This window comes from Hypomesus nipponensis, chromosome 28, assembly GCF_054491055.1.
Source record: "Hypomesus nipponensis isolate SF chromosome 28, ASM5449105v1, whole genome shotgun sequence".
In the NCBI taxonomy this organism is placed as follows: domain Eukaryota; kingdom Metazoa; phylum Chordata; class Actinopteri; order Osmeriformes; family Osmeridae; genus Hypomesus; species Hypomesus nipponensis.
Genome location: NC_140388.1, coordinates 12,699,574 through 12,843,752, shown reverse-complemented (window position 1 = coordinate 12,843,752; position 144,179 = coordinate 12,699,574). Strand labels below are relative to the sequence as shown.

The window sequence follows — 144,179 nt, the reverse complement described above, 5'->3', positions numbered from 1 at the left end:
ATTTCACAAGGGATCATTTCTGGCTTGTAGGTAACAAAACAAAGTTTGGACAGTGTTCAGTGTAGTCAATTTAAATGTGAAAGAAAGGGTAGTGTTAGCTGTCGGTGTGTTAAAGACATCAGATCATAGCAGCTCTGTACAATTGTTCAGGTAAACTAAGATCTTTACTGCTGATTTCCTGCTAATTACCCCAAAAGTGTCAAGGACCCATTAAGAAACATGCAGCAAAGCCACTTAATATCCAAAAAATGTTTTTACCTGTGATTCATGTCTTGAACAGTGAACAATCAAACAACAGTCGTGTAACCAACAGCAAGTAAAGGGGTCGCATTTTTTCTGTGTGTGGGGGGGGGGGGGGGAATTCGAACAGCGCTTTCTTCAACTCAGCTCCAGTGCGGTGCGTATCCAGGACGGGACGATGGCCGCCTGGCCGCGTCATTACCCAGGATGTGTCAGCAGTAGACCAAGAGGCTTGAGAGGTCCTTCCAGAGAGCAGATAGGCAGCACTTACCAGCCTGCTGCAGCTCTTGTGCTGCGCGTGCTGCGGCAGTGTAGTCCTGGTGTTCCTCTTAAGAAGCCTGTTTGTGCTTCAGACACGACACAGAGAGATTACACACCAAGGCCTTTCACCCTCTGCTTGTCAGTAGCCGGGTGACACAAGCTATTAGCATCTATTTTAAGATGCTCTGGGGGCGCTCGCGGCGTCCTTGTCAGAGTACCCCAGAAAATCCAGATTTCTGTACTTTTTTTTCCTCCTCTCTCTCTCTCTCTCTCTCTCTCTCTCTCTCTCTCTCTCTCTCTCTCTCTCTCTCTCTCACCCTCTCTCTCTCTCTCTCTCTCTCTCTCTCTCTCTCTCTCTCTCTCTTCCTCTCTCTCTTCCTCTCTCTCTTTCTCTCTCTCTCTCTCTCTCTCTCTCTCTGTCTCTGTCTCTCTCTCTCACTCTCTCTCTCTCTCTCTCTCACTCTCTCTCTCTCTCTCTCTCTCTCTCTCTCTCTCTCTTCCTCTCTCGCTCTTCCTCTCTCTCTCTCTCTCTCTCTCTCTCCGATAATCCTCTCCTTTCTCTCCACTTGTCTTTTGACGGGGGACAAGCTCAGCTTTCAGGGTGATCACAGGGGTCTGGCTTCCATTCACGGACGAGACAGTGTTCAGACATCTATAGGGATGTCAGCGCAAGTCTGTTTTCCACTAAAGAACATAGCGTTACATGTTCAAAAGCCCTTTCAGCCACGGCTACATCACTGACTGACCCCATACATACATTTAACTTTATGCAGCAAACGCTATGATGACAAGTAAAATGGTGCTCTGTCTAAGTTTCCGTCTCCAACATACTCTCTGCTTTATGAGACCCTTCAGCAGGTCGAAGGGAGGGGCGGGCATTTCAATAGACAACTGGATACAATGGCCATGTCTTTCAGCGCTGTCTGGTTATTGATAGAAATTAAAGGACAGGGCGATGGGCCTGGTGCCATGAGGTGCACCCTGGAGTCACAGCTACCCATCTTCATCTGAAAAGAGACGGACTTTCTCATGTGACAGCGTTAGATGATAAAAGGCTTTCCAACTGTCGGGAGGATTACATCATTCACTCGCTACTCCCCTTACGTGTATTAGAGACCTGCCCTGACTCTCTCTAATATGTGACATATTGCACATACTAACTTTTTTTCTTTTTCTTCTGTGGGTTTATTTTTTTGTTTCTTCTTCTCAAGGGGGCAAACAGATGATTGAAGTTGCTCAGGGTCTTGACATAAAGGAATAGTTGTGGGCTATTAGGAGGCCGGATGAAAAGATGTGCAATAAAAATGAGTGATATTCAATCCAACTCAAAACAAAACCTTTTATTTTCAAGAGCTAAGGCTGATTCAGGTATTGAATTGATCAACAATGCTTTTTCTCCTATGGGCTTTGTCGTAGCACAATAAGAAAAGGGATCACTGATTGATGCTCCATCAACATCCTCTTACCTGTAGACTGTGTGGATCCTTTACACTACCTGTCACAGGTGTCCTCCAGGAGACTAGATAGGGTAACCTTGCACTTCAGTGGCAACTCAATCATCCACTACTAGTTCATACTATATATGACTGCCTTATCGTTTTGTTTCTATATGTTATCCACAGTATAATAAGAACAATAACAATCAAATTGCAGAAATAAGTGGTTTACTTCACTAGTAATACCATACTTTTAAGCTGTCATTTATCATTGTGTATTATATAAACACTCACATGAATTCACTTTTTTTTATTTTATTATTATGCAAAATTACACAGCTTGATGAATTGAATACATAAGTATGAAATAAGTAACTTAATACATATGAGGAGAGTGAAGTTTGATGCATTTAATCGACTGTGGGAACGATTCCACCATCCGTTCTCCGTAAGGTGGTAACTACCATGTAGAAGGGATAAAGGGTTCAGAGGAATAAAACTGATCTCAAAGCACTCTGTGTTCCTTACCAATTGGGGAAGGTGATTTAAATGCCACACTTCACATAGCAACAGTGAATCGTCGGCTGAATTCAATTTAGCTTCTCCATTTATATTATGTGACGGCTGTCTGTTCATAACATATCAATCCTAACATCTCCCATTTCCAGTCAGTCTCATGCTATCACCTAAATTACTCTTTGTTCTATCAAAAGGCAAGATGGGATATATAACTGCTGTGTTGTGGCCTTGGGGTCGTATCCATCATTGATTCTTGGTTCTATGTGCCTGTGTGCCTGAAATTTGACTTTGAGCTTTTTTAATCAAATTACATATCAGTTTTTATTGGCACAATTATGTTAAGTTATTTCACCACCCAGGAAAAACTGGATAACTCCATTTATTAGACACTCGAAAATGTGCTGTTGGAAATGATTGTTGCTTATAGGAGCCGTATCGAGTATAGTGCCTATTTCTATGTAGATTAGTTTAACCACACTATTTAACTCAATAGCTAGGATTTGGATACTGGACTGGAATACTTCTGCTGGAATGCAGAGCAAAATAACCAACTGGGTTAACTACACAAGTAAAATATACCGTTTGTCCTTTAGAGTTATTCTAAACTGAGAGAGAGGGAAAAAGAGAGAGAGTGAAAGAGAGATGAAAGAAAGAGAGCATGTGATCAAATGTTTTAGGCAACATTGGAAAATCTGCCTGTTTAGAATGTGAAACTTCTAACATATAAAGTTCTTCATGAACAATTATTGATAATAAACGTCAAACATCACTTAAATACTTAGTAACTATTACTACTAATTGAATTATAGTTTAAGTTTTGTATAAGCATGTGTATTGTAATTTCCTCAAGGATCACAATGACTCTATCTTAGAGACTTGTTGCTCTTGTTGGTTAGTGGTAACTGATTTAAACTGTTGTATTCGCTGCAAAATATTCTATTTTAGTTTATCTTATTTTTTATTTGATTTTACTGTTGCTTGCTTTTCTACAGGTACACTTGGATGTAGAGATTCATGTTGTTTAATTGTAACTTGCCTAACTAAATGCTCTTATGGTTCTTTGGCACTTATTTTTAGTTGTTCACAATGTGTGCTTCTTGTTTTGGCTACCCACAATGCTTTGGGGCCAATCTTGTTGTTATTATCAGTGACCTATGCACTTTGTAAAGCTCTCTCTTGGAAGTCGCTTTGGATAAAAGCGTCTGCTAAATGAATAAATGTAAATGTAATGTAAGTAGTGTTACCCAAATTATCAAAGAAAAATACAGTACTGGTGTCAGATTTGTGAAGTCTATATATTCCTTGCAGCAGCTGTAATATAACATATTTAACCTAACCGTGTCCTCACAAGAACAAACATTGCATGTAGATGGATCAAAACATATTGAACAAAACTCGGGTCTAGAACCATCTATTCCTGAACTGAAATGTACAGCACCAGCCGCACTTGTTTACTGTGTTGGAGTCCAACTTAAAAGTTCTCAGTTAAACATAGACGTGTAATACAAACAACCACAACAGTTTACATTAAGTGAACAATAACTACAATACCATGGAACTAGAACCCTCGTTTCTTAGACGCTCTTCTGCCGCCTCCAAACCCACAATCAGCAGCTCTCCAGCGGGTCATCCCGCCGTCACTGTCCTGCCTCGGGACACATCAGATTAGACACAAACTGAAACCAGAGGAAGTTCATTACCAGACCAGGGTAGAAAACCAGCACCTCCTGTTAAATACAGCCGGTCATTCTGCCGTTATAAATGAAGGGAAAACACAGAGCCCCTTAGTGATGAGGTCTCACGCTGAGAAGATGAGATGAGACACTGAAGCTGGGGGAGGGAACTGAAGTCTTTGTGTGCCGTAGACGACACCACAGCACACAGCGTTGTGTTTAGCTGACATACAGTGAAGTATCATCATTAACTCATTAATAATAAACTATTCAAAACCCGTACTGTATGTTAATGATTTCTTTCTTTTTTTAAGGCTAAAGTTAAAACATTTATATGTTCAAACTGCCACACAGCACCTGAGACAACCTTATACCCTATTAAAGGTGGACGTTTTCATAGTCATCGTATTGATCAAATGCTAGTTTAATTCATTTAACAATACAGTCATTAAGACCTTTTGGTTGCCAAGCCTGTGTGCTGACATCTTCAGAATGACAGATTAGAAACAGGGAGCATGACATCACTGGGTGAGCACGTCTAATCCATACTCAGTCATAGATTAAAGCCCTCATCGATCCGCCAGCTCTACACAGCTAAGACAGCGTGTAGAGGGTGTAATATTAAACCTATTGAGAAAATGCTCCTCTGTGTTTAGGAAAAGGGTTAGCTATACGTTCAGTGAACTTTTCTAGATGTCTTGGGTGGCACTTAGATTCGTTTTCTTCGAGGTACAACGCTCATTTGCTGGCTGGCTGAGGTGCGGCTCTTTTCTATCTCTGAGAGATCCTGCGCAACCTCTTGGTAGATCTATTTGATCTTAATGGCTCTTTAGTATGTGCGACACTCCAAGCCGATGTGATCAATAGGAGCCGTGGTGGAGGAGGGGGTGGGTGGTCCATGGAGTCATGAGCCACCTTCATCTAGCACTGCTACAGTAGCTGTGCTTTTCAGCAGAGACAATGCTATTATTGGAAAGAATACGCTTTAGCAAGTACAGAGTGCATGACGTCGTGTAAAGATTTATCACGTGGTGCCAACAAGATGAAATAACTGAAAATGTATTGAAAAAATAATCATTTGCATGTGGGGAAAAAAACTCTTGAGCATGTGATGACAATCACTTGGAGACTTGAGTTTGATATACAATACGTGGCTACTTTATGAATAATTTACTAAAGGAAGCAAAGTATATCAGGCCTATATGTTGGCCATACTCAAGACATATGGACGTGGTATGGGGGGGGAAAGCCCTTTTCTAGGGCTGGTATTTTTTGCCAATTGAGATATATTGTGCAATTAGTAAGCAAATACCCCTGGCACAATAAAGTCACAGCCAGTTTGCCTCATTTAAGCCTCATCATAAAAAATGGAGAGGTGTGTGGTGTAAGCGGTGGGTTGCATGTAACCAATTTGTAAAGGAAACCTTCCGGATGTCAAGTGTCCCATTTGGGCCGTGAATGACAGGAAGCCACAAGGAGTGAAATCAAACCTCAAAACCTTGTTTATTCACTGGTGTAAAAGACTTTGCATGGACACCCTCGCATTGAAGCTAGAGTCCAGGTTCAGGCCTTCCTGTACCTCACTTCCTGCACCTCACTTCCTGTACCTCACTTCCTGCAGCTCACTTCCTGCTCTGGTACAGTCCTTCAACTCCATCAATTGAGTTCAGTTTGAAAACAGGACGGTTAAAAGCAGGCGATATATAATCAAATAATGTCGCTATTATGATGTCACTTCCTTGATTTACTAAAAATGAATGGAATTATTAATCGTATGGCTGAATTGAAATATTATTAACATATTTAACAAACTGGAGTTGCTGGAATTAGCCTATTTTCTCCAACTAAAATCAAAGTGCAAAACTGTCAAAAACCCCAACAGAAAGGGTAATCAATATTAGTTGTGTGGCTACTTTCATTAATATAGCAAAATATTGTGACAAACTTTATTAGGTATTCATTTCTGTGTTTGTAAGATTGTCTTCATTTTGAGAAAATTCAACTTCATACAAACACAGTTTCAAACTACAACATGTTTTTATCCTCGCCAAACTTCTCTAACAGAGGATTACTGCTTTTCTGTCTCGTAACACAAGACTGCCACAACCGGAATAACAGAGCTAATTATCACTGTGTGTTACAGTTCTAAAGACGCCCGTGAAAGATAACAATATCTTACAAATTACCGTTTGAGGCGTACAGCTAACAATGTGCTAGTCTCCTTTTTAAGCTGTCACTGTGTAACCTGGCCTATGAAAGAAAGAAAGGCATCCACCTTTTGCCCACAAGCAGAGGTTTGAGACAGGTTGTCTAAAGGATACCAATCACCTTCACTGATAACAATAGACAACGTAACTGAATATGTGGGATTCCTCTGAACTCTGTAATTCACGCCTGACATGGTTCTTTCTCTGACAAATGTTACAGAGAACATTAAGAGAGTCCAGCTGCACTATGCATGCTGTTACGTACAGCCAGTTAGATGCTATAATAAAACCTGCGAGGTGGCTTTGAGGTATACCAATACAATAGTCACAATTTCCTGCGATGGTCCACTTCAGCTGTTCTAAAAGAAGACTCTCTCTCTCTCCCTCCAGCTGTCAGTAAAAAAAATAATTTAATCCCACCTCGCTCCCTTCAAAGCATCTCTTTTTTCTCTCTCCCCCTCTCCCTTTTCCTGTCCATCACCTTTATGCTCCAGTGAGGAACAGCTGTTTGTCAGAGAGTTGCTCTTGTGGGCTTGCCTGACCCAACAGCAACACACATACGCTTTCATAGTCAGGTGGCTGGGCTGGAAACAGTATCTCAATGACATAAACCACAAGAGGTTTGAATTGGGGACAAGATAGTTGCAAGGGAACCAAATTCAGGCAGTGCATCCTGTATTCTGATACACTGACGAAGAGAATGCCTCTCATGCAAGAATAAACTGCCGCCCTTGCTCCCTCGAGTCGCCTTTTGCCTTTTTAAACCAGCGAGCGGGCGGCCCGTTTTGTCTGTGTTCACGGTTTCACCTTTGCCTTTTTCCCATGGTGGCCCGCTGACTGGAGTCTCTGGCTATCGTCTGTCCCTCATTGGTTATCACCTGACGCTGGGCCCAGCTGTCGTGATAAAGCTCTTGACTGTATATAGTCACGCCAGCGGCCCACTGTCCTTTTAGACAGAAGGACGGTTTGGTTCAGCTTGATCGAATGTTGTTAGATATTCCCAGGCATTCCCAGGGTTACTGTGTGCAACTCCCTCTGTTAGTTCCTATAAGGGCCAACATGCACAATGGATGATGGTTCATTCAAATAGTGACTTTCTGGTTGGTTTTCAATAAACTGACATCTAAGTCGACCAAATCATGTATCGGGACATGCTAAAGTTTATAATGAAATTGCTATTTTATTCCAGCCTAATGAAACCTGCTTTGCTGGTTGGTGGAGATCCCTCCATACTGTATGTGCTTTCAGCAATATCATTTTTTTTCCTGCTAATGCAGAGAGATTGTAGTTTTTCTAAAGTGACGCATGTATTTGACTGTGCAAACTTTACACTCAAGTAAAAACACACCAGCTATACAAAAACAGTAATGCAAATAATTCTGAAGAATTTTATTAAAACAAAGGCATTTTTCAGTAGACCAAATATCCTGTATTCTGTCTTCTTAGTGGTTTTGGGTACTTCTGTTAACAATTAATTAAACAAAAAGACATACTTGTAATTTATAGATTCTGAATGAAATAGTTTTTGAAATTCTCAATTAATACATCTTCAGTGCATTGTATTGTGTACTCAATTTAGCAAATGAGTAAGCCTTGACCCTGACCTGGCAGGTTATACAAGGTGTGACGCCAGCAGAACTGACAACAGCAGATGACAATCCACCTATTAAACACAACCGGAGACACCCTAGATCTCCCTAAAAGTGTTAAATATTAGTTTAGTATCTATTGCTCGTACAGGATGACACAAGTTGCTAGCTCATGTTCTAGTTGTTCATCTCAACTCTTCCCACTCCACAAGAATAGATAACCCAGCCAGAGGTAATTCAGCTTGGCTTACCTGCAACAACAAACTCATGTGTGTTTAGTAAATGAAGAAGTTTGAGGTATACAAGAGTCTTGCCCGCAAGGTGTTAAATATGAAACTCAATGAAAGTGAGAAAAAAAGAACAAAAAAACGAAACTGTAATCACCTCAACATAGCTGTACATAGCTGTACTCCTTATCATTGAATCTTTCTAGAACACTACGAGGGCCAATCCACCACCTGCTCCATGTTTCTCCTCCTACTTGTCTTCCATTTTTCCACCCAACTGCCCCACACAAAGGGAGACGTGGGCCTCTGAGGTGTTCTCTGGTTTGGGTTGGTTTTCCCCCCGTTAGAGACAGGCAACCCCCTTCTGTCCCCTCACACCAAACCCTCAACTTTGGGGCCCGACTCGATTTCCCTCCGCAGGGAAAACTGAGCTGAGGACAAGAGAGAGTGGCTTTAGAATCCAGAGCTGAAAGAGGGCAGCTTTAGTCTGAACGACAGTCTGTGTGCTTTTGTGTTTCGAATAAGCACTGTCTCTTGCCATTGAAACATTGATTATGGGGTAACTCTTTATAAAGTTGGTTTGAGCTGTAGTTTAAATCCTCGTCAAAACGTCAGTTTACTTTGGAATCATTTTGTTCGCTGTATTTCTCTGGGATTGGTTTGAAGGTACAGTAATCAGTTTTGTTGTCAGTGCTTAAATTATGATCCAAGACGTGGAGGCATAAACATACTGTAAATCTTCGATTCAGACTCATAACGTGAAACATTAAAACGTAATACAATTTATTCCACAAGTGCAACTCCTTAGGAAAGTAACTTTAGGCAAAGCTACGTACCAAATGGTTTAACTCTCAAAATGTCACACATAATTGGAAAACACTGAGTCTGACTGTTTTGAAAGCTGTTTGTAGATCTCCCTCATTTAACAGGTCTTTGTTGTCATTCTCTCCCTGGCCCGCTTAAGGTCTTTTTTTTTTTTGTCTTTCACGAACCTTCTTTCGAGTGGGATCGCATTGTGTTTGCTGATTGGTGCTTTTCATCCATGGAGTTTCCAGGTGAATAAAGGTCAGGACAAGACTGTGGTTAGGGCCCAGATAGCTCGGCTCGCTCGCCCTGCAAACCTGTCTCCATCTGCTCCCTCGGCCTGCTATTGTGTCCCCCTCAGACGCATTGAGACCTCTAAGTGTGCTGCCACCTGGTTATCTGTCCTCTGCTCATTGTTCAGCCTTTCTCTTCCCCGCACCAGCCTCAGCCAGCGGAAAAAGCCTGTGGTTGGGCTGCCTTCCACTCCAAGAGCAAGTCCTTCTTTTGTGCCCTTCAGACTATTCTCTATCCCCCCTGTGCACTAGCCCGTTTGCCTATTATGTGTTCTTAGCCACCTGGAATCAGGCTGAAAACTAGATGAATTCATGCCTTTCTTCCCAGACTTTGTCTGTGCGTGTGTTTGTTTTGAGCGCAGCTGATCTCTGCCCACTGACTTGGGGGACACTGTTGTGTGAGACGCAGCCGGAGTTTGGAGAGTCTTGCAGCGTTAGCGAAGTGAAGGCAGACATGTAGAAATACGTCGTTTCTGCGTTTGCTGGTGTGTGTGTTTCCTGCTGCTGGGCTACGCGATCGCAGCACCAGCACACTGCTCCGCTCTCTCCTCTCAGTCCCAGACCCCTGACACCGGGACACCGGGGATCCGGCCTCCCATCAGAGCGCACACACACACACACACACACACGACTTCCCAGGGGCTCTATTGAACACGCAGTCAGCGTTGTGTCTGTCACTTCTCAAGCTTGCCACCAACAAAAACACAGGGCAATTAAAACACAACATGCAGCACAAGGGCTAGATGTGGGACGTCCTTCAAAGGACCCGACAGCAGAACACAGCCGGGCTGAGTGGAACGCTCCTGGTCCGACTCAAGAGTCAATCCACACGTCTCCCTCCATCGTCACGGCTCCCGACCCCTACAGAGGGAGACCTTGGGCTGTAGGCACGGCTGGGGTTATTGTATTTCTAATTAAGTAGACTTAATCTTCTCGGCTTTTGTGGCATTTGTTAAGTGATACGGGCAAGTCGCCACGACAAAGTGACATTTATTATCCGTCAGGTGCAGCACCTCCCTCAGAGTCTAACCCAAACAAAGGCAATCAATAATTTGCATTTTAATTTTGCTTGCTTCGGCCTCTGAATTTATGGAACTGTTCTTAGAAGTCTGATTATATTTTTTCTGGGTCCTGTTTTCTCCGAAGGGGTGTGGACAGAGTCGCAAGGGGCTGAGCAGGAACTGTCAGTACTTAATTAAAATGATTGAAGACACATGAAAGGAATAATGAAAATTATGTTTCCCCACAATACAGACCGCATCATTTAAAGTAAACTTGTGTCATAGATCACCACACATTTCATTACACCCCTTCTTTACATGTTTTGGCAGACTTTGAGTTATGAATACTGTAATACTGCTGTACGTATTTATTACCTAAGACGCCCTATTAATTGTGGGACTGTGAAATAGCCTCCTCCCGGGCACATGCCAGGCCTTGATTAAACCTTGCCTCAAACGTCCACTCGACTCATTGCAAGAACAGGAAGTCTTAACATCAGCACAATGCGTATGAAATATGTGGGTGTGGTCAAATACTGAATTTGCCCCTGATGATGACATGGTACTTTTGGAGAGCTGGATTTTGAATTTCCCTTAAAACAGAAATACAGCTTTAAAAACATGATTGCTCAGTGCCATTATCCCTAGTGCACACACATACACACACGCTCGTTGACAACGTACCTCGTCATTCAAGATCTCAAGAAACAGAAGCGGCGTTTTGCCTGGTGCACCCTGAAGCCAGCTCCCCACTTTCACAGGCTGTGTGAATGTTTGGAGACTTCTGTCCTCTCACCTATCGGGTTTCAGGGCAGAATAAAAAAGGGCCTCAACACTTTTGTGTTGAGGCCTGAAAGAGTCACATCTCTCTGCGGGTCATTATGGGCGAGGGGCCAGTGCTTATGCACCTCTGACCCATTTAAACGCCTCTGACACTGCCTGGGGCTCAGAGTGAACCCTGTCTGTCCTGGTAAACATGGCAGGGAGGGAGGAGAGGAGAGGGAGGAAAGAAGGAGGAGTGAAGGAGTGAAGGAGGAAAGTATGAAGGAGGTAAGAAAACAGGAGGAGAAAGGAAAGGAGGAGAGAGGAGATGAGGGGAAAGGAGAGAAGGACAGAGGACAGGAGGACAGAGTAGACAAGGGTAAAGGAGCCTCATCAACAGGTTGTTCACTTAAAGGTTTATTTGTTATTGACTGAGTGTTTTTTTTTTTTAAGCAGCTATATTAAAGCATCATAAAGCCAACACCACACAGGTCATGACACCTTTCATCCTAAATATATTACTTATTTTATATTACTTAATAATAATTATTATGTATATACCTCCCATATTTTACAGTTAACGTCAACTGTTCGTGAGCCTTTAAAATTACAGTTAGAATCAAACTGACACACAATAAAGCATAGAACAGTTCTGTTGATTCACAAAATCCAGCCGTCAAAAACACTCAGTCACTCCGTCAAAATCAATATCACACTATAATTCACTGTCCAATACATTCCCATGAACAAAAAACCTGAAACCAGATACTTCTCCTGCTATAGTAACAGCCCTGTTTGTTGGAGAAGAGGCTGGATGTTTAGTGAACACGGAGCACAAGTCCATCTAAGAACTTAACTTCTCCAGACTCTCGGCCAATCAAGAGTTGTGTTTTTTAACTCCAACCCCCACCCCCCACCCCCCTCCTCCCAATCCCCACCTCCCTCCTCCCAGCGTCCGAATGCCTAGCTCTTGTAGAGTGTGATTAGTGCCAGCGCCAAGCACCGTGCTATTGATAGCCCAATTAGAGACACCTTCTGGTCAACGAGCCGCTTGCCAAGTGTCAGCTGGATTACCTGTCAACCTCTCTACTTCAGTCCCGTCGTCCAAGTTCCTCCACCACCGGTGGTCCCCTTTCTCTCTCCATCTCTCTCTCCATCTCTCTCTTCATCTCTCTCTTCATCTCTCTCTTCATCTCTCTCTTCCAGTTCTTTCCCCCCTCCCGGTTCCCACCAGCCCCTGGCCAAGTCAACTCTCCATCAGTAACGTCTCTGTTTTTCTGCTCCCTCCCTCCCGTCTGGAGATGAAAAGGCAGAGCTTTTTCCCTTCCTAATCCCATGGAATAAAGTTGTCTACTTCAGAGAAGCTCCTCTCTCTGCCAGCCCCTGGTTTAATTAACCTAATGGAGCCAGCAGGTATTGTATTGATCTTTCTGTCCAGGCTTGGATTTTCCCCCCCCGATCAACAAGCATTCCGGATGAGCGAGGACATCCGACAAATCTTATCTCCTTCTTACTCCCTTTTGGTCCTCTCAAATGGAAAAATAATAACAAAGAAAATGAAACCATCCCGCCTGATTTCTGCATGCTCAATTTCACCAATCTCGTGCTCCTCTCGACCAACCGATGACCTTCAAGAGGCTTGGCTCTTGACCTGTGAAGAGGAGACTTACCTCTCTCCTCCTCCAATCAGGACAGTCGTCTGTCCCGCATTAGGGAGAGCAGAGCTGGTTGATTCAAAACCGTAACAAATCAGAAGGCGTCCAGCCAAGTGTCATAAGTAACAGACACATAATGACAATTCACTTACCCCTCGGCTAAGAATCAATTCCCTCAGTGTGCACCTGCCACAGTCCCTGCTGTCAGCCCAGGCAATTTCTTCCTGCGGTCTGACACGATAATTACACGTTAACATTTTCAGTGACCGTTTTGGAAGAACTCCCTTGAGCCATGCAGTGTAACTTTGTGAGATGCTTTTAGGACAACCTTTAAGGGAACACAACATTTGCTAGTTTTTCTACATTTGGAAAAGAAAAATAACCAAAATAAAGTGCAACTATCTTCCATTAATGAGATGGAAATGCTCAACTCAGAGAGCATGTGGGATTTAATCTGACTTCCTCTGCAGTGGTGGACGATACGATGAACTTTATTGTCCCACGCAGGGACATTTGTCTTGGTCTCTCTGGTGCGTCATGAATGCCTTGACAGTCAGTGGGGTCTAGGACATCCTCACTGTTGTTCCGGGTCGCCCCTCTGGCCCACAGGCTAAGGCCTTAAGGCAGGGATCTGGGTTTGATTCCATGCCCGGGTCATTTTCTACGTGTCCTCCATTCTCTTCCTTTCATGTCCTGAGGTCTTGTGAATAAGGGTTTTGCGTACATTTCAGTTAACATGATGAACCTCAGCATGACAACTCTGCAAAGATTCTAGAAGACCAATCTGTTCACCCAGACCCAACAGTATTTCTTTTTTCAAAGAGCCAAATCAACAACAAAAAAGACCAATGTATACACCTGACGACTGACCTTCTGTTGGGCTTATTCCCTCGTTCTTTGGAATCATTTCATTAATGATCAATAATTTGCAGTTGTGTGATGTTTACTGGCTACTGTTTTCAGTGTGAGTACCTTTCACACCCGACACACTCAATGTATTGTGTCCGCAAGATCGTAAAAGTAAAAATGATGTCTTTAGCATTTCACACTATTACTCAGCAAACATAGTAGGAGTTCAGTATTCTAGTTACATCCAAAATGCATCAAAACTTAATTTGGAAAAATTACCTGCAAAGGAGTAGGCCGTGTAATGTAACCCAATCGTAGCTTTGGATAAAAGCGTCTGCTAACTGACTACAGTAAATGTAGTGCCAAAAGCTAAGCTACCATCTCCTTACATAATATGGATATTATCTTGCCTCTTTGCCTTTTCTTGAGTGATAATGATTTTCAGCATTTATCTTCACTTATAGAAGATCAGAGAGCAGAAAGGGCCCATTTATTCCTACCGGTGACATTGGGACTGACCTCAGATCGTTCCCTTAAGGACTGCCAGAAATCATGAGGGAAGTACTGTTCAATTATGAACCCCGTTTGTTATCTTCCATGAACTAAAACGACAGTGTGGGGTGAAGGTAAGACTGGGGGTACCCCCATCACTTCAATATCAACGTCCTGAAACGAGTTGACCACAGACAAGCGATGACCTCCTGCTAAAATTAGTGCCAAGACAGCCTTTCCAGGCACATAACTCATCTAAGTGGGAAATATTTCACTCTCGGTATTGACTTTTTAAATTTCTAATGGCCCCTTTCTAACGATCAGTACTTTACCATAATATGAATGCACATTTCTTTACGACTTATACAACAGCTTTTTGAAATTAGCATTATTGACTGAGGTGTGTTTAACTGCCTCTGTGATGGTTAATGGAAGGTTAATGCTAAAGTCACAAGATAAGGTGCTTCGCTTAAAACACATTTATTGATTGAGCAGCTCAATGGGAGATTTCAGAGATGATAAGATAAATGTGTTTCAGATTTTCTACCCTTTATACATTTTGTTCGGCTAATAATGGCAATTTGTGTGCATTTGCTGAGAGATCCTAATGTGCAGAAGTGCATTAATCCATTTGCAGATGACAAGATATGATTATTAGGGCAGGGGGTTCACAGGAAAGATTTCAAACAGAGCCAGAAGAAAAATGTATTTATTCTGGTTTAAAAACGTATTTATTTAGGTTTAAAAACGTTTCATATCAAAAATGAACAATTTGTATAAAATGAAACAAGTCTACTATTTATTTTGCAAATAATATTGTTGTATGTGCAACATGTTTCCTTGTCACGAAAGGATAATAATGGGTTTGTAATCGTTTTTTATTTAATTCGAGCAGGATGACGAAAACATCCAATTTGTGAAACCGCTTGTAATATGCACACAATGTATTTTTTGCCTGTGATGGTTTCCACAGTCTGAAGTAGTCTCAAGTATAAACCCAAGACATAAAATGTGAAGGAGCTGGCCCTGTAAAACCATTACCTGCTCAGCAGGAGGGAAGCAGAGGCTCCTGTCAAGAGCCTGGCAGGATGACCTCAACCTCACAGAAGGGTCTCCTGCAACACCAAGCAAATCATTCAAGACGGGTGGATCGTCCTTATAATACTGAGTCAGTTGGAAGAGAAAAAAAAGCTTCTTTAAAAATATCTATCTTCTCCCAAATCTAAGTTATTGTCAGTGTTCAGGGCTCCCTTTCAGGTGTGACTATAGAATTTCTCAGCCACGCTTTCACAAAAAAATAACTTTTGGTGAAAGGTGAAGTAAATCTCAATGCCACACAAAGAATTGATTGTTTGAGAGTATCATATTGGTTGGACAGATAATGGAAGTTGAAAGGCTGAACACTACACGAGACTGGGCATTGATTGGTTGAGAATGAGAACATTTTCTCAAGTCAAAACACTCTGAGATTGGTGGATCCCTCTTCTACAATCAACACATGCAGTACCAGCTAAAATGGCACATGTAAGTTGGTTTACGAATTCTGAAAAAATCCCTGTAAGGATTCATTGATATCAAAAGGACTCCTATTGTTGAGGGCACCTATTCTGAACCAGTGCTAAGTGGTGATGTTAGGTTGTCCTTAAAACACGGTGCTGTAGCTTCAGGGAGATTAAAAGTACACCTTCTGTATTGTTGAGTGCATCAATTCTGAGCTACAAAGGAGGTAAGTGTTGAGATGAAGTGAGGCGAGCTCCAGTCTCTACATAACCTCTTGTCCAGGCACAAAGCAGTGGTTTGAACCTCTCTGAGCTCTCACATAAATACAGCTGGGCTTGTCTGCATGTTAATTTCCTGGGATATACAATCTGAAGCACTAAAAACCCTCAATGTCACATGCAAATCACGTCCCCGTTTAATTCCGCAGAGACACAAACTGTCAGATACCGCAGTCATCAACCAGGCTGAAGAGTGACAACAATACTGATTAAAAACATGGAGGGAAACCATGATACACAAATATAAAAACATGATACGCAAATACAAAACATTCCTCTCATAAGGCCTATAGCAAACACCACATTCCTCTGCAATCTCTGGTATTTCATTTGTTTTAATTAAGTTTGTTTCTGAATTAGGTTTGACATTCTTCAGCAGGGCCTTGATGTCAGCACCTTTTGAGGTTGTAATAATCCCCCCTGGTTTCTCTGAGCAGGCTTGTTGCCAAAAGCAGCCAGTTGGAGATGATTTCAGCCTCCCCGTGTTAGAATGCATGCTGCCATGCTGTCCCAGATTCAGGCAGAGGTGGACTGGAAGTGTTTGTCCCAGGTCATGTCAAGAACACTAATTTGGCTCCCTTTCCTTGCAACAAGAGAATAGAGACAATGTCATTGGCTGGGAAGGTTCAGATTCTGCTGCACTGCTTCTTTTAATCAGGACCAGGTAACCCAGACAATATTGTTTTGACATTATTGTATTGACAATAGTGTTATTGTGTGTAGAAGAACCCTGCATTTGTTGAATGTGGATTTCTAATCATGCCTTGTTCAGATTTAACAAAGCAACCAGACAACTGCAGTCCCAGACACAAGCTAGGACGTTTTTTTAGTTTTTTTTTGCAGCGAAGTGAATTAAGCAGACATTGCTTGTAACTTGTGTGATTTTTAACAGATGTTTAGCTAATGTTTGAAAAAAACATGTACCTGATCAAATAATCTGATTCTCTTTGTGATTAGTTTTTCCGCAGCATATCCGCTAGTGGATTTGCTGGTCCATCGTTGCAGAAGCCTGGAATGTGACTGGTACTCAAGGCCTTGGTTACAGTACAGGACAGTATGTTAATCCTGCTGAAGATTGTATACAGAACTGTATGAAGCTCCTGAGTGGATCAGGTTCCAGCCAGTCACAAGTGTATCTCTGGCACACGGCCCACCTTTAGTACCAGCACAACAGTGCCAGACTGGCTGAGTCCAGGCCAGCAGGGCCATCTGGGCCAAAGGCCTGGCCAGAGACACACGGGTTACGTGAACACTAATGCACAGTGATGCGCACAAACCAAACACACATACTCTCACACACATTCATTTGATGACAGATGTCAGCAGGCACTGTTGTGACACACAGTAATACGGTAACACTTAAATGGGATGCATGCGTGATAAATATGCATGGCTATGTCCTCTGTGATTCCCTGCAAAGCTGAAAATGCTAATACGAGACAATAAAATGAATTAAAACAATCAATGAATGAATAAATGACGACCGATGAAAATGAGTCAGAGATGAAGAGAGAGGTTGAGTCCTGGGAGGACCTCCTTTCTTCTGATTGTCTTTCCATCCGTCCACTATTAATCTTCAGATGACAGGATGTAGAGTAGAAAGAACAGGAGAGCTGGGATATCACCACGGGTACCTGAAGAAACTCCCTTCCTGGTGTGAATCCTGAGTGCCATTTATCTGTGCCTCAAGTTACTGTCTCTGGACAATGTGGTCATTCCACACATTGGTGCCGTCCCATGAATTTAGCCCTATTGTGGCAGGATCGTAGAGACATCCTGCCCAATCAGACCCCTCTGTCCTGCAATCAGACCCGGGACCCTTCATCCTGGGCATCCCATGTGCCCCTGCAACCCGACTGAAACACAACGCCTCCGGGCAAATCAGCATCCGCGAGACGTTGAAAGCTGGCTGCCTGCTCCTGACCCAGTGTTCAGCGTGCACCCTACCAGACACCCCCGGGCCCAGGCCATCAGACACCACCTTCCACTGGATGCATTTAACATCTGTCACTTGCACCTCAATGCACAATCAATTTCAACCCTTCCATAACTGTGACACCTCAGACGATGTTCCCCAAAAAAAGAAAGTGTTAAAAAAAAAAAAGAGAGAAAAAAAAAGAAGCCACAATGACAACCTGAAGAGCGGAACTCCGATATGCTTCTTTACGTGGCATATTTGTACTTTCTGTACTTATTCTGTCTAAGAAAGTATGAAATGTAAATAGACGTTTGCTTTCACAGCTATTTCTGAAAGCTATTGATTTTACGTCCAGGGCTGTGCCTGTCTAAATGTACTATTACATTGATTCTTTTGATTGAAAACAAATTGCAAAAAAATACCGATATTTGACAGAGTCAACATGGGAGGGCACTTACCGAACATATGATCAGTTTAACCACAGGGGGCAGGGATGTAATTGCACCTAATAAATGGCTGTGAAGTACCCAGCTTGGGGTTTTGATCACCAGTTTGAAAAATGCAGTAGCAACTGCTCCTAGCTCTCCTTCTGATTAGGCTACTAGGAACCACAGGTTGCCCTCAGAAAAAAAGGAAATACTGATTCTTTGTGCTTGGCAGGTTAAAGTCCTTCAAACCGAACCTCCATCTTGAGGTTTCTGCAGTAACAAATCTAATTGAATATCTGAATTTAAAAGCGGGCTTAGCTTGGCAACATCTTTGATAATCTAACTTCACTTTAAATTATTTTTAGCTACATTAAAAATCTGTGCACAATATGTTTTTCCTTACAGTGCAGGAATGCAGTCGACACACCTTATCACTTCATGAAGCCTGATGTAGATTTTCACCCTTGCATGCAAATGAGATATAATTGTATTCTCTGTAGGCAAAGATATTATCATTCAACCCCTGAACAAGAAGGCATTTGTCACAAGATATCACATAATTACCCGTTTAAATGTTACTGTCTTATACAGTTAATAATTAACATGACACAGTGGTTCTTCCTATCCATGTAGCATCAATGGGCACTTCAAGCATTTCAAGTGAACTTGTTAGTGGAATCTCATTATGAGGGAATTATGTGCTCTGGCACTTTTCAGTTTTTTTCTGGTTTGTCGATCTACAGTACTAATTTACTCAGAATTCAGGTAATGATAATGTATTGGTTGTCACAAACAAAATATCCTTTTGCAATGCTGACACACATGCAATAGCGTGAATCTACAATATTCTGTTGCATGTAAATAATTGTTTTCTCATTAGAAAATGTATTGCATATATGTTTTTATAAAAAAGGCACTTACATTAATTATGATATGATTGCTCAGCCAAACTTTCAAATATCCTTCTTAAGGGGCCGTCAGTGAGATTGGACACTTGCTAATTCCAGAAAAATCCTTAGAGTTGGGTTGGAAGACTTAGCATAGCCAACAGGTCACTGCCAACAGGTTACTTTGGGGCCTCAGGGATCCAACACAGTAAAACACACAACAGATACTCCGATTAAAAAAACCACAGGAGATAAACCTTGAGGAGCCGATATTGGAATGTGAATAAACGTCAAATAAACCAGGTGTTACGGCTACATACTTTACTGTATATTCTTCTTCTAAATCTCAAATGTTAGTCTCAACAAACCCATAGGACTGAAAGCCAACTAAGACGGCAGGTGGGATATTATCTTATTCTGGTAACAGAACGTATTGACGATACAAACAGCAGAGGAATCCTGAAGGGTTTGACTTCTTCTATGACGGCGCTTGAAATGAGGAACAGAAAACGCACAACAGAGTCGATGAACTACAAGTTAACATCAGATCCAACAGCAGCAAACCTCTAGAAGGGATCGGGTGCTTCCCTTCAACAGTCAGGATATTCACCGTATTCACTTCCAAAGCCTTTGGCTGTAGCCTGTTGCCATTCGATGGTTGAAGAGACAGAAGCTCTTCTAAACCTAAGCTCGTTCTGACGCTGGGCAAGGCTAACTCATGGATCGGAAGACCCTTTTTATTTGTATTTTGGAACATGTAGTGTTCAGTGAGAAATCTTCCAATGTGAGACATACCTTCACCAGTGCAGACACGCTCAGTATTGCAGAGGTCATGAAAGATTATGTCAAAACAGAGAGCCAGCATTAGCCAGTGTCACTCAGCTTATGATAGGACTACCTCTGGGAGGCAGATAAGCTGCTCTCCCAGGGATGGGAACAGAGGCCCAGTAAGATAAGCAACTGATAACACACTAATACACACAGCATCCATCCATAGACCGTCTGGGTGACTGGTGGTCTAAACACTACCTGAACAACTGGCAGAACTGGTTTATTTAGCTCAAAGTGGATATACATACATATCTTTTGTGCAGTCAACAAACCAAAATATTCCAATTAATTTTGAAGCAGTACAAACGACAAACTATATTTGGGGTTATTTGGGGTTTTGGTTGAGGCAATCAATGTAGACATCAGACAAAGCAGTGTGTTGTCAACGTTGTCTTGAAGCTGTAAAAATAATATCCCTGTTTGTGTTGTGGCTGCTTTGAATAACTCAGCAGAGTAAACCACATGTTTAGATGTACCTAATTGATACAATGTTGGTCTGTGGTTGATTGGAAAACCAGGGGATTTGTCATGTCTGAAATGCAACTGCTAATTTGCATTTCACTTGGTGATGGTATTTATTTGCAACACAAAGGCACCTGTCAAACTTATGTTGTTTGCCACAATGCTAACTTTTGTGTTTACTGTCATCCGCGTGCTACGCTAATTGCTTGTTCAGTCCTCTCCTGTCATTACTTTCCTTCTCTCTTCATAAACGCTGAACCCTTATGTCAGCCCAAAACTCCTAACAACACTAATTCCCCAACAAGGCAATATTTACTATTCATAAATCAGTGTTTATACTGCAGTTATCACAGAAGGATAAAAAGCGAAATTGCTAATAATGATTGGTTTGAAGCAAATGTGATGCTTTTATGTAGATTTCTGGCCCCTGAACGAGACCTGGAAACAAAGACTGCTTAGAGCCAACAGTGCATTAGTAGATCAATTAAACATTACCCCCATCCTTAATAAACAGACTCAACCAAGGTTGCTATAGCAACCAACCTGCAAAGGCAATGGAACAGGAGGGTGCATTTGTGAATATGTTTAATGTATCCCTGTGGTGGTATATGGGCCCAATAATTACTTAAGCTTGTTTTATTTATTTTTTACAAATGCACATACATTTATGGCAATATTATGAAGGCATGAAGAACACACACAAAATCCACACATACTTAGTAATGCCATTTGTGACTTACAAAACTGGACCCGTTTTTTTGACCTCAAAGAAGGTCTTTTGACACAACTGAAGAAAACAAACACTGATTAGCCCTGTTTCAAGACTGACTGAAACCCTGAAATTCTGTGTCTCTGATCCACAGTACGTCTCCAGTCATGTGAACACCCAGAGAAGCAGCATAGGAACAATATTCACACTTGTGTGAACGATGGCAAGACAATGGAATGACGTTTGGCAGGAGAAAAAGGCATTTGTATTGAATTTGAATCCTCTGAAGGCAATTAGGATGTTGGAAATGTGAGTGCTGGTCACTCAAGTCGGCTGGGTACATGACTTAGCCACATTTGTTACTCATTAGAGGAGAATAATTCCTGTCAAGGTTGAATGCTGAAGGATTAATCATCGTAAATTTGAGTGGTCTAATGGGAGAGTAGACTTGCTCCCTTCCAACACAAGGGCCTCAAATCAAGATTCCCTTTAGTTAAAGCTACCTTTGCTCATTAGCAAAACAATGTTTCAGTAATTAATTTGGTGCTGAAAACAGGCAAAACCCTAACCCTTTTAGTCCTACAGTAGCAATAGTCATTAGCTCACATTAGCTTAACTTTTTGTATTTTTTAGGAAAACACAATATACTCGGATAAAACGTACTCTCTAGGGTAAAGCACTTCCTATGTCGTAAGCTTATGTATGATATATATAATATATATATATATATTACCGGCCTAATGAAGTGAATAGAGAAGTCATACTTTATTGACAAATTGAAAGTTGCACTTTGTACTTACGCTTTTTCAATTACTCTAAAACTCTTACATTGACAGTCACATAAGAGTCAAATAATGACACAAGAGATACATTTTGAAAGAATTCACTTGCGTCTTAAGAAACCTCAAGTTACCCTATGAGAAAGTGGTACTTTCCTTGTATTGATTTGCGCATTAAACAATCATTATAGCTTCCAGATTTTAACAGTTAAGTGATTAGTAGTGCTGTAAGTGGGTAATTTTTTTTCCCAGGGTGGCAAAAGGGAGATGGGATGTCCCTCCAAAATTCCCTTGGGGTTTGAAATGGACAATAATTCATTTTATGCAAAGAGACAGTGCAGAATTAAAGGTCTTTGTAAGGACATGGTAATGTATTTTGCAAAGGGGTTAGGTAAGTCAGACACACCATGAAAGATCATTTTGAACACAGTGGAGGAGTTAGTGCAGTGTGTTTACAACGACACAAGTGTAAGGGAAACCATCGCCTCCTCAGTCCTTGTTTTTTCCTCTATGATCTAAATCGGGGTATACAAGTATATCAAGTCAGGCAAAATCCATCTTTGGTTTCTCTTTGTTAATAAAAAGGACTGTAAACTAATCGTAGCTCTGCAGCCTGTGGGTAATTTTGGTTCTGAGGATGGTAATTTCCTTGAACGCAACCCTCTTCAGATAATGTGCTGGCTGGAGTGTCGCATCTCTGCTGAAGTATGAAAGGTCATTAAGGACTTTTGTGTGGAGCTGACTATAGGGACAGGCCTTTTCCAAAGCTTGTACCCCCCCCCACTATTGATTCCCATTCATCTAAATTACATAGGTGAACCTCACTTTGAATTTGTCAATAATGGTTTTGCTGTACAGTTGAAATGCAATCATAAGCATAAGCAATATTTACGTGGAATAAACATTGCTTGTTATATTTGGATTTATTATTTGATCATGAAAATGTTAACAGGCTCATGTTTTAAGACAAAGGCCTGCAGCTGTTACTGTTGTGCATGTTATCGTCATAGCTACCATCAGGCTACGACAGCAACATGATTCCCAGCCATAACTACTGTCCAGTTTCCTGCGCCAAGCTTGAACTACCGAAGCCTGGTTCATCGCTAATGAGTGTGAATGCAACAAACAAACCGGGCTCGCTTCGAGAGTACCATCAATTCATATAAGTAATATATTTTCCTCTGCCAAGGTAGGATTTACGACATCTGCTGGAGTGGAGTGTGTTCAGGTAGCGGGGCACAAATGGATTCTCAACTAGGGGGCCTAAACCTTTTAAACCATACCTTCAGCGAACAGCAGCGAGGGTTGCCATGCCAACCCCACCTAGAGAGCTTTTTTTTCTCCCCCAGCTGCACATGCATCACAGAAAAGGCCTCTGCAGATGTCTTCAACAATTTGCTCTGAAAAGATTTCAGTCTGCCATGCTTATTATTAGGGGCCAACAATCAGAGAGGAGCAGGACGATTCTGTCTTCCTCCTTCCTCCCAGAGAGGAGAGAGAGGTAGAGAGAGTGGAAGGGAGGAAGGGGGCAAGGGGGTGAGAGGGAGAGAGGGAGGGAAGGAAAGGGAAAGGGAGAGAAGAGGGGGAGAAAAAATAATTCGGAGAGAGAAATTGAGATAATTCAGAGAGAAAAAGAGAGAGGTAGAGAGAGAGGGACAGACAGACATCAACACTGTTGGCCATGCTGGGTTCTCCATTGGCCGTTTGGTTTGTATTTTTGGTGAAATATTTATGTCTTATTCTTGCATGCGCAACATGCCCAGTGTACTCTACAGCTGACAAGCTCTGGCAAGGCAGGGAGAGGCATCTGGCCAACAGAAGAGAGAGCGAGCAACTTTCTGAATTATTGATCGTATAAATCAACACCCCCAGCAGGCAAGCCGATAGGACAGACAGGAGAGGGGTGCAGTAGAGACAGGAGAGGGTGCAGTAGAGACAGGAGAGGGGTGCAGTAGAGACAGGAGAGGGTGCAGTAGAGACAGGAGAGGGGTGCAGTAGAGACAGGAGAGGGGTGCAGTAGAGACAGGAGAGGGTGCAGTAGAGACAGGAGAGGGTGCAGTAGAGACAGGAGAGGGTGCAGTAGAGACAGGAGAGGGGTGCAGTAGAGACAGGAGAGGGGTGCAGTAGAGACAGGAGAGGGGTGCAGTAGAGACAGGAGAGGGTGCAGTAGAGACAGGAGAGGGTGCAGTAGAGACAGGAGAGGGGTGCAGTAGAGACAGGAGAGGGGTGCAGTAGAGACAGGAGAGGGGTGCAGTAGAGACAGGAGAGAGGTGCAGTAGAGACAGGAGAGGGTGCAGTAGAGACAGGAGAGGGGTGCAGTAGAGACAGGAGAGGGGTGCAGTAGAGACAGGAGAGGGTGCAGTAGAGACAGGAGAGGGGTGCAGTAGAGACAGGAGAGGGTGCAGTAGAGACAGGAGAGGGTGCAGTAGAGACAGGAGAGGGGTGCAGTAGAGACAGGAGAGGGGTGCAGTAGAGACAGGAGAGGGTGCAGTAGAGACAGGAGAGGGTGCAGTAGAGACAGGAGAGGGTGCAGTAGAGACAGGAGAGGGGTGCAGTAGAGACAGGAGAGGGGTGCAGTAGAGACAGGAGAGGGTGCAGTAGAGACAGGAGAGGGTGCAGTAGAGACAGGAGAGGGTGCAGTAGAGACAGGAGAGGGGTGCAGTAGAGACAGGAGAGGGGTGCAGTAGAGACAGGAGAGGGTGCAGTAGAGACAGGAGAGGGGTGCAGTAGAGACAGGAGAGGGTGCAGTAGAGACAGGAGAGGGGTGCAGTAGAGACAGGAGAGGGGTGCAGTAGAGACAGGAGAGGGGTGCAGTAGAGACAGGAGAGGGTGCAGTAGAGACAGGAGAGGGGTGCAGTAGAGACAGGAGAGGGGTGCAGTAGAGACAGGAGAGGGGTGCAGTAGAGACAGGAGAGGGGTGCAGTAGAGACAGGAGAGGGTGCAGTAGAGACAGGAGAGGGGTGCAGTAGAGACAGGAGAGGGGTGCAGTAGAGACAGGAGAGGGTGCAGTAGAGACAGGAGAGGGGTGCAGTAGAGACAGGAGAGGGTGCAGTAGAGACAGGAGAGGGTGCAGTAGAGACAGGAGAGGGTGCAGTAGAGACAGGAGAGGGGTGCAGTAGAGACAGGAGAGGGTGCAGTAGAGACAGGAGAGGGTGCAGTAGAGACAGGAGAGGGGTGCAGTAGAGACAGGAGAGGGTGCAGTAGAGACAGGAGAGGGTGCAGTAGAGACAGGAGAGGGTGCAGTAGAGACAGGAGAGGGTGCAGTAGAGACAGGAGAGGGGTGCAGTAGAGACAGGAGAGGGTGCAGTAGAGACAGGAGAGGGTGCAGTAGAGACAGGAGAGGGGTGCAGTAGAGACAGGAGAGGGTGCAGTAGAGACAGGAGAGGGTGCAGTAGAGACAGGAGAGGGTGCAGTAGAGACAGGAGAGGGGTGCAGTAGAGACAGGAGAGGGTGCAGTAGAGACAGGAGAGGGGTGCAGTAGAGACAGGAGAGGGTGCAGTAGAGACAGGAGAGGGGTGCAGTAGAGACAGGAGAGGGTGCAGTAGAGACAGGAGAGGGTGCAGTAGAGACAGGAGAGGGTGCAGTAGAGACAGGAGAGGGGTGCAGTAGAGACAGGAGAGGGGTGCAGTAGAGACAGGAGAGGGTGCAGTAGAGACAGGAGAGGGGTGCAGTAGAGACAGGAGAGGGGTGCAGTAGAGACAGGAGAGGGTGCAGTAGAGACAGGAGAGGGTGCAGTAGAGACAGGAGAGGGTGCAGTAGAGACAGGAGAGGGGTGCAGTAGAGACAGGAGAGGGGTGCAGTAGAGACAGGAGAGGGTGCAGTAGAGACAGGAGAGGGTGCAGTAGAGACAGGAGAGGGTGCAGTAGAGACAGGAGAGGGGTGCAGTAGAGACAGGAGAGGGGTGCAGTAGAGACAGGAGAGGGTGCAGTAGAGACAGGAGAGGGTGCAGTAGAGACAGGAGAGGGTGCAGTAGAGACAGGAGAGGGGTGCAGTAGAGACAGGAGAGGGGTGCAGTAGAGACAGGAGAGGGTGCAGTAGAGACAGGAGAGGGGTGCAGTAGAGACAGGAGAGGGGTGCAGTAGAGACAGGAGAGGGGTGCAGTAGAGACAGGAGAGGGGTGCAGTAGAGACAGGAGAGGGGTGCAGTAGAGACAGGAGAGGGTGCAGTAGAGACAGGAGAGGGTGCAGTAGAGACAGGAGAGGGGTGCAGTAGAGACAGGAGAGGGGTGCAGTAGAGACAGGAGAGGGGTGCAGTAGAGACAGGAGAGGGTGCAGTAGAGACAGGAGAGGGTGCAGTAGAGACAGGAGAGGGGTGCAGTAGAGACAGGAGAGGGGTGCAGTAGAGACAGGAGAGGGTGCAGTAGAGACAGGAGCTTCAGACCAGATAGGGACAGAGCTTCTGGAATGAGATCAGTTCCCAGCCGCTGTGGAGCGACCACACCGATAAAATAAGTTCATCAGGGTTTCCACTCTAGGTTTAACAGGACACAACATTTCCATTAGTTAGCGACTGGGACCTCTCTGTTCAAACGGCATCACCACGCCAGGTAGACAGTTTAATGATGCTCCTCTTCTAAGACATACACACAGCAGCTTCAGAGTGTCTATCCTGTGCTTGGCTTTTGCTATGAATCATACAGAACAGTAATCCTGGGCTGAGAACATGAATCTGAATTGGAAAGCGCTTCTTTGCTCCGCTGTGCCGTGTGAATCAGAAACCAGCTGGCGTCAATTACAGTACCACTTTGTGTTAGTCTCCAAAGCAGGTTTTGTTCTGCAAGACATACACTTCTTAGGTTTACTGTAACGCTAAGGTTGAATTTGTCTCTATAGTCAATGGATCTAACATTCCACTTGATCATGTTCTTCTTGTCTATTGCCTTTCCAGAAAAATAATTGTAACTTTCTTTTATTAATTAACACATTTTTTTCAGGGGTTGGTGTCAAACTCATGCAGGATTGGTCCTGTTCTTGAGGAGCACATGAATGCATTTGTCCTAGAATATCTTTGGTCTCTGAAAAGATTTGATGTACAGCCATGTATGTCAGAATCAGAAGGGATTTTATTCACCTTGAATGTTTGAACAAACAATTAATTTACTTTGGCAGGAAGGTGTATACATTAAACATATAGGAATCTAGAAACTTAAATATGTGGTCTAACTCTACAAAAGGAGAAAAGTCTAGCTAATACTAAAGGGATTTAGAATAAAATATAAAATATAAGTAGCCATAATTACAATCTAACCTAAAAATACAGATAGATGTCAGCTACATAGCCAGTTACATAGTTAGCTGAAATTGAAATACAGTCTAAAGAGTCATCTGGTCAAAAGTGAATACGTAACTGTGCATTCAGTTGTAGACTCAAAGTAATCATACTATATTGTAGCTTGAAAAGCATGAAGCATGAAGCTCTAGTTTGTAAGAACAAGATAAAGATCCCAGACCACAAACAAGAAACGATTGGTTTGGAAAAGAACCTTAGAAATAACCTCCAGTGAGTCTGATGTACAGACTGCGCTGCGCTCAGGTCTGCATTTCTCAGCTTTTAGTCCAGAGGACTGGAAGTCAATACATGATAGGATCTTTATCCTCCAATAGATGCTATAGTACCAGTAGCCCAGCGGGTGTGGAAGAAAAGTCAGGATAAACTTCCTGTTCGACCAAAACTGTGTTGACGTTTCTCTGACACAACAGGTTCTAATTACCCCTTTGTCCTTCTCTGGGGAGATAAGGTGGGGAAAAAAATGGTCCCTCCCGTTATTTATTTGCTTGAATGCCTTATCATGTGTCTTTGTCAGCACATCGTTAGAGACCTGCGACGGCTAATTAGTTGTTTTTACAGTAAGCTGATTAGACGTAAATTTGCATTGTGTTTCACAATGTGATCGAAGTCAAGCTTGAGGCCTCAGTTTGAATTCTGAAGCGTATTTCCCCTTGTGTTTTGTGGCCAAGAAATCCAAACAGAAGAAAGTTAGTTATCACTTGGTGAAAGATTTGTGACAGGAACTTAACTTGAGACTGTCTCAAACTGTGGGCATTTTGAAAACTCCACGACTGGGACATCTTTGCCTTTGAGACAAAAAGATTTGAGCCCAAAAAAATCTAGCCAAAAAAACAAGCCAAAAAAATTGGAGGAGAAAAAGTTACAGCCAATAAAATTGGTACCAAAATGTTTTGTGTCAAACTAAATTGGAGCCAAAAAAAAAAATTGCCAAAAAAAATCTAGTCCAAAAAAATATGTGCTTTACATTTTTGAGCCTAAAAATTTGAGGCAAAAACATTCAAGGCCAAAAAAGTGGAGCCCAAATAGCCAATCACAACTTGGATCTTTTTGGATCTTTTTTTTTTTTTTTTTTTACATCAAAATAAATTCACATTTCAAATTTAAAGAGGTGAATTCAAAACTAACAATTTAGGTGGTGTCTGAATTTCAATATGAAGTGTTCAATGCCTTTTAAAATTCAAAACATGATGTCACTGATTTGCTTCCATACATTCCCTTGTCCAGGCTCCTCTGAGATAGAAACTCTGAGCTGCTCCCTCGCATGCTTCTCATCGTATGGTACCATCTTTGATCTCTGGAGAAGGTCGCCCTCGCATGTCTGTCCATAGTCAGGGGGCTTTTATTGATTTGTTCTCATGCTAAGCAAATCAGGTCTTCCGTTTATGGGCCGTGGAGGCAAACAAACACTTAAAGTGCCTCAGAGACTGCAGTTTAGAGCCAAGTTGTCCGCAGTGAAAGCAAGAGATAAGATTTTATTACACCTCCCCAAACTTTAAATAAAACCAGAGCACCATAAAAGCAGGAATGTCTTCGGAAATTTATTCGTCCTGAGTCAGTCAGGTGTGGTCTTAATCTGGCTCTAAATATGACAGACTGCCCGTGTCATGAGTGAGATTATACAGAGGTCTATGAAACATAGCTATAGTTGGAGGGTAATGTCACAGCAAACCCTTTTAGGTACATCCATGTAGTAGGTGAGGGGTGGCGGTCTTGGAATCAATCTCCTTTATTGAAACTGGAACATGGACCATGATCTGGATAAGGAGAGTGCCATACAAAAATAATACGTCAGCAGTGCCACTACAGATTTTACTGAATAATGTATATTTTGCTAAAACGTTAAGACAATTACATACATATTCAACATAGTCCATCCTCTATTTAGCATATTTGCAACATGTTCTGTAATATTTTACGGGATTTAATTTGTTACTAACAAGCATCACCGGTCTTCTGTGGTGTCGGAGTGTGCAACATCAGGTCCCAAGCTTGGCTGACGAGGTGACAGATCTACCAAAGCTAAAGAGCCGTTTTCTTTTGCTGAGACACAGACAAAACACAGAAAAGACCTCCTAAAAATACTTAGTGTCTTGAAAACCTGCTGAGGTTGCCAGTTAGATAAGAGGACTTGGAGATGAACCGTGACACAGCAGTCTTCTACAGACACCTGGCTGTCCCCAAGACAGAGGCCCTAAATAACCCTTTATTTCAGTGGGAGACATTTTTATCACTGATAAGTCTGCCCTTGTTTCTAAGCCGCCTGCTAAGGGAGGTATGGGCCAAACCCAAATGAGTTCACCAGAAGCAGACGTGGCATTGTGGCGTTTGGATAACGTGATTGATGCCTTTGTTTGGCTGCTGGCTGCACCCCGCTACCCAATTGTTGCTCCGCAATCAAGCAAACAGCGTTGTGGACGGAGAGGTAACTGGACCAATACAATTAACTTTTAGAGATTGGCTAAACTCGCCTAAGTGCATGCCTGTGTGTTTATTCCCCTGCCTCATCCTTGGTTAAACATTAGCTCCCAGTGTTGACCCGTGGCGGAGGTGTGCGCAGTGGAGAGGGAACTCCAGTGTACTGACAGATGCATGGCTCATCCCTTTATGGAATCATTCAGTCCAGGAGTCTTTCTTTCAGAAGGAATCTGTTTGATCCGTCAAGAACAAGAGAGTTGCCTCATCGTTTTAGAGAAATGTATAATTCCCTTGTTCCGTAACACCAAATTGTAATCTCATACAGGGAACAGACTTGCACTACTCCTGACAACTGAAGCTATTATTGAATTGATACCAAGACATCAAAAACACAGTATATGGCCCTTCAGCCCACGATGCTGTTCTGAAGGATTTTCTCTGTGGTTTCCTCTGGTTTCTTTATGTAGGACCGACTCCAGCCTCTCTCAGGCCAAACTTCCCCTGGACATAATGACTCAGATGATGGACACTTCCAGGTAATTACCTTTATCAGGTAGTGTTTTGACTAAGATAAACAGCTGGTTATTCCGATTACGTTGCGTGTTTGCGTTGTGTGACACACACTATGTCACACAAAAATAAACACGGAGAAGACACCTGTGTGTGTGCTGTGACAGTGACAGGACTGGAGCAAGGGCCCGCTCACACACGACCAGGTCTCCCAAGGCAGGGTCTGTCAACCCGCATGGCCGCGGCGCTTCCTGACTTTGTAATCAGGAGTTCAACTCTCATCCGCTCCTTTGTTCTCTCTGTCTTCTTTTTTTTCCTTTTCGTCGGCACAGCTGACCAGAGCGAGTGAGAACTACAGGGAGAGATGGAGAAGGGGTGAGAGAGAGGGAGAGACGGGGTGAGAGAGAGGGAGAGACGGGGGGGGGGGGTGAGGGAGAGAGGGGGAGCAAGAGGGGGGAGAGACAGACTGAGCGAGACAAAGAAGGGGAGAGAGATGGAGACAGAGCGGGTGAGAGGAACAGAGAGAGAGGGAGAGGGGGAGGGAGAGGGGGAGAGAGAGAGAAAGAGAGAGAGATGGAGACAGAGCGGGTGAGAGGAACAGAGAGAGAGGGAGAGGGGGAGGGAGACAGGGAGTCATAACAGTCATCTTTCCTTGCTTACATTCTTGGATTATATTTAGGTGAGACAGAGCTGCCCTGACTACAGACTCCACAGAGCTGCCCTGACTACAGACTCCACAGAGCTGCCCTGACTACAGACTCCACAGAGCTGCCCTGACTACAGACTCCACAGAGCTGCCCTGACTACAGACTCCACAGAGCTGCCCTGACTACAGACTCCACAGAGCTGCCCTGACTACAGACTCAACAGAGCTGCCCTGACTACAGACTCCACAGAGCTGCCCTGACTACAGACTCCACAGAGCTGGTCTCCTGCAGGTTATCTTGGCCGTCTTACCAACACCTTGCTGAGGGAAGCCATTCACATTGCGGTCAAAACCCTCCAGTCAACACCCTCCCAACAGCCTTCCTGTCCTAGCAAACATCCCTCTCAGATAGACCCCCCCCCCCCCCCCCACACACACACACACACACACACACACACACACACACACACACACACACACACACACACACACACACACAGCATTCCTTGTCCAGCAGCCAGGGATTTCAACAATAGTATTGGTGATCAGTTCACACGGCTGAATACTGAATGGTGTGAATACTAAGTAGCAGTTCTTGACTTTAGACAAGGGAACAGGTTTCTATGTAAGTACATTTCTTTGATTTTGCAATAGGTTTTCCAGCACTATATTCAAAACATGATATACATATATTATATATACATTATAAACACTGTCTTGGTGAGCACAGGATGCAAATTGTATTATGGTTTTCACCGGTAAAAATGCCTCTGATTTGTTGCATAGGAACTCAAGTTTGTTGTAACACTTAAAAACTCTACTTTAACTTAGACACTGCAACATTGCAGTGCCCCTCGCTGTCTGGTCCTAGTATTGCTGCCAGGGCCACCCTGATACAATTGCTGCCCCCTTCCTGGACCCCCTCCTGATACAAAGAGCTCAGCTTGCTTTATCCCCTTAAACATAAACCTTCCAAGTTTGTCCAAGCTGGAAGCAATTTTTCTCACCCAACAGGTAGCTAATTGCTACTTCCTTCTCCGCTAGCTCACATCGCCGTAACAGCATTATTATGACAACTCTCATTTGTAAACTGCTGAAGAGCATAACCCCAAACCTGGCAGTGGGTCCTCTGTCTCTCGTGTGGAGGGGCCCTCCTGGGTGACTGGGGCTGGCTGTTGCCTGCACGGAGCGTGATACCCGGCTAATAAAGAAAACAGAAACTCTAGCTGAGGGGTATGCTAAACTATTGTCAAAGGCAGACAATAGACAAAACCAACATTGGCTGGAAGGGGAAATTTGAGTCTTTAATCTGTTAGACTTTATGCCCTGATAAGAGATGGGATTCTACAAACGCTTACTGAGAAAGAACACAGTAAACACAACCAGTCAGAGCAGGTCACTGACAGTCTTTCCAGCCTTGGGCTTAACATGACACTTAAGTACTACAACAAGGAGAAGAGAAAAGGCAGCGCTAACACACTTTACAAACTGCCTCCTTTCTCTCGGCTGCGGGGCTGAAATGTCAGAGTCTTATTTCATGACGAGGGGAGAAACAAGAAGACACAGACAAAGGAATGGAGTTCTATGGTGATTTGTTGCATTTTTATTACAACTACTTTGTTATTGTACAGAGGGGGGGTAATCATGGATCTAAATAGGACTGAGAGTGACTGTTTTCGAAGTGTGTAACCCAAAACGACTCCTTGTGACAAATGAAGCTGTGTTTCCCACTTGATAATTCCTTTAACTGACAACTCAAAGAAGCCTTTCTCCAAACAAGCACGTAATACACTGAGAGAACTCAATCTCAGCTGGGGTGAGAAAGAGAACCACAACGTGACTGGAGGTTCCCTTCACTTAAAATGTGACAGTTCAACAAATACCTGGACTGAAGCTTGACTGGACCTCTCAATACTGTCAACCCAACATTGACTTTCTATCCATCAAACAGCTGAAGACAAGAATACTTTGTCTGAACCACCACACTGTTGGCTTAACGCAACTTAAAAGTATATTAACTGCAGGCAATGCAACATGCCTGCGATCACTTTTGACATGAAAAATCACATGTACAAGGATTAGACATACAAATAACATGGTTGTACAGTATAGCCTGTTATTCATTTTGGACTATTAAACACACACACCAAGTCCAGTCTACAGCATGCTCACTACTCTGCTGACCCTAAAAGATGTGTCAACCACATTAGACCACTCCCTTTTCTAAGATATACCAGAACTCGACAGAGATTATTGTCATCAAACCACACACACAAACACTACTTACAGAATGAAACTTCCTTCATTGACCTCATTCTGCTTCCTGGTCCATCACACATGCTCCGGGATGCATCCTCAAACACGCACGCGCGTAAACAAAAACAAGCGTGCGTTACGACACGACAAACGAACCAGAACAGAAAATCGGATTCTTTGACAAACCGTCCCTCAGCTGGACTGGGTCTCTGAGGAGGACACTGTCAGTCAGACCAGCTCCAGAGAGCAGGACACTGTCAGTCAGACCAGCTCCAGAGAGGAGGACACTGTCAGTCAGACCAGCTCCAGAGAGGAGGACACTGTCAGTCAGACCAGCTCCAGAGAGGAGGACACTGTCAGTCAGACCAGCTCCAGAGAGGAGGACACTGTCAGTCAGACCAGCTCCAGAGAGCAGGACACTGTCAGTCAGACCAGCTCCAGAGAGCAGGACACTGTCAGTCAGACCAGTTCCAGAGAGGAGGACACTGTCAGTCAGACCAGTTCCAGAGAGGAGGACACTGTCAGTCAGACCAGCTCCAGAGAGCAGGACACTGTCAGTCAGACCAGCTCCAGAGAGCAGGACACTGTCAGTCAGACCAGCTCCAGAGAGGAGGACACTGTCAGTCAGACCAGCTCCAGAGAGCAGGACACTGTGTCTCCTGCTGCTCTCAGGCTTAGCAGACAAAAGAGCTGAAACCCTGTAGTGTGCAGAGGCGGATGAAATCCCTCTCCCCAGACAGGACCCAGGGCCTCCAGGCCTCTGCAGACACTCTGTTAAATACATGCTGTTAATTACAGACAGACTGAGAGGACCTGAAGCCTGTCCTCTCAAGGTCATTCTTATCATCCTTGCTAATTCTAGATCCCTATACGAATAAGAGGCTTTGAAAAAGACAGTTACTTTGGCATATCTTGCAGTAGACCCAAACATTGAAAACTGCTAAAAGGCTTTCTAATAGTTTCTTTCTAGACCCAGTTACAGATCATTGTGGGTGGCATACTCCCACTAACTCGCTCTGAAGGTGGAGCGAAATTAATTTCAGGGTTGATGAGGCGACAGGAGCCTGTGCTTAGCGCAGTGTTGTGTTACTCATCTCTGAAGCCCAAACCTCATCGCCGTAATGTGGCAGAGCAAAGCCCCTGCTGGTCTGGTCCAGTCCTGAGGATGAAATCAGGACTCGAGTCCTCATTTGATCTTATCACTAACACCCCCACCCACAATACCCCTGATTTAGTCTGGGTAAACTGAGATTCAAGCATCAGGACTTTGGTGGCTGTGACTGTAACTGAACGTTTGGGGGAGACAGATGGAGGAGTTACAATTAAGCACCTCACACCACACCCTTCCTCCTCCCTCCCTCTCCACCTTCCTCCTCCCTCTCCACCTTCCTCCTCCCTCTCCCTCCCTCTCCACCTTCCTCCTCCCCTCTCCCTCCCTCTCCACCTTCCTCCTCCCTCCCTCTCCACCTTCCTCCTCCCTCCCTCTCCACCTTCCTCCTCCCTCCCTCTCCACCTTCCACCTCCCTCCCTCTCCCTCTCTACCTTCCTCCTCCCTCCCTCTCCACCTTCCACCTCCCTCCCTCTCCCTCTCCACCTTCCACCTGACTCACTCTCCCTCTCCACCTTCCACCTCCCTCACTCTCCCACCTCTGAATCTTCCCGTCATGTCTTTCAATAGACCTCAGAGACAAGTCCTCCTCACTCTCTCTCTATACCTTAGAGCCAAGTCTCTGTCTGTCTGTCTCTGTCTCTGTCTCTCTCTCTGTCTCTCTCTGTCTCTCTCTGTCTCTCTCTGTCTCTCTCTGTCTCTCTCTGTCTCTCTCTGTCTCTCTCTGTCTCTCTCTGTCTCTCTCTGTCTCTCTCTCTGAGACGTGTATCCCTTCAGGTAGGGAAGAGTGCTGACCCAACGCTGCTCTCCAGCTCTGCAGTATTTCCTGATCTTATTCTAAACAGGCAGAAGGAGCAACGTTTCAACGACAGCTCGATGGGTCTCTCAGTGTAAAGCCAGTTGTGTTTCCTGTGTGTAACCTGACTGTGTGTGCAACCGTGCATTGTGGAACAATACTGAGGCTCTGTGCTTCTACACTGGCAGACAAACATTCACTGAAACAGAATAAATTCAAAATATTTTAATTTTACAATTTCAACATCTCTTCTATCACACTTTTTTGAAAAGTGATGATAAAAAAAATAGTGTTTTTTTCCTGGGGTGGAAAAGGGAAAAACATACACCAAAATATGAATTCCATTACATTTGGGTGAATTTAATTTGGGTGAATCATTTCTGAGGGATGAGCTTTGTGGAAATACCTTGTCTTAATGGGCAGGTGTCCACTTCAAATCTCTAGCAAATCTGACACTAATGGATTGCTTTATATGCAGCATTCAGAGAATGGAAAAGGATTGGGAGAGCTTAAGCGCTTGAAGCACCCTGGATGTGCAGGCTTTTTGCATAAATACGGGAGTTTAATTTCCACAACTCACGCATTTGTCAAATGTAACCTTTTTCAAACTCCATATTTCAGGATGATGAAAATTAACCTGACTGTCAACTAGGTGAAGCCCCACAGTACATTAACAGCTCATGGCCAGAGATAACATATCATTGGTATCTGTTGAATTTGTCTTTTACATTAGATTTGTCCCTCTGGGCCGGATATTCTAACATAGCGGTTCTGGAAGTGTAACATAAAAATAGTTTAAATTCTTTGTAAAGAAGTACTATTTCATGACAGTACTGCAGCTTATCCCATGGCGTTATCGTTATCACAGCAGAAATGGTATACAGATACATACTATATACAAATGATACACACAAACAAGCAACCCAAACATAAACACAAACACACACGTTAAAGGCTGATGTACTTCCTTCTTGCTCTACTTGAAGGTACTGTATGTTAGCATCCTGAGAAAACCACGCATGGTACTGGAGAGGTGAGACACACCCCAGTTTGCAACCCTTCACACACACACACACACACACACACACACACACACACAACACACACACACACAACACACACACAAAAAGAAAGTCAACAGCAATTCCTTCGGAGGCAACCCCAGTTCTATATTTATGCAAATCTCAGAGGGTGCCTGAGATCTGTAATTCCCACCTGGGTGACAATGGCTGAAACGCTATTCAATTATTTCCCATGGCAACCGGCAAAAGACACAAAAGCCGGTGAATTGAAGGGTGGGGAGCGACCCGCGGCTGCAGACACAGCCGTCCTCTGCCTCATGAATATCCAGGACCTCCCTTTCTCTCCATATATACTTTGGGAACATAAGCCTACAAGGTAATTATACGGTGTGCAACACTCCACATAAGTGCAGCCAATAATACAGTGAGTGTGCTCTCTCTAATCCAGTACTGTGCCATCCAGGAGGAGATGCGGTCAGGAGACTGGCGTCTATTCTGCCTACTGGTCTTCCATTCCTCCGAGTCTAGGCTTGGGGAGGAGTGTGAATGTTGTTTGGAACGTGATTCAAACGTCTGTACCTTGGCCTCCAGAGTGGCCATGTCAGGAACGCACTTGGAGCTCCCTGCTGATCGGAGGACTAACTAGCTGACTTTGCAGCATGCTAATTCCTCTTCTTTGATTGATTCCAGCAAGTTGTTGAGTCTGTAAACCTCTAATGATGATTTCAGTTTGCAGAACCAGCCTGCTTCATTTTAATAAATCATTATGCGTGTTATCTCATAGTGGCATCTAGTGGTGGCATTGTCTTACTGCAAAAACATTTACATATCAGTAAAACTCGAAATGTTCTCTGAGACCAACTTGCAGAAAATCAGATGAAAAGACAACGTTGCATCAACTGTCTGCCTCGTGTCTCAGCATGGCCTTTCTGTGGGTTTAAAAGGATGGGAGTGAGGATGGATGAAAGCATGAGCTCCTGAACCCATTCCTCACAGTGTATTGAGAAGACTTGTTTGCTGCGCTGCAGGGAGAGAGGTTGGACGTTGAGACAAGGGGGCTGTCCCTGGGGCCGTGTGTCCAGCGTCTTTCTGCTCTCCCGCTTCCTCTGGGTGGAGAGGGGTCATGAAATGGCTCAGAGACAAGTCAAGGTCGCCCTCCGCCCCCTCCCCTCCTGTCCTCTCTCCGGTGGGGCAACTGAGGCCCCAGAAGACTCGCTGACATGCATCAATGTCAAGACATCAGCGGCCATCTCTCTGTGTCTCTGTTTCTCTTCCTCTGTCGCTCTCTCTCTCTCTCGCTCTCACACACACACACACACACACACACACACAGGTAACTGGGAGTGTTGCTAGGGGTCATACAGCACCCCCACCACAAAACCTAACTGGAACCCTCGCAGACAGGCTCGTTGTGCCTGACAAAGTGCCGCTCTGGGGACACGAGCTGATTGAGTTGACATGCTAACAAGCTCATTGTGGATGGATGAGAAGGGGCCTGGTGGACAATGAGAAGAGAGACAGAGAGAGAGAGGAAAGGGTTGAAGCCAACCCAGCTGTTCCCTCTTTCTCCTTCTGAAGTTCCTCCCTTATCTTTACTGTGTCTCTCTCTCTCACACACACACACACACTCCTTTGAGAGGGAGGCAGGTAGGCATGGAGAAAATAAAAGCTGGCATGAGAGCTGCATAGAACGTGAAGGGGCTCACGAACAAGAGTAAGGAAACAGCAGAGAGAAAGAAGTAGGGAGCGTGAGAGAGGAGGAAGGAGGGTGTGTGGTAGAGAGAGAGAGAGAGAGAGAAGGAGGGTGTGTGGTAGAGAGAGAGAGAGAGAGGGGGGGAGGGCAGGAAGAGGGTGTGTGGTAGAGAGAGAGAGAGAGAGGGGGGGAGGGCAGGAAGAGGGTGTGTGGTAGAGAGAGAGAGAGAGAGAAGGGGGGGAGGGCAGGAAGAGGGTGTGTGGTAGAGAGAGAGAGAGAGAAGGGGGGGAGGGCAGGAAGAGGGTGTGTGGTAGAGAGAGAGAGAGAGAGAGGGGGGGAGGGCAGGAAGAGGGTGTGTGGTAGAGAGAGAGAGAGAGAGAAGGGGGGGAGGGCAGGAAGAGGGTGTGTGGTAGAGAGAGAGAGAGAGAGAAGGGGGGGAGGGCAGGAAGAGGGTGTGTGGTAGAGAGAGAGAGAGAGAAGGGGGGGAGGGCAGGAAGAGGGTGTGTGGTAGAGAGAGAGAGAGAGAGAGGGGGGGAGGGCAGGAAGAGGGTGTGTGGTAGAGAGAGAGAGAGAGAGGGGGGGAGGGCAGGAAGAGGGTGTGTGGTAGAGAGAGAGAGAAGGGGGGGAGGGCAGGAAGAGGGTGTGTGGTAGAGAGAGAGAGAGAGAGGGGGGGAGGGCAGGAAGAGGGTGTGTGGTAGAGAGAGAGAGAGAGAGGGGGGGAGGGCAGGAAGAGGGTGTGTGGTAGAGAGAGAGAGAGAGAGGGGGGGAGGGCAGGAAGAGGGTGTGTGGTAGAGAGAGAGAGAGAGAGAGAAGGGGGGGAGGGCAGGAAGAGGGTGTGTGGTAGAGAGAGAGAGAGAGAAGGGGGGGAGGGCAGGAAGAGGGTGTGTGGTAGAGAGAGAGAGAGAGGGGGGGAGGGCAGGAAGAGGGTGTGTGGTAGAGAGAGAGAGAGAAGGGGGGGAGGGCAGGAAGAGGGTGTGTGGTAGAGAGAGAGAGAGAGGGGGGGAGGGCAGGAAGAGGGTGTGTGGTAGAGAGAGAGAGAGAGAGAGGGGGGGAGGGCAGGAAGAGGGTGTGTGGTAGAGAGAGAGAGAGAGAGAAGGGGGGAGGGCAGGAAGAGGGTGTGTGGTAGAGAGAGAGAGAGAGAAGGGGGGGAGGGCAGGAAGAGGGTGTGTGGTAGAGAGAGAGAGAGAGAAGGGGGGGAGGGCAGGAAGAGGGTGTGTGGTAGAGAGAGAGAGAGAGAGAGGGGGGGAGGGCAGGAAGAGGGTGTGAAATCAGAATCTCACCAGCCCCACGCACCCTGGGGGGGCTCCTAACCCCTTCACAGCCCCAAACCCAAATACTTTGTTCATTTTGTGGGCAGTTGCTTGTTTAAGCTGTCTAGTCCCAACACTTTCATTTCCTCCCATTTAAAAACGGGGAATGCTGCTGATTTAGCCCCCACCCTGGTCCACTTCTCCTGCAGACCATTATTAGGTCAAACAGTTTAAGGAAAGCACCTTGGCCCTGTTCCACAGACCAACGTTACACCACAGCGCTCAAGGCAAGATAAATAACAGAGACACAAAAAACGGAATGGTGACGGCCAATCATCTGATTCCATGAAGAAAGGTGCCTAATCTTCTTCATCCAGCAAATCAATGAGAGGTTTTTATAAATATCAATTAGGCTTTTTTTTCCACCCCCCCCCGAAGTCAGTATCAATAACAGACAGCCAGGAGGGAGGCTGCAGCAGTGTCTTCCTCAGGGTGAATATTATTGCCCCCTGCTCAGCAGAACTAATGTTATTATATCAGAATCAATAGCAGCAACAACAAAGATGAATCAGGAGACATCGTCACAAGGAACACCCCCCACACACTGACAAATCTTTTTAGCGGTAATTTGAGAGGGCTTCCCTAAAAAAAGGGGGGAACCTGCTGCCACGGCGACCCTGCTGGCACGGCGACCCTGCTGCTACGGCGACCCTGCTGTCACAAGTGACCCTGCTTAACCTTTTGATTTTCTGGGTTCAAGTCCAATTAACCTTTCAGGAAGAGGCAACAGTGTCGGCCCCCGCCCAGTCGATCACAGCCTGGTAGTAATCATTTAGTTTTCTGGTTCATCACTGGGGCCTCAGCCCCACCTCACCAATCTCACTCAAACACGGCCGTTTGTCAACGTCCACGTTGGAGGATCGTACGGGCCCTAGTTAGATGTCTGCTAATCTAATCTGTCAAACGGCCATGTGAGGGATCAGGGTTTCCTCTTCAGGTTGTGTCGAGGGATCGGGGTTTCCTCTTCAGGTTGTGTCGAGGGATCGGGGTTTCCTCTTCAGGTTGTGTCGAGGGATCGGGGTTTCCTCCTCAGATGGAAGACTGTAAGCAATGTATTTGAAGGACGGCCATTGTCCTTATTGGAGAACTTTCTGAACTTCTGGAAGTGGTTTTGTAGTGAATAATAAGGTTGACTACATTCGCTTGAACTACTTTAAGATTGGTTTTAAAATGGAAGAGAGAGCTCATCGCCCCCACTCCTCCTCTAATGAGATCCATTTTAGGGATTGCATAAAAACTGTGACAAACCTAAACCTGATTCCGTCTGATAGAGCCTTGTATCCCAGCTCCAATTAAGGACAAAAATCCAGAAATCTTGTCTCTCTTCAAGGGAATATCGCTTTGAGTTGACATTTACGGCCTGGCAGAGGGAGATGTCAAGGTCTCGTTTAAACTTGATCTCATCCACTAACCTCGTACCCAGAAGCTGAAAATTAAAATCAAACAACATCACAGCTCTTTATGGTGTCGCATCCCCTCTGGTGGGTGTGGCGCCTCTTGTCTACTTTGTTGGGAAACTGACATTGGTTCTTTGACACTTTGATAAATGGATGATTGACCCCTGAGGTCATAGCAAATAAAACATGGTGGGACCTAATTAGAAACGCACAATTATGAAGGAAACAGGAGGTCTGTTGGGGGATATAATACTGAGAGTATATGGATAAGTGACCACGGGTGAAGGATGAACATTTTATTCTAGATTGACATGGCATATTCACTTGAAGTGGCATTGTAACATCAGAAAACGTGGAATAATTTTCAAAAAAAATCTAAACAGTGTTCTTTTTTTTAATTTTTATTAATCTTGTCTTGTACTCATTTTGTGAGTTCAATTTCACAAATGTTTTCACTTGTATTAATTTCCATACACTTTTCATTAACAAAACATGGGTTTATATGTGCTATATCCACTCATTGCTTTCAAGAACACATCAAATACTATCTTGAGTCTGTACAAGAGCAGATAACGCCACAGGAAAAAAAATAATATTGGGATCCTGCTGTACTTAGCATTGACCTTCAGTGATAACTCCCAGAGTTCCCTGGCCACCTCTCAAGTCAACCACCCACTCCAAGCAGCCAGCACATCTACTCAGAAAACAACTGGCTGTCCTTTTCAGTCTCTCGCACCAGCAGTCTCATGAGTTGTTTTGTGTGTAGAGATCAAAAGGTCAACTCCACTCATACGTCTCCCTGAACCCCACTGAAACCTCTGAGATTTTTTTTTTTAATAGTTCCGCTTCCGTATGTATTCTGAATACAAGTGGCAAACCTGAGACTTAACAGGATACAGAATATGGTGATTTTGTCCTAGGTCTACAATGGTCAGTTTAAAGTTTCCATGGTTACGGCTGCATCCATCCTTAGTTACTATAGTACAACGTGCGCAGTCTCCTGAAGAGGTGTCGTGTGGAGGCAGCATGACGTAGAGTGCAGGACAGATTATAGCTTTGGCAAGGCTGAACAAAACGCAACAATCTCCCCCCTTTAGCGACCCAATCTGATTAGAGTGTCCCCATCTGCTGTGTGTTGAGGGAGTCTGTGGGGAAGCACCTCCTGGGGGAGAGGAGCTGGGAGGAGCTGGGGGGAGCGCTGGGGGGAGAGGAGCTGGGGGGAGAGGAGCTGGGAGGAGCGCTGGGGGAGAAGAGCTGGGGGGAGAGGAGCTGGGGGGAGAGGAGCTGGGAGGAGCGCTGGGGGAGAAGAGCTGGGGGGAGAGGAGCTGGGGGGAGAGGAGCTGGGAGGAGAGGAGTGCTGGAGGTTAGGGATGGGGGGAGAGGAGCACTGGAGGTTAGGGATGGGGGGAGAGGAGTGCTGGAGGTTAGGGATGGGGGAGAGGAGTGCTGGAGGTTAGGGATGGGGGGAAAGGAGTGCTGGAGGTTAGGGATGGGGGGAGAGGAGTGCTGGAGGTTAGGGATGGGGGGAGAGGAGTGCTGGAGGTTAGGGATGGGGGAGAGGAGTGCTGGAGGTTAGGGATGGGGGGAGAGGAGTGCTGGAGGTTAGGGATGGGGGAGAGGAGTGCTGGAGGTTAGGGATGGGGGGAGAGGAGTGCTGGAGGTTAGGGATGGGGGAGAGGAGTGCTGGAAGTTAGGGATGGGGGAGAGGAGTGCTGGAGGTTAGGGATGGGGGGAGAGGAGTGCTGGAGGTTAGGGATGGGGGAGAGGAGTGCTGGAGGTTAGGGATGGGGGAGAGGAGGGCTGGAGGTTAGGGATGGGGGAGAGGAGTGCTGGAGGTTAGGGATGGGGGAGAGGAGTGCTGGAGGTTAGGGATGGGGGGAGAGGAGGGCTGGAGGTTAGGGATGGGGGAGAGGAGTGCTGGAGGTTAGGGATGGGGGGAGAGGAGTGCTGGAAGTTAGGGATGGGGGAGAGGAGTGCTGGAGGTTAGGGATGGGGGAGAGGAGTGCTGGAGGTTAGGGATGGGGGAGAGGAGTGCTGGAGGTTAGGGATGGGGGAGAGGAGTGCTGGAGGTTAGGGATGGGGGAGAGGAGTGCTGGAGGTTAGGGATGGGGGAGAGGAGTGCTGGAGGTTAGGGATGGGGGGAGAGGAGTGCTGGAGGTTAGGGATGGGGGAGAGGAGTGCTGGAGGTTAGGGATGGGGGAGAGGAGTGCTGGAGGTTAGGGATGGGGGAGAGGAGTGCTGGAGGTTAGGGATGGAAATGATGGCCACCTTGGAGACAGGGAGAGGCCAGCCAGTCAAGCCAGTCGTGCCGGGTGCTAACACAACACACTGCTGGGCCACTGGTGGGAGGTCTGTGTGGGTGTGTGATGAACAGAACAGGGGCAGGGGATAAAAGGGAGGGGTTGTGTGTGTGTGTGTGTGTATGGGTGTGTGTGGGTGTGTGGGCAGGATACGAAAGGGGGGGGGGGGGGGGTCAGCAATAGAGGTTTGTGTGTCTCTTTCTTGTGCCACATGGCCGAGGTCTGAATACAGAGTCCACGAGGGGGCTGTTAATGCTATTGTTCCTCTCAGCGATGACATGCTTCCCCCTCCACATGCATTGGCCTGCCCTCTCTTTGTACTCTGCACCCTCCCTCCCCTCCCTCCCCTCCCTCCCCGCACCCTCCCTGCTCCCCAGTGGCAGATGCACTTTTATTAGAGGACTTATACCGGAATTCATGATTCCTGTTGGTTTCAATAGGATTAGGATGATTTGGCAGGATTAGTGTTAGTTTTGTTTGTAAATGTCATACTTTGTTTTCAACAACACTGGGGTGTATTCAGGTTCACTGCTTGTATGTGGTTTGTCAAAGTGTCTTGGTTGGGTGATGTCAAATACAATTCTAGTTTTGACGTGGTAGGGTTTTTGAGAGCTGAATTAATATGTATTTATTATATAAATATACTGTATATGTTCATGGTTAAGCAGCATTTATACATCAGTGCTATATATATGAATACCACACGCATTCAGAAGCCAAATGGCATTATTCATGGGAGAAATAATTGGATTTATAATTTAAAACTCTTACGAGGTAGCTTTGATTTTAACTTATTAACGGAAAGGTCTTTCTCTTACTGACCTACATATAGATTAAAAGGTTTTTCTATGAAGAAAAAATATATACAAACAAACTGTCAATTATGATCCTCTTTTCATCCTTGGATATTCATAAGGCTCTAATGGACTTTAGAAAGTTTATTTACTGCTCATCTCAAATATGAAAAAAAGATGAATTAATTATTCAGATCAGGTGTAAATATGCAGAGGTGGCTGTCAATGCCATGTCTAGCAATTACTCCATAATAATCTAGATATTTATGCGTTGGAAATCTGGGTAATGTATGCAGAACCAATGAAAATGTCATTGTGAAATGTAACAGACCGTGGCTTTATGCAATCACTGTAACGTAACTTTTGACAGACCTGACAGCTCAGTGGAGATCCCCCAATCTGGTCTATGCACATCCAGACTCACATGCATGCGATTCATCCAGAAGGGAATTTCTACCCAAATATGTAACCTCTTGATTTTTTTCTTTTTTTTTTTCGTGTAACACAAGCATTTTGGGGGGATTTTTGAATCAGCCACTTGCTGGTTTCACTGACAAAAATGTGAGTGACAAAGGAGGTGAGCTGTAACAGGTTAGAACGTAGAAATGCCTCATGCTCTGTGCTTACAGACATGTAAGACTATGATCAGTTTATAGGAACTCAGCGCTCAGAAGACAACCAAACCGCTCTCTTGCAGGTCAGAACGAGACGAACCAGCATGCGGGCATACATGACAATGGTGCGATCGCACGCCGTTTACGTGGCAACGTTACCATTACAAGCACATTACAAGCCACCCCACCTGCTGGGATGACCACCAGGCCAGTTCCCCTGGCCTGCTTCATGCATGTCCCTGGAGTTCACACACTAGAGCAGGTCTGCTGCCAATAAGCATATCTATTGGAACAAGACGCTTCATTACCTCTAAGAGCCCATTAACAAGACGACCCGCCTAACTTCACTAAGAGAAACACAAGGTTGGATGTCACAGCTGATGTCGTGAGACAGTTGTCCCCTCTTCCACGGCGTACTTACGAGTTCATGGAGAATGAGAACACACTTTTCGTTTGCATATGAACAGGGGCAATGAGCGTCGTTCAGTTGTAAATCATGTCAAATAAGGGGTGCCGTAAATCCGGAGGAAAACTCGACAATACAACCCTATATTTTTGTTGGATACCGTGGTTTTAAATCAAGTTAGGTTTCCATAAAACAATGCTTTTTATTATAGGGATGTAGTGGAGTCAGAGGAGGATCTACTGGATTCCTGATCAACTCCAGTCAGCCAATTAGTGGATCAGAAGTGGTCCCCAAAGGACCCCCCCTCCTCCCCCTCTCTCCCCCTAGAGTCCTCCCCCCTGACCCTTGCTTCGGCAGCACCTGACTTCTGACCCACAGAGGAAATTTATCACAACATTTCAATTAGAGGCTGGGAAGTCTCCGAGGCAGGTGGCTGTTCCGGAGCTTTTGACCTTGGGTGCCAAGATGAGCTCACAGCCCAGTCGGTACAACACTGACCCAGCTAAGCACTCCCCTGCACATCCTCAACACTGTCTCTGCCTCCACAGCAGGATCAGCCTGGTCTATAATGGAATACAGGCTTGGACAGAGCTTTTTGTTTAGCCTGTGTGTGTGTGTGCGTGCGTTAAAGGCGTGGTTTTGTTTCAACTCCTTCTCTCCTACCTACACAAGCATGAATCTCAACATGCTGCTGGTGAGAAGCACCAGCAGCAACGTGACTGAGGTAGTCCTCTCTAATCCTGAGCACAGCCTCCCTGCCGACTCCCCCGCCCTTATCAGACCAGCCATCCGAGGTGCCGATTTTTCCAAACAAAAAATGGGTGTCCGGTTTCCCCTTCCCAGGAACGAGCTGGCGGGTCGGAGATGGGAGGGCTGGTGCCTCCAGGACACTGGGCACTGCGGAGGGGGCCCAGGTCCTGTCCCCTTCATTTCCTCCAACCTAGACTCCATCCTCTTCAGTCATCAGGTCCCAGGGGGGAGGGAGGGAGGCAGGGCCAACTCTATTCATCCTCCAATGTGGGCATGTCCTGCCAGAGGATGCACAAACATGTGCCTTTGCTAATCCCAATTGTTGTCTCTATCAGGTGCTCCGGGTCGTGAGCGACAAGCTGGCCAAGGGACGTCGATGGACGTTTCCTCTCTGAGATAAGAATATAGGGACTGCTGTTTGCTGTTATCAATATGCTGGCTGGTTCTATGGTTATCGACAGTGTGTTTTCACATGGACCAGGGCTGGAAGTTGGACTCATTGTGGAGGAGGTTTATTTTTGTCCGATTATTGATGTTGCTGATTTGTTAAAGAGTTGGTGCGCCTAAGCTAATGATCAAGACAGATCATTTTTAAATAAAATAAAAGACCTTCATGTAGCTTGACGCATTCAGTTCTTTAAAAAGAAAGCATGTTTGTTGTAATGGGAGATAGAACCAACTTTCTGACAATGGGTTTGCAATTGAGCTGCCTAATGACCCAGTCCCATCATGATTTCAGAAACTCACCCAGTGCCTAGGGTGGTAAGCCTCTTAATGTTCTCTGAGTTTAACTGGAGAGAGGATGTTCTATGCTGTAAAGGCTTCTTGTCTGTAAACACAGAGGTGCTGTGCTGTTCCAGCAATTTGAACATTTGATCTCATCGGCTCAAAAGACATTCTTGCTGTAGGATTTGATTCAGCTTTGCACTGGAAAAGTCAAGTCAATTTTCTCTCTTTCCTCCAATGCACAGTGAATTAAACAATGACAAAAACAGTACAATGACAAAAACAGTATTTATATACTGCTTTTGTCATTGTTTAATTCACTGTGCATTGGAGGAAAGATAGAAAATCCCTATATTCTATGTATATTAAAACTGCTACATTAACTAAAGCAAGAAAGGGATAAAGAAAGAATATTCTCGAGGGCATTTAAGGATTTCTGGGGGCAATAAGGTAAGGTGTGGGGTATTTGTATTTCATGGAAGAGGAACAAATTAATTAATAGATTTTGAGGTTTCATATACATTCTCAAAACCATCACTGTCTGATTGACAGGGTTTTTATAGAGCTGGTCAGAGTCTTTAGATTTTTGGGATATGGTTGAATGTTTATTTAAAGAATGGGTGATTTCGTGCAGGTCTTACACAAAGACAAAACCTTCTCAACCCCCTTCCTCAAAGTCTTTTGATCTATATCCTTGATTACTATTGATTGTCTGTAAGATTTAATTATAAAATCAATGGTTTACGAGGTCTGTGACAAAGTGATGCCATACATTGAGCACAAAAGTAGTCACCAGGGTAGCTAATAGATATGAATAAAAAGAAAAAAAGAAATACATAGCATATTGATTACTATTGATTCCTTTATCACTTAGATAAGACAGTGACTTATTAGTTGACAAAGAGTTATATCAATCCCACTTAAAGGCAGATGATGGATTGATGAGGATATGGCAGAGGCTACATATTCCTTTGCGATCTCATTGGTCTCACTGGAAGCAAGACCTTGCAACAGAGCTGTTCAACATTTATCCAAAGTGAATAAAACAATCTTAACTTACAAACGATAGCTTTGGTAAAAAAAAAAAAAAAAAAGGTTATTGAAAGATTTAGTCAAAGACGTAACCGAAGGCCAAGGCTATATTTCTCAGGGCTGGATCCATCTCACCGCTGTCTGCTGAATCAGACAGGAATGCCGAATAACAACTATTTTTTTGTGCTGCATTGTATGTACAGCTGTGCTTATTTATTTAGTGCAAGTCCCTTGAAAACAAACACACTTTCACAATGACATACCGCTACACTAAAGAAGTTCTGAAACACACAACGACAACGGGTCAATATGAAATTCTTGCTGTGCATCATAATATTGGAAGGACCTTCCAGTGGGCAAGGCCAGAGGTATGGAATGCAGCCATTAGGACAATGCCTTACATCCCATAATGTCCGCTCTGAGCCTTGCATCTTCCCACTCATCCCCAGCAACAGATGTAGGAGTTGGATTTGTTTGGTAGCAGTTCACTCACATTTTTATGATAAAATAATAAACCAATAGTATATAAACATATTTGGAATTTAGCCATCACAAATGGTAATATTTCATATAAAAATTCATATAACTATTGGTAATATGAATATTTAGTGTGGCCTTCTCTTGCATTGTATCTATCATATGATCTTTTTCCGAAGATGCAAATAGCCGGTCAGTTTACAAAAGGACCTGCTTTTGTCTGAACTTATCCTCTGACTCAACACACTGGCAGAAACCACAGCAGAACTTGTCAACAAAACTTGTTTCAACACCCCCCACCCCCAAAAAAGAAAAAATGTTTCACACGTTTGTCTCTGATCTCCTGTGATCTCCACCTCTCCGACCCTCACACCCAATCAGGGTGCTTTATCCTGGAGGACTAACGTTTCAAGGTGTGTCTCTGTCTTCTCTTTCTTCTGTCAGAGATGAAAGGGAGACGGGAGAACAGGAGCCCTCATCTGCGGGCTCACCGTGGCAGCATGGATACTGTCAGGAGAGGCCAGGCAACAATGGCCCCGCTCGTGTGGGACACTTGCCATGATTACCCCCCCTCCCTCCCTCCCTCCCTCCCTCCCTCCCTCCCTCCCCCCTCCCTCCCTCCCTCCCCCCTCCCTCCCTCCCTCCCTCCCCCCTTCCTCCCCCCTCCACCCACTCACCCCCACACTCCACCTCCGTCTGATCCCTTTGTCGCATACCTTCCTCCCAAACACGGCCTGTGATTACAGGGGTGAGGGGGCCACGTGGCTTGATGAACTGCAGGTTTTGCGGTTCGTGTCCAAAGGGATGAAGGCTGGAGGGGTGGAAGATGAACCTGACTGGGGGGGAGGTGGAGGGAGGGTGGGGAGAGGGAATATCCGCTATTCATGGATGTGGCTATGGAGGGGTGAAGGGAGGAGAGGAGAAGGGAGGAGAAGGAGGTGGAGGGAGGAGAGGAGAAGGGAGGAGAGGAGAAGGAGGAGGGGGGGTGGAGGGAGGAGAGGAGAAGGAGGAGGGGGGGTGGAGGGAGGAGAGGAGAAGGAGGAGGGGGGGTGGAGGACCCCAGGCATGAGGACACGGCCAGGTCCTGCAGGGACCCTGAGCAGATTGAATCTGTCAAACAGCATTTAAACAATGACGAGGGGACCCCCCCCCCCCCCAAGACCCCGGACACATTCAATCTGCGTTTCATCACCCAGAGTAATTCCCCGTTTGTTTTAAGGCTCATATCTGAGACGGTCTGAGCAGGGGAAGAGGACAGCACAACATATTTTTGGAGCTCCTTCATGTGACCCCTCCAGCCCCCCTCCCCCCACCCTCTGCAACCTTTTACTGCATCCTCTGTCCACCTGGCCCCTTTTCAATCCCACCAGGTTCCCCTCCCCCTCCGGGAGCCCTGGGGTCACTCCATGGGGAGATATATTCATATTGGAAAGCTGCATTAATAAACAGTTTGTCTGCCTGTGTCACGGCCGAGAGAGGATGACCATGGGACATTCTCTTTTTTATATACACACACACACACACACACACACCGCAAAGTCAGCTTTTACTAGATTCCTCAAACTTCTGTTTACCCTTTAAATAGGGGTCAAGCGGTTCCATTCATCACAGGAGGAAATCGTTCAGGTACGGTCGGGTTGTGGAGGGTTATGTTCCCTTAGACCTCTGTGAATAAAACATGGGGGGGGGGGGGGTTGGTGGGGCTATCAGTAATATTGCGAGTGGCCGGCAGTGACTTATGCAAGTTCAAGGACTTTATTGATCGGGGAGGTGGTCTTAATCAAAGTCTGTCTTCCTCGCCACTCCTGGTGATTAAATAAGTCAGACAAGGCTGACATAAAGTCTTTGACTTTTTCATCGCTTCTCAATCACGCTTGCTGCGTTCAGCATCTTCCTCAAAGCCCCTTTTGTTCTGGATGAAAAGGACAAAGAAAACTACATTTTTATAGAAGGCGTTTGCTCGTTTAGGTCAGCTGGGATTGGAAAAGGGTTTTGTTTTGTTACGTATAAACTGGCATTAATCCATTTCTCCATGATTAAGAAGCCTTAAATTCACATGAGTCACATCTAAATATGTACTGTGCTTTATACCTGCAGTAAGCCTGAACTGTACACTGTACCTGTTTGAAGAGATTAGACTACCTCAATTTTGTTTTGCTTCAGATATATTTTATCAACATAATTCCTCCATGAAGCATTGCACAAACACGCATTCAATCGTGTACCAACACACATCAAACACACCGAAACACGCACACACACCAGCAGTGACAAAAAATGTAAATAATTCTTGCCAGGACCTAATGGAGAGATAGATCTTCAAAAGATAGTAATTTGATAGTCTTCATATCTGTCCAATCGAAGTTGCATGCAGAGAAACTGGCTGTGTGATTGGCAGATCGTAAATGCTTGCAGGAGCTGACCTAGGATAACAACTTCCTGACAACATCTCATGGAGAGTGTTCAATAGAGGACACACACACACACACACACAAGACAAAGTGAGAGAGAAGGATTCATCCATACACACACTAAAATAATCACAAAACCACAACAGTCTTAAACATGCAAACACACAGACAGACAGACACACACACACACACACACACGCACATACACACACACACACACGCTAGCAATTCTGTCCAGGACTGGTCTCCTTTGTCTTCCTGTCTGTCTGCCCATCTCTTTGTTCTGGATTTGAATCCAATCTCTCTCTAATCAGACAGAGTGGTCGTGGTTCTGACTCTCCCTCTGTTCCTTACACAAATCTTAAACAGGAAATAAAGGTCACACATTCTCACAAGTGTTACAGATCTGTTATCCCTTTCATAGGGGCTGGTGTGTGTGTGTGTGTGTTGGGGGGGGGGATTTATCAGATAACTGAAGAGATAGTAATGTTACCACGGTAGAGCGACTGTGATCAGATTAGGCAGAAAACAGGGGGAAACATGAGGGTATTTTCACAACAGGGACATTTGGCCTGCTTTGAAAGTTGAGCCCTGTTTACCAACACACAGACCAGACACAGAGAGGGAGAGACAGACAGGGGGACAGACAGGGGGACAGACGGGAGGACAGACGGGAGGACAGACAGGAGGACAGACAGGGGGACAGACAGGGGGACAGACAGGAGGACAGACAGGAGGACAGACGGGGGGACAGACGGGAGGACAGACAGGAGGACAGACAGGAGGACAGACAGGAGGACAGACAGGGGGACAGACAGGGGGACAGACGGGAGGACAGACGGGAGGACAGACAGGAGGACAGACAGGGGGACAGACAGGGGGACAGACAGGAGGACAGACAGGGGGACAGACGGGGGGACAGACGGGAGGACAGACAGGAGGACAGACAGGAGGACAGACAGGAGGACAGACAGGGGGACAGACAGGGGGACAGACAGGAGGACAGACAGGGGGACAGACAGGGGGACAGACAGGAGGACAGACAGGGGGACAGACGGGAGGACAGACAGGGGGACAGACAGGAGGACAGACAGGGGGACAGACAGGGGGACAGACAGGGGGACAGACAGGAGGACAGACAGGGGGACAGACAGGGGGACAGACAGGGGGACAGACAGGGGGACAGCGAGAGAAAAAGAAAGGAGAAAAGGAGAGAGTGAAAAAAAGAGGAAAAAGAAAAAAGGTGAGGAGAGAGAGACGGTGAGAGCTTCGAACCTGTGACAGTGTTCTTGGAGATAGACATTAGTGCGTTTCCAAACACCCGCATAGACGGACAGCGGTTCAGATCTCGAATGACACCCTGGGCGAGGAGGAAGATCAGGATAATCTAGATGAAAGTGTTTAAAGGACGTTTTCAAAACAGCTTGTGGGTCAGATGATAACGACACATCAGAGTTGAAAAACGAGACAGTGAGACATTTCTAAACTTGCTATCGCCCCAGAATAACTCAGCTATATCCTTTATTGTTTTTCTTAAAATCGTCAGGGTTACCATTAGTTCCATGAGGTCGCAAATGAGGACGTGGGAATAACATTGTCATAATTAAGGAAAACACGGATGATTAGGATCATGGCCAGTAGATATTATACTTGGGCTTGCAATCTTACACCATTCATGAGTTAAAGTTTACTCTTGATAGGTGTATTAATGTTATCTCTACCTTGAATGGGGCTTTACAAACATCGTAACCACTTTCACTTCAAAAGAAGTTCTGCTATTGATGCCAATTTCCATTATTTGTTTTGGGGGAAGTGAGAATTATATAATCCCACATTGTGTAAAAGGCTAACCCAATGTAACACTTGCATATATAATTTACACAAATATAATTTAGTCTATCTGGACTCTTTATTTCTAACTTTTAATCATCATTCTACGATTGCACCTCGACCAGATATGTTGAGGAGTAATGTACTTTTAGTATTGTCGTGTCAAACTTTGTACAGTTGTTACTGTTCTCAAAAGGGCAAGGTCAAATATGGCAGGAATTAGGTAATATCAGAGAGAAATTTCAGCAGGAAGGGAGTGATACAGGGAGGGATGGAGGGAGAGAGAAAAAGAGAGAGAGGAGGGAGAGAGAGAGAACCACAGAACAAGAGGAAGGGTGTGTGAGTGATGGCACAAACCAGTGCAGAAGGGCGATGCTCCCCTCAGATCACTTAACAGCGATATATGAACTACTTAGTGTCCACCACTAAAACAACATATTACTGGATTCCATTCCATCTCCTTTTCAGGAGAAGGCATCCACTTTACAAGTGCAGTACATTGCTGTATAAATGACGTAAGATAAGTATGCGCGGGCAGCAAAATAGATTAGATAATTTCATTATTGATTCACCACGGTATTCTAACGTTACTTTTAGACCTTCTAAGTAGAGACAGAGAGGGCAGCGATCGTGCAATGTCATTACAGCCTCGTTTCTACAGGGCTTTTTAACTTCTTCTGTGTCATTTCTGAGAAGACGCTGCCAGACGCAGATGAAAATGATGCTTTTATGTCACCAAAGGGGATTAGAAGATTACCGGATTACACCGCACTCTCAATATCTATAGCAAGAACACAGCCCATACATTTTTTTTAAGTTACCATGTTGCACATGCGTTGCAACATGATATTAGAGTCACATTCATCCTACAACTTGTATTTGATCAGTTAAATCTCACTATGTATGTGTTTACATGTTAATTTAACCAGGTCATTACTGGAATTGGAAACTGTAGTTCCACCTGCAACAGCAACAGACCCCATAAGGAATTATAGTTCCACATATTTAAATGTAAGATTCCTATATATTTATTGTATGCACCTTCCTGCCAAAGCAAATTCCTTGTCTGTGCAAACTTTCATGGCAAATAAATCCCTTCTGATTCTGAATCCCCATCATAGAGTACGGTAGAGTTTAGTCCTCATCAAGTCCTCATCAATGATGCAAACCTATTTTTGAAAAGAATTTGCAAATATATTTTCAACCTTTCAAAACTTGTTTTCAATTTTTTTTTTTTTTACCTTTCAAAACTCTTTATAGAACATTTTTGGAACTTTTTTTTTCACACAGTGAAAGGAGAGGAGAACAGAGAAGCCTCATACAGAGCAGAGCACAATAGAGGGCTCAAAATTCACCACCTGCATGACCACTGACAAAACTGCTGCAAAACTTACAAGTAAAGCAGAGGAATCCAGCTAATTATGGATTGTAAGATACTAAGTAAACTATCGAAAAAGAAAGCAAAATAAATAATGCAAATGTTAAAAGCTGACAGAAGTTGGTGCTGAACAGACCCACTGGTGAGTTCCTATGGAAGGCCATCGGTCCTGAAACACACCACACCATCAGATGTCTAAGATGTGAAGTGGAAAAACCTTGTTAGTGGAGCATGCTGGTGTTTTGTCGTTCAAATCATCTGCTTATGAAAATCGAACTTTTCAACAGTCATTGACTTTTATCTAAGGTATCAAAACCACAGTATGTTTTGCATTCAACTGTATTCCCTAGTGATAACATCACATTTATCACGTAGCTATGGCTGGAAGACCACATGTTTTTTAGTAACATCATATTATCACCATCTACAATCCTACTGTATCTGTTGAGCCAAATACCTAACTGAACTGATCAATATGTTTAACTTGGCATAGGGCTGTTTTGATATGCCTCTGAATAGATGGTTATGTCTGTGTAAAAACTGCAATTTTTAAACAGTCAGCTTTTGTTTAACTGAAAAAAAAGGAGACCTCTGTTCATTCAAATCTAATCAGCTCGAGCTTTCTTTTCCTCTGCGCGAGTCTCACAAACTGTCTTGAGTTTCTCTGGCCCTTTCTCCCTGTCACAATGGTAAACTGTAACCGTTGACAACAACAGCATTTCTCTGTGGTGTAGCACTTATGGTGAAATCCAATCTGAAGCAGAGCACAGCTACGTCAGAGTGTTGTGATGCACACCAGCTAGCAGGGATATTCATTATATAACAATACAGCCGATATATCAAATTTTCATACAGTAGCATTTTAGATCTTTCGCCTGTAAGAAGTGTGTAAGTTGTACCTGAGCTTAATAAGTGATCATATTTTGAAGTTGTAAACTTGTATTGCAAATTGTTGTGTCCTGCAATTGGCATGGGAATTAATGAGGGAAGTGTAAGGCAAAGGTTAGGCGTAACTGTAGAGGACATTTCATGTTCCTCTCAGGATCAGTGGATTCTGGTGTGCGTGTTGCCATTCAGCCTCTGTGAAAAACCAGCTTTGAATAACCAATCATCAATTGGTCATTCAGGTAAGAATGTATCACGGCAAATATACTGGAGTAAAGAACCACCTTCCCTTCTTTCAGGTCAAACTATGTCTGGTGCTTTTTGACTGGTTTGCTGTGTCTGTATATAATAATGGTTTTCCCATTCCATAGAGCATGGGTCTCGAAATGAGATAAATGGGAGAAATGATCGGCTGAAAGAATACGGAATTGATTGTGTCTCCTTGGTTTAAGTTGTGTGAATGGTTATGGTACAGTTGTTATGATGTCAGTATTTATAATCTATAGAGTTCACAAACTTTAATAATAATACCTCAATGCCACCAGCTACCATCATCAAAATCCCACCATGTATGGAACCAGAGGAACAATGATCTCAAGCATACAGGTGGAATACTTATGCAGGACTACGCAGACAGGGCTGGAGCAAGAGGGAGGGAGGGAGAGAGAGAGGGATAGTGGGGAAGAGAGAGGATGGAAGAGAGGGGGAAAGAGAGAGAGGTGGGGGGAGAAAGAGAGAAGGAGAGAGAGAGAGAGAAAGAGAGAAGGAGAGAGAGAAGGAGAGAGAGAGAGAGAGAGAGAGAAAGAGAGAAGGAGAGAGAGAAGGAGAGAGAGAGAGAGAAGGAGAGAGACAGAGAGAGAGAGAGAGAGAAGGGTGCCTCTTCAGGATCCATTCAGCCTCATCTCTGACATATTCCACGGCCTTGAAGTCTCTATAGAGCGTGTCTTGTGCTCTCTAGGCTTTGTTTACGGTTCGCGGGTTGTTTACTATAAAGCCCAGCGCCAGCCCTGAAGAGATGGAGGTCCAAGATGTTTTATCTCTTGTCAGGGCTTGCTTCAATTAAATTAATGGAATCCATTCAGGGCCCCCTTTTTCCCTTCCCTTTCAGAACCCAGCCACGAAGAATACATTAAAAAGATCTTAGAGCCTCAAGATGGTACATCATAGTATTAGCTCCAGACCAGTCATTTTCTCTCTGAGTTCTTTCTCTTGAACACACCCCTCCCCCTCCCTTCTCAACCCCTCCCACCCCTCCCACCCCCCCACCCCCACCCGCCCTCCACGCCAAGATCGAATAATTAATGGGATCTCCATCTCAATTGGGCTGGCTCATCAATATTTGTTGTCCAAATGCAACAATGAGGGAGTTTGTGCTTTTTGCTCCTTTTTGCTCCCCTTCCTTTCTCTTTTTTTCAGGTACCTTTAATCTTGAGTGGTGTATTTTGCGCTTTCCACTATGCATGAAATTACAGACCACATAATTAATTCAGCATAATTAGTGGTGTACCGCTTCACAAGCAACACAGGACCTGGGAACCATGTTACAACTGTTCCTTTGTTGCAATCCTAGCTTTGTGATTACACTAGAAGATTAGTCAACACATCATATACCGTACAGGTGCAAACAGCATATTGTCAAAGAGCAAACATCCTTATCCAGCCACATATCAGTTCTGGATCGTTCCTCATGAATGTTATCATCAGAAAACAGCGCAGCAATACAACAAGGCTTTTCACATTTGTTTGAAACCTTTGCAAAGGTCCAAATTCCAACATGCACTCCAATGTGGATTATTACATTCTAATAGACATTATTTTTGTTTGTTAAATACCCTGTAGGAAATGTTCTTGCTTAAAACATGGACAAAGCTTTTTGCTTTGTTAGCTGTTGTTGAATTAACATTGATTGAGATGACTGTATTGTAAAGTCATAAAAAACTATAGTGCTCAGTTGCTGTTGACATGTTTATGTTATTAAACTTGGTTGATCCATATAGTACTTCCATATTTTGTCCAAACATCTGTAGCACCTTTTAGATGACAGTTGTGTGTATAAGGAGGACAGCTTATTTTTCTTGCTGTACTTCAGTAAAATAAACACATGACCAAAAACCTGTTCTATATTCAGTACTGTACAGCGTGGCTACTGCAGGCCACCACTGATGCCTAGATGCCAGTGGTGGGGATAGGAACAAAGGGCTTGATATTATTGGGTCTCAAATTGATTTGAGACGAAAGGTGAGGAAAAGCAAGTATTATCCCAACCCTTGGTAGTGGCAGGCCCTAATCACAACCCTGGTCCACCTCTCAATGGACAGACGGCACAATTGTCAGCTGTCAGCTGTTGAGGGGGAATTACAGGCACCAAATATGTTATGTAGCACACAAGATTATTCTTCCACAGTCAGCTTCACAAATGAATATCACACCCTTCTGCTGAGTAAATATCCACAAAAATCACTGGAACTTTGAAAAAACGCTTGTATTGAAATTAGGGGTGATTATAGTCAGAGACTGTTTGGTATGCTGGGAGGAGTTTTTCTGTCGAGAACATGACAGCGTAAATACTTTGATAGGTCTGACTTGGCCTACGTCGCCACAAATACATGACAGGGGATGTACTTTGCTGTCTGATATGCCTGCAAACCATGTATAATGTCTGCCTCAATTATAGATGGGGCCCATAATTTTCAAAAGCAATTCAGTCTCAGAAGCAGGTTGGGGGAGAGATTAATAAATGCTTAACAGTTGTCAAATTGCGTAAATCACCTTTGACTATCATACCCTGATTTATCAGGATAATCTGCCGGAACAAAAGATGGGGAGGTCGCCACCTGATTTCTTTGGCGGACTAGATAGGACACTAGATAGGACACTAGATAGGACACTAGATAGGACACTAGATAGGACACTAGATAGGACACTAGATAGGACACTAGATAGGACACTAGATAGGACACTAGATAGGACACTAGAGAGGACACTAGAGAGGACACTAGATAGGACACTAGATAGGACACTAGATAGGACACTAGATAGGACACTAGATAGGACACTAGATAGGACACTATTATTTGCGGACAAACCTGAACACAATTGAGCCCCTTTATTTTGCTCCAATATTCATGTAACACAGAGAGAAATGTGTTTGTCTCAATTCCGACTAGGCTACTACCCGTAACATTGTTTTTGTAGCACATAAGCCAGCTTCAATGCTATGTGTGCGCGTTATCAACCAACTGAGACTTACCTTTTGAAAAGACAGGCCAAGCGGCCCTCTTGTCTCTCATCTAGGGCCACTAAAACATCCTATAGGGAAGGGAAAAAAACGAAGGAAAGAATTGAAATTACAGTGAAAGCTTGAGAAAACGAAACCCGGGCAAATATCTAAAATTACTAATTGGTTTACTGATCAGTTGTACTTTGTTCGATTGATTTGCAATTAATTCTGGTTTGTGGTGCATAAAAGACAGAGGCTGGCGCCAACCTTGGAGTCTGTGGACACCCTATACCCACTGAGAGGGAAACGGGAGGGAACATCAATACCATGTTGTGAGTCTGAGGCAGGACTTCAGGCGATGGTGTTTTCTTCAGCTGTTGGGTCTATGGGATTGAGTGTATAGAATGATACATTTTCTGTCAGTCTTAAAAGGGAAGTGATGGATTATAATCTGTTACCATGCAGGTGGAAAACGCTACTGTTATCCCCCCTGTGCCATTAGAGTGAGCCTATTTAACTGAAGTGCTGGTTTTGAAGCTAAACTAATAATATCAACTATAATGTGATACTGGTTGCAAATATAGCTTTATTTCCCCATATTCATATCCCATATCACTGTATTAATATGTTACAAGTCAATACGCTACCATTCCCATAAGTGTACTGATGATATAAACTATTTTTTTTTCTTCACATCTACAGATGAATATCATGCTATCCTTAGCAGAGCCCTAGTATGTACTTGGCTATTCTTACCAAACAGACAAAGAGTCTCTAAATATGGAACTATGACCCAATGTCTGTCCAAAATTGATCTTCTAACCACATGTTGTGCCTAGTATTCTTTTGGCCTTCTCCTTTGTTCAGAAATGTCCTGCAATATTGACTTTTAGGGTCTGAAAGACACCATTTTTTTTTTTTTGTTAAGGGAGTTAAGCAGTGTCTTTAAAAAGACCATTATCCACCCGCACATGATAGAGGACCCATCTTAAAGATTGTGGGGAGAAAAAAAAAAAACTTTGCAACAAATATTCGAAAAAATCGTTACGTAATCCTTACATATGGTAAAACAAAACAAAAAACTGCCTGAACAAAGCAGTAACTGCCTTACAAAAGTTCCCATTGACTGACAATCATGAGAAGTGAGATAGCTCGGCAGGCAATGCTTGTCCTCCAACTGTGCTGCGATGACAAGTCTCTCCTGTGGTTCATACACCTTCTATGGGTAGGTGTCTTTCTGTATGTGTAGAATTGTCAGAAGGTTATTATGAAGACCAATACACCCGATATTGTATATACTCTTCGCTTGCCGTGGAATGTCCATGAACATATACAGACTGTTCCATGATCCTGACGACCAACAAACTGAACTTCTGATCCTCCCTTCACCTGCACCTTCCATAGGCACTATTTGCTCATCGCTCTGGATTTTAAAAAAAGTCTGTGAAACTAATAAAATGTAATGTATGATATAATTGGGTTGAATAGTCTGATTGCAAGGGCAGCTGACATATTGTGCCTGTGTCTGATCCATGGCCTATATGCACAAACTGCATCTTAATCATCATACAGGCAACTTGATCTCATCATCATCATCGGCAGATTTGCTCTGTCCTTTTAACTTCTAAGCCACAGAACACAATGATGGATATCTGATTGTATAATTACAATTGCTTTATCAAATTAGTCATGCATCATGCTTTGACAGCACACACAAACATTGTATTAGGACGGGCCAAAGAATACCTAATCTTGTCACAATTAAACTAGCTGGAAAACATTTTTACACACATTAATTATCCTGAAACGATGAGTCAGAAAAAGTATTAAGGTTGAGAGAAATCCTCCTATTACATGAATGTGTATGGTATTTTTCCACCAAACACAGACATGGCTGTTGGAAACGTCGCCTCAAACAGCCCCCGCCAGGTTCATGAGAGTCCCAGACGATCTTGACAAAACACACACATCTCACCAGAGAGAGCTGGACCCTGGCTGAGCTGCTGGAGGAAACCGAGATAAGGATGGAGGAGGCAGGGGGAGTGAGAGAGACAGCGAGCCCTGACCACAGACGCCTTCCCGGTCCAGACTGTTAGCTTTTTAGCGCAGAGTGTGCAGTGATCTGGTTACCGGCTGCAAATGCAAGCGCCGGGAGGGTCGTCTCCCGCCCCCACATTAGAAGACACGCTGGAAGGTCTCCTGAGAGCCGGTAGCAGGTTCTCTGTCTCCAGCAGCAGCAGAAGAGGGGCTATCTGTCGCAGACGTCATCATGTCTGTCTGAGAAACCAGGGGGAGTCGAGCGCCTGCACAGCCCTCATCAGCTCCTACCCCACCGATCAGACAGTGTTGCTAAGGAGATCGGTGTGTGTGTGTGTGAGAGAGAGAGAGAGAGAGAGAGTGTGAGAGAGAGAGAGAGAGAGAGAGAGAGAGAGAGAGAGAGAGAGAGAGAGAGAGAGAGAGAGAGAGAGAGAGAGAGAGAGTCTGTTAAGGAAAGGTGTCTGGTTGGAGATGCCATGATGGAAGGAGGGAAGGCAAAGGTAAAGAAGGTAAAGACAATTCTGACAGGGAAGTGTTTCTCGCCCTTGAGTACATCAATTAATTTTGTTTATATGAAAAATTACACAGGTACTCCAAGGTCTGAATAATTGTTTGGCTGTTTGTGTCAAATTAGTACTTAAAAGGTTTGAACACCTGATGGCAAAGAATATTAGCCTTAGAGGTGATTACCAAGGCCCTTTCATTCCAGTTATACACCGTAAGGCTACCTTGATTTACCCCAACAAAATTTGTATCATTCCGTCAAAGAAACAGATTACGTTTACCTCACAGTGGACACTGTTATTATGTGGTGAGTGAATGACATGATCCCTGGTGATATAGTATTTTCAATTAGACAGTCACCAAACAAAATAAGGGCCGCAAAATCTATTTCAGCATTTTTGTAAAGATTTACTATTGTGAGGGTCTATAACACATTCAGTGACCCTTGACGCAGAAGTCACATTTTTCTGGGTCTTTAAATTCACCCCTCAAATAAATCCTGGGCTCTACTAAAAGACACAAATACGCTATTGATGCTAGTATTGATTCATGCGTACCAAATTATCTAGTTACTGAGGATGCTAATCTTGACACAAACACACACACACACCCCTCCACACACAGAGTTCATATGCTGGGTCAAGGGAAGTGACTGCAGCTCAGACAGACATGGTTCTATTCTTAGTTTAAGCAAACCACGGTTATGATGCATTTTGTAAACAGCGTTGCAACAGCACAGAACCTATTTGGAATTCATACATGAAATTGTGTTTTGGCTGCTCTATAAATGATCAGAAACTGAACAATGCCACCGCTTGTGTTCCCTTGCCTAAAACCTCTCCGAAGGAGGAGAGGATCAGTGAAGTATTAGTCTGATAAACTAAAGGCTTCCTTCAGGACTGTGCTTCCTTGTCCCTGCCCTATTGTGTCAGCAGTGGTACTGCACGCGCGCGCGCACACGCGCACACTCGCACACACGCACACTTTTTATCCATCGCTAAGTCTGCATTGTACTGTTGGACACCAACTGATTTATTAGCTTTTGTGAAGGCAACTGCAAAATGCTGCTCTATAAATAACAAAGCCCTGATCCATAGCCACCTTTTGCATGGCCCCTATCCAAAGCAGACTGGTTGCTAGGTGCAGAATAGCTGTACACCCATTAGGGAACTGATATAGTTTTGCTTCCCCCTCCACTAGGGCTAAACTGTAATTGGAGATTAATTGCGGGCTATATTAATACCTCCATTTCCTCTGGTTCCTATGTGTGTGCGTGCATGTGTGCGTGCATGTGTGCGTGCATGTGTGCGTGCATGTGTGCGTGCATGTGTGCGTGCATGTGTGCGTGCTAGTGGAGTGTGCTTTTGTGTGCTGCTTACATGAGTGTATTACCAGCCTACATGAAGCTGCAAATGACAGACTTTGAGGGATGGAACCCTTCTGAAAAGTCCTCACATAAGACAATAATGAATATGTACAACAAAAATCACGCATGCAGATGCAATAGACCCAGACAAAAACATTGCTCTTCAAGACAATACAGTCTAATGCCTTGTTCTTACAATCAGCGTAGATCAAAGCTGTGTCAGGAAGACACAGCTTTGATCTACCTTCATTGTACAGTAGCATGTGATACCTGACTTAAGCTGCAACATATTCTCTCGTATTTTCCCTCAGATACTGAATAGTCAAAAGAGGCCTGAGCTTGATTCCTGTCTCAAGGCCTTCGAAGGAAAATGACTTCATTGTGGTTGAAAATTCGCGTTTTTGGGGGGGGGGAACCTTACCTCATCCAATGGCATCTTGTATCCCTTTGAAGCAGCGCGGACGTCAGCTCAGGGAAAATGAGAAAATTGAGGTACTTTTCCGTCATTTCGACTGGCTATTTAGAGTCAAATTAGATCAAGGGTGTTGCATCTGCCTTGTCTGGCACAATGAGATGTATTTAGTTTGTGGAAAGGTGGATGGATACATCACAGAAAATCAAAAGATTATTCTGTAAGGTTGTTTGTATTTTCCAGCTTTTTTGCTTAACAGGATTTTTGTGAAGATGTTGCTTCTGAAAGAAGCCAGGAAAATAAAGGCTAACAATAACTCAGAACATGGGTTTGACAGCTTTGCTATATAGGTACACAGGTGATTCTCTAGAGCCACGGAGGCTCTGAAATAGCAAATCATCTTTACTATTTATAACAATATTATAACACAGAATATAAACAAGGGATAGCATAGTGGTGGTGATAGCACAGTGGTATCATTTGGTAGCCATGAAATTGAAAGTTCAAATCACCCGCTTCCTAATGAAAGTGCCTCATTGAAACGTTTTTCATGGGAAACCGAGAACTGTACTCTGGGATAGGGACGAGGTTGTTGACCTGTGACATGCATGCTTAATGCGGTACTCAAACAATAAAACAAAATTGATTGTGTATTTTTTTTAAATTCTTTGCCCCATTTTACTTTAGTCATGCAAAATCTGTACACAAATCATCTAAAAAGATTTATGGATTTCAATGTCAATTTACACATTATCTGATTGGCTGAAATGAATTTTCACAAGTGAAAAGTCTGTATGTTTTCTCTGTTATGTTAATCTGCCTTCCAACACATAGATACACAATCAGGAACACACACATTGCTGCGTATGGTGAGGCAGAATATCAGACATATTCCATATGAACGTTATGTTGCCAGACATGAAGACTTGACTTAAAAATAAATAAATAAAAAATCTACCCATCACTTGTCTGTCTTTTAGTCATATGAAATGAGGTTGATGCTCATGCCTTTGCATTTTTGTAAAGGGATTAAAATAACATACTTTTATTTAAGAAAACCCACTTCAAAAGGCATTGTGTTGTGAAGGTTATAGTTGATTATACACCCTTGTGTTTCCCCTGTGCCCATAGAGCTAAAGCTAAGCTAAAACTGTCCACTTTCTTAGGACAAGTATTCAAGTGTCAAACTAGGTAAGTCTTTCTACCAGTCCTCACTGTTCAATGCTTAATATTCATTAGGCTACAGCATTTGGTGAAGCTAGCTCTGCCATAAGTCACATTTGCCCCCACAGCCCCAACCCTAACATCGGCTTTCGTAGTATAATATTATCCCCAGCACCATGGCAGCATAGATTACTCTATCTCAATAACGCGATAACAAACTGTACATGCGTACAGTACATCGCTTGCACGTCAGTAGTGACTGGCTGCCAATAGGAGCTGCGTGCCCTTTCTGACAAAGAGTAAGGATGATAAGGCAGGGGAGGCCGACTGTTTAGAGGACCAGACCCACGCTTATCCAAAACCAACAGTGATTGTGCACTTTTCTCTGATTATCATCTTGGAAAACAGAGAATGAAAACTTGAAGTAAGCTAACTGAATCACTGAAATCATTTCAAGCACACTTCTTAATGTCCTGCTGTAAAATCTCTAGCTAATACAGAGTAAGTGATAATATAACCTTTCATTACGGACCTTAAAGCTCGAGTTTGTGACCTGTGTTATAAACAATTGAGCTGTCGATAGCAGAACAATGAATAAGGAAGTGATTACATTACTCTACAACTCTACCTCAGCAGATACAATTAATACTCAGCAGATACCTCAAACACTGATTTGAATGGTCAGAATCACACACAATATCCTTCTGACAAGGTCTGGAATAGGACGTAAAAAAAAGAAAATAATTTTATAAAAAAAAAAAAAAAAAAAAAAAGGTTTTAAGCTTCCTTGCTTACTTAGTGTGAGAGTGCCCTCTGCTGTAGTCTAGTCTCAGTGGGTGATCAAGACTGACTTCCTACTTCTGACCACCCGTCTGTTTCACCATCAGGTCCAGGGTAGTCCTGCTCCTGTCGATCCTTAGTCTCAGATTATGGATTAAAGATGGGGGGGGGGTCCATCCAGAGCACTAAAGGGAGTAAGTACCCTGTAACATCTGGGCAGGACAAAGATCATTCAAATAACAAAGGACAATGAAAGCTAAAAGCAGATTAGAGAATATAAAGATTAGTCTATGATCACCGCTTAGAAATACCTTACTAGCAAGTGTGAATTATAATGATATGACTGAATCACCTCAGGTGAAAGGGTACAATCGGTTTACCAGACAGTCACACAGCACTTGTAAACAGACCATAACCAAGACCACAATATAGAAAGATTAGACTAATTCTGATTCTGAGGACAAATACATATTTTACAGTTAGATTTTCATCTACAATCCGAATGCAAATGGGTCAACACATGGTTGTTCTGGACTGTGAATATGAGCAGCTGTCATGCTAACGTTTGGTACACAGTTGTAACCGGATATAGTGTCAGGATTGTTGATTTAGTTGGATACTGTAACACCAGTGGATATGATCATTTGTGGCCAAACCAGAGCTGTCATCAACAATGATCTTTCCCCCTAATTATGACAGACATGAAACTAGACATGATTTTTTTCGTTTTCAGTACACAGAAACATGATAATAGGCTGTCATTTAAATGTTTTTTGCAATTAAAATTAGATTTGACATTTTCACAATGTGATTTTTAGCATTTCACAGTGCCAAACGACTAAACCCTTGAAGACAAACATAAAATAAAATGTCAAAGGCCAACACGTCATCACCACACAGCTTCAAGGCTATCTTCGAAAATAAGAAATTAGAATTCATTTCCATCAACCTTTCTTTTTTAATGTCCTAGAACCCATTAAGATGGAACAAAGACACTGGAGTGAAGAGGCGTCTCTCAACAGCCATCTGAATAGCTTCAATGTCAATTTCAATTTAGTTTTTTAGTTTTTCAAAGCTTTAAAGTAGAACCGAGTTTCTCCAACAAACATCGGAGAGAGCACCGTGGTAGATTGCTCTGGCGGCATCACCACTCATTAGCTGAACATTCAATTAGGCTGCACGTGCACTGCATTGTGTTCCTGAGATCTGGGTTAAACGATCTGGTCACTTTGAAGGGTTTAAACACTCCCCCGTGTTCACAAGGCAGCCGTTATGGGTCTGGACGTGCATGAAGGGTGTATGAGTTTAAGGTTTTTCATCAAACACTTCTGGATGGGAGTGAATGGAGGGACAACCGTTTTGTGAATGAGTCACTGATTAAATTTGACACTTCTGTCTTGCGTCACTGACACTTCTACACCGTATGCCAAAGCCCAAACCCAATTTTGGGATTCAGGGATCACTTCATAAAGCGGGACCTTAAACTATATTCATGTTTGTTTCAAAAACTTTTGTCATACGGTAACAGAAGCTTACGAGCGTGACAATGGGAGAGACTGCCATGGATTCTGCCCCCAAACCAATATCCCAACCTGTCATTTGCTGGTACTTGAGTTATTAGAGCTACACAGTACATGGGGAATATACTCAGAATCCTCGAGAGGTCTTCATTATAGCCGAAAGGCTGAAGAGCCCTGCTAAACTGAAAAATAAATGGGGAGGAAGACATGAATTTATTTCTCCAAGACAAGCAAACTTGACATTTCTTTTTACTGTTTTAGAATAATACGTCCTACTTCAGAGAAAGACCTTGATGTCTGTTCATCTTGTTCCCAAATGTTGGACTGAGTCAAGTAAACATGGTTTGATGACAGTTTGGATTACCTAACTGTATTCTTGTTATATGAAAGCATTTCATAATAGTTCTTTGAATGTCCATTCACTCCGGTTCGCGGAAAGTGTTTGCAACACAGACAACCAATTTATAATATGCCATAACAAAACAATAGTGCAGTCTATGTATGTTACAAATTATTAGTTCTAGGGGTGTAACAATATATTGTGGAACAACATATTGCAATACAACATTTTTACAATATGTATCGTAGAGTTATGGCAATATTTTTACAATATGACGTCAGCATGATCCTATTGTTTGAGCTACCAGCACGTGACGTACTCTGCACCTGCGTTATGCGTGCCTTCACTGCATTCACAGAAATCGCTTGAACTGAGTGAACTAAATTGTATGTACAGCAAAGAAAATTATTGCAAATGTTTAATGTTTTGTAAAAAATCTATGAATTGATTTTGTTTTCTTAAAAATGTTGTTTAAAATATCGTGATATTGTATGGTACACCCAGTATCGTGACATGTATTGAATCGTGAGCTGAGTGTATCGTTACACCCCTAGTTAGTTCATAACAATATTTTAAAATATATCTTAAACAGAGATATAACATATAAGATCATGGGAATTTGAACATTTAAATTACCAATCAGGGAAACTTGACTTGATAAAACACAACAAAGACATAAAACTACATTTAAGAAAAAACACACAATTTCTGTCAAATCAAATCAAATGTATTTGTATAGCCCTTTTTACACGCAAGCATGTCACAGAGGGCTTCACATACGCCCATAGAACTGCCCCTCAACCAACCTAAACCCTCAAGGAAGACAAGGAAAAACTCCCAGAAAAAGATCCAGTCAGATCCAGCCCTGTGGAGCATGGTTACAGTAAGCAGAGGAAGTCAGATCCAGCCCTGTGGAGCATGGTTACAGTAAGCAGAGGAAGTCAGATCCCTTTAAAAGGCTTTTGGATTGGACACGTCAGCAACCTGAACCGTCTCACCTGCCCTTTGCGAATCAGCTGGCGTAGAGGCGACCAGGCACTGGCCAGTTCCTGCTGCTCGGATTCTGTGTCAGATATGGGATATTTCTGAGGCCAGATGGTGGCAGAAGGCCTGAGCTCTTCCCTAAGGTCTTGTCAGTGTCTGCTCCAATCTATTGTCAGACCCTGTTTGGGTAAAAGGATCCTGGTCCTGTACACGGGGACCCAGGCAGCTCAATAGGATCAGCAGGGTTGTGGGTTTCACCCCCTGTTGGGCTCAGGTACACTGTAATAATTACTAGTTTTATCTCAATCACTCGACTACGCCAACACATATCTTGTCAACCATGTGCGTTTGAGGGAACAATATTGCACTAAAAATGTTTTTAGCTTTTTATGAAAATACTGTGTTAGCTCCATGTATAGAATATGCTGTATGTACCACTACAGTATTGTTAGACCTGCCAAGTAGTCATGTATGTTGCCTTTTGAAAGCATTCAGACCCTCTATGAATATAATAATCCTCTTCTAGAGCAGAGGTAGGCAACCGTGGTCCTCGAAGGCCACTGTCCTGCATGTTTTAGATGTTTCCCTGCACCAGCACACCTGATTCAAATGACAATGTCATTACTCGGCTCTGGGAGTGTTGGTGACTTGCGATCTTCCAAGTCCAGTTTCTGAGGGAGTTCATGTCCAGGCCTTTGGCTGGGCCACTCAAGGACAGTTGGAGACCTTTTTCCCCAAAGACCCTCCAGCTGGTCTGCCCCAGCAAGGTTTGGCTCTGTTTGTGAGGGCCTGTTCTGCTGAGTCCCTCAACCCTACCAAGTGTTCTGGTCCTGGTTGCTTAGAAGCAGGAAGGGTCTCTGGAAGGTCTTCTGAGTTTGTCCGGCAAACCTTCTCCTTGTACTTCCAAACTTCTTTCATTGCTCAAGGATGGAGTGCATAGCTCCTGAGAACTTTCAATGCTGTATTTAAGATTTCATAACCCAGCGGTGTGTCCTCTAAATCTTTGTGTTCTAGATCTTTCTAAATCGAGTTGAATCTCTTAATTCTGCATCAAGTGCACTCAAAGTTCTCCAGACATCTCACAGATGATCAAAGGATACAAGATGTAGCTGGGTCTGAATACTACGGATGGGTATTGTTCATTTTTATCAATATCGATACCCTTTGAGACTGCTAAACGATTTGAGTCTTTATCGATACCACTATCGATACTTTTCTATTTCTTAAGTAAAACAGATAGAACAAGGGGAAGGTGTTGCTCTCAGGAGGAGGCTGGCTCAAAGGAGCATATATAGGCACAATGGATCCTGACTGGCTGAATCTAAATCTGTCCACTATAGATGTGCTATCCACAACCTGGATGAGTAACTAGACTGTGATTGGGAGGCTAGTCTTTACTCACACACTGAGCTCGTAATTTTTTTTTTGCAGTTTGCGCACACATCACATTTTAGGGGCATATGCGAGTGAACTAGTTGCACTGTTGAGCCCTGAATTGGCTAATTATTGTCAACGATGGAGACTTACTACGAATTTGGGGCCATCTGCCGTCGTAGCTAGCAACAAAATGAGAAATGAAGCGAAGTAGCGCGTGAGGCAATTAAATTCTTCTTTGTTTAGTTTAAAGGCGGTTGGCAGGCCATTCAATTGAATTTAGTCATTTTATTACGTTGTATGTTTGTACACCAGTGATTTAATTTAAATTACATTACTTATTTCTCGAGATATATGTCAACGTTACATTATATTACTTAGTCTCGATAGCGGTATCGATAAGCTCGGACCTTATTGATATTCGGGTTTTGAGAAATTTGGAACCGGGTCCTTAACCGGTCCTCGATACCCATCCCTACTGAATACCAAGGTTAATAAGTATTTTTTTTATTTTAATACATTCGCACAATTTAAGTATCGAGAACACAACAAAAGGAAGGGGGTTGTGAAGATTCTTTGAAAACATTGTATACTTTTCTACCTGCTGCACTAAAGCAATTACGCATAAAGTCAACATTCAAATGTCCTTCTGGGTACGGACAATTACATGCGCTTCAATAATAGTGGTAAAATGAAGCTTTATTAAATTGCAATGTTCTCCATATACCACCTGCCAGCTTACTAATGAGGAAGCAAATAAGGATGCAAATCAGGGTAAAAAAAGAAGAGTACCCGTTCTCTTTAATGACGTTCAATTGCAGCCTCATCGCATTGGTGAATATCTCAATAGGCCACGTTACAATGAAGGCAGGAGAGGGAGAGAATAGGCATACGAGAAGCACATCACAAAGAGGTGTACAGCACGGGCTTATGCATGTGAGGAAGCCTTTTCACCACGCACAGCCTCGCAGCGGTGATGGTGATGTTGATTCATAACGGAAATGGTTTTACGTAGAGAGAAGCATTTGTGCCGCATTAATATGCATTCGTTATCTTCCTTAACAACAATCTTCACGACATACAATTTCATTGTTTAATGTCGTGAAGAGTGCTGGAAGAACTAAATGAAGTTGGATGGACTGTATCCTAAATGTGTTTTTTTTGTCAGAAAGAAAATTATAGTATAGTATATAGAGTATAAGAGCTATCATATTGTGAATATATAGTATGATTATCTTTTTTTGTAGAACATCCTTTTATTTTCAAATAAAGTATGTTAATCTTCCAGTATGTGTCCAGCTTTTGTCACTACACAATATGCACAGTAATTTTATTCTCTCTAGATTATAGCACCCAATACAATTAACAATTTAAGTAGGACAAAATAATGTTCTTAAATAAGTCATAACACCCTATTAATGTACCCCCCTTCAGAGGTCCTACAGAGAATTAATATCAAAATGAGAAAAACCTGCAAGCTGCCAAATCAATTCCAAAAGTGAAAGCCATCTTCTTATTGTCAAACTGCAGGAAGCAAAATCCAGAGATTTTGTATTTTAATACCTGAAAACAGTCTAGATATTTCTAGCAATCACAATATTGTAAGCATCCAATAAAGAAATGGCTTTTAGTTTATGAAAAGGTCATCAAATCGAAAAATAGCCCCCCACCCCCTTCACACCCTCCCCTACACCCCGGTAATACAAAGTTCTACAAAAATAACACGATTTGATTTCTGAGTCCAGAAAAAAAACAATGGTGGATTTCAGACGTGTTGGTCTTCATTTGAAATGATCTCCAACCTAACAACTTGTGACTTGTGGACTGGGCCGTTAAGTACAGCTGTGACGTGCTGTCAGATGATCTTCCAGTTTAATGGAGATGAAGAAGAACAGTATTGACTGTATTAAGGAGCTTTTAAACTCACTTTGTACTGTACAGTACCATTTGACTGTGATATGACCCCATCTTAATATCTCCCCATGTTGCCTCCACCGTTTTGTATACACAGGGTTCAACAGACACATCTACAGCATCTGGGGGGGGGAGTCAGATGACTGAGCGGTTAGGGAATCAGGCTATTAATCAGAAGGCTGCCGGTTCGATTCCTGGCTGTGCCAGGAATGGGCAAGGCAATTCACCCTACTTGCCTCGGGGAATGTCCCTGTACTTACTGTAAGTCGCTCTGGATAAGAGCTTCTGCTAAATGACTCAATGTAAATGTATTCTCGTCCCACTGCATGTACAAGATGTTGAGAAGTGGGTGTTTATGCTGGTGTCTTCTAAGATGTGTCCACAGCTACAGACAAGTAAAAACATGAAGGGTCTGCATCACTGGTCCACATATTCCCTTCTTGAGGCAGTGTTCAAAAACAGGAAGAGCTTCCTGACACACACACACACACACTTCCCCAACACCTGTCACTCACATAGTGCAAAAGAAGTACATTTGAAAGTAATATTTTTCTCTCTCTGTGACATCTCATTTATTCCTGGTAATCATCATTTTCTTTTTACACACCCTTCCCTTCTGCACGGCAAATCCCCCCTCCTCTTCCTCCCCCTCCTCTTCCTCCCCCTACCCCATCTCCCCCTTCATCTCCCACATCCCTCCTCTCCTCCCACATCCTGTCATTTCTGATCCGGTCAGAACCCCAAGCCATCCACGGGTCATCGCCTAGTCTACCGGCGGCTTGTCTCTTCAGAGGGGACACTGGTGGGGATTTACATCTCACAGCAGAGTTTTCCCCTCCATTTGTCTGAATGCCAGGTCACTGCACCGCTCCTTTGACGGAGGGGGAAAGATAATGGCTTCACTGCACTCTACCTTCCCATTCATTACACACTCGGAGGCATCGACCTTGTTCAGGGCTTCAGGATGCATTCTGATTTCCTGTCAGCTCCTGCTAGCTTGCTAGCTAGCTAGCTGGATGGTTAGCCAATGTTGATCTGCTAGCTACATAGCTGACCCTGCCAGTGGCCCAGTCAAAGTTCTGATCTCAATCCCATTCAGAATGTGTGTGTTTGTAAATTGCGGCCAACAAGCATTGGAAAAGTAGTTCAGACTCTACCAAGCTGTGCAAACCCCAAAAGTCTAACTATCAGAGTCATACTGTACAAAAATGGCTATTGAAGCGAAAGGTGGCTGATAGTGTGAGGGAGTTGAAAACGTACGCAATCCAGATATTTTATCGTACTTTTTTTTTTTCTATTTATCCGAACATAAACCAAGATCCCAATACAATAACTGCTATTTACATATTTTAAAAAATCAATTTTAACATGCCATTTATACATAAATATGAGATCATTGATGAGATGTCTGCAAGGCACCGAGTGTCACAGACAGTTTTCATCCAACTTCTAAAATGAGGGGGCCACAAAAATAAAAAATAAAATTAAGATTCCTTCATTTTTTATATAAGCAACCCGAAATCTAGGGGGGCCAGACACATACATGAGGGGCCCTAGCCCCCCCCAGGCCCCCTCGTGGCTATGCCACTGGTTTACAGGAGTGAACCAGGAACCAGAATGATGTTGGCCCTGTCAATGCTATCTCCCTCCAGAGAGCTTGTCTCTCCACCAGCCTCCCCTCCATAATAGCTGTGATCAAAGTGGTGGCGATGGTGAGAGACCGCTGTGCACAGAACAGTCCTTCTCTGGGGCGGCAGGATACTCTCCTGGAAATAGCCTGTTAGTCTATAACTGCCCCTGTGCATTCCGTGTAATTACAGTCACTTCACAACCCAAGAAAATTGGGACGATGGCTTGCAGGAAAGCTTGTTTTCTGGAGCCAAAGCTGGGAAGTGCAGCATTTGGACTGTGGCATGCAGCGCTATGTACATTTGATGCATATTTAATTTGTATCAAATCTTTACCTTAAACTTCTCCCCTGATGCTTCTGCAGTGGTGTAATAATGGTCTACGGCACACTACCATTTTACCATGTTAAACTGTAAGAAATCCGGTACTATTCACAAGGTGCCTTTTGAATCCTACAGGACGAGGATCATATTTTCATCAGGCTATGGTCACATAGAAATATTTTCCACTAGTAAGACTAAGGACAAAGTTAAACAGACATATGCCCCGTTCTCAGGGCGACTGAGCCACAGAGTCAGACACACCGATTCAAGTATTTTGAGTTCGATCAGATTGCCCCCCCAACCCCCTGCACCTCGAGCTGCAATTCCTGTATGAAATGTGCTATATAAATAAAGTCTTACAGATGTCACAAAAGGGAAATGCTTGGATGCCCAATAACATGAAGGAAATTGAAAAAGAAAACTTTGTATTTTTCTGCCACCGTGCCTTGTTGTTACTGACATAGCCATGTGGCACCTAGTGTCACTGGATGATGACAAAGTGTCTTTCTGCCTGAGAAAACAGCCATATCACACAGAAGACTGACTAAATGAAAAAGAATAGAGTAAATATATAAATATATGACATTCAAGAGTGTGAACACACCGAGATGCACACATGAAACAAAAAGTACCTGAACACACGCATATGTAGGCCTGCACACACACACACACACACACACACCACCTTTTCAAGGCCCTGTCATCTCAGGCCTGTGGATTCACTTCATTATAAAATGTAAAAATCTAGTCAATTTTATTTAATCAGCTGAAAAGGCAAAGCACTTCCGGATCATTAATCAAGTTCACCCTCTCAGAAGGGGGCCGTCCTTCCACACCGCTCCCTGAATCATTAGGTGGAAAAAAAACTCAGGCGGAGAATGGGGCAAAATTCAGAGGGACCCAATCATTTCCCAGACAGAGACGTCCGCACACTGTAATGAGTGAAACCAAGCACACAGCTCCCACGAGGCAACGAGGTAAACACCAATGGATGAGTCTTTTGTGTAGAAGAAGCCAGCGTTCGCATATCAAAATGTACAAACTGGCGTTTTTTTTGCGTTTTATGTCGGATTATAATTTCTCGTCTGCGTTGTTTGAAGAAGCATATGGGGGACAAAAAAATACCCATTCCAGAGGCGTTGCTAGACATACAGCTCTACTGGGGCACAGGCCCCCCTCACAGGGGCACAGGCCCCCCTCATAAGGGCACAGGCCCTCCTCCCTGGGGCACAGGCCCCCCTCACAGGGGCACAGGCCCCCCTCACAGGGGCACAGGCCCCCCTCACAGGGGCACTGGCCCCCCTCACAGGGGCACAGGCCCCCCTCACAGGGGCACAGGCCCTCCTCCCTGGGGCACAGGCCCCCCTCACAGGGGCACAGGCCCCCCTCACAGGGGCACAGGCCCTCCTCCCTGGGGCACTGGCCCCTGTTCATATCCCTTTTTTTCTGCCAAGCTTGCTGTGCAAAATGCACTACTCGGCTATAGAAACTCCCCTTGCTTAACCCACTACACAACAGTTCAGGGACGCAAGTTTGATATTAGCTTTGGCAGGGACATCAATAGTTAATGCAAGCGTGCACATTTTTTTTTGCATTCATTTGAGCGCAAATACAGTTTGAGGTTCATGTTATATTGTTTTTATGTTTTAGTCAAAATAAGATGATTGGTAGGCCTATCATTTAGAAACTCTTAGTTTTGAGATGTTTTCTTAGCCTACCTCAACTCTGACTTGTGTGCTGAGTCTGACACCTGGGCTTCTGTGTGTGTGCTGCAGTGGCTGTTTGGCAAGATCAGAAGAGAGCGCTGACATGGAATTCTGCGGGCATCGGTTTATGTTTTCGGTTAAACTGCTTTGATTTTACAAGCGTTGATTGGGATACTGCGTTTATTTTTTCCAGGATTACGAATCTAAATGAATGCACTGACTAATAAAGTAAATTGTTAAAACTCAAACTTTTGATTTTACTGGGGCACAGCAGATTTGTACAGGGGCACGTGCCCCAGTAAAAAGGGTCTAATGACGCCCCTGAACCCATTCCTCTTTGCTCTCTGATTGGGGCATATTTGTTTTCCTTGCTTTACAGCGCTCGCTATCTGAAAGAGTGCCGAAAGAGAAAAAAAAAAGATTTTTTGTTTTGTTTTTTGCCGTCTTCTTGAGAAGCTGCGCTCACAGACAGGCCTGTGATAATCACGCACCTTCCATGCAGCATCGATCACGCACTGTGCAGATCGTTGCACTTTCAGAGAAGGTCCCTCTTCATCAACATCAAAACCATTTGAGCAGAAAAACTGCAGTGTCTAAATGATGTTTACACTTGGGCTTCCATGTCTCTACTTAGTGATCTACCTAGTGTACCAGGCATACTTCCCCCGCCAGCCCAGGGAAAGATTAATGATGCATTGCAGTGGCAACCCAATAACATTATGTGACATTTATAGAAGGCTAAACAGCAAAAGCAGAAACACAGCAATTTTCAAAGGTCATCCATTTGTGTGCTTGAAAGAACCAAGCTTTGGAAGGTGGAGGGAAAAAAAAAGTAGGCCTATATTCTTTTCTGTGTGGTATTCTGTTTAAGGCATTGTCGCCAATTCTTTACCTGATTATCTACATGTTCATCCCATTTACAGCTTAAACGTGTGTATTGCTGATAAATGAAACCTACCAGGAGTTTGGTCTGAGTGGGTCATTGGGATTGGAATCAAGTCGTTACACAAATGTGTCACCTAACATGTGGTTGACAAACTTTCCTCTCTGAGAAGTAAAAGCCTATTCATATAAACATCATCAACTTGTCCCTTTCAGATGCTCGGTTATAGTGAATCCGTTTGATACATCCAATCCTTTGCAAATGTTGCTCTTGAAAAAGCCTTCATTTAGCATATAAGGTAGACATATTCTCTTACACAATTAAGTGAAAGTACGGTTAAAGTATAGAAAGTTCGTATATATAAAGTGCAGTGATAAAAATATACAATGATCCTGAACTATTGGGCAGAAAAATTATTAACTAATGAGCTAAACAATTATGAATGATCAAAGAACAAAAAGTTGTACCAGAAAAAAACTGTAGCTTGAACTGTAACAGTTTAAATAAGTGTATCAATTAGTACGTAAAACAACGATCCAACTGCATTAAAAAATGTAACACATCCAGTTTTTTTTCTTGTGACCGCAAATCTGTGCCCAAAAAATGGTCAAACATTAAAGTGCTTTGTTTGGTACACCCACTTCACACGGCTGGACTTCACGTTTGAGGTGGCGAGGGTGGGGGTGGATGTGAGTGTAGGAGGGCGCTAATGCTGTGAGACGAGGGAATGCTGGGTCTTTAGCGGAAGGTGCTACGCGACCCGCTCCCTTAATGGCATCCTGGTAAACAGCTGCTCGTCTTCCGTCAAATATTTATTCGGTTTGGCTATCTGACATGGCGTTGCCTTATCATCGTTCAAACAGCTTATATAAACACCTTTAACATGACCTGCGGGGCAGAACGGCCGGGCCCCTTGAGTGAGAGAGTGGAGCTCCGCCCTCCGTTTTTCTCAGGGGTGCTGTGAAGCGTATGGCGAGTGTCAATGTGGGGGAATACAAGTTGGGAGGAGAAAAAACTGTCAGGTAGTTGATATTTGACGTATGGTTCACAACAGATGCGGGTTATTTTCCTATATGAACATTGACACAAGAATCAGTTTGTTCACAAATTCAGGTAGTAACAGTAGCCGAACACAGACAGCGTAAATCAACCACCCCAAAAAGACGTTAGTTCCGATTAATCGAAATGCGTTCGACAAAGCAGGCTTTGTACATTTTTGTTGTCGACGGTGTTACGTCCGGACACAACATTAAAGTCTCATTGTCTGGTACAATGCAGCCGGTGTGCCGTCTGGAGAGACGATCATCACAGGCGGGTTGAGTAGCTTACTGTATGCCCCCACAGCGTAAGAACAAACAGGTGCTGTCCATCTAGAAACCGTCATCTGCTAGAAAGCAGTGAAAGTCTAATCTAATCCGGTATCATCTGTAAACATCTCTATTCTCCACTTTAAGGATATCGACTTAGTTCCCCCTCCTCTCTGAGTAAAGCTCTTTAGTGGAGAGTAAAGCCAGTGAGGCCGTCTGTTGCGAGTGGAGTTTGTGCACGGCTGACCTAGCGGACGGGTCACCCACGGTCAGGAACTCCTGTCAGAGAGCTTGTTGTTGTTTTATGTGATGTACGCCGGTTATTTCACACAGGTCCTTTTTTGTTTGTGGTTGAAATTTTTGATCCTTTAGATTGGTTTAATGAATCGATCTATATAGTGCGTGGGTCTAAGCAGTTTACTATGACGGAAGCATTTTTGTAAAAAAAAAAAAAATTTCAGTAGGCTGTATTAGCGTATTAATATTCAGTAGGTGTTCAATGCCTAACTCTTTCCCGACTGACTGCATTTTATACTTATTTTTCGACAATACATATTCATTTTCATGTTTTTTTTCAACATTACCATCTCGAGAGGTAAACTTATTAAAAAATAAGTCTTGTCACTTCTTAAACCGCTGCAGAAACTTAAAGAGGGTACACCAGAGGCATGCATGTTTACACCCCTGTAAGAGAACCCTATGTTAGCATCCAACCCAGGTCAACCTTCTCAATGGCCCTGATCCTCCTCTCATCCAGTCCCCCTCCCACCACCAGCAGATGCCCGGACACTGTCAAATGGCCTACAAACCAACCAGAAGCACTTTAATCCTATGTGTAGCCAGCATTAAAAATTGGATTGTGGTGGATAAGATTAGATCTGCTGGATTTAGATGGGGTGGGGGAGAAATATAAGGAGAGAAAAAAAAATGCAAAAGCTCCATTTAGGCTTGAACATAATCTCCTTTCATTCTCAGCTAGCACCAAGCTTGCTAGCAGATGCCAGATATTTGCATGTAGATGTTTATCGCCATTTGTTTTCAAAATGATATTTTTGGGGGGTGGTTTTAAATTTGTCTCTTTTCTTTTTCATTTGTTTGATGTTTCATATTGGAAAGCTTCTCTGGTTTGTTCTAGCAGGTTTTGACCCTTATGAAGCAGGTTGGTTGGCTTGAGCCACTAGCTTTTACGCTGATTTCCTATTTCTTCACAGCTAGGAATCCGATTCACGTCCACGGCTGTTACATCACTTTTAACCAAATAAACCAGAGTGCTTTTAGGATATTACCTTTACCCCAGAAAGCAATTTATAGGGCATTTTGGGTGGGGGAAACGTAATACAATGTGCAATCGCAGACACAATCATATCAGGATACAAAGTTATATTTCTTGATTGAAAGATTGAGGGGAACAATGTTATTTTTATATGATTCATTTATATATAAATATAAATATATATTTAAGTATTTTCTGGGGGCCTAAGGTTGCGCTCAGCATGTCCCTTTTTGCAACAAGCACGATGAATATCAGATTATGCCGGCTAGTTCCAGCCCCACGGCAGATCTTTAAGCACGTTTTAAGAGGCTCTTTGCCCAAAATGTGTCCTTAATTTCCCCCACGGCCCTGAGACGGCCCTGGGACCCAACTAAAGTGGCCGGCTGGTGGTGTCGTCTCTGAAGGCTTAAAAAAAAAAAAAAAAAAAACACACACACTTTCATACACACACACACATTCATACACACACACTAACAAGCCATCTTTCCCCAGCAGCAGTTTAGCAGGGGCCTTGCTCTTGAGTAACATCTTAATCCTCCAACTCCAATCTGGCCTGCATCTGCAGCACAAGAATTACACTGATCTACACTCATCCCCCTATGCCTCCCACGTACCACATTAATGGACATAGGAATAGACAGCTTAGACTGGAGGCTGTCACTTAAAGAGATAGCTGTGATATATGATGAGAAGTGATGTCAAGGTTCAATGCAGGCAAGACAGTTAAGGTATGTTACTTTGTTTCCATGTGTGATTTTACTTTGTAAATAAAGTAAAGGAATTGTTTGTTTTATGTTATATTATTAGGGAGGACGACCACATAAAAAAATAATTTAAAAAAGTAAAAAGCTCTAAAATACTCTGACATTTTGATGTGTCAGCTTTACACTTTTAAATTATATGTTTTCTAGTCAGAAGTAAAATGTGCAGATTTTGTATATTCACATACTGACCATTTTAATGCGTTTTGTGGTCTATACTTCAAGTGTACTTCAAAAGTATTCTTTCGGTTTGGGGTACTGAATCGGGCAAGGCAAGATCTCCACGAGTACTACTGGGATCCTCTTGTGATCACATGATAGCAGAACGATTTGGCTGCTTTAAGAGCAGCCTGTCTTTGCTGCTCACTAACAGCCAGGGATAAGAGCGTCTACCCTGGCAGCAACCTTTTAATCCATGGCCATGCTACTTAGCAGGCTAGTAGCAACATGCTACTTAGCAGGCTAGTAGCAACATGCTACTTAGCAGGCTAGGCAGCAACATGCTACTTAGCAGGCTAGGCAGCAACATGCTACTTAGCAGGCTAGGCAGCAACATGCTACTTAGCAGGCTAGGCAGCAACATGCTACTTAGCAGGCTAGGCAGCAACACCAGGGTTTTCCCCCCTCCACTCAACTTGAAAAGTAGCAGCAGCAGCTCTGGGTGTGTGTGTGTGGGGGGGGGGGGTAACCTGTGTGTGTGTGTGTGTGTGTGGGGGGGGGGGGGGGTAACCTGTGTGTGTGTGTGAGTGAGCTTGGCCGGTCTGTGAGAGGGGGTGATGTAGAGATAATGTCAGTGTGCCTCTCTACACACGGGTGAAGGTGTGTATACTGTGTGTGTGTCTGTAGGAAGGATGGAGGATGGTGTTGGGGGGCAGGGTGGGTGAGGTAGGGGGGGTAGCAGGACAGCTGTCAGAGTGGAACTGGACCCCACAGCCTCCCAGTCGGTCCCTCCCCATATGGCACAAGGCCAGGTAGCAGCGCCCGAGGTTACAGGGCTGAAGCCCAGCGAGAGATCTGCTTTCAGAGGCTGGCCAGCCTGGTCTCCCTGCTCAAGGGGGAGGGGGGGGGGGCACTAATCTGGCCCCTTGGCCTACTCCGGCCACTGGATTAAGAGGGGGGGAGGGGGCAGTCTCACCCGGACTGTGGAGGTTTGTCTGGGGAGAGAGAGACCACTCAGCTCCTTCCCAGAATTCTTTGAATGACCTTGGGAATAAGTGCTCTCTCTTTCTGTCTCTGTCTCTCTGCTTCCTTCCATCTCCATTGCCAGAGTGACAGCAAAGCATCAATGATTTTTTTCTTTATATATATGATTCATTTATTTTTGATCCTTAATTATTTTATATTTTTTAGCGAGTAGCCCCTCAATCTCCCTCCAACACTAGAACGGAGACGAGTGTGAGACTGAGGCAGAGAGCGTGGACCTCCCCCTGCTCCTCATCAGGTTGACCGACCGTCTGTCCTTCCATCCCCGATACAAGAAAGAAGCGGAGTGGATGGAAGGCTGAGAAAGGAAAAAGGGATGCACAATGAGCTGTGTCGCATGACTGCTTCCTGTCTGCCGAGGTAGTGGATCTGCTGCAGTTTCAAACCTTCCTCTTCATGCAGGAAGTGAAGCGCATCCAGGCTGTCAGGTGTTGATGACAGAGATTCCAACTACAACTGGTATGTTTTGATTTGACAGTTGAACCCAACTGCAATATACCGCGAGCATATTTCTCGTATTGCACCAAGGTGTTGAAATACAGTCGTCCACGTCACGCTAAATACTCGCGTTATCGCCAGAATAACAATTCAATGTTTTTACTTGCAGACAGTAAAAAAATATTCTCCCCGGCCCCCCTTCACCCTCAATCATGTCACATTATCTCTACCACAACTCATTTCCTGAACCTCACAAATAAAAAGCGTCCCCTATTTCTGAATTTTAGCTACTTTTTACCACTTGGTCTGACGTCACCTTGGCTGAGGCCGTATAAACGCTGGGTGTTAATAACGGCCTGTCATTCGCGGTGTACCCAGACTGTGGAGATATGCGAGGGGGTAAAGGCACAAATCTTTCCCTCAGGGGCAGTAGGTACTGGGATCCCTGCCATGGCTTTGAAGTTGATATTGCCCAGAAATGAGTCCAGGACAAAGAGGAGATGAACTAGCAGGGCAGGGAGGATGAGTCTATCGGGGCCCGTGTTTTGACGGAGGACAAGGAGGGAGGGGAGCATCCTTTCTCTTGTGATTAATCACTCGCTTCCTTGCAGTTCAATGGACTGATGGACAAGTCTGTGTGTGTATGGATTACACCTGTAATAATAGACAACAGAAACGCCATTCATCACCCCCTTCCTCCACCCTGCCCCTCCCTCTTTGAGGTGGTAGCTGAAAGGAAACATCACACCTTGGTGTAGCTGCTTTTCAGGACATAATCTGGGCTCAGAATCAGATCTCAGATATGCTTATTGTCAAACTATTAGAGAACATATATTGTGCTTTAGTAATGCTTCTGCTGAGACAGGTAATAATTTGCACCACATGATGCTGTATAACCAAACTATACATTTACATCTATACAAGCTGTCACATTTCAAGTATACAATATGACCCTATAGAAGGGGAGGGAGGGATCTGGGAATCGGGGTATCTGGGCCTGGCCTGTTACACACACACACATATATATATATATATATATATATTTTAAAAAATTATCAGGACAACAGTTTTTTTTTTAAATGTGTTCAAACAGGATGTGATCAATAAGAAAGTGGGCTGAGGGCTGTGGAGGTCATGAGGGGTACCATCTGGTGTGTACAGTATGTGTGGGGAGGGGTGTGTGTTGATGTATGGAGAGCCAGAGACAGAGACAGAAACAGATCTCAAACACACACATATTATATATTCATCATCATCAAGTTTCTCAACTTTTTTGCCGTATAAACCTAGTACAGAACATTCTAATCCTATTGGGGGCATCGTGGATATTTTATTTCAGATTTTGAGATGTTTTTTTTTTTTCATTCTACTCTTCTGTGCCTTTTTTTCCTGTTCATTCAATTGTATCCTTTATCCCATGGGCCTGAAGAAAGCTATTAGAACTGAAACAGAACAACAAGATGAGTGTGTGTGTGTGTGTGTGTGTGTGTCAGAGTGAACTTACAGCCTTTTACATTACCCCGAGCACCTGCAGGAGAAAATGATCTTCTTATTTTAGCCATGCCAGAGAGAATAGGAGGTTTTAAAGAGAGAGATGCCTCAGAGGGAAATATTTGAAATCCACTCAAACATACTCTGATACTTTATACAATAAACATGTGCCAATCACTCCTATTCCCCCTCCTACATCCACTGAGCAGTGCAGCCTGGATTTAGGAACAGCACTCTACTGCCCCCCTTTGGACCACACGGTAACTACATGCCAGAGACCTCTTGCAAAGGTGAACAATTTGCTAATGAACAATCCCCAGCAAATTGCAATCCCCCCTCTCTACGCGCAACATATTAATTTCTCTAATTATACAGTTTATTCGTTTTCTCGGTTCGGCAGGTATGAAGGCCTTCCTCGTCTCACCTGGAAACGGCAAAGTCCAATCACATAAGCCAAATCCATGAAATAAATAACCAGCAGCGTGACTCAGAGACGCATGTGACGGGGGGGGGGGGGGGGGGGGGGGGGGGGGGGGCGTGCTGCTTATGTTGTGTTTTAATTGTATGAGGATGCATTCACTTTGTCAGAGCTAATTATGGATTAGCGCTTGCTAGCTCGGCCCGGCTGGGGAGACCTTTAATTGTACGCTGACTGGCTGTTAGAAACCTGTCAACAAACCTCCAGGACGACCACATGCACGCCTGTAACAAGGGGTTTTCTTTTTTTTTTCTTGAGATTAACTAAGATTGCATAATTTGTTTTCTATAGGCTACTGTATACAATACATTACCTATTTTTGTGGCTGTAAACTACGACAGATTTAACTTCTAATTTGCCGACTTGATTTGGCTTACATGAGAGAAACCTGCAGCTTGTTTACATACAGTGTGCTGTGAAATAACTCTAAGCCTTCTTTTGTATCATGAACGTATACATTTAAGTGTTTAATAAAACACAGCGCTCTAATTAATAATACACTGTGACTTGCTGGTCCTAGTCAAAGGTTTGCGTCCATGTTGTGATAGACCTGGGGCCTGCTGTTCATTTGGCCGGTGAGCAGAGGCCTGTTCCATAAAGCGAGCTCACAGACTAAGCCAGGCTTAAGGTGTCAGTTACTTTCCCTGACATTAAGCCTGGCTTATTCTGTAAACTCGCTTTATGGAACAGGCCTCTGCTCACCGCCCAAATGAACAGGAAAAGAACCAATATCGCCGGTTACTCCTGACAGTTTGACCTTGCCAACAACTGGAGCGAGCCCTACTTGCAGCCTAATGCATACAGGCTGTCCCACCCTCCCACTACCAAAGTGCTAATGAGTTTCAATGACGGTTTTGCCTTCATCCCAAATGACCTACTGTAACTCTTCCAAAGCCTGTCACCCATTTGACCATATGCATAATGTATCAAAAACAGAGCACTACAAGAGCTCTTCCTCCCCTCCTTGAAGTATTATTTATAACCCCACCGAGACTAAATGATTTCTGTAGGAGCAAGTAGCGGTTCAATAGATAGAGATAAGTGAGAGAAAAGAAGAGAGATAAGTGAGAGAAAGAGAGAGAGAGAGAGAGAGAGAGTGGGGGAGAGAGAGAGAGAGAGAGTGGGAGAGAGAGAGAGAGAGAGAGTGGGAGAGAGAGAGAGAGAGAGAGAGAGAGAGTGGGAGAGAGAGTGGGAGAAGTAGAGCGAGAGGAGGAGGGGTTGTGAATATTGCGGCAGACTCGCGTTCATGACTTATTCATGTGTGCATATCAGAAGAGGACGCGGCCATTTTTAATGTAAGATGTAAGAGTTCCAGGGGGTCTGAGGTGCGCTGGCCGGCTGACTAATGGCCCACAGTACACTTCGAGGTTAGACAGTACAGCCCAGCCAGCCTCCCCGCACAAACAGGGGAATCATTTGCTTCCATGCACCCCCCCCCCTCATCCCCCCCCCCCTCATCCCCCCCCCCCCCCCAAGTCTGGTGTATTGATTGATTAATCACTCCGCCGATGAACTAACAGATACTGACCTTTCAGAGGTACATGAGCATTTAGCCTCCTAAAGTCTACGGAAAAAAAGAAAAGAAAAGTGCATCGATCATTTAATGGAACATCAAGCCTCGGCACAGATTAGCCGACCAGCATTTTGTCAAGCGCGCACCCACCCCCCATCCCAATCAATGGGTCTTCGATACATTGACCTTCCCTGAAAGTAAACAACTCAAGAGGCCAGGGGATTACGGCTACTAACCCTCATCATCATTATTATCATAATCATTGTTGTTTGGATCTGAGATAATGAGCATACTCCCTCGTGGCAAGTCTGTAGTGATTGTGTTTTGAACAGAGACTACATGCTAAAGGGATGCCTTTAGCAAGGGATGACTACATTTATAGGGAGAACTAGCTGTGCTAGCTACCCTGTGGGGCTGGGCTTAAAGGCTGCGAAGCTTGTTTCATTTCTATACCTTGTTACTGTTACTTGTATTTCATGTTGTTTTGGTTTTGTGTGCACAATCATAAGGCACAGCACACACTCCTGGGGAGAAAGGAAGTTGTCATCCTCAAGAGGAAGTGAGACCTACTCTTAATGGCGAAAAGAATGTCGATGATCCCGTCCCCAACCAACTCATCTTTAAACACGATGTTCCGCGCACCCTCCACAACCCAACGCCACATCCTGAGTGTCCCAAACAAAACAGCAAAACACACAATGTAAACATGACAGCTGGAGCTGTACTGAGGGGCTCTGAGGGTGTCCCAGGCCCTCACGAGGACTGCGGGCATGAAATGAACTGGATGCACAAGTAAAAAAGAGGCGGCTTAACAACAAACAAAAAAACCCCGACAATGCAGCAGATCCATCCTGCCGTATTGGCAGGAGAGGTCGTGTGGGAGACTTCTGGAGCTGAACTGGCTTTCTCAATAGACGTCAGGCCCATCCAGACTAATGGGAGATGACACGCAACATCATGCACCAACTGGATCCCAGACAGGCAGGAGTAATGGGTCATAAATTCGAGGCCCCGAGCGGAGTCTGTTAAAACTCGCCAGTGCACGAATGGCTAATGGTTTTCATCCACCCAGCCCCCCACCCCCCACATCGCCACCCCTCCTCCCCACCCCTCACCCCGCGTCCCCCCCCCCCTCACCCCCCCTCTGCTTCTAGAGAAACCGCAAGCACTGCTGTGTGTCCGTCCGCGTGCGTGCACGCGTGTGCGCGTGTGCGTGTAGGGTAGAAGGGGTGGGGGAAGGGGGGGTCAAACACAAACCAACAAAGACAAACACACGCACCCCAAGGTGAAAAACCCAACCATCCTCCTAAAAAACGGTTTGCTTTTTAATTAATCACGCCGATACAATGGCGGCGGCCGGCTCGAGGGGCTTAAGTTCAAATCAATAGCACAAGCCAGGGCCCATGCCGTCAATACTTTACGAAGTGCAAAAATCATTGTGAGTCCTCGAGGCTCTGGCTGTCCCCAATAAAGCGCCCTGGGGACGGATACGGCCCTGGCAGACCCCTTGCTGTGCCCCGGATCTCCCAGCATGCATCACTCTTCTTTTGTTCTCTCCAGTCAGGCATGGAGGGCTCGATTCAGCAGGCACCCATCTCGGCCAGCCTGACAAAGACGCGGCCCGTGACCTGGTGTGCCGGGTCACGTATGCCCCTGGCGAGCCTTTCACAGACGCACTTTGCCCTGCGGGGCCAGAGTAGTTGTGTAGGAGGCACAGTTTTTATTTGGTTCGGTGTGCGAGGGGGATAAAAGTTTATTCAATTTCGTGAGCAGGGCGTTTGATATCAAGGCCGACTACATCAACGTTGCTGGTTGTTAATGTGCATTCTGACGTTCTAAAGTCCTTCATTACCCTAATTGGTTTTCATGAGCAGAAGTAATGTTAGTGGAACAACTTTTTCCTTTGCCCTACAACTGGGTATGTCAGTATGAATATAACATTCTTCTGTAGTAACAATTGTTACAGATTTTTCATATTGAGCCATTTTCAACAGCTTTGATCTTGAAGTTGCCTATGTCACTTACCTCCTAATGGTGATTTTCCTTTTTTAGATTCTCATCAACACGATGATCTGCTTTAAGGCCTGAGCACGCTAAGCTAGCAGGTCTTCCAGAGCTTGAAGCTAAAACAATGTGATTATAAAAAGCTAGTGAGGTGAGCAATGAAAAATGATCCGGTGGTAATTAACTGTTCTATTCCAGAGTTACACTTCCCCAAAGCGATGACTCACTTCATTAGTTCAACACATTGCCTGGAAACCAGATTGGCAGATGACCACTTCAGCATGAAGGAAAATTATATTTGTGTCTTTAAGTCTTTATAATGGTCCATTGCAATTAAAGACAAAACTCAACCAAAAGAACAACTGTACTGTAACTACCCAACAACGCCGTACCTACCATATGAGGCCAGTATTTATTCATTCAGCACACACTTGTGGCTCCTAACTCTGTTTATCACTGGATGTCTCCTCTGTGGTGATTCTTGGTCCGCTATTGAGCCGTTCAGATCAGCAGCTGACTCAGATTGATTCTGGATAGTGTTTCCTGTGGAACAGAACCCTGTCTGACCGCCAGGGGATCTAGGGACGGCCCTGTGCTCTGATCAATGCTGCGGGTGCTAGTGAAGAGAGTCAGGAAGACATGCTGTCTGGGTCCTTGGAGGATCTGAACACCTCCACACTCACAGGACACACACAGGCCAGGGCACACACACACACACACACACACACACACACACTCGAAGGTCAGGACACACACACACAGAGGCCATAACACACACACACTCAAAGGTCAGGACACACACACGCACACACTTGCAAGCCAAGATGACACACATACACAGTTAGTTTTTGAATATTTTAGGCATAGTATTATGAAAATGTACCTAATCATTATTTACCAACATATAAATTACCTATTTTATGTGTTGTTTGCCTAATTTATCATACAAATCGATTAACTCCTTTAGCCTAGACACATAATATGTCAGAATTAAAGGACAGTCCCAAAGTGAATGTAATTGACGGTCATTTTATGACTGGTGCTGGGCTCTTTGTTGACTGAATTAAAATTAGTCTAGGTACACACTGCCATCTAGTGGCAGATAAATGTAATGCACACATCTGCGAGGGGCCTGTTGTGGGCCCTTAAACATGGTTATCTGGAGCTGCAAGACAGATCCAAGGGTACATTTACGGCGAGGTAAGGCCACAACTTGGAGAAATCAAGCGAGCAATTTCAACACAGTGGACAGTGACGCGGATTTACCATTTAGCCTGTGAGACACGGCGGTCTGAAAACCAAGCAGCAGTAGCCACGCCAGTTTCTGTGACGACATGGCTGTCATCCCAAACAATTAATATGAAACACCTTATCCTACCATTGATGTCTTCATCCAGCGAGGGTCAGGTTGAATCCAATCCAGCACAAACGACATGGAATCCACTGTAGCTGCCACGAACTGTCCAATTTCTCAACCTCAAACTCGTCTGAACACGCCCAAAACTGTCAAGTGTCCTGATATTTTGGCAAATCCTCATCCTCTCCTTCATCAACTTCTTATCAATAACAAAAGGCAAGTTGAGTTTAGAGAGGGGCCTTCTACATTGCCGGGTAGTTTTAAAATAACTTCTGTGACTGAAACAGAGTTCGAAAAAATCTGGTGACGTCTTCCCCAAATACAATGTAGCCGATGGTCACAAGGCCCTTTTCATAACGTTGCAGGTGATAACGGGCAGAACAGCTAGCGTTATATTGTGTTGAATTTACACTTCACTACATTTAGTGGTATAGCAAAGGAAATAAAGAAATTCACCCAAAACTCTCTCAGCTGTGGCCACATCGTCTGTATTGACATTTGCTAGCTGCATGCTCCTCGTTAGCGACGTTTTCACTTTTTAGGCTAGCAGCCTAGACCTGGAGTCAGGTAATTTGCCAGACATGAAGATTGAGTTGTTTAGAGTGAGAATTAGCTATTAACAAGGCCGCAAAATTCTTTCTCTGCTCTGGCTCCTTTTGCTTCATGGTGGCCGACGTTTTACTTTTTTGACATTTTAGCCTCCACAGACTACGGTTAAGTTACTACTAACGAACAGGAGACGACACTGCGTCGCGTGCACGTTTACAGTCAGAGGTCTTCTTCGTCCAAATGACGCACTTGACTTAGCCTACGTTAGGCGCACGGAGAGAAACATCAACAGAGAGCGGAAACAACTGAATGAAATATTGACGTAGGTAGAGATTGATTGTCACATTTTCTCCTCTTGATTTGAAAATTAATGTTACAAAATACAACAAAGGAAACAGAAATAGGCAACAGCAGACATTCTGGTTTTTAAAACTCCAGGCAGCCAAATCGAGTCGAAGTGACGGAGCCCGATTTTATTGAGGAGGTTGAATCAAGGAAAAGACCAACAAGTCCCCCCCCCCCCCCCCCCAAACTCCCATTTCGAAACACATTACATATTTAATCTCTCTAACAATGGAGACCCACAGAATGGTTCACCAGAAACAGCTGCTTTCCTCAAAGAGATTATTGTGGGTGCCGTCGGGTAGGCTACTGGGGACGACAACAAAATGTCACGCTACAGATTCCTCACAATTTCAGCGATTGACCACAACCAGGGGCGTTTCAACACGGGGGCCTCCAGGGGCCAGTGCCCATGTAAAACAATTTGTTTTACGTTTTTTTTTCTTCTTGTAGTAGGCCTAGTCATCATGAACCGAGGAAGTGACATTGCAGCCTTTTTTGCCCCAGTAAATAAAAAGTTAGAGAAACATATTAAGGTATTGAGAGAGTTGAGGAGCTAGAAGAGGGTGAGCCAGAGCATTTGGTATGATTTTAATGTAAAGCTAAATTAAAGTATTTAAAGGGTTGATTGACTGGAGTTTTGGGGTATTTCACACTGTTCCTTAAGATCTCCAAATAGGGTATGTAACATTGGTTGAGCTGAAAATGCCCTGGGTGCTGTTCTATGCGCCCTGGTTTTCTCCTTTTATGGTATGCTCATGAATATATAGATGAGCTGCGAGCTTATTGGTTAGTTTGCAACGAGTGAAGCTGCGGAGCAAAGACGCAACATGGCCACAGCACTCAATGAAACAACGAAGGTGGAGACTTGAAATAAAAACGTACAAATAAATCTATTGTGTCTACACAACACTGTTTTCAACAGATTGACTAGATATTATTTCAAATGATTATGTTAGTTGTTTCCACTTCTGTTGTAGGAGCAAACAGGATCGCCTTAGGTGGGTAACGTTAGCACTACAGGTTGGCAAACAAACTATCGTGATTCAACTCAGCTTCAGTTAGCTTTAGCTATCTTGCTGAAAAAAAGATCTGGACAAACATGCATCTTGAATTGTAGATTTACATGACAACACAGGTTATTTATTTGAATGAAACACAGTCAGGAACATGAAATAACGTTAGCCCCATTGCCAATAAACTAGGCTAAATCATCACACATTCTACCTATGCTCTTGAGTCAGCAAGTTAAACTAGTTTACATGCCTATAGTCTAAATGTTTTTGCTATCTAGCATTCCTTGCAAATCAGCGTTAATAAAAAGCAGATGAGCTAGTGTCTAGCTAACATTGACTAGACGGGCATGGCTGATGTTTGTCTATACAGTAGGGTAGAAGATCCCCATGCCGTTCAACCCTCGACACATTTGCGCGAACCATTTCACCTGGACTGGTTTGAAAACCTGGGACAATGTAAAGCAGGATTTGCTATGAAGCTGTTGCTGAGGTGCGTTCCAACCTTATGTTCATCACAACCGCAAGCTGTAGTATGATTTTGTCGGTAACAGTTATTAGTAATGCTAACGTATCCTATATCTAGCACCTGCCTTTCTCCAGTTCTTTCAAATAGATAATATAGACAGGCGTTAGTAATAGGCTCGACTGCTATTCGTTTTCTGGCAATTTTTTCGGAAGCTTCCCTTCTAATGCCGACTACAGCTAGTCTAGCTAAAGTCATTTGCTAAGTAATTTATGTTGATGTGTTTAGAAACAGCATTCTACCTATGCTAGACACAGGAGACGTTAGCATTGCTAATAGGCTAACTGTTAGCGACAAAATCATGTTTACAGCCTTCGTTTGTGATGAGCATACGGTTGGAACAGCAACTCTTTTCAGCAACAGCGGCTTAGCAAATCCTTAAATTGTTCAAGGTTTTCATTCAAAACTGTCTTTGGTGAAATGGTTCGAGCAAATAAATAAATGAATGTCGAACTTCACAGGGATCTTCTCATAGACAAACATCAGCCATGCCCATCAAGTGTTGGATTCCGTGGGAAGACTATGACTGTCAGCATTCCCTGTACAGCCTGGAACACTGCATTTACGACCGTCGCCCATTTTCAATATCCTTAGAGAAACGTTCTTCTTTCAATTCCCGTGGAAATAGGCTACACAGACCAGCAGATAAACTAGTGTCTGAGATCTAGGCAACCTTTATTTATGTTCCTGGGCCAGAACACCGGTGGGTTGGTCTGTAGGTAAATGTTGGGGCGTGACAAAGAACCAAAAAAGGTGGAGCCCCGTTGGGACGTCATAGCGGGGGATTTTTTTTATACCTATCTTTTCACAGCAGCAGTTACAAATTGTAAGATTTGCATAGGAAAGAGGCCTCAATGGACTTTGAGGTTCACTGTATGTCTATTTCACACACCAAACTCTGATTTTTCAACTATGACAAGGTAAAATCGGTTTTGCAAATCAATCGCCCCTTTAATGGTTAAATATCATTTGTTTCCGTTTTTAATGTGCCCCTCTGATTAAACACTGCCCCCCCCCCCCTTGGCCCCCCCAGTAAAAGTAGTCTAGAACCGCCACTGACCACAACCCGACTAGTCAGCAGAATAAGCACTTGAGTGTGCTTAAATAACTGAACTGCACACTTCAGGACGTCGTTCTTGTCCTGTGAGTCTCCAGTCCGTTTCAAGATTAAAACTGAGAAGTCTTTATTAGTCTTGAACCCGTCTATTAAGCCAGGTCTTGAGGAACAAAAAATTTATAATATTTTTTTTTGAGAATTCCTAGACTAATACAGTGGGGACAATGATTGGCTAGCCTACATCTGAGAAATGAAATACGATTACATGGATAACTCCAAATTGGTTATTACACCATTATTATGTCAGATGTTTTATATTGCGGACAGTAAACTATATGAATCCTTGTTATAGGATGCAAATAAAAGAGCAATATATAGAATCGACCAAACGTCATCGCCGACTCATGAACGCCAAGTCAAATCTAATTGGCCTGGACTATAGTCACTTATGGAGCAGTCTGCTAAAAGTTTGTCAACTACTGAAAGGAACCGAAGAAGGGTTGAACCATCATTATCAATGCAACGGACGTGAAAATGTCATCAATTGGAACGAATATCCTTGTTAGTCTTCTCATTCTTTGTAAGTAGAATCATATATGAACGTAGGCACAATACAATCATTATGCAAACTCAAGTTTGTTAGTATTAGAAGTAAGTAATAAGCGTGATGAGATTGGAGGTTTAGGCTACGTCTTTCTCCCATTTGACAAAGTAAAATAGAATACGTGTTTGTAAATATGTATCGTGCGTACATTTTCTTATGGTGTTAAGCAAATATCCGTTTTCCAACTTTTCCCACTATCAAGTTTCTTTCCGATATCCATGCAATAACATATTTGACATAGCCTAGTTACATTACAAGTAAAAAAAAATGTTCAGTAGCCTACACTTGCACCTGACACATTTAATTGACGACCTAATCCCCAATCATTACGCAAATTATGCTGAAGAACAAGGTGGTTGTCTGGTAAGCTACTGCAGTGCGGAACCTAATTTATTACAATGACAATAGAATTCTTAGTTGCAAGTTGTATAATGTTACCCACCCTATTTGATACTACACAAACACGTAATGGAGGTTTGGAATAGATTTTTCTCAGAGAAAACAATCATTTAAACCAGGCGCATTCTAATGCCTTTTGTTTTATTTCTGAAACAAATACGAATTTTTTTTTTGGGGGGGGGGGGGGGGGGGGCTCTGTTAAAGCACACATCATAGTCACAAGCTATGGATTGCATGCATACACATCGGTCTGACAAGCTTGGGCTTGTGGGTGAAAGCTGTTTGGAGCAGGTACATTCCATGCCCTCAGGAGTACACAGCCACAACCTGTGAGACATGCTCCTCACTTCAGACACCATTTTGGATGTTTTGTGAGGAGGATGGAGAATGTTTGCTGAACTCAAGCTCACTCCTAAAAAGGGGAATTCAAGATGGATGTGAAAGATGGATCTCTCCCTTGTTACTATACCCTATCATGTCCTAAACCCTTTTGGTTCCTCCCCAGTTGACAGGTTTGGGTCCCTGGTGCTGTTCAACGTTGGCACAGCCGGTGCCAAGATCTTCTCTGGGCCCACTGAAGGACAGTTTGGCTACACTGTTCAGCAGCTGACCAATCATCAAGGAAAATGGTACAGAATGAGGAACTCAGATCACCCATGCAGACAAACTTCCTCGTGCTTCTTAAAGACTTCCTGTTCTTAGATATTAACGTCCTGTTATAGACGGACGATGACTTTATTCCTCAGAAGATCATCTATTTTTAAATTTCCCCCCTTAAACAAGCCCTCCGTACTTAGAAATGCCTGTTGCAGGACTGTCAAACCCATTCATTTTTCCCATGAATATCTCAGGTTCACTCTAATTGGCACAATTTTCTTTTCGAGTATGAATGATCAGTGAGTATAACCACTACATGCTGTTGTTGCAAAACTGTGCTGCTTTCAAGACCGTGTTTAACATAATGTCATGCATTTGGAAATATGAACACTTTCATGGTTTAAAAAAGTATATGTATGTATATATGTTTATAAGCATGGAGGAAGTCCAAATGTGAGGCGTTTCTGCTTTCTAGGCTCCTGGTTGGTTCTCCCTGGAGTGGTTACACTCAAAACAGGAAGGGAGACATTTATAAGTGTCCTGTATCAGGATCCACAATCAGTTGTGACAAGCTCAACATTCAGGGTAAATCCCACTTACACACATTTTAAACCTTAAGTGAGACTGTCACACACACAAAAAAGTTTTTTTTATCATAACGTTAACCTTTGACCCAAAAAATACATGGCTCCCTATTAGAACAGGATTGATCTAAACAATGTTTAATTCACAGTGTCTTGTAACTGAAATTATAAACATTGAGAACCATTTTTTGTGTTGTTAGACTCTATGAATATTCCCAATGTGAGAAACATCAACACCAACATGAGTCTCGGTCTGGCTCTAACTCGCAGGACCAGTGGATTCATGGTAAGACTTTTCACTGTTTCTACAAAGGCCGCAATTGTTGTGATTTTGTACTGTATTCATTTAGCCCACCCTTTTATCAAAAGCGACGTACAGGGTTGTATTTGAACCTGGGACCTCCTGATCAACAGTGATATTTTCTACCACTGAGTGATGCTTTCCTGATTGGCATGTAAATCATTGACACTTTTAGTGTCTAGTCACACTAGTGTGACAACTCTCAACATTTAAAATGAATCACGATTCACGCCCCAACACCAAAAGGATGTTATTCAAATCCTCAAACGTGTGCGTGCTCAGAATGATGCCTATTTTGTTGAGGAAAAGAAAAGTAAAAGCAGTGTTTGTGTTTTCCGTGCAGGCCTGTGGTCCACTGTGGGGGCAGCAGTGTGGAAGTCAAATATATTACCCGGGGGCTTGTGTTGAAGTCAATCCTCTCTTCAAACCTCACCCTGCCTTCTCTCCTGCAGTGCAGAGTAAGACACTTTCATGTTCCAGAGCATGTTGTTCCTGTTAAGATAAAAGACAGTGTGACAAAAAACTTAAACTGTTATCAAGGTAATGTTATGTTGATGAAGAAAAGGGATATCTCTTCAGGAACGGTGTGACTGGTCAGTTGGATTCTGGGTTTATGAGTATTAAGCAATCTGCAGATTGGAGAGAATGTTTAACACATCTTGACATGACAAAAAAGAGTACATGAACAGACGTTAAGGCAACCACTGATCTGCTGATCGTGATGAACATAAACACAATAAATCCCTGATATCTTCCACACACGTCGTCATCAGTAGGAATTCAGGACATGTTATTGTTAAGGATAATAATGGAACATACTTTTAAGACACTTTACTGCAATATTATTATGGAACAGTGGTTCAAGCAGCTGTGTAATGCTATCCATGTTTCTTTATTTATCACAACTTTCGACCATTCCTTCCCCAGCTTGTGGAGGCCCTATGGATATCGTCATTGTTTTGGATGGCTCGAACAGCATTTATCCTTGGACACCAATGAATGACTTCCTCACAAAGCTAATTCCTGCTTTAGACATTGGACCACAAAGTGCACTGGTTAGTATACAGTATAATGCATTGTACATATGAAACTTAAATATTACGGGGCTCAAAAAAGTAAGATGTCCTGAATCAATTAAATGTGACCCTACAGTGTCAGATACACAGTTGTATATACATATAAATTAACTGGACTTTTTTTGTTGTTCACCTAGGTAAGCGTCATCCAGTATGCTGTAGAAGCCCAGTTTGAATTCAGATTGAGAGATTACAATACCAAAAAGGGAGTTTTGGAAGCTGTTTCCAAAATCACTCAGATGTACGGTCACTCCACAAACACATTCCACGCCATCAGTTACGCCTGGTTCGTATTACTTCGTGGTACTCAAATCAACCAAACATTTAATTTCACTTACATTTTCTGGCTGTAAGACTTCTTGGTATTCATTTTGTTTTACTAACCTAAAAGTTTATCACACTGTCCGTGTAAAAGTATTTTTAAATTGTACTTTTTTTCTTCAGTCTTGGAAAGCTTTGCAAGTTTGTAAAATGAAGTCAAACAGGTTGTAAAGTTGAGCGTTGTTTCCAGTCAGTGGGGTTTTCATGCGGATAGCGGCGGTCGGCCGGGCGTGCCCAAGGTGATGGTGGTGGTCACCGATGGGGAGTCCCATGACCGCGCCTTCAGGGAAAATGTCATACAAGACTGTGAGAAACAACAAGTAACCCGCTTCGGCATCGCTGTAAGTGAAGACGACTATCTTGCTAATCTAACGATTAACCTACCATGCAAGACGATCCCCTTTTATTTGCGTTCGTAGCTTACTTTTTGAAACGCATTTGGAATCATTAGTCGTAGGCTACCAACTGTCAGAATGATGATTCTTTCACTTTGTCATTCCTGTGTTCTGCTTCTGGGCTCAGGTCCTGGGGTACTATTCTAGGAACAACATTGACACAACAAACCTTATAGCAGAGATCAAGTCCATTGCCAGTGTCCCCAGCAACAAGTATTTCTTTAATGTCTCCGAAGAGGCAGCACTGTCCACCATTGCTGGATCACTGGGAAACCGAATCTTCAGTATCGAAGGTACAGTTTGACTGAGAACTGTGTCATTTTTGTTGACAGGCACAGTAAAGAATTTCACTATCCAGAAATGAGTGGACAGTGAAATACTTAATACTGTACACATTATAAAAATATCATGTTACTTGACTGTTGACTTTGAGGTGTGAGAAAGCCAGTTTGAGATTTAAGGAGAGTATTCAATAATCATATTCAGACCTTCCTCATAATCACTTGAAGAGCAGCGTATTCTGGTTGTCTTGACTCACTAGGCACGGGGACTGCTGGTGAGAACTTCAAGATGGAGATGTCTCAGGTGGGCTTCAGCGCTCACTACTCCAGCTCACAGGTTGGTCCCTGTCCTCTCCAGAAACAGGCTAGCATGCCAGCTTTAACAGGAGAGGGAACCTGGGCTTCTTTTCTTTTCTTTTCTTCACATCCTGTTTGTTTGCCGAACAGGATGTGATGATGCTGGGGGCGGTGGGTGTGTATGCCTGGAGCGGAACTGTGGTCCACCTGACTGGAGCCCAAGCTGACATCTTCCCCTCCTCTGTGTTCGAGAACATCCTGCAGGATAGAAACCACAGCTCCTTACTGGGTAAGCTATCATAAAGGACAGCGATTTGTACTGTAAAATTATCTTAGGATCCTGTTATTTTACCATTCATTGTAAGCACAAGCACTACATTGCAGGAGTGCTTGGAGGTTGCAAGTTCAAATCCCCCTCTGTTGGTTGTTTTGGATAAAAGTGTCTGCTAAATGAACAGTGTTGCACTGCTCCATCCCACCAGATGTGGTGTTCAGGTTGTGTATCATAATGTTCCATGTCAAACCAGGTTTGACATTTTTGTTCCAGGTTATTCTGTGACCACTTTAAGTGATGGAGCCTCTGAATACTTTGTGGCTGGGGCTCCCCGCGCTAACCACTCAGGTCAGGTGATTGTCTACACGGTCAACTCCCAAAAGCAGCTCACGGTGGTGGACTCCGAGAGAGGGAAACAGGTACTCACAGACTCTTTGTACAACTGGCAACAAATGTACCAAACTTTACTGGTGTCAACTTTACAGCCTGATTTCAACATTTTGTAAAGTAAAGGCCCCTGTCTGTAAAGTAAAGGCCCTTGTCTGTCCTCTCAGATCGGGTCGTACTTCGGGAGCGTGTTGTGTCCTCTGGATGTGGACAGAGACGGAGTGTCGGACCTGCTGCTGGTCGCGGCCCCGATGTTCATGAGTGACCTGAGGAAAGAGCAGGGGGTGGTCTATCTTTACTCCGTCAGCAAGGTAACATCCAGACCAGGCAAAGTAAGGGGTGTCGGTGACGCTTATAGAATTAAGTGATGGCTTGACACCTTTTGTAGAGCACAGAGTCTTTGTAATAAATCTCCCTCCTCTCTCTCCTGAAGGGCATTCTGAGCGATCACGGCGTCCTCCAGGGTCCGGCCCCAGGGGAGAACGCCCGGTTCGGCACGGCGCTTTCGGCCGCCCCCGACTTGGACCTGGACGGCTTCAGTGACGTGGTGGTAGGGGCGCCCCTGGAGGACGGCGGGAGGGGAGCCGTCTACCTTTACAACGGGGAGAAGAAGACACTACGCACACGGTTCTCTCAGGTAGGGGGGACGGGAGGTCTTGTTGGGGTCGTGCCGGTTCAGTGTCAGGGTGTTTGACCTTCCAAACACCGTCAACAGAGCAGAGATCCCTGCTGTTTCTGATTTTAAAATTGCTTGTTCACCACATGTGCTTCATCATACATTGATTTGTTTTATTCCAGAGAATCCTTGGGTCTAAACTAGACTCTAAAATGCAGTATTTCGGGAGGTCTCTGGACAGCTATGGAGATTTGAACGATGACACCATTCCTGATGTTTCAGTCGGTGCACATGGCAAAGTTATCCAGCTCTGGTGAGTTAGGCTTGTCAGGCATCAGTGGGCAAGGACTACCAAAGTTTAATACCAACAAACCCTTAACCCTTATCCAACTGAAATATTGAAATGTAGTTACCTCATAAAATCAGGTACATACAATCACAAACTGTTCCCGTCTAGTTATTGCTCCACATCACTTAATTATACACGCAGACATATCTTGAAAAGTATCTTGTGAAAGGGATCAAGTCTTAAGATCCTAGCCCCATCTGAGACATTTCCATTATGGACATCTAATCAGGCGCTAACGTACACCTATTTTCCGCCAGGTCTCGAGGAGTTGCCACGGTGACCGTCCGTGTGTCCTTTACGCCTGATAATATCAACATCCTTAACAAACCCTGTTTGATCAGCGGCCGAAAGCTTTCCTGCTTTGAGGCCAAGGTGTGCTTCACAGCCTCCTTCAAGCCCAAGAATCCTGTCGGCCCTGGAGGTAAGGTGAGCATGCTGGCTTTGTAGATGGGTTTAGCTTAGCGGTTAGAGTATTTGAATACATCCTCTTAAATGTAACAAAATTCAGGGAAAGAGGTTAGGGGTAAATAACTAACTTTTATTTCTCTAGTGATATCCTACAATCTTCTGCTTGACGCTGACCTGCAATCAACTCATGTGACCTCCAGAGGGCTGTTCAGTCAAAACAACGATAGACTTCTCTCTGGAAACCTGCAGATATCATCTGTTCCTGTGTGCCAGCCCTACCAGATATACGTCCAGGTATCTGATGACACACTCACCAGGCGAAACCAGCAGGACACACGGACGATCACCGTGGCAACTTTACTTTCAAATCTGTGTTTTTCCAGATTAGCAGCACTCACTGTCAAGTCACTGTAAAAAAAAAAAAACGAATAAAAAAAGAATATCGGTGTAAATTGAAAAGCCTAGTTCTGTCAGGACAGACTTACATTTACATTTAGTCATTTAGCAGATGCTCTTATCCCGAGCGACTTAGGGACATTCCCCCCAAAGCAAGTAGGGTGAAGTGCCTTGCCCAAGGACATAACGTCATTTGACACAGACGGGAATCGAACCTGCAACCTTCCAATTACTAGCCCGATTCCCTAACCGCTCAGCCATCTGACTCTTAAGGCTTAACATTTAAGTTAATTTTTTGCCTCACTTAACCCTCAGAATATATATTTTTGTTGTGGTATAACTTTATTAAATTCATATCCTAAATATGTATTAATTTAAATTTGTATCTTTCCAACAGGAAACCCCAGACTTTGTCAATTCTATCAGTTTACGTGTTGACATCAGTCAGCTGAACTCAGATTCCAACCCAGTGCTTGACGTCTTCTCCCCTCCCGCGTGGGAGTTTTTTGTAAGAATATATTTCATGCTTTTGATTGATGCACACAGTCATATTTAGTAAGGCTGTTTCATATGGCTTACATTTTCAGTTTGTGTCCTCTAATCATCACCTTTACAAGCTCTGCTGTAATGTTGTTTGAAAGCTTGGTGCGGAATTAGGTGGTATGGTCAGTTTAAAGGATTCGTTTGAATTCTTTGGGGAAACTGACGCAGAATGTTTCGGGCAGATTCCTTTCTCCAAAGACTGTGGCTCCGACAAGGTGTGTGTCAGCGATCTGGTGTTGAGGGTAAACAAAGGAAGAGAGATACCTAGGTGAGTTCTGTCCTACTAGGACAACCATCATGGAAGAATGTGTGGAAGTGTTTTCCATCTTATTTCACTAATACTTTCCAGTCAGAATATCTAGAGTGATGATTCCTAACCATTGTTTTCATTTACCGACCTGCCTCAGAATGTTGTGTTTAAAAGGAACAGTATATTTGACATCCCGAACTTCATTTGTTCCGTAGATGTCACACCCTGCATGAACGTTTTTTAAGAGTTCTATTTAATTTTATACAAGCCTCATTTACTAAAGAATTCCTTTAAAACGTATTGTTCAAGCTTCAACTCAGAGCTCAATCCTCATAAAATGGGTGTGGCTCTTTCAGCCGAGGCAGAACAGCTCAGAATCTATTTTCAGAACCTGGAGTGACAAACGCTTAATAATACCAGCTCAAGCTAAATAACATTTGAATGCTCCATTTTAGTGTCTGACCTCAACCATCTTGTCAGTAGAAGTTTTTGATCTTGTATTATAGATGTTTTCTTGTTTTTGTGGATTGTAATGGTTACTTGTTTAATTTTACAAATGTTTCAGTAATCAGTTGTTGGATCTCTTCCTTGCAGTGATTCCACCATGCTGGTTAGCTACAAGAACCGTAGAATCTCATTTGAGGTACTCGTGAGTAACAAACTGGAGAACGCATACAACACTCGGGTCTTAGCTACGTACTCAAAGAACCTCTTCTATGCTTCGATAACTCCCTCGGTGAGCTTTGAGTGACTGGTTAAGGTGTTGAACTGAATCGCCACATTAGAATGGCATTTTTACCCTGTACACAACTGAGTCTGTAATTCATCCATTCATTATGTAAAATCCAACACTTCCATTTAGATAGGATGAAAAGGGAAATACAAAGCTAAAGACTGAATTGAATTCCTGAAGAGTTTGCTTGGAAACAATCAATCAAACCGTGACTTGTTGTTCCAGAGTGATGGGACTTCAGTAAAGTGCTCCACCTCTACTGAGCAGTCAGCGTTGGCTTGCCAGGTGGCCTACCCTGCCCTGAAGAAAGAGCAGCAGGTCTGGAACAGTGTTTAACCATGAGCTCCACACTAACATGCAACGCTTCCTGAACAACACTTCAATGTCTGTGTTCTCTCTCGTCTGCAGGGGAAGTTCTGGATCAACTTCGACTTCAACCTGAATCACTTACAGGAGCAAGCACAAGTCACGTTTGAGGCCAAAAGGTAGATTAGTTTCACATTTGCCTCATTTCTGAAAGATAAAGATGACAAAGACACCAGTAAGAAGTACATGAACTTGTTTGTGCCTGATGTTGGTATTGTGCAGTAAATGACCGTAATATCACCGACAGTGATGGCGAGGAGAAGAAGCCTAAAGACAACAAGGTGGTCATAACAATCCCTGTCAGCTATGACGCAGGGGTCATCATGACCGCGTGAGTCTACCAGGACCGTTCAGTCTACCAGGACCGTTCAGTCTACCAGGGCTGCGTTTCCCGAAAGCGTCGTAAGCCTAAGTTGATCGTAGAATCCATCGTAGGACGAATCTTCGTTCCCAAAGACATCGTAGCTAAAGTGTCTCTTGAAAATTCGTAACTCTTTAAAGCACATAGATTAGCCTACTCCTTACGAGCATGTTTGGGAAACGTACGTAAGAAATATAGATGGTTTAGTTATCGTTATCAGGAAACGCAGCCCTGGACCGTTCAGTCTCACTCATGACAGCACAGCTTGACCAGGTCAATAGCAGGGTTTCCCGGTGGCAGGCCTGTTGCTTAGGCGGCCGCCTTAACTGAAAAGTGCCGCGGGAAACCCTGAATAGTATGGTGGTTAGTAATGATAGAAGCACACATTTTATATTTGTTATAAATATGGTTAACCAAGAGTGCAGTAGTCAGTTTAAGTGACTGTACAATGCCAAGAAATGAGATAATATGAACTATTGGAACAACGTTGACATATCAATTGCTATTTTGTAATATCATGTAATGTTTATGTCCTCAGGCAATCCAATATTAATTTCTATGTGGTGGACGAGGCTAAAGCAGTGAAGACCACCATTAACAACCTGGATGACATTGGGCCCAAGTTCAACTTTTTCCTGAAAGTAGGGCAATGAATATTTGAAATAATTGTGTGACAGTATTTCCATCATAAAGTAATAGTTACTGTAATATTTTAAATAAGTTACTGTATAAAGAACGTATTTGGGGGGTCGTGTTTAGGGAGGTTTGACTTGTACATGAGGTGAGAGTGCAGTGTGAATTTGATCAACGTTGCTGCATATGTCTTTGGTTTATCAGTACTACAGTAATTTCCCTTCTAGATTTCCACAGGCAACATTCCCATCAGCCTGGCCTATCTCACCATCTTCTTGCCCAACACCACCGATGCTGGAAACCCACTGCTCTACATTACAGGCCTGAGCACGCAATCGGTGAGAGTCCAATCGGCAATACTCATTAACTACTGCTTGAAACGACAACTCTTCTTCTCAGCTGTACCTACAGTGTAATTCAACCATGGACAATTTCGAATGTCGATTTTCCACTTCAATTTCCCTTTTCTCCGCACATCCGCCCAGGCCAATATACAACTTCTACACATGTAACCTTCTCGTGAAAGCTGGGGCGTTGCTGTTCGTAGTCAGCCCGTTCCCCTCTGCTGTAATATGAAAAACACGCGTGTTCAGAAGGTTGAACACGTGTGTACAGTAGGTTGAAGGGGCATGTTCAGAAGGTTGAAGGGGCATGTTCAGAAGGTTGAAGGGGCGTGTTCAGAAGGTTGAAGGGGCGTGTTCAGAAGGTTGATGGGGCGTGTTCAGAAGGTTGAAGGGGCGTGTTCAGAAGGTTGAAGGGGCGTGTTCAGAAGGTTGATGGGGCGTGTTTCCCTTCTCCAGGGCGGGGCAGTGAGCTGTGACATCAGCGGCCTGGTCGATCCTCTGAGGGTCGGGGTGAAGCCGCACAAAGTGGCCTTCAAGAAGGACAGCTTCAGAGGTCTAGAACAACTGGTGGGTGGTTCCTTATATATAAATGTATAAATGATGTTATCAAATACCAGCACTGTACCACAAACAAAGTACTTTAAAAGTACCCTATTTAGCCTTTGCTAAAAGTGGTTCAAGTTGCACAAAACCATAAGATATTGTGACATGCCTCAGAACATTCCAGACTAAACAGCTCCCACAATCCCTCTATGAACATGTTTGGAGGTGCTGTTCCACACTAACACAGCGTCAACAATCTCAATCTCCTACTTAACTTCCCCAGGATTGTGAGCATGCTCAGTGCACACTTGTGAAGTGCATCCTCAAAGACATGAGGGAAAAGAGCCACTACTTTGTGAATGTGTCATCCAGGATCTGGAGCAGCTCATTGGTCTCAGTAAGGATAAAACACTGACACAGTGAAATGTTTCAGTGTCACTACCAGTCTGCCGGACTCTGTTACTTAAATGTTCTTCAACTCCATGTGCACGGTTAGGATTAGAGATGTATAATTAAGATGCAGTATGATAACAATACTCGTGATTTATGATGTTTCATTTACGTTGTTGAATCACTCTCTCCATTACCTATTCTGTCACACAGTCGACGTTCCAAACTGTTGTGCTCACAGCAAGAGCAGAAATAAAGACTTCCCAGCCTGATCTACTCCTCATTGCCGTGAAGAAGTTACAGGTGATAGAACGTGTGTTTTACACTATGCTTCCAGCTCTGTCTCCTGAACCTGAGAATCATGGGTCGAAAAATCACACTAAATACAAAACAGCACACGCACAATACATCTGAACGACAAACCCAACTGACAAGGAATGATGAAGGAACGCCCATGAACCAGTGAATTGAGTGGTGTAGAGGGCCTGGTTCTCTGTGTGGTGGACACTCACTCCTCCTGTTCGCCCTAGGTCCTCCTCACGGTCAGCAAGCCGGGGGAGACGGCGGACGTACCTGTGGGGGTGATCGTGGGTAGTGTGATAGGCGGGCTTCTCCTATTGGCTCTGGCTGTCGGCCTGCTGTGGAAGGTAACCATCTGTTTTCATCCTTGAGATTTTGTTGCATATGGTATGGGAGGACTGGGGAGTCAGGTGGCTGAGCGGTTAGGGAATCGAGCTAGTAATCTGAAGGTCGCCGGTTCGATTCCCGGCCACACCAAATGACGTTGTGTCCTTGGGCAAGGCACTTCACCCTATTTGCCTCGGGAGAATGTCCCTGTACTTACTGTAAGTCGCTCTGGATAAAAGCGTCTGCTAAATGTAATGTAAATGTATGCAAAACTGTATACAGTTTCACCCCTAAGGAGTAAGACTGTTGATTCACTCTGTCGTGCATTAACCAGCTTTTAAATGTTTTAGTTTGGCTTCTTCAAGAGGAAGTATAAACAGCTCCAGAAGGAAGCAGGGGAGGCGGAGAACGAGCAGGAGGAGGAACCATGATGGAGAACCCAGCGTGGCCAGAACCTCATCTCGTCTCCCACGGTGACATGGGGCTGTGTTTCAAGAGACAAATCTGGAGCCTGAGGAGGACTCTGGTCTGAAAACACCCCACATACAGTACACTGCTGGACTGATACTGGTATTTCTGCAGTAGGATTTTGTCATGTCTTTTTAAATGTTTATTGACCTACAAAAGCTGTTTAAATAAATTTCAATGGAGGGATTTAGCTCTTTATAAATTGTTTTTGTACAGAGGATTATTTATACATTTGAGATCATTTTCGGCTTTTACAAAATGTGTTTTTGTGGTCACAGAATAATTTTGCTATGAGATTCCACTTTACGTTGTATTTTACCTCTGCAATTCAACAACTTAGCCCAGTCCATTAAAGGATACTATTAATAACTTGTAGTTGACTGTATGATTTATTCCACAAACATTTGGTGCCTTGATTACACACTTATCTCACACACAACAAATGTAAGCTAGTCTACAAATCTACCATGGGGCAAGGCAGACTTGATGAGGACTCTACTGTACTCTATTGTACTCTGCTCTCATCTGCTTTACTCTGTTTCAGGCTTCTCTGTTCTCCTCTTCTCCTTTCACTGTGTGAAAAAATATTTTCGAAAAAGTTTCTATAGATTTTCCAAATATTTTCGAAAAAGTTTGGAAAGAGCTCTACTCTGCTTTACTCTGTAGAACCGACAACTGTTCTACTACTGTGTACTTTTCCTGGATTCAAAATACTGCCCTGTCCATATGTTTAACGCTTCTACCTCTAGACGGCAGCATCACATCGGATACTTTTCCACAACGTCTCGTTCATCCTTTTCTCAAGTCCTGTATCACGTCAATGGTCGGAATGCATCTTTCAATGTACTGAGAGGTTGCATACATTAGCAGGATCATTATAGTTTGTCATTCATAAACGTGTAGCATCACGTTGATTTTATCCGACGCTGCTCTTGTCTAATTGTATCTATTTAATTGGGGAAAAACTACCGTTTATTTTCTCGAAATTAGTCTGACTTAAAATGTTTTTTTTCTTGGCCTATTCCAACTGTACTCCAAGGGTAGCCTACTACATTTACATTTAGGATACTTTTGTCAATTGCCAAGTTATTAGTTCTTAACTTTAACGCAGTGAGTTGCCTGGAGTCTAGGCTAATAATGAATTGATTCAGAGTACTTTTATTGTTATTCTACCTATTTAATTAATTTAAAATGAAGACGAACAGTTTTAATTACGCCCCAAACATGTTTTCCGTTACTAAAACTTCAATTTAGTATAAAGCCTATTATTTAAATTTGGCTTTCTGACCAAATCCATAGTGAATCACTCATGCACCAGTTTATATATTTTTGAGAGTATCAATTTACTGATACTCTCGCTCGAACATTAGGCCTACATAATTTATTTTTCAATCAGTGGTTTACAGAATCGATCATTCAATCTATTTAGTATCCAATCACCAAATGTTACATTTTGAACCTGCGTCTGAAAATGTTATATCTTGTTAAATTGTTATAACATACGGTATATTGAGGTATAATATAAAGGAAATTAAATGACACATTTAACAGTTTTGAACAGATGAATAACGTATCTGTGTCACTGAACTGAGTGTGTTAAATTTGAGGCTGACGAGATTGAGTTTGGCGCGCAGCTCAGTCGGAGAGGAGGAGGCAGACTTTCACAGGTCGACGAAAAGTGACAAATTCATGTAAGCTAACAATAATCACAAATGTTTATTGAATATGACATGGGATACAGCATAAGGAGACAAAATATTTACTTTCCAAATCTCAGACGACAAACTTCTCGCGCTTGTCTAAGATTAAGTTTCAGGGTATAACCTGGAGTTTGCTCAAGAGGTCGCACGCGGACTTCTAAATAAGATCACGAGGCTATAAGTGGACATGAGGTGTTACTGCCCTGTGTTTCATTCAATGAAACGTAACACCCAATCTCTCCTTCTCTCTGAAGCCCCTTCGGAAACAGGACTGATTATATTTAAAAGCTTGACACTAAAGAGCAACCCAAACAACTGTCTGTTCTAATATTAGCATCCACGAAGGCCTCTGAAATCTATTATTGTCTGTGCAAGGATAGCTGGTTCCAATAGTCAGACATGTCTCATTAAAAGATTAACACATTAATCTGCAGTTGGTGGGAAAATTTCAGTTATCACCTAATCTCAAATAGAAGGTTGGGTTAAAACTAACCAAATAATAAACTTGAATTAAAACAAACCGCCTCTGAATACAAAACATTTAATACCTAAAGCGTTTTATTAATAGTTTAGATCATTGTTAATAGTATAAATATGAATATATAAACCATATACATTGATTGAACCCTACAGGTTTGAGATGGCATATGTGTTTAAATAATTTGCCAAACATGCGTCCTTTAGATAAGATCACCACGAATTAGTTAATTATGTAGTTGTTATCTAACATATATTATTTGAATGCATAACTATCTGTATTTTATGTCTTCCAAGCATCCTTGGTGGTTGCAATAGCCACCTAACACTTCGTTGGCTCACTGGAATTAGTTACGCACTGTGGTTAGTCAGAGATATTTTTCACAAAACTTTTACTTTACAAATTCAGAGAAATTGCGACTAAAGATGTCACCTGATTGGGATTGAAAGAATTTCGGATGAACAAGAAACTCCCCCCTCCCCCAGAACAGAAGACCGCCCACCCCAGATTGTCCACCAGAGACCCCTTATAGATTTAAAAAGAGGCTGCATTCTCAGACTGACATTCGTTCAACACTGCTACCATAAGCAGATTACTTTTTGCGCTGCTTGTGTCAATACGTGGTTCACTTGGTCTCCATCATGCACAGGATGCTACGGATCGATCACTTCCACCCTGGTATAATTCTTTTGTTGATATGGCTCTGTCATTTCATGGAAGATCAGAAAGTTCAAGGTAAGTTTGTTAGTTTAATGTGTACTAGAACATTTTCTGGCTCCAAATTTGCCAGCTGAATCAGCTGCACTTCGGTTTTGATGAACTTAAAACCATGACAGTGATGTAAACTTTTTTTTTTAAAGGTTGCTTTCTTTCCATTCATTTTGAATGTCCCAGTATCGGACAGAGCATTTGCAAATGTCTATAAAACAGGTGCCATAAGGGTATAGTCTCAAACGAATTGTATTTCAAGTTTTAAAATATGTTTAGAAATAATTATGACATTCAACTAGACTATATGTATATGAAAATGCATTTCTGTAATTTGGGACTTTTGCAAACGGAGTGTTTTCGTAATTTGAAAATTGGATGTTTTATGTAGGTAAATAGGACAGCCTTTGTCAAAGTTGTGGTAAACAAAGTTTACGGGGGGCGTGGAAGTGTTTAACGATAATGTAGTCTACATGACATTGAGACACTCAGCTGCAAAACCATTCATGCGGTGCAAATTTCAGCCAGCATTTCCAATATTTCGATTATAATCATCATGTAGCATCCATGTACAAATAAATCACCTAATGGAGGCGCATTAGAGTTTGGAATCGGATAACTCAGAATATGCAACATGTTTTTGAAACTTGGAACGTGACTTGGCCAAAGATGTTAATCTTAATAACATGTTACAAAACCATTGACCATTACCTTTGGTGCTCATTTGATTTAGAGGCTTCCTGTGTCTGTAAAAAATCTAATTCAAGCATTATTCTTCTCGTTGCAATGGTCAAGTGGCTAAACATTTTGCAGAGCAGTTTCAGAATCTTCACGCTATATCGAGCATGCCAGAACATAGACCAGTGGCTAGTAGCCTATAGATTTATGTGAATGTCGATTATCTGAGACGCTTGGATTTGACACAGACATTGACACAGACATACAATAGTGTCTAGACAGTTCAGTTTGTGTCCTGATAAGACATGGTCTCTCAACGTATTGATAGCCTATTTAAAAATGCTTTTATAGTTGTCATTGTACATTTCGACCGTCATTCATTGCATGTCTATCTGTCTATTTGCGCTCGAAAAACTGACAAGTAGCCTACCTCGAACGAGTGAGAGATCCAGATTATACCTACTGCACGTGTCTGTCAACGGTTAGGCAATTTCGGACTTCTATAATACAAACGTGTTTTGTTTTCTTGGTTTACAGCTGGTAACTGTTGGTTGCAGCAAGGGAAGAATGGAAGATGCCACGGTGTCGACACATCTAAGAGGAGCAGAGACGAGTGCTGCAGGGACGGCAGACCGGGGACTTCTTGGACGGAGGAGACTGTGCCGAACAGCACACTGTTTAGGTGGATGATCTTCGACGAAGGAGCCCCCAACTGCATACCATGCAAAGGTGGTCATTTGTATCAAACCTTTCACACTTTGAGAATTAGTTTGACGTGATTAAATCATGCTTCCGTTTAAACAATGCAAAAAAAACAAACGGTGTACTGTTTATGATGCACCAAATTCCCCGTGGATATGTAATGGGCTATTTCGGAATGCATGTTAATCGGGATTTAGAATTAGTCAACCCGCCAGGTGTATAATTACTGCAAGTCGCACTTCCAATCCTCGCCATTAAATAGCGTAACATTCATTTGATTTTAGAAACCTGCGACAATGTGAACTGTGGCCCCGGAAAGAGGTGCAAGATGAACAGAAGAAGCAAACCACGCTGTGTGTGCGCTCCAGACTGCTCCAACGTCACTTGGAAAGGACCTGTGTGCGGATCGAATTCAAAGACGTACAAAGACGAGTGCGCACTCCTGAAATCGAAATGTAAAGGTCACCCGGACCTTTACGTCCAATACCAGGGAAAATGCAAAAGTAAGGAAGTATTTTTTCGAAGCAAACGAAATGTTAAGCTGCACCGCGCTGAAGCGGTGATCTCTCAATTCAGGTTGCATAATAAATTACAAGATAATCGATACTGCTTTGGGGAACTAGAGGTGGACATGTCGTTTGAGTTCGTTAGGCTTTCAAGTTTTAAAATAACTTGTTGCTAATGACCTTTCCTTTTTTTTTCTTTCATCTTTTCTTTTTTTACAGAAACGTGCCGTGACGTCTCGTGCACTGGGAAGGACACGTGCGTCGTAGACCAGACTAATAATGCATATTGTGTAACGTGCAACCTGTCTTGCCCAGAAGTGACTTGCCCTGAGAAGTATCTGTGTGGAAATGACGGGATCAGCTATGCCAGCACCTGTCACTTGAGAAGGGCAACCTGCCTTCTTGGCAGATCTATTGGAATGGCATATGAGGGAATATGCATCAGTAAGTCTGACACAGGATCACTACTCTAGGCTGTGGTTTTCACAATGCTCTTAGCAAATTGTTTGAGTGTACCTCACAAGTTATAGCCAACATCCCACAGTTTTTCAGTATGTTTAAAAACATTCCACTAAAAAGGAATGTTCTAAGTTATGTTTGATAAAGAAATGATAGACAGCTAAGTGTCATGATGCTGGCAGCTTTTTCCAACCCAACTCTAAACATTAAGTCAATATTTCAGCAAGATTCATTCCGTTTTTTAGAAAACAATTTCCAAGTACTTCCGCTGTTGTGGAGGTGCCCTTGGTCACGCTTGCTTTGCTGGAGGGCAGAGATACTGGGTCAGCCAAATAACGTCACGCAATTACGTGATTCGATGACGCATCTAACACGGGTTCCCTTCTTCTCTTGCGCTCAGAGGCCAAGTCGTGCGAGGACATCCAGTGCCGCCCGGGGAAGAAGTGCCTGTGGGACTCCAATATGAGCAGGGGTCGCTGCACGTTCTGCGACGAGGCCTGCCCAGTCAGCCGTTCAGGGGAGGCTGTGTGTGCCAGCGACAACACCACCTACCCTAGCGAGTGTGTCATGAAACAGGCCGCTTGCTCTTTGGGAATGCTCCTGGAAGTTAAGCATTCAGGATCTTGCAACTGTAAGTAATCATCCAAGCTAAAGACAAGTCCATGCCCCCCCCCCCTCTCTCTCTGACCCTTCCCATTCCCCACCCCAAAAACCTCAGTTGTAACCCTGAGTTACCTCAGTAACTCTCTCTCCTTGGTTCCTTATCTCCCCGCTATACGCGCTCTCCGCACCCCCCTGCCCAGCACATCTTAAGCAAGCAAAGGGACTTGAGAATGGGAGAACTTGCATGATGTTGTCTATGTCGCTGCCTTTTGTTATTTTTTGCATGTCTTCTGCAAAAACAAGTAAACAAAAAACATGTATCAATAGGTTAAAGATAATAGTTCCAACAACCTCATTTTGGGAGTTTTGGATACGCTAACGCCATTAAACTAACAAGAATATAAAGGAGACTAACTTTTATTTTGCAGTTTAACAATCGTGGTAACTTTAAAGTCTAGCTGAGTTAGCTCATCCTCTGGGATCTGCTGCTTAACCGAGCAGGTTCCAGAAGTTTCCAGCTGTTTCTTCTTTGTCATAGTGTTTTCTTTTTCTTTTTGGACTAGAGAGACATATTAGAGATCTTAACAGCCTGTGAACCCCATGGTCACGTTGGTAATTTCATGTTAATCATGTATTTATGTTTTGTTTTTTGCTTTTGGCTGTAATCAATCAATTCAAAATGCACTATATCATGTGACAAACATCACTTTTCCAACATGTCAAGGAAAACCGAATATATTTGCATAATCCATATATGTGCATAAGGTGATTGTAACATTGGTGCCAGACCAAACCTTATCATACTACGTAAAAATATATAAATGTGAGCTATAACCTCCGTAAGGTTGGGCTGCCATCAGACTTTGCAATATCCTCAAGGAATATCAATTTTCAAAATGTCTTTTCAATTTTCACCATAAAATCGTTTTTATTTCTTCTGCATCCTTCCTACTCTGACTGCCAACCTTAATGTAACCGTGGTAACCGTGCCTTAAGGTTTGAGATAAACTCTATGAAGGGACCAACTTTATAATCACCTCATGGGTCAAACAAAAGTGTCATTTTACAGTTTGCAGGATAAGCAGAAGGAAGCTTGTAGGACAACACAATCTCATCTATCTTCTACCATCAGACAAATTAACACTTATCTGCTGACTGTGTGCTGTTTTAAGTGAATGTGTCTACCTGAGTATACATACAGTACATATATATATATATCTATATTGAAAATATCTGTAGGGATTTATGAGGGATTGCCTGTTTGTATTGTTGCTCTTGCTTGTGTGCTTTTTTCATTTCCAATTGTTAAACTCTTGTGTAGAAAAAAATACCTCAAAACTGTGTTGTTGACCTTTGACCTGCCTGCTACTGGTCAGGCTGTCACACAGCCTGCTCCCGCTGACTGGCAGCAACAGTATGTCTGACACAACAAGGAGACGTAAATGAGCAAAAGCCTAGAACACAAGGGCACTTGTGTGTGTGTGTGTGTGTGTGTGCGTGTGTGCGTGTGTGCGAGTGTGTGTGTGCTTTTAAGTCTTGAGTGTATGGCTGCTTCCAGGAATTTGCCAAACAAGACCTGAGACATTGGACGCTTCATCCCCCTCGACCCGCTCGCCCCTGCCACTCCCGCCCCCTCTCTCTCTCTCTCTCATCGCAGCCCTGACTACCTAGTGTGTGTAAATAGGGTTGCATAACTGAGGGGATGCCCACAAATGCATTATGGACTGCCAAGTTGCATAATGATCCCAAACACATGGCTGTAATGGGGGTTTGAAGGGGGCTTTTTTGAGAACATTCAGTCAGTGATATTCTGCGCTGTTGTGGTACCTATTCATACAACAGTTGCCATGTATTCTCCCATGTAGCCATCACAGAAGACCAGGAGGAGGATGAGGAAGATGAGGACCCTGACTACATGGCATTTATCCATTTGTCATCTTTACTGGACGGATAGGCGATCGGCAGTAGGGGGAAAGTCGTAGGGCAAGGAATCATGTCCTGCACACATGTGTATGCTTATTTATAAAAAAAAAAGATTAAAAAAAAGAAAGTATACATATAGTCCAGTCTGATAGATGTTTATTTATACTGTGTTTCATATTTTATAATTTATACATTTACAATGTCAGGCTTCCTATTGACCATGATATCTTGAGTTACCACTTTTTTTTCTTTCGTTGTCTGTTTTACTTTTATTTTTTACTATGAAGAAATGTATTTGTCCAAAGAGAAGCAGTGTTATTTATTTGTTGTGTAAGTAAAAGTCTTCTGCAAGCTGTAAATTGCATTCCCTGAGCTGTAAAAATCTGCTTATTTCTGTCAAATCTTTATCACAGATGTTTATGTCACACATAAATGCATGTTTAGCCTGTGTGTTTATTTATTGGAAACCTGTCAATCATTATGTACAGAAATGTTTCTGGTTTGTTTACAACTCATTATAACTGACCAAAGGGATTCTCTCAATGGTTCTGCAACGGTACTTTATATGGTGCAGCATTGTAACTAATCCTTTGTTTATCCTTTATCCATCAGTTATACCCAATGGTAATGACAAATATTATTCAATAGCAGTATTTAATATTTTTCAGTAGAACAGATATGGGTTTTGGACAATACTTGATTTCTTTGAAAAAAAATGTGCCATTAACATGTGTGCTGTCTTCTTGCCAATGTGTAGCTCCATATCGCTCTTGCGGAGCTTACAGGATGATATAAGCAGTAATTAACGCTATATGAAACCATATTACTTTGCTTCTCACACAATTTTTCAGAATGCATTTTTATTTCCAAACATCACAAAGGAAATACAAAATTCAGTTATAAATATATAGTTTTGTATTTTTTTATGTAAATGTCATATGTACATAAAAAGTTTGATGGTATTTGTACATATGAAGAGTTAAACAATTAAACTGTTTTTTCCTTAAACTTTTGACTCGTATATTGCATTTCATTCTTGGTACATATGGTATTAATGTTCAGCTGTTCAGCTGTCCAGTCCTTAAACACTAACATATGACCATTCATTCCAACACCTACACAACAGTTATAAACAGTTCTAACCAGCGCTTTTGCATTAGCTGTCAATGTAGAAGTAGAGGAGGTGGAAAACTGTATTGAAGTATGGAACAACAAAACAATCTGGTAAATTTGCTTTAACCTACACTTTCATCAAACATGCTTCCATATCTTCCTAAATCCCAGCAGACCTTTAACATGAGAATGCATGTTTACAAGGAAAAATACCTTGATTAGGAATCTTGAGTGAGCTGATTTGAGAGGCAATTAAAAAATAAAAGCATTACTCAAATGATTAATTGTGATGCATGAATCACCGTGTAAAGACGGAAGTCAATTTACTGATTACAGCAATTATACATTGGTTGCACACTTAAACTCCCAGCTCCTGACATGTTATGAGCTGTCGCTGTCAGACGGAATCGCGATTTACTTTATGAACTTTGTCGGACTCCGTAGTGTAGCCGTGTTGACAAAATTATGGCGTCCTCAATGTCACTTCTTGGGTTAGGACGTCTCTTTCTGCTGAATTCAGGCTCAAAAATATTTCTGAATAACTCCAGGTAATGGCGAGTCCTTTTCTTATAAGACTTTGTCCCAATTCATGATCATTTAAATGGTGTCAATGTATGCACCGTCCATAGCATGCCAAGCCAGGTAAATGAAGATGGCTAGCTTAGCAAATGTGCTACTTAGCTGTCAGCTAGCTAGTGCTAGCTGGCTAACGCTGGATACACACCGCTAACTATGCAAATCTAAAATGTCAAGCTTCATCACTTGAACATCTATTAAACATGCTTGCTGGATTTTAGGCATGCGAACTTTTGGGGAACCAAATCTAAACTGCACTGAATATGCAAGCCAGAAAACTACGCGTGTCCCCTGGAAACTTGCTAGCAAAGGTGGTTACAAAGCTAGTTTACAAATGGGTGGTAGTGCAGTGTGTCTGGCCTTGCTAAGGTCGGAGAGCGTAGCTAGTTAGCTAGCTAACGACATTAACGAAGACTACAAGTCAGGTTTTCAATGTATCTAGCCAACTCACGAAATCGCTAAACATGTTTAAAATGGTATCCTTTAATATCATTCAAGGCAATCTGATATATTTTCACGCGTTTACAGATTATTCCCTCCCTTGGCAGTTACTCGGCTAGAATATATCCAGGTGAATTGAGAACCATGTCCTTGGTAAGGTAGTGGGTCTGCTGCATCATGATCTCACTCCGTCATCTTCAGGATATTGGCATGTCTCAGTATAGTAATGCTTCTGCAATACGCTGTGCTTCTGTATCGTCTGAGTAGCTTTTAAGTCAGGGCGCTGTCCAGGAATGGATGTAAAAACTAAACTATAGATGTAAAATCCTATAGACTGTTGTTGATCATTTCCAAACTGGTATTTGTAACGTGGCTTGCACTGGATTACTTTTGAGGTCAAGTGGACCAAATAGGTTGGTTAGAGTCTTGATGTAGTTTCTGGTACATTTCCAATAGCTCCCAGCCCTGGTCTTATCCTTACTGACAGTTAGTATTAGGGAAACTAGGCCTATATTTCTATTCAAACATTTTTGCAGAACACCACCTGCCAGTTCATGAAATTACATTTGATATCTTTGTCCAAGATAATTTGAGACGCAGACGTTATCCTGAAGACGAGGACCTGTTATTTGTTTAAGTTGTTGAAGTCTTCTCCGCATGGCCTGCTGGCTCAGCATACAGGCCCCAGAGCTGTCCTCCTCCTGCTGGATGTACTTCCAAGGCAGCGGGGTACACAACAGTATCGTGACAAGCTGAACCCTGTACGCTCACAGGGCCCCCACAGTCCCCGCCACGGACCCGGTGACAGTTGGTCGTTGGGCCAGCAGGTTGTCAGTAGCAGGCGAGTGGGAGCTTGCCAGGATGGCTCCAGACAGAACTAATGGGGGGAGAAAACAAACTACTCCCCTCCCCCCTACTCTCTCCTTTCACTCTCTGCCCCTACACCTCCTCCAGAACAGCTAGCCTAATTGCTGTCGTGGTAGCCTGTTTACGTAATTTCTTTTTTGCAGCTTGTGCCTTTTTTCCTTGCTTCTGCCGTTTAAATGTCTCTCCAACTGTCTGTTTTGCAGATTAACAAGCACCTCGGCATGGAGGCTGGCAGAGAAACAGGGACAAGACGCGCAGCTCATCACTGTGGATGAGAAACTGGTGAGGATCTTTCCCTGGTTGGAAACCTAGCAGAGTTTTGGAAAAATGTTAATCGATGTGTGTGAAATCATGCTTTTCCTTTTAAATGTGTCGGCATTCCGGTGACAACATTTGATACAAATTATGGCCTTGGTAAAACATTGCCTGGTGAATGTTGAAAGCAGATAAGCCTGGTACCACAAATAACGTCAAATAACGCAGCATTATTAGGGAGTACTGAAATACTCCTTTTTCAAGCATGTAGTCCTGAGGGTAACTATCACGGTGCCCTACGAAACAGCCTGGCCTTTGTGAGTGTACATGCAACAGCCTTTAGCTAATTTAGTTTCATCTCACCACCTGGTGTCTCCGTCTTAGTCTAAACACTGATAACCTGACCCACAGGCCCACTTTGAAGCTGCTGGGGTTGGCACAGATTTCAGAGTATATTATGGTTTTGATTGCGCAAGGGTTAGAAGATGATGAAACTGTTTAAATCTAAAGGGCTTGAAAAAGAGGGTGTGAAGGCTGAGAAATGCAGCAACAGAGTCCAAGCAACATGCGTTTGTTCAGCATGTTTTAACTTTCATATGATACAAGCCAACGTGAAGACTAGACATTACATGATGGTGATACTCTGAGACTCTGACAGAAGTCAGAACCTTCACACAAGTGCAGAACCTTCTGTCTCGTGCAGGGTTCATCTCCCTTTCAGGCATGTAGCAGTATGGACCCTTCACAGGAAAAGATCGAAATTGGTCGACGTGCAGTACTATTCTGGTTCCTCCAATCAAACACGTTCGGCCCATAAGACAGAACGCCAGTTGTCACGATCAGGCTCCTCTGATCTGGATGGGCCTCATGTTCTGGCTGTCAGGAGTCGCCTCAATGTTTCATCTACAACTTTTTAAACAGACTTATTGGATCAGTGGGTTGTTGTATGAGACTAATGAGAGTAATATTACAGATTTTAACTGAACCACTTACAGTAAAAGCTCATTGTTGTTAATTGTTATCACATTTCCTGGTGAAATGCAAGACACGAGGAGGACAACTTGAAGTGAAATTAACTGGTGTTGAATTGAATTGTCATAGCTTGCTCGTCAGCACACAAGATATCGCCCACCTGCAATTCACCTCTCACCAGCTACTAGAATTATGCTGTCTGTTCTTTTGCGAACACAAAACACTGTGCGGCACGAAGCACCAAACATTTCCCGCAGCCCAAGGCTCGTCTGCTCTGAATAGCTGCAGAGGAACAAATCGACCGTGTCGAAAAACGTCAGAAAAACCTGCGTGACGAGGACTCTGTCCCCAGAACCGTCCATTCTGGTGTCTGCTCTGCACTGACCCGCTTTTGTTAGTAATTACTGTTTGATTAAGCATGCTGGTGTGGCCCTGGGGCCAGGAACCGATACACTGCTTCACACAGACATCCTCTGGGCTGCCACACAAGGACACAAACAGACAGGCAAATTAGACAGACTGCTGATTTGCTTTTTCCCCGGCCCTGACCACAAATAACCTCCAGACCCCTCTCCCTGGTTCCTCAGAGACTTGTGCGAGTTCTGAAGATGTTTAATCGGTGCAAAGAAGATGGTTGAAAATACCAGGCCATCCAATTACAATTCTGTGTGTTCCTTGTCCAGACCAGGACGCAGTGTTGTCAGTGTTCCCCTGGGACTGCTCTGGGACAGGGCCTCACTTACTGCCTGTCTGCTTTGGGACAGGGCCTCACTTACTGCTTTAGGACAGGGCCTCACTTACTGCCTGTCTGCTTTGGGACAGGGCCTCACTTACTGCCAGTCTGCTTTGGGACAGGGCCTCACTTACTGCCAGTCTGCTTTGGGACAGGGCCTCACTTACTGCCAGTCTGCTTTGGGACAGGGCCTCACTTACTGCCAGTCTGCTTTGGGACAGGGCCTCACTTACTGCCAGTCTGCTTTGGGACAGGGCCTCACTTACTGCCAGTCTGCTTTGGGACAGGGCCTCACTTACTGCCAGTCTGCTTTGGGACAGGGCCTCACTTACTGCCTGTCTGCTTTGGGACAGGGCCTCACTTACTGCTTTAGGACAGGGCCTGGCTTACTGCCTGTCTGCTTTGGGACAGGGCCTCACTTACTGCCTGTCTGCTTTGGGTCAGGGCCTGGCTTACTGCCTGTCTGCTTTGGGTCAGGGCCTGGCTTACTGCCTGTCTGCTTTGGGTCAGGGCCTGGCTTACTGCCTGTCTGCTTTGGGTCAGGGCCTGGCTTACTGCCTGTCTGCTTTGGGTCAGGGCCTGGCTTACTGCCTGTCTGCTTTGGGTCAGGGCCTGGCTTACTGCCTGTCTGCTTTGGGTCGGGGCCTGGCTTACTGCCTGTCTGCTTTGGGACAGGGCCTGGCTTACTGCCTGTCTGCTTTGGGACAGGGCCTGGCTTACTGCCTGTCTGCTTTGGGACAGGGCCTGGCGTTTGTTAGAGTTGTCTGAAGGCACTGGGGTTTGATGAGCTGGAGAGGGAGGTGGTGAGTGAAAGATGCGTAGGAAGGAAGCGTGGAGGACAGCACTGAAGTGGCACCTACAGCACATCTTTGGCTCATCTGATTGAGTTGACACAGAAGTGTCAGTGATTTGCCCACGTAAATGTATATGAAGGATTACAAAATTGTCCAATGTTTAAAAAAAAAAGTTAAAATAAATGATTGAGTTATTTGGAGCCAGTCTTTAGCAAACCCTTCAGACAGTTCAGAATCACAACCAACTAAGGAATTCCACGGAACGTGATTTTTAGTGTGAGTCAAAGCCTGCAGAACAGGGGTGCAGACTCTGGGCCCGTCTAGGGTGACTTAGGGGAACAGTCGAACCCTCATCCCTCCCTCCCACCCACCCATCATCCTCTCTCTTCCACCCATCATCCTCTCTCTTCCACCCATCATCCTCTCTCTTCCACCCATCATCCTCTCTCTTCCACCCATCATCCTCTCTCTTCCACCCATCATCCTCTCTCTTCCACCCATCATCCTCTCTCTTCCACCCATCATCCTCTCTCTTCCACCCATCATCCTCTCTCTTCCACCCATCATCCTCTCTCTTCCACCCATCATCCTCTCTCTTCCACCCATCATCCTCTCTCTTCCACCCATCATCCTCTCTCTTCCACCCATCATCCTCTCTCTTCCACCCATCATCCTCTCTCTTCCACCCATCATCCTCTCTCTTCCACCCATCATCCTCTCTTCCACCCATCATCCTCTCTCCCTCACTCCTGTCCACACAGACCTCAAGTGTCTGTTTTGTCTGGTTGTCCCCTTGTGATGTGATCCTGTGGAAAAAAAGTCTCACGACTTGAGACTGGGGAGAGGGGTGATGGGAGGGCGGTGGGGTCAGAGGACAGGGTTCATTGTTTGGGGGGAGGGGGGGGGTCATCATTTGAATTGTAGACTTTCATCTAGACTGCACACTTGTAAGTAGACAGCATCTCTTCAAGGGTCCTTCAGAGTGAGGAAACGGCATGTTGCTAGCTGGAGGGAAGTGTTTGCAGCACGGATTAAGAGAAACGTTCCCCGTTCTCTTTTGTGTAGCTTTGCAAGGAACCCCATTAAGAACCCCAGTAGGAACCCATCAGGAACCCCTTTAACCCGTAACCCAATTTCAAAATGGATACATTTATTTGAAATCCAGGCCATTTCTATTTAGTCTCATACATTTTTAAATCCTTGCATTTTCATCAATGAAATGCTTTGTAAATGTAATAGGTTTGAACCTGGCCAGTGGGTTTTTACTTGATCACCTATGAAACTTAAAATTGTAAAATTACATGGTTGCATGATTACTATTAGTTTTATAGTATTTCAAGCCTATTTTTTCATTTATTACATGTCACAGCCCCCTAAAAGGCCAGGCGGCATTTAACCCCACGTTAGCCTGCATGTACGATGTCTCGAACAGAGGTTGTTGAGGGAATAAATAAACTAACTGGTAACGTAGCACTGGGCAGATGAGACCCTGCCCCTCGTCTCACTGCCCCCCTCCCTCACTGCCCTTCTCACTGCCCCCCTCCCTCACTGCCCTTCTCACTGCCCCCCTCCCTCACTGCCCTTCTCACTGCCCCCCTCCCTCACTGCCCTTCTCACTGCCCCCTCCCTCACTGCCCTTCTCACTGCCCCCCTCCCTCACTGCCCTTCTCACTGCCCCCCTCCCTCACTCCCCTTCTCACTGCCCCCCTCCCTCACTGCCCTTCTCACTGCCCCCTCCCTCACTGCCCTTCTCACTGCCCCCTCCCTCACTGCCCTTCTCACTGCCCCCCTCCCTCACTGCCCTTCTCACCGTTCCCCTCCCTCACCCCGTCTCACTGCTGTAGTGTGTAACGTGAGAATTAAACCATCCTGGACACCATCTGCTCCTTGCTTCCCTGCGCAGTCACTCCTTCACAGAAGCAAAACCTCACTATACTTACGTCTGTGGGAAACGCCTTTACAAGTCCAATCAGTAATTGGCACACTTTTCACACTTCAAACATGACCGAAGAGGGGAAACTCTCGAGGGCGATGAGTGAAATCTGCATCCTGGAAACGGTCTTCCGGCTGGAGCGTTAAGGGTGTGATGTTTTAGCTTTCTTTTGACCTAGCGCTGATTCGCCATGATTCAGCTTGGCTGACCTGTTGACCCCCCCTCACATCAAACCACACCGGCCGCAAAGTTGTGGTTTTGGCATATGGTGGTCCCGGCAGTACACACCGAAGGATAGGGTGGCCAGTCTCTCAGCACAGCCGTCAGATCGACCCTCCTCCACCGCCAAAACATCCTGATGGCCGAAAGCCCCGTGTGACAGGCACACAGGCAACTTCATTATCAAGCCTGGTTTCCCTCATACTTTACAAAGGGTTTTTGACAAGGAGTTTGATTCGCCAGTTTAGTAGTTTGTCAAAAGCAGACAGAATTGCCCTGTGTCTGGTTAATGTCAGGTTGTAATGTTTAAACATTCAGTTGTTTTAACATTTTCAGTGAGTGATTCATTGTTTAGTCATATTTGGCTTTTGGGAATTTCCTGGGTAATTGAATTTGCAGACAAGCAGTTCAGAGAAGACCCACTACTTTCGTCTGTACTAGTCTTCATCTTCATGTTGTCAGACGTCCTGGGCCCTGGCTCTTTAATATGAACTCGTTTTCAAAGCCCAAAACAGATGATATTGCCATTGGGATCTAAGTATGTAATGCAGCTTGAAGTTTTTACTAAATGAAATCCTAGACAAGCAAGTAATTTTTTTTTCATTGGCTTTGAACCCATATCATGCTTTATTTTCTAAAACCAGTCCCTGATGTTTTAAGTAATGGACTCAAACCAAAGGAGGAGAGAGAGATTACTATATTTATGGAGGACAAGCACTACTGACAGGCACAATACATTTGGTCTGTTATAACAATAATAATATTAAGCTAACATCTTGGTTATGCATTTGGATTAATCCTCTTTCTTTTATGCCACCTTTGTTGTTTCACATCAATAGTTGTCTTGTTCCTTTTGGACCAGACCTGTAGTTGCTGTCAGAATATTTCAACAATATTTTGTGGGATTGACTGGTTCAAAATGGGTCCAGGTCAGACAGCAGTTGAGTAAACTATTAGTTTCTTAGGGTAAGTGGGGACACTGACCTGAGAATCAGTGAGTGGTGGATGGATTTGAGGAGAGAGGAAACAGGAGGTTTTCTTTCAGCACTAAAGAAGCACATATCTAGAGATTCTGTAGCTTAGTAAGATCACATTAGACAAATGTAGTTCACTCAGTACTTTAGTAGTCAGAATGTTCTGTTATACCAGTTGGCATGAAGAACCATATTTCTCATGATTATCTGGGATGATTTCAATCCATTTATCTTTTGGGGTAAAAAGGTGGGATGTTTTTGTTCAGGTTTTTACAACTTTGTAAAAACTTGTTTACACTGAAGTCTCCCCCCCTGGGTCTTTGTGGAGTTTGGGGAAAAGCGACGCTCAGACGTGCAGTACTGCCCTGACAGCCTCAGGGCACCAGCCCCCTTGCTCCTAATTCTCAGACAGAGCCTGGAGGTGTCAGAAATATCGACACGCTTTCACGTGATGGAGATTTCGCCAGCCTTCTCCCCCCTTTTCTTAAGCCAGGCTTTCTGCCTGCTCTGCCAGGTATTGTCGGCTCTGTGAATAGTGTCAAACTTCATAGTTCTCATTTTACTTCCTGTACGTGGCAGAAAAAGGGCTCGCCGTGTGGGTTTTTCTTTTGTGACGGTCCTCTCTAGTCTTCCTGGGAACCCGCCTCCTTCACCCTCTTTGAGGCCCTCAGGTTTTGTGCTTGTTGTGCCGGTAGCCCTCCTAGCTTTTGCACTGATGTTTGCAAGCATATTATTCCCCCCCCCCCCTCAAAAGAAGTGTAACCCAGGTTAAAATATGATATTCATGGATTGTTTTACACCATTTGTTTTGATGTTAGCCTGAAGTTGAGTGATGGTTTGATTTTGTTTTAAAAAGAAAATAAATAACTTATATATTATTTTCCAATTGGTTAACAAATGTTAGTACAACTAATCAGAAACCCCCAATTCAATAACCAATCAAAGACAGGTGCCTAATAAAACTCGCGTGTGCTCGATCTTCTTTCCATACCAAGAAGAGGATGAGAGTAATCACGTTGGCGAACAGATCAATTAGTTGAGACTAACATTCAAACAACAGTTAAATAATACGTTTACATCGAGTTGGTTTGCTACTGGAACAAAGATTTAAACAAGTTAAAGAATACGTTTCCCATTAAGTTGCTGTATACCGAATTCAGACATGAAAATCCCTCACCTTTCGGCGAAATTCCCCGTTTTGAATTTTGATTAATTTAAAAGGTAACACTGCAAAGGTATTATCCGAATGAGTAATATTTCTGAATAAATAAGTTGAGTTAATAGATAAATAAAAGTAAGAAAGCCGTTTATACATAATATTAATAAGCAATAGTTAGATAAATAAATAGTAACAATGAATAAATAGTAAATGGATAATAACAGCTTCATTAATACATAAACCTAAACAGTTAATAAGAAACTGATAATCAATAATTGGGATAGAGTATATTCTGACTATTTCCATCTTTAATGCAATAAAAGGGGTTTGTGATTCCCAAAAGGAAATTATTTGTGTGTTGTGATTCCGTGTATTATTGTGTAGGCCTATGCTAGACTCCATAGCCAAACTTAGTCTTCTGTCAATCTAGTCCTAAATACACCACACATACTTGTAACTTATTATCAATAAGGGTTAAAGAAGTCTAGACGCATTTTTCTTCAGGACAGTGTGAGGAATATCTGCTGATGATCCTAAGGACGTTTATATATGTTTGAGTCTTCTCGACGCTCCCAGCTTATGATTTAGGGTCTGTTACAACTGGGGAGATTATCCAGCCACGTGAAGCGGTTTGTGTAGCATGCTTAACCGTGGACCTGTGTTAATCCCAGGGGCGTATGATCTGGGATGAACACTAATGTGTCTGGAAGAGTGATGTTCCTGCGTTTGTCTTAGAGCGTTCTCACTGGGACCTGTAGCCCACAGTAGTCTCAACCGCAAAGACCTCAGAACGACCATGCGGTTGTCCTGATCCAACCACACCAATAACGAATGGCTATTAAAATCATAAATAAGGTTTTACAACTGTGGAAGTGGCCGTGATGTAAGTATTTGGTTGAAAACTCCCTACAAATGTTTTGTAAGAACAAAAAGCTTTGATGGATTCGTCCTCTGACATAAAAGCCGTCTGGGGGGAAAAAAAACATCAGTTTCAAACCCCAAAATGGTAAAACGTCTTTATCACATTCAGGTCCATGTCTTTTGTTCCTGTAACAAGAAACGCTCTTGTGAAATCTTCACCGTATTTGATGACTTGTCGATGCTTCTGAGATCAAACAGATCTGGGTTCCTTCGTTTTTCCCGCTCTGACCGTGTGTTATTGTGTCATGAACCAGCCCTTCTGCTGAAAAGAGGCTGTTTTCCTCTCCAGTGTGAATTGTTAAGGTTAAGTAGATGGGGCAACCGGAAATAATGAGTACTCTTGAAGTGCCTGCCCCCCCCTCACCCTTCCCTTCCCTTTCTTCATGAAAGGTTAGCCTTTTTTTAAATTTTTTGTAAGCAGAGATCTTATTTGTGAATAATTTTAACACCGTTTAGATCTTGAGGTGTATTAAAATTGTTGTTTGAGTGAAGCAAACTGTATTCTAACGACCCAGTATGTAATTTTGCCGGCTTAACATCGGGTGGGGGTGGCAGGGAAGTTTTCTGCAGCACAGTTAGCGAGCGGGCCTTTTGTGTGGAGTTAATGCAAAAAGGACCCCCTTTATACAAATCAACTGGCAGATGACAGACAATGATGAAAATTTGATTCTTTGAAGTTGTAATGGGCATTGAAATGTGTGAAATTCTTGTATTGAAAGGGGAGCGCCCTGCCAGGCTGAGGCCTGGGTGGCGGCAGGCTGGGAGGTTTGTCTGTGTTTTGTCGCAGACTTCCCATCACTTGTTTGCTAATTCCCTAAAGAATTGGACAGGGTCTTCTATAGGAGACTGAAGGAGCTTTAGCTGCCCTGGAATATGCATATATGACACCCAAAGTGCACCAGCTCCCTCCTATCTTTTTCATGGACTTTTTTTCCCCTTCTGTTTTCTTCTATAGACAGTTAAGCTTCTGGTCTATTTTTATTTGGTAGAGTTGCATCAGCCTGCTGCGTCGGACGATTTTTACATTTATAAATGTATATTTGCAGTTTGGATACAGTCATTAAACATTTATATTTAAAGGTAGGTTAGGTGATATGGCCTAAAATTCATATTGTTCTTATTTCTCCACAACATTTAGAAGGAGTGGCTCTGGTATTTAAAAAACTTTAAAATAAATTTGTTCTAGACTGTATTTGTCTAATTTCATGTTTGTATTTTGCTAGTTGTAAAGCACACCATGCTGAGCATGTTCCACTAGACCAGCCCCTGCAACGCACACAATCACACCGTGAATTGGCCTTCCTAACCGTCTGTAAAAGGAAGACTGATCAGGGCATCAAACCAGAGGGGGAAATCCGTTTTTTTAATATCTCTATTAGTGTGTATTTTTTATGTTCAGGAGACTATTGTTGTGTATGAACATGGTAAGTGTTGGGCGGTCTTTGGTCTTTGTTTTGTCATGTCCCTGATCCGACCACACTTTTTTCCCCCGTGTGATTTTGTCATCATTACGGGATGGCAGTGAACCATTAAGTCATTATCAATGGTCCACTTAATAGAACGATATCCATTGTTTGTCTAAAAGGAACTCATGCATGCTCGTCCAAGCAGCTAGCGGGAAAAGGGGGGGGGGGCTTTGCTGTCTGGGAAAATAGCAAAATGGGATCTCTCCATCCGTCTCAATTTCAAAAGTTAATCGGAAGGTCAGTGAGACCGGGGGAATCTCTTTGATGGCTGAAGTTTGGTTTGATTTTCACAACCAAAGGATTTCAAGTCCCATTCAATTATCAGACGATGATATGTTAATACTTTTTCAAAGAATGAACGATGCCCGTTACTTGTAATCGTGAATGTTGTCGCAACAAACGTAATTAGTGAGTGTTTTATGTGCTTTGCCCTCTCCTTAGGACATCACAACCTTGACAGGGGCTCCGGAGGAGCACATCAAGAATCGCACGGTTCGCATTTTTGTGCCGACGCGCACCGCCATGCAGTCGGGCATCAACAGCACCAGGAAGTGGAGGTTGGACTTTGACACCAGGGAACGATGGGAGAATCCACTCATGGGCTGGGGCTCCACGTAAGTCTGCAAACCTACACTTGGTTGTCTAAAATCTCCCTCAAAGCCATTTCAGAATCTTTTATATTCATGACTTTACACTCACGTAAGTGGCTGTTCAGAATATCCTCTCCTGGTGAAAGGTAATCAGATGTTATAATGCTAATTAATGGACTCAAATGCTAAAATGTTTAGACTGATGTAGCATGCCTCACCCCTGTCTTACAGAGCTGACCCGTTATCCAACATGGTGCTTAACTTCAGCTCCAAGGAAGACGCTATCGCCTTCGCAGAGAAAAACGGTATGCCAAACCTACCCTTCCCCTCTCTGTATCTTCATTAGGTTAGAGGTGCCAGTTATGTGTTAAGTATGTGGAAGTATGTGCTGTTTAAACAACAGGATGTAGATAACTGCAGTTCTGTCTATACACAGACCTCAAATGTCTACGAAGAACCTCAATTGTGATTGGAACCAGTCCAAAAGGAATATACGAAACTGTCCACTGCGGCGTTGCTTATTCAAGCTGTTTGTTTTTGCAGGTTGGAGCTATGATTTAACAGACAAGAGGACATCGAAGCCCAGGGTGAAGTCATATGGGGCCAACTTCTCCTGGAACAAGAGGACGAGGAGGTCCGCCAAGTAAACCGATGACACCCATCTGCTAGTCTTGGTTCATTGTATTGCTCAGTGACAATTCTGTATCATAACGTTCTGAATTTAAAAGTAAATAAATAATGACATGTTAACTATGAATGTTTTAATTCTTCTTTTGACCTATTGTTCAAGAAAAGGGGTTTGGGGTTCTTCTGAGGGTGTTTCAGTAGAAGGGAAGTTATGTTGTCATGAACACCACTTTCCCCCACTTGGTAGAGTTTAGATATTTAATTCAAGGTTGAAACCTTGGAAGCATTGAACTGCTAGATCACATTAAATGGACTTGGATGGTTGGAAGTTATTAGGCACAGGTGAATTACTTTACATTCCAAAGTTTGAGAGAACTCATATTGAGCACATGTAAAACTCATCGATCTGATAAAAACAATATAGCCAGATTGAAATTATATTAGCACAGGCTTCCAACTGTGTTGTGAATCAGGTAAACTGTTGTCCTTAAATACAGCCATCATGACTCTTACTCTGACAACAGCTATACAGGCAGCAGAAGGATTGTTGACGATTAATGTATTAGTCCTGATGAATCAAATGAGCCATTGAACCATCGAGGTGGCTTGTGACAGACACCACAGCCCTCAAGATCCTCACGGTAAAAAACCTAGATCCTATCCCAATGGCTGGTCTACTGCCATCTTAACTAACTTTCAGTTATTGAAAGTGGTGAGGGAGCAGAAAAAAAAACCAGAATGCTCTTCTTGCCGAACTTCACAATTAGAGGTACGCTTGTTGCCAGTTCTTGTTTTGAGTCTTTGTTTGTGTTCAGTAAACAGAGTTGCTTTCCATGTCTGCGTGACTGCGTCGATCTTCACACAACCAACTGGCCCGTCTAATTGGTATAGGCCACCGTTAATTAACGCAATGCATTGCAAACCGTTTCACAGTCTCTCGCGCTCAATATATATTTTGACCCATCACTTGGCACATCTAAAGACCCGCTCCAATATGACCCATAGTTTTTTGACCAGGGACAAGAAATGGCGTATTCATAAAGGGTCGGTATGAGCAGGCTTTTGCTTTGAAAGTCTAAACAGAAAGACATGCTGCTTGGGTTTCTACAGCAAACAGTAATGTGCCGTAATAAAAGTTGAAAGCATTCCATCAGTCGGTCGAGTGGAATTGAAAGAAAAAAAATGTATAGTGTCCATTGTTGAGATGCGTTTTAAGTTCTTGCCCCTTCGAATAGTAGCATGGCGCCATGGCATACAGACTTTGTAAATCTAGTACAAACTATTCCTACTGGATCAAAGATTTAATATATTCTTTAGAGATTCATCATTGTAGTTGTTGTAAAATATGTCAACTAAACTTTCTGAGGTTAGGTCAGACCTAGTGTTTACATTTTTGATGTAGTTCCACTACTTTTAAGCTTTTTTGATCCAGCAATAAAACATTTTTAAAGGCTAACATACTGAAATGGTAAAAATAAACCTGTAAAAAAATATTTAAAAAATCATAAAGTATACAAATCGTCAATTTTACCACGCCCTGCCGCCAGCAAATTAAAAAGAGAAAAGGTTATCACCAAAACTGGGAACAAACAAAGCTGTCAGAAAGTGTCTGTGGTGCTTAATTTGAGTATAGGTCCCTTCAAAGGATCCCTTTTAGATGCTTCATCTTCCTTCTCTGGTCTCCACTAAAGACAGAAAACTCTCTCCTGGGACCAAAGGCATCCCAAAGAGCCACACACACATTTTCCGCTATTTATCTGTTCCAGTATTCATGGTTGCTGCTTGACCATTCACACTGTGATATCAGGTTGGATGTGTGTGTCACTCCAAGGGATCAGGGCCCACTTCTGAAAGAGATCAAAGTTGCTATTAGTTCTGTGAAGAAGCTAAAGGGCAGTTTTGGAAATCCACTTCAAACCTAAAAAAAAAATTTTTTTTTACGACAGGTCCTTTTTACCATTCAAACCAATACCCAACAACTAGGGAATGTATGAAACAGCTGTTCACTTGTTGTTTTTGTGAGGGTATAGTCTGTTTTCATAATTTGTCCAAATATTTATTTCGTGTGAAATCACAGTGCGTGTAAAGTATCAGACTTGGTAGCCGAATTATACTAATATGCCCCATTATCAAGATTACAGTTCCTATGAAATTGAGTTATTTTTTTGTAAGAGGGCTTGAGGCTACTACAACCGTTATAGCACTTGCGTTGTCCACAGGACTGCTGTCCCAAAGGACTGACTTCCAACGAGCGCGAGGGTGATACTAGTCTACTAACGCGTTTACCACCGTGTGTTTGAAGTGTGTGAATGAATGGCGGGCGACGATGAATTGTCCCCTTAAGAGTAGGAGAAAAACAGAGCAAACTATAACCTTCGTTTTTCTCTCCCCTGTCCCGTTTGAAGGAGATGCGAGTTGGCAGCACTGGAGAAGCTTGAAGATTAATGGTGCAGAGGAGAGCTTTGACAGCTTTTCCGCTGGTTGCAGTTCTCCTGGGTGGCCCGATTGGTCTTGGATGTCACTTTTGCTACTTAATCTTGTGTATGTGAAACAGCCTGATTTGAAGAGCCTGCGGGCTGCCCAGTGTATAGACGTCAATCCAGAGAGAAAAATAATGCGCCTTTACATTCTATTTAATCATAAAGTAACTTCCACCGAAAAGTAACAGACGCCATAGCCTACTTTAACCGCCATAGTTTATCGCTTGTGCCCAAAATACAATAACTTGCCTCTCGTTAGTCTCGTAAAAACAAAAAAAATGCGGGATTTTTTAAAGCCCTTTTCATTAAACTGTATGGCTGTTGTACCGCATGCCCTTGCTCATAATCCAACATAGGCCTACTGCAAAAGACAACATACTGCACTTGACAAACTAACTCTCACACAGGGACAATAATGCAATACACCTGTTATGCAAACAGCAAAATACATTCTGGTCACACAATCACAACAGATTAACTATATTATTCGCGTACTCAAATCACAGATACCATAATAGCTCTTACTTTATAAGTTCTTATTTCTTGTCTTTTTCTTTGTAAAGGTGCAGAACAAGTTCAGCTTCCTCATCAGCTTGGACTCGATGGCCATCAAGGACAGTGTGGATAGCGTCTTCTGACCCACAGTTGTCCTGAGTTTTTATTTATTGTATTCGTTTCAGTTGAGAAAATGTCCTCTCTCGCTCACAGACAGAAGTTAGCTACAGTTGGTTGAGGCTCAGCATAGCTACAGTAGATGGTGATGCTTCCAAGGTAACGTTGGCTAGCTCGACATCCTTCGCTTCGTTTCTAGCTTTTTTTTGATCGTTTCTAGCTATTAGTTCCATTCGCCTATATACTGAACCTGGATTAGTTACAAATTAATTCCACTTTTTAATCTAAACTCTTTCTCAGAAAAACTGATACTCAATCAGTACGATGTAAAGCACCTGCTCATGCCCACCCATCATTATCATTAGCCAATCTGCAGTTCATTGCGGCTTGTTCCCAATTGCCTGTCCAGTCATCAAACATCAAACATACACAACAGACAATCATGATACTTAGTTTTTTTGTAAACAACTTTTATTTGATTCTGATTGGATAATTATTAAGATGAGGGCCAAGTAAGCCTTTCGTAGACTGTATGTAGCCTAAACATGAACAAGAAAAATAAAATTCACAGATTATGTATGGACCCTCTATACCCAAGGGCCCCTGGGCACGTGCCCAGATTGCCCATATGGTAGATATTGTAGGATACCTTTTTATGACTGTGGATTTTATGGGTCTAATATATAGGCATTGTTATAATCATCCTATCATCGTTGTTGCTAGGCTTCTGAAGACACCACAGTTTGGTGCGTGAACTCACGCGCCCTTTAATTTCCTAACAGGTGAAAGCTATTTCAAACTGCACGTGGACGTGAACGATGTGGCGCGAAACGGATGTCAGCAGAGAAGCATGACTGCTCAGCAATTTGTAAAATAGCCTACTGTCTATAAACCGCCCAGTGATAGCAATGGGACCAACGGCTTAGCTCAGTTTGTAGACGACTTAAAATCACAGAAGTCTACAGTTATGGACCTCAGCCAAGAATAGCCTACTAACCAGGCTTTGTATAGTGTATAACTAATATGCATAAATATATTTGTTCAATAAATGAGTTATCTTTTTATGAAAGATATGGAGCCTATTCTACACATTGAAGATAAATAGGCCAATTGATTTTTCTCCATGAAGATGCAGCCCATGTCCCTGTTTCAGGGCAATGTTTACATGCATTGCTGCATACAAAAGAAAATGCATGTCTCTCCAGTCTGTTCCTCTAAGCCAATCTAAAGTGGTGCTTAACATGACCTTTCTGACTTTTAACCCTAATCCTACACACTTTAAACCCTATTTGTGGCAGCTTTCCTGAGCCTATTCCAATGTTCTAACACCCTCTTGTCTCATGGCTACAGGCTAACAAACCCTCATGTAGCTCCAGGGCTAGCATACACACACACACACACACACTGAAGTGTGTGTAGTATAGTGTAGTATACTTTAGTATAGACTATACAATACATTAGGCCCATAGTAGACCTACTAGGCCTAATGAAAACATGTTGTACACATTGGAAACCGTAATTAAAATATAACTTTTTGTATTATCAGGTCAAATTTAATTTGAAGTATTAGTCTCTAGGTTTTAATGACAAATCCGCGTTGATTAATGGCTGATTTATTCACAATCCTTTTAATTGTTTCCTGCTGTTTGCCAAATATGGTTCTGACATCCGGTAAATCACAAATCAGGCAGAAAAGTGTTTTGTGGAACCAGGTGTTTTCCCTCCATGGGAATCATGTGTTTACAAGATTGTGCCTGTGAAAGACCTAGTTTTTCTGACTTTCTCTCACACGAAACGTTTGTATTTTGAAAGCTGCAAGCTGCCCACATAGTGTCGTCACCCGACTCGCTTTCCGCTGTAAACTGTTTGGATTCAAAGAACTAATCCACCTACAGCGATTGGCCCAAAGCAACGCTGCACAGCAAACAGATCATTCCGTCGAAAAGTCTCAATTTAAAGGGACAATTTAATTCTTAAAACACATTAGCAATTTATTCATTATATGTGGCTCTTCATGTTTTTTAACAAGTTACTATTCAGGGAAAGATATCAAAAGGAATGGTTAGCCCATGTTTCATTAAACAAGTTACAAAGTATAACATTTTTATCTGAGATCAATTGCTTATCATGCATAGAATGTGTGTTAATTTAAATGTATGTGAATACAATATTCTTTGTACCATTTGGCAACATCGGTCTCAAGAATAATAGTCTACATTAAACATATTTTCCTCCCCAATGTCTAAAAAAGCAATAATTATAACCATCAGTCATGTTTAATACTGAGTTGATTGTTACATGAAGACCTCATTGGGATTTTGGAGTACAGCCAAGACCCAGCTGTGCTCTCTACAGTCCGTCCAAAACAGAAAAGAAAAAAAAATCCTTGTCCTTTCCTCATCGCTCCTAACAAGATAATACAGCAGTCTAGGATTAGACCCTCTGTCCATTCAAGCACTGAATTATGACTTAAAAAGTCACTTGTTTGACAAAGAACCCAACTGAAAATGATCATGTGTCATCAGTGGTTGGGCCCGTAGTAAACTGAGCACTGAGAGTCTAGACTGATCGAGAAGGGCATGTTAAGGTCATACTCATAAACGTGCTCTAGACAAGGCCCTCCTGCCCCCTCGGGGGGGGAGAGGGAAAGAGAGAGAGAAGAAGAGAGAGCAAAAATCACCTGCAACAGATTGTGCAAGAGCTCCAGTAAGGAGCTGCAGAGAGGCCCCATGGCAGCTCTGAGAGAGCAACAGGAATCATATGCGCTACGCCGTGAATCAGGGCCTTGTCAAGGCAGACAGAAAAGGATTGTGACTGATGTTCGTTGTGTGTGGTATCCCACTGCCGACTGGAAATGTGCGGTGGAAAGTAAGGGTTAAAAACACCTGGAGTAAAAAATTCAAACAAGTTTTTTGGGCGTGTTGAGATTTTAAGTTAATGCTCCTAAAGGTCTTCGTAATTTGTGTGTTTTTTTATTTTATTTTTATTTTTTAGAATATAAAGGCAGGAGTCCTTATCTCAAAGGACGTCACCACTAATTGAACTGAAGAAGGAATGCAGTGCCTTTGACTTCATTTCCATAGCTGTGGGAGGGAGGTCTGAGGTGGTGGAAGGTGATAGCGGAGGAGATCTTTGTGAAGATAATGCTCCCTCAGACAAACAAAGAAAGTGAGTGATGTTTGTCCGAAAAACCAATAGTTGGGATCCCCTCCTGTCTTGATGTGTTGGCCACCTGGGAAGTGTCTTTCCATCAACGCTCTGCTGGTGGGAGAGCTGGAGAAACCGAGAACACAGGAGCCCCCTTGCACAAACAGCCTGAATGACAAGTCAGCTGGAATCTAGGGGAAGTCACCCCAACTGACAAGGCATTCAAACATGCGACGGAAAGAACAACAAGAGACATTTGGGGCCGCGACAAAGGGGGGTGGATTTGAAATGCGTAGCGAGGATCCCACAGTTGTTTACCAAGGACTTCTAAATAGAGCTCTGAACCTTTGAAGAGTTTCCTCGGAGCAGCACAGTGTTGATACGTTTTTTTACTTAGAAGTAACTTGATAAAACCACATGCCTCGTGAAGTTGTGTGACTACATCCTGTGTTGTCTGTTAACTTAAGAAGCTAGGAACAAAACAATGGAAGGAAAACCATCAGCCCAGAATCTCTCCCTTCAAGCCCTAATGTCTACTAAATCGGTCTGCTAATGAGATCACATTTGGACGAAATGCCAAAGCATCTTTCTAATGATGTGTGTGCTTACATAAAGTGCACTTACTGTTTGAGGAAAGTCTAATTAATTAGAATAAAATCCTGCTTTACACCTAGATCATAAACCTCACATCTCAAGACACATACGCAAGGCTAATGGAATTTATATTTGCTTTACATTCATCATTAGAATGTCAGAATGAAAGGAATCTCCCTAGGCACATTCTAGAACACAAGAGCTGGCAAGGATTGGGTAAATAAATCATGTCATTAGCAAGACAGCGTACCACACAGCAATTCATTTCTCATTTTGTGACCGGTTTGAAGGGGTCTTTGGTATCACTTTCAGGTCTCTTTCACATGATTATGTTTGGCGAGACGTATTCCTGACGGGATGCAGACAGATAGCGTTGAGACAACAGCTGCAAGAAGATGACGTCTAAATAGGAACATCAAAGTAAACGTGTGTAGCTTTCCGCAACACACCCTGCGAATCCCACAGGCCCTTCAGCCTGACCCAGAGTTCCCTACACCGTCCATCCCGCTGAAACAGACCTCTGACTCTCTGGTCTGTTCATCTGAGATCACCCCTCCAGGTTTTTTTTACACAGTGTTTGTTTGACTAAGGATGCATTTCTCTCTGTGTGTATTCCAACCGGAGGTGAGTGAGTGTTGACGTGAATAGGGTGGACAAACCCCCAATTTACCCCCTGGGTGATTTTCAGACACCACCAGACATGGAAAACCACGATGTACTAATACTTCAGATTTTCTAGTATTGGTACTTTACTTCACTATAAATAAACCCAACTTTTCACTTTAACTCTTACACATTTTTACGCAAATATCTGTACTTTCTACTTATTACATTTTCAAACCAGGCTCTTTACCTTAGCTTTAATCTGTATTTGGTGTCATGATCAATTTTATTTATTGTCATTGCCCGCCTTTTTCATTTACTGGCTATCACGCACAACAAACATAAGCTAGGTTCCGAATTCTTAACTTGAATGAAAAATTGTAGTCGGTACTTTAATAACTTTAATATGTCGTTATTACACTATCATTAAACTGAGTGGACTTATCACACGGTTACACTGTTAATATGTTGTTGTTGTTACACTATTACTACACCGAAACAGTACTTTTCACTCCCAGATTCTTTTTACACAAATATCTGTACTTTGTACTTATTATATTTTCAAACCAGGCTTGTTGAGTATTTAATGTTTATGCGGTGGCATATGGTGACACTAAAACAGGTAGTAGGAATGGCTTCTTTTTTACTTAGGTAGATTATATGTCAAAACCCATAATTCTTTCACTTAAGTGAAAAAGTGTAGGCAGTACTTAAACTTTTACCAGAGTCTATTTAAACATGATTATCTGTCCTTCTGCTTGAGTAAAGGATGTGTGGACTTTTGCCATCTCTACAAGCCACAGAAAAACTAAAAACACACGACTGTTTGCATCTATTTGGCTTGTTTTTCGCGGTACGACACCACTCCAGAAGAGAGACGGGCCACTTATTTATCTAAAATGCCCCTGTGGATTGTTATCAGGGCTTAGGGGTAGCATCTACAGGGGGCGACCCCCTCACTGCAAAATGGGTGAGGAATGTGAAGACACCGCGGACCTCCTGCACTCAGCGTCCCAAAGCAACCCAGGACCACCAGGACCAGATGGGTGTCCAGCCCGACATCTGTTCTCTTCTGGGTTCCCTTATCAAGCAGTCATGAGTGATCACTGTCCACAGGGAGAAGGAAGAGGAAGTGGTTGTTTTTTTTTGTCTCGTGAACAGAAAGTTGTTGTAACAGTTGCATTGTACTTTTGATCACTAATAATTTCAAGAAGCCTGGAAGATGGGTTCTCAGGTTCAAGACTATTGTTCAGTTGTATTTGTCTTATGAACAAAAATGTGTTCTTTCAATTTCATTGTACTTTTGCTTTATTAAAGAATAATTTATGACTGCAAGGTAAGTTTACTTTAGTGGTTCTGCAACCTTTAGCCATAAATCTTTGATGTTTGGGATGGAAAACTTGAGAGAAAAAAAATCGTTAGCCACCTGAGTAGCCATTAAACCCTTTCAAAAGGACCGACTTACTCACCAACATACCATGGGATTTGCAGTGTGTAAATGCTCACTTACTTTATTTTGAAGGAGAAAGTCTGTTGTATAACTTATGCCAGCACAATAACCACCCAAACAGGGCTCAGCTTTGACACCTGTTTCAGTTCTGTAACTATTTCACTGTACCTCAAACAGCGTCAACTAACATCTCAAGTAGTTAATTCATATTCCCTTCGGAGAATTACCGATCTATAATGTGACAGTCTGACATGTTGGGTGAAGTGGGTCTATGTATTTCAGACAAAGTGGCTTTGGAATACTAAGGCCACATACAATTTTTGCCTTGTTGCTTTGGCAATCATTTCAGTCTCGGTTTGAAATACCATTAGACAGGAAGTGATCCTTTTAACTTTTCACTCCAGATAGCTGGAATCCTATTCTTTACGTCCACATTTCCTTGTTGGAAAAATAAGGTCTGTCTCCCTGCAGCAATGAACCAGGGCTTAAGCCTCGCTCGCTGTCCTACACCCGTCACCCTAACTCACTACAATGCGTTCAGACAGAACTGAATCTCTGTCTAGACTGTTCAAATGGACATCCGTGCTCAAAAATGCTAATTGCATTCTCCTCTGTGGTTAAATATAGCGCCCAGACCAGACGACAGTGAAGGGGGCCTAACCAGAGAGGCTGCCTTCGTCTGAGCTGCATTAGGATATTTAGAGTTGTCCCCTGCGGCTACAAGGGCTTAACTATGGACATCAGTGACCAGGAACGCCACCGTTCTGGGATAAAAGGCAAACTCCCGGACCCCTTACCTCCCCACAGGTAACTGTCACCTGCCCCCCACCCCACAGGGGCGCAGGTTGCATTCGAAAACGGCAAGTCTTTTGGACAAATGTGTCCAAACCTTTCACTGGTACTGTAAATATATATAAAAGAAGCTGTCCCCCCCAGATTGTAAAACAATCCTCCTCCCCTGCCCGACAGGCTCCCATCACAGGATCATCTGAGGATTGTTAGGCTGGGATTGTTTGGAGTACGAGAGGGCAGGCAGGGTTCCATGTGGGTCTGCTGTGGGTCCCAGTTGTGTTTTGGAGCAGTAGCCCTCTTACTCCTTCTGCCTTTGTCTTGTCAGGACCCCCCCACCACCCCCACCACCTTCGGGAGATGACCTTGCCCATGTTGAGGGAGCGAGCCTCGAGCGTGACCACAGGGAAGCAGAGAGAGAGGCGGAGAGGGAGAGAGAGAGGGGTTAAAAGAGACAAGGAGAGACAGGAGGAAAGAGAGAGAGACACTGGAAGACACAGAGAGGAAGACAGACAGAGGGAGGGAGGGGGAGGCAGCCGTGCCTCCAGGGGAATTGTCAGGACTAGTGTGCAGCAGACTGGAGAGAGGCTGTTCCGGACCTCGCAAGTGGAAAACGGGATCAAAGAGTCGCCAGGGCAACCTGTGTGACACACATTGTATTAAATCCACACGGTTAATTTGAAAGAGGGGAGAGAGGGGAGAGTAGGGGGAGAGAGGGGGAGAGGGGGGCAGGGAGAGGTACCATAGTGTACTTCAGAAACTCATTCAGTTGACTTCCCACTCAAACTCCCCCCCCCCCAAAAAAAAATTTTCTCCAATGACCAAAGCCTTTTCATCCTTTTTGTGACTTATCATTAATAGAGCCACTTATATGTTCGGCACTGTATCATTTGTTTACAAAACCAATAATCAAAACGATTACCCAGTATCATAACTCTCACTGTGTGCAAATATTCTCAATTAACGGATTGATGCAAGATCAGCATTACTGACCATAACAAGCCTGTCGCTGCTTCACTGTGCCACAAGGACTTACAATATCTCTAGCGTAGGTCTATTTGAATAGGTCTTAACACATATCCCCAAGTAATGAAATTGCTGATCTGCCTAACCCTGTTTAAATCCTGAACCTGTTACAACACAGTTCTCAGGTTTGTGCCAGTTGAGTCCACACTGACGAACAGCACAGATATCCGTTCTGTTCAAGGTAAATGTTATTAATAAAATGTAAAATAGAGACATTATAACTCAACACTATTTTTACTACTTGCAATAGATGTTTAAAACAACAACCAGAATCAGAATGAATGAAGACTCCATGTTTTAAATGTTTTAATTACTTTAAATGCCATTAACTGACTAAAAACTAATGAACTGAATTAAAAAGTAGTGTACCTGTGAATGACCTAATTGGTGAACAAACAGTGAGTATTAACTACATTGGCCCCCGGCTTGGCTAAATTCCTATCAAAAATAAGTTCAATTGACTGCATGTACAAATCTATTCATTTCCAAGAGCAACAGTAAAAGGCAGAGTATACAGCATGTCTAGAGGGTACAACACGTGATGAAAAAAGAACACGGTTAGCACACGAACATAGAGAGACATAGAGGGAAAGACAGAGAGAGAGACAGAGAGAGAGACAGAGAGAGACAGAGAGAAAGAAAGAGAGAGAGAGAGAGAGACAGAGAGAGAGGCAGAAAGAGAGAGAGGGTTGTTTTCTTTCATCACAACACGTCTGTACACCAGCACTTCAAGACACCTGTGGCACATAAAATATCCCCAATCACAGAGGTGTGGAGTCCAGCGTCTAAATTTGAAGAGGGGGAATTTTGCAAATACCCCTAGGAGGTCTTGGGACAGGGAGTGGACCTGGAAGGGGTCTAGAGGGCTGGGGGAGGCTGGGGGAGGGGGCTAAGGGGGGCTGGGGGGCTGGGGGGGCTGGGGGGGGCTGGGGGGCCTGGGGGGGCTGGCGTAGACAGCAGCGAGGTGGTAGACAGGGAGGGGCTTCACAGACAGTTGGAAGGCATTAGGGCATTGGACAGGGACAGGTGCAGCTGTTGTGCTGGCTGATTGATAGTTTGTATTTCACCCAATGGGAGACTGCTAGGGTCCTGGCCAGTGTGTCAAATTCAAAAGCAGCAGCAACAACAAAACAGTGTGTAAAAAAACAAACCAAAAAAAAACCCATTGCATCCCTGCAAAGATTTGACTTTGCTAAATCATGAACAATCCTACAATTCTGTCACATTTTTTAGGTCCCAAGATACATCGAAGCGAGATGACAGAATTTATTTTGGTCTTGGATTTCAGCAAAATAAATCGGTGAAACAAAATCTTGTTGTTAAGATTCCTTACAGCGGCTCAACAGTATTCCGATACATGTTAACTCACATATATTTATATCAGCTCAAGTCCATACTCAAAACAGGCTTTCTGACTCGTAACTCCATACCCACTCACTCTCTCTCACTCACTCTCTCCTGATGTGACTTGTACAACATTCTCCCTCTATGTTACTGCCTCTCTTCTGTGGAGGACCCTGGCCACATCAGCACGTTCTACAGCACCCTCCTTCAGACTATGGAGACAGGGGGGCGTGTCTTCAACAGTAACCCCAGTACAGTTCATCACGTAAGGCTTCACACTACACAGTCCTATCAATGTTCATAGTGATTAAGTGCAAGTGAGCACTTTCAGCGACTGGACTTACAGTCGACCAGACATGACAATCAATGTGTGCAAACACATACCTTAATGTAATTAAAAGGAAGTGATAAACGTGTTTCCAGACTGGTCGTGCCGTGTGTTTGTGACGACGTGTGTTTAAATGAATGTCACACGCCTTTGTGGGCCCGGCAGGGTTTTGTGGCCATGTGGCACAGGTCCTGGTGAAGGAAGGGGTCAGTTTCTTAGTCCAAAGGGTTTCCTGACAGGAAGTGAGACGGGAGCTGGATGGAGTCCGTCCGTCCTGTTTGCAGACACACAGCGGCCAGCGGTGACTCCGCTATCCCGTGATCTCTCTCTCTCTCGCTCTCTCGCTCTCTCGCTCTCTCGCTCTCTTTCTCACTCTCTCGCTCTCTCGCTCTCTCGCTCTCCGTTTTCTCAAAACAGAAATGAGAGAGAGATGGAAGCAAAGCAAAGAGACACAACTCTACAACCGACTACACTAAGAGATCGAGGGAGACCGGCATCTGTCGTGTGTGTGTCTGTGGGTGTGTCTGTGTGTGTCTGAACACTGGCAGGTCTGGTTGTGCTTTGGAAGTTGTTGTTCTAGTCCGGGAACATGAAATGAGAGTCGTCTTCATATCCTCCCCGGGTCCATCTCCTTCTCCTCCAGCAGGCTGATGAGCTGAACGAAGGTCTCCTTCACGGCCACCATGTTGTCTGTTGTGCAGCCCTCCAAGATCCACCTCTTGCCTCTCGCCAATGGCTCCAACTCAAAGTACTTCTTTATCTACGAGGAAAAAGACAGAGAGAGGGAGAAGAAGGAAGAGGGAGAGCAATGGTAAACATAACAGTTCACAGGGAACTTGGGATCTTGTTTTCGTGTCTCTTTCTCTCGTACATTATCGAAAATGTATTGTCTTATGATTAAGTCGGCAACTCTACAAATTGTGTACTTGGGAAGGGTTGTTTTGATAGGGCTTGTGTAATTCATTCCCATGGTTGAAGACAGACACCCAAAGGCCTGGTGTCATTTGGAGCATGTCCTAAAAGGACACCTGCAAGGAGTCTGTTTCCACAAAAATATTTCTCCACACCTTCACTTATCGTTGTGGTTACACAGAAAAACCTGTCTGGTCACCATGACGAGGCGCTGCTTGAAAACAGCCGGAAAAATATATTTTGCCTTCCGATCCGGGAGAGCCTGTAATATGGAGTTCTTGGCAGGAGCGCCGGCTGTTTGTCACTGAGTATTATGAGCATCATATGTTAGCTTTATGTTCAGTGCCTGATTTATTTTATTAAGTTGGCAGCTGATGACAATAGAAGAGAGAAAGACAGAGAAAGAGAGAGAACCAGAAAACAGCTGTAATGTAAAAACACATCTGAGGACGGAGGGGAAATTAGTTTGACTTCCAATGAGGAGCCAGAACTTGTCATGAAATCTCTTCCATTTCTTTTTCAAAGTGGTCTTTTAAAAACCGACCACTAGGCAGCAACTGGAAATACAATGAGGGGAATTCTGATGCCCCCGGGAATGATTTGTTATATCAAACAGTTACGTAGGACAGACGTTTCAAGCTGCTAAACTAACGAGTGGTAATAACAACACGGATGCAATAAAACACCTTTCATCGATGCTTGTTTTCATGTGTTTCTCTGATGTTTATATATGGAATTCAAAATAAAAAGCAACAAAAAACAAACAGTTTTAACGATCCGCACAATTAATGATCTGTCTAGTTCCCTTCAACAGAAGACAAAGAGATGGGCGATGCGGATAGGAAAACACTGTATTCGTATCAAGACATCAAGTACTAGATGTGGTTATCCAAATGAGGCGTTCTGTTTGAGGTTGTTCCTCTTCGTGAACAAGGGCGGTAGAGGGCGGTTTGTTTGGTGGGCAGGACACGGGATATGATGCTGTTACATCCAGGTGACTCATCACTCTCCTGAATCTCCGTCCACTTAACCCTCAGTTAAGAAAAAGGCATCGCTAATAATAATAATACATTTTCTTTGTAAGGAGCCTTCCTTGCACTCGAAGCACTACAACACAATAATAATTACAGTCATAGAGCATCATAGACAATAACAACAAACAATCAAATTCATAATTAAAAACCTGTAAAAAAAAAAAAAAATGCTTTAAATAAAGTACTGCTAACTTACAGATAAAAAAAATAAAAAAGTGTGGTAAATTTAACAGCTATTTGAAACAGTTCCAGAGTTAAGCCAGAGGTGTACACCTTGTGAAACGTAGCCTACAGTAAATCTTTTTAGCAAATTAAATTCAACGTGTATTCACCATCAGGTGACCTGTGAAATTGCTTTGTCTAGACCTGTGTTCTGTCTGGTGGCTGTGCTGCGGTGTGTGACACGGGGGAGGGAGGGGAGGTGGCTGTGCTGCGGTGTTTAGTGTTCTGTCTGTGTTCCTCTCAGCCCAGTGCCAGATACTGGGGCAAGAGAGAGTCCCTCTCTCTCTTCTTTCTTTCTTTCTTTCTTTCCCCTCCCCCCCCCCCCCCCCCCCCCCCCCCCCCCCCCCCTGGCTGGAAAGCCGAGCGGACCCAAACACTGTTAACAAATCCGTCTGGGTAACTTGAGCTGTTCTAGCACCGGCTCTAACCCCCAGACCTAGCCTGCAGACGATTCGGCTGGCTGTCCGGCTGGCTGCCTGTCTGGCTGCCTGCGTGTCTGGCTGCCTGGCTGAATGACTGGCTGTCTGGCTGCCTGTCTGGCTGCCTGTCTGGCTGGCTGTCTGGCTGTCTGTCTGACTGTCTGTTGATCTGACTGTGTCTAAAGGCCCTCTTCTGGTAGACTCTGTACTGCGCTGGCAGTGACCTCGGGGACAGCAGACAGGCACAGCTTCATACAAGTCCATTCCCTCCCTCCCTCCCCTCCCCTCCCCTCCCCTCCCCTCCCCTCCCCTCCCCTCCCCTCCCCTCCCCTCCCCTCCCCTCCCCTCCCCTCCCCTCCCCTCCTCCCCTCCCCTCCCCTCCCCTCCCCTCCCCTCCCCTCCCCTCCCCTCCCCTCCCCTCCCCTCCCCTCCCCTCCCCTCTCTCCTCCTCTCCTCTCCTCCCTCCCCTCCTCCCTCCTCCCTCCCCTCCTCCCTCCTTTCCTCCCTCCTCTCCTCTCATCCCTCCCCTCCTCCCTCCTTTCCTCCCTCCTCTCCCCTCTCCCCCCCCCCCTCCTCCCTCCCATCCTCCCTCCTCTCCTCCCTCCCCCCCTCCTCCCTCTCTCCCCTCCTCCCTCCCCTCCTCCCTCCTCTCCTCTCTCCTCCCTCCCTCCCCTCCTCCCTCCTCTCCTCACTGTCAGGGGTTGACCTATTTATCGAGACTGGAGAAGAACCTCACTCATCCCCAGAGCAACCTCCCTGTCCCTCGCTCGGCAACACCTTCACCTCTCAAACTTCGCAGGACAAACTAGTCCCTCTGAGATTAAGTCCTCCCTAAGCACACTTATGGTCTCCTTAAGGCGTGGCGTGAGACGATGGGAACCGTAAGCCCCACAGGACTGGGCCAGATGGCTCCAGGGATGACTGCTAGGTCACCCAGTCTAGGTCACTCTGACCCAGAGCCGCTGCTCACCGCACAAGGCAGAAAAAGCGGCTTACTGTAGATTCTGTGAAAAAGTGCAGCTGTGGCAAAAAGTTAGGCGAGGTGGTCATCTGGACCTGGGCTAGCAGGGCATGGTGCTGAGGGCCAGGCTGGATGCTTTGGCTACCAGCCCACCCTGCTTTTGGCTGAGTGTTGATGTAGTTCAACTCTTACTGTCCTACATGCGTAAGCAGAACTGTGCGTAAGCAGATCCAGCTGCTCTTTGGCCTCTGTTAGATGACTATGACAAGGTGGCGATCTGGAGATGGCGAGCTGTTGAGCCATTCAGCCCCAACGGGATCTGAAGAGCCCCTCTCACCAAGCTTCAGCTTAGCGACTGCCAGACAAGCTCAGAGCGGCAGAATGACCTTGTTTGATACCCAGTTTGATAGGTGCTACGACGGCTGGACAAGCGGTGTTCAAGTCCCCAGATGGTCAGTCCCCCGGGACGTCCTGCTGCTGGACGTGTGTCGAGGGTCAGAGACTTCCTCAAGAGTCCAACTGAAGACGTCCACAAGCAGACCAAGGCCAGCGTGCTGCTGTGGAGGTCTTCATGATGGAGAGATACTTGGGCTTAACAGCTTTATGCTATATGCATGTTTGGGGGAATACAAAGTGAGGTCTTAATATTAATTATTCTACTGATCAACAACACCAGATGGAAGGAGCGAGTGATAACGGAGAGTGGGCCAAAATGGGAATTATTAACATTCCTGGGGCAGGTCTCGATCGTAAAGAAAACGTTAACCATCCCAGGCTGGATGTTTCTTTTAGGAAGTAGAGTTCTTTGTCAAGTCTTGTTTTGGCCAAGCCTCGAGGGCTGATACGTACAAAATCTGGGAAACATATTTAAACCAAATTAAATAATATCAAATAATCCTAATAACGTCTTCCTGTTTTAGAGAAAGTCATTTAAAAGATAGGAAAGGAAATGTTCACTTGAGACGATTATGCCTGACAGTCATCCTTAAAAAATCAACAATGAAGAAACTGATGAAGAACGATCCCTCTAACACCAATGTCTTCCTCCATCTGGTATATATCAAAAACTTAAGAGCGAGAAGCTTTATTCAATAAACTCATTCCACCCACGGAATGGTCCTCGTCTTATGTTTTTTCCCCAGATTTCTATTTCAGCATGGGGCCCACATCTAAGAAAAACAGTTTTGTTAAACACTTTTGTGTGCAAATGAGGAGCTGTGACCAATTTGGGCCTAATCTTCTGTTGTGTGTCTTGTCTCTGACAATGTAAGGCCTGTTTTGAGTGAGAGTGAGTGAGTATGTGTGTGTGTGTGAGAGAGATTGGGCAGCAGTTTCTGCTGTGTCATCAGGTAGGTCCACAGCACAGCACAGAAACACACCAGCCAGGGGCCACCCTAGAGACCCCCTCCAGCCAGGGGCCACCCTAGAGACCCCCTCCAGCCAGGGGCCACCCTAGAGACCCCCTCAAGCCAGGGGCCACCCTAGAGACCCCTCCAGCCAGGGGCCACCCTAGAGACCCCCTCCAGCCAGGGGCCACCCTAGAGACCCCTCCAGCCAGGGGCCACCCTAGAGACCCCCTCCAGCCAGGGGCCACCCTAGAGACCCCCTCCAGCCAGGGGCCACCCTAGAGACCCCCTCAAGCCAGGGGCCACCCTAGAGACCCCCTCCAGCCAGGGGCCACCCTAGAGACCCCCTCCAGCCAGAGCTAAGAGCCAGGAGCCAGGGGAGGGCTGGACAAACATTAAAGACTTCAGAACTCCCTTCATCCCAGCGAAGAAGAAGAAGAATAAAAAAAGGAAAGCAGACTCTCCAGATTTCCTGTCCGGCTCCCGGCTCCCTGCAGCCCTGCTCAGCTGTAGGTTCAAAGTGATTGGGACTCGCTTGGAGAGGGCTTCTCCTGACAGCCAGCCGAGCGCTGCCAGACCAGAGGCATCGGCAGGGGGGTTGTAAATCTAGACTCCGCAGTGACATTCAGGTCCAGCGTTTCAGCCCGCCGCTCTCTGAACAATGCTACTGCGCTGGGCCCTGGGCTGTGATAATGGACTTTCCATATCGGACTCGAGATGGGGAGATGCATCGCAAAGATGTTCCTTGCTGTAGATCCCCCCCCCCTTTAGTTTAACAACCCCACAGGCTTTTCCTGCGATTGAATAAAGATGATATGTAAACTTCCGATGATTTACTGCACAAAAACACAGGCAGCTACGAGGGTTTCGACCTTTCCGTTTCCAGCGCAGATGAGCGGTGTTGTGGTGGAGCGAGTAGGGCGGCATGATGTCACGGTGCAGGAGCACGAATAGACCCTCCCTCTCTGATGGGATTAGAGGTTTTGGTGGGGTCAGCGATAGGGCTGCGACAGTTTCCTCACAGGGTCAGCCAAAACAGGCTGCATTGGGATGATGGAAGGATCTGAGTTCGCCTGGCTTTTACAGATTTACAGTAACTCAATTTATTAAGGGTCCGAAATCTCCCGGCACATGTGGTGTGCTGGGGGAGCTCAGAGCTGGCAGGTGGGGGCTCTCCCTGCTCCAGAAGAGACGAGCACCATCCCTGGTGTGCCTCTCTCTTCTCTCTCTCCTCTCTTTTTTCTTCCCTCTCTGTCTGTCCTCTGCTCTCCCCTTCTCTCTCCTCCCTCCATCCTTTGCTTGTGAGGGGGACTGCCTCAGTGCAGCGGCAGAACCCACACAGCAGGACTCAAAGCCCAGAGCCCTGTGACCGGGTGGCCTCCGGACCCCCCCCCACCCCCCTCCACAACACCCTTCCAATCTCCCATCCTGACAGGTGACCAGACCCTCTCAGGCACTCACAGAACACCACGGCACACTCAAAAGACCCCCTCCCCCCTCCTCTGAAAAAGATTTAAACGGTGCCCCACGACACACACACACACACCACACACCGCCCAGGGACCGACATCTTCAAGGTTTCTTGTGTTTTCTTTCTTTCTATTCTTCCCGCTCTGTGCATTCCTTTCACCATCCGTAATCATGACAGCCTTTCTCACAGAAGAACCAGAGTGTTTATTTGGGTGAAGTGAATGTAGAGGGAGAGATCCTCAGTGTAGACGACAACAGCAGAAAGAGACTATCAGAAAACACAAGCTAAGAAAACACACACACAGCTCAGCTATCATTCAAGCGGACTCGGTGTACTATGCTAAGGGAACAAGCCTTTTCCCAAAGTTGTAGTACACACTGAAATACTAAACTTGCACTATTCCACATTTGCAGGTTCAGGTTCTCTGTGGGCGACGTGATGTACTTGAAGCATGTTTATTTTTACGCGCTATTAATTCTCTCTGGTACAGAACTGCTGTTTGTAATCACTCCCAGGAAGGCACCGCCATGGAGTCTCCAGCGTCCTCATTGACAAACTTCAACATGTGCTTCAGCGCTGAAAGATGTCTTGCAAGGTCTCTCTTCCCGTTAAATCATGCGAGGACTCAATAATTACAGTCAACGGCTGTTAAGTGAGCTACTTGGAAGCTAACTAAAGAAAGGAGACGTTAGATATCTAAATCCGCTCAAATGTGAAGGTGGCCCACAGCCAATGCCTTGTACTCTAACCCAGTTAAAATGAGGAATCACATTTTCTGGAGAAAGAATTGGAGAGAGGAGGGAGAGAAAGAGGGGGAAAGAAGGAAAGGTAAAAAAGAAAAAAAAAAAAGGAAGAAAAAAAAAAGCTTCTAAGTGACTTCACATACTGCCCTCAGAAGGTCCTCTGTGTTGCCTTCAGAGGGTCGTCTCTGCTGCCTGACTGAGGTTCCAGCCCTCTCCTCTCACTCAGACTGAGGTTCCAGCCCTCTCCTCTCACCCAGACTGAGGTTCCAGCCCTCTCTTCTCACCCAGACTGAGGTTCCAGCCCTCTCCTCTCACCCAGACTGAGGTTCCAGCCCTCGCCTCTCACCCAGACTGAGGTTCCAGCCCTCTCCTCTCACCCAGACTGAGGTTCCAGCCCTCTCCTCTCACCCAGACTGAGGTTCCAGCCCTCTCCTCTCACCCAGACTGAGGTTCCAGCCCTCTCCTCTCACCCAGACTGAGGTTCCAGCCCTCTCCTCTCACCCAGACTGAGGTTCCAGCCCTCTCCTCTCACCCAGACTGAGGTTCCAGCCCTCTCCTCTCACCCAGACTGAGGTTCCAGCCCTCTCCTCTCACCCAGACTGAGGTTCCAGCCCTCTCCTCTCACCCAGACTGAGGTTCCAGCCCTCTCCTCTCACCCAGACTGAGGTTCCAGCCCTCGCCTCTCACCCAGACTGAGGTTCCAGCCCTCTCCTCTCACCCAGACTGAGGTTCCAGCCCTCTCCTCTCACCCAGACTGAGGTTCCAGCCCTCTCCTCTCACCCAGACTGAGGTTCCAGCCCTCTCCTCTCACCCAGACTGAGGTTCCAGCCCTCTCCTCTCACCCAGACTGAGGTTCCAGCCCTCTCCTCTCACCCAGACTGAGGTTCCAGCCCTCTCCTCTCACCCAGACTGAGGTTCCAGCCCTCTCCTCTCACCCAGACTGAGGTTCCAGCCCTCTCCTCTCACCCAGGCACAAAGATGAAAAACCCCAGCAGCTCCCAGAGACGTCTCACCATCCAGGAGTTATGCTGGCCAAGCCCCCCAGACCACCTCCACACAGGCTGGTTTTGAGTATTAATTATTAAATCCGCCGAGTGTTAAATCTCCAACCTGGTAGTTCAACGGAGACTTCGAAACTTTCAGAAACTTGCACTTCCCTCGACTTACCTCACGTCTGTCCATTTACCAGACAAGCGGGTTTGAAAAGTCAACTGTGTATTGAGCTGTCTAGACCGCAGCCAACACCACCTACCCCCCTCCACCCCCAGACTGTTACTGGCTTCAGTGGAAAAAATGATCAGTGACCTTGGCAGCCAAGCGTAAAACGGCTCAATGGCTCAAATTCTATAAACACATTGATCGCAGCAAAGGGATCGCAGGCATCAGACACCAGCGAGAATGCTGTGTAGCTGTGGTACTGGTCTGGGGAGGAGCTGACCTCGACG

General features: G+C 44.1%; 4 protein-coding genes and 1 long non-coding RNA gene across 6 annotated transcripts in view; 3 read left to right on the top strand and 2 right to left on the bottom strand.

Moving 5' to 3' along the window:
• Positions 1–28,548: 28,548 nt before the first annotated feature.
• LOC146220122 (uncharacterized) lies at positions 28,549–86,562 on the bottom strand. Its single transcript, XR_014751054.1, has 4 exons — positions 85,848–86,562; positions 57,333–57,448; positions 57,096–57,154; positions 28,549–28,843 (listed from the first exon to the last, which is right to left on the bottom strand). It is a non-coding gene; the product is annotated as an uncharacterized LOC146220122 (long non-coding RNA).
• Positions 86,563–89,847: 3,285 nt separating this feature from the next.
• LOC146220121 (integrin alpha-2-like) lies at positions 89,848–102,152 on the top strand. Its single transcript, XM_084694874.1, has 30 exons — positions 89,848–89,893; positions 90,822–90,945; positions 91,389–91,498; positions 91,698–91,783; positions 92,142–92,256; positions 92,726–92,853; positions 93,012–93,160; positions 93,386–93,536; positions 93,718–93,883; positions 94,132–94,208; positions 94,319–94,457; positions 94,716–94,861; positions 94,997–95,140; positions 95,263–95,466; positions 95,628–95,758; positions 96,052–96,215; positions 96,345–96,496; positions 96,996–97,106; positions 97,324–97,409; positions 97,986–98,127; positions 98,350–98,442; positions 98,533–98,609; positions 98,738–98,821; positions 99,390–99,492; positions 99,712–99,822; positions 100,285–100,395; positions 100,655–100,768; positions 100,975–101,064; positions 101,292–101,408; positions 101,739–102,152. Exons 1-30 carry the CDS (start codon positions 89,848–89,850, stop codon positions 101,817–101,819), a joined length of 3,552 nt encoding a protein of 1,183 aa, XP_084551000.1. The 3' UTR covers positions 101,820–102,152.
• Positions 102,153–104,624: 2,472 nt separating this feature from the next.
• Positions 104,625–110,756, top strand: fsta (follistatin a). Its single transcript, XM_084694872.1, has 6 exons — positions 104,625–104,769; positions 105,958–106,149; positions 106,407–106,625; positions 106,848–107,072; positions 107,488–107,718; positions 109,556–110,756. The coding sequence occupies exons 1-6, from the start codon at positions 104,676–104,678 to the stop codon at positions 109,642–109,644; spliced, it is 1,050 nt and encodes a 349-aa protein (XP_084550998.1). The 5' UTR covers positions 104,625–104,675; the 3' UTR covers positions 109,645–110,756.
• A 379-nt stretch (positions 110,757–111,135) lies between these two features.
• On the top strand, positions 111,136–123,383 carry ndufs4 (NADH:ubiquinone oxidoreductase subunit S4). Its single transcript, XM_084695081.1, has 5 exons — positions 111,136–111,274; positions 112,814–112,892; positions 122,478–122,650; positions 122,858–122,931; positions 123,170–123,383. Exons 1-5 carry the CDS (start codon positions 111,192–111,194, stop codon positions 123,271–123,273), a joined length of 513 nt encoding a protein of 170 aa, XP_084551207.1. The 5' UTR covers positions 111,136–111,191; the 3' UTR covers positions 123,274–123,383.
• An 11,505-nt stretch (positions 123,384–134,888) lies between these two features.
• The window catches only part of arl15a (ADP-ribosylation factor-like 15a), a 74,759-nt gene continuing 65,468 nt past the window's right edge, over positions 134,889–144,179 (bottom strand). For both annotated transcript variants that reach the window (XM_084694655.1, XM_084694654.1), the window contains exon 5: positions 134,889–136,386. In XM_084694655.1, the coding sequence (XP_084550781.1) occupies positions 136,234–136,386 (153 nt within the window). In that variant the 3' untranslated portion in view covers positions 134,889–136,233. The remainder of the gene's footprint in view (positions 136,387–144,179) is intronic.

Excerpts from the sequence above, each read along its gene's own strand:
- LOC146220121 (XM_084694874.1), top strand. The coding sequence starts at position 89,848 with ATGTCATCAATTGGAACGAATATCCTTGTTAGTCTTCTCATTCTTT. Across the intron at positions 93,161-93,385 it reads CACGCCATCAGTTACGCCTG|TCAGTGGGGTTTTCATGCGG; the intron begins GTTCGTATTACT and ends CGTTGTTTCCAG. Across the intron at positions 98,610-98,737 it reads GTCACGTTTGAGGCCAAAAG|TGATGGCGAGGAGAAGAAGC; the intron begins GTAGATTAGTTT and ends TATCACCGACAG.
- fsta (XM_084694872.1), top strand. The coding sequence starts at position 104,676 with ATGCACAGGATGCTACGGATCGATCACTTCCACCCTGGTATAATTCTT. Across the intron at positions 106,150-106,406 it reads CAACTGCATACCATGCAAAG|AAACCTGCGACAATGTGAAC; the intron begins GTGGTCATTTGT and ends ATTTGATTTTAG. Across the intron at positions 107,073-107,487 it reads ATATGAGGGAATATGCATCA|AGGCCAAGTCGTGCGAGGAC; the intron begins GTAAGTCTGACA and ends TCTTGCGCTCAG.
- ndufs4 (XM_084695081.1), top strand. The coding sequence starts at position 111,192 with ATGGCGTCCTCAATGTCACTTCTTGGGTTAGGACGTCTCTTTCTGCTG. Across the intron at positions 111,275-112,813 it reads ATATTTCTGAATAACTCCAG|ATTAACAAGCACCTCGGCAT; the intron begins GTAATGGCGAGT and ends TCTGTTTTGCAG. Across the intron at positions 112,893-122,477 it reads TCACTGTGGATGAGAAACTG|GACATCACAACCTTGACAGG; the intron begins GTGAGGATCTTT and ends CCCTCTCCTTAG.